The 120301-nt window shown below is 42.0% G+C and overlaps 4 protein-coding genes across 13 annotated transcripts; 2 read left to right on the top strand and 2 right to left on the bottom strand.

Moving 5' to 3' along the window:
- The first annotated feature begins 43675 nt into the window (after positions 1-43675).
- On the top strand, positions 43676-50735 carry LOC147152362 (fibroblast growth factor 4A-like). Its single transcript, XM_086053873.1, has 3 exons — positions 43676-44009; positions 49186-49289; positions 50159-50735. The coding sequence occupies exons 1-3, from the start codon at positions 43676-43678 to the stop codon at positions 50333-50335; spliced, it is 615 nt and encodes a 204-aa protein (XP_085909999.1). The 3' UTR covers positions 50336-50735.
- A 656-nt stretch (positions 50736-51391) lies between these two features.
- immt (inner membrane protein, mitochondrial (mitofilin)) lies at positions 51392-70267 on the bottom strand. Of its 2 annotated transcripts, XM_086023988.1 has the most exons (15): positions 70085-70267; positions 69274-69338; positions 69009-69198; positions 68479-68623; positions 67235-67255; positions 66455-66547; positions 66145-66309; positions 65899-66032; positions 63811-63914; positions 62489-62624; positions 60739-60868; positions 58820-59043; positions 58607-58738; positions 57614-57743; positions 51392-52385 (listed from the first exon to the last, which is right to left on the bottom strand). In XM_086023988.1, exons 1-15 carry the CDS (start codon positions 70124-70126, stop codon positions 51778-51780), a joined length of 2319 nt encoding a protein of 772 aa, XP_085880114.1. In that variant the 5' UTR covers positions 70127-70267; the 3' UTR covers positions 51392-51777. The 2 variants fall into 2 exon arrangements, with proteins under 2 accessions (XP_085880114.1, XP_085880115.1); XM_086023989.1 differs by lacking the exon at positions 67235-67255 and having other exon boundaries at positions 70085-70266.
- Positions 70268-70975: 708 nt separating this feature from the next.
- Positions 70976-85073, bottom strand: slbp (stem-loop histone mRNA binding protein). 4 transcript variants are annotated; one of them, XM_086023994.1, is made up of 8 exons: positions 84933-85073; positions 76505-76636; positions 75105-75224; positions 74787-74858; positions 74498-74620; positions 74206-74361; positions 74017-74125; positions 70976-71530 (listed from the first exon to the last, which is right to left on the bottom strand). In XM_086023994.1, the coding sequence occupies exons 1-8, from the start codon at positions 84935-84937 to the stop codon at positions 71459-71461; spliced, it is 789 nt and encodes a 262-aa protein (XP_085880120.1). In that variant the 5' UTR covers positions 84938-85073; the 3' UTR covers positions 70976-71458. The 4 variants fall into 4 exon arrangements, with proteins under 4 accessions (XP_085880120.1, XP_085880118.1, XP_085880117.1 ...); XM_086023992.1 differs by lacking the exon at positions 84933-85073 and adding an exon at positions 82360-82630; XM_086023991.1 differs by lacking the exon at positions 84933-85073 and adding an exon at positions 82401-82629 and having other exon boundaries at positions 74787-74852.
- ccdc142 (coiled-coil domain containing 142) lies at positions 82817-120059 on the top strand. 6 transcript variants are annotated; one of them, XM_086023985.1, is made up of 21 exons: positions 82817-82876; positions 87578-87749; positions 89747-92279; positions 93797-93871; positions 96885-96919; positions 97181-97226; positions 98459-98703; positions 102828-103052; positions 104546-105452; positions 105552-105657; positions 107642-107931; positions 109143-109229; positions 109837-110019; positions 110390-110556; positions 112259-112411; positions 112718-112832; positions 115008-115185; positions 115273-115383; positions 115648-115748; positions 117908-118076; positions 119786-120059. In XM_086023985.1, exons 3-21 carry the CDS (start codon positions 92162-92164, stop codon positions 119892-119894), a joined length of 3420 nt encoding a protein of 1139 aa, XP_085880111.1. In that variant the 5' UTR covers positions 82817-82876; positions 87578-87749; positions 89747-92161; the 3' UTR covers positions 119895-120059. The 6 variants fall into 6 exon arrangements, 5 of the variants coding, with proteins under 5 accessions (XP_085880111.1, XP_085880108.1, XP_085880109.1 ...); XM_086023982.1 differs by having other exon boundaries at positions 104546-105657; XM_086023983.1 differs by lacking the exon at positions 119786-120059 and adding an exon at positions 118831-119775 and having other exon boundaries at positions 104546-105657.
- Positions 120060-120301: the final 242 nt, after the last annotated feature.

Raw genomic sequence — 120301 nt, 5'->3', positions numbered from 1 at the left:
GTTCGGTTCGGTCCACGTATTAGCGCGAGCTTACGCACGGCCGCTGACTATTACACCCCTATATATATATATATATATATATATATATATATATATATATATATATATATATATATATATATATATATATATGGCAGGTATGCAGGTACGCATACGCAACACAAATCACTGATGCATACAGTCATTTGCGTCACGACACGCATTTGCGTACCTGTACACACTAGTAGTATAAACAAAACACACACAAAAAAAAAAAAAAAACACTAGTGGTGCAGTGGAACGAATCATCTTTGATTGGTAAGGATCAAGCTTGCAGTTCAGGATGGACACGATCCGCAGAATGGTTGGTAAAAAAAAACTGCGTTCGCAATAAGGCAATCCGCATTCAGTAGAGGAAGTTGAATATCCTCAAGATCACTAACTTCAGAATAAAGCTTACCAAATAATACATTAAGTCACTAATGCCAATACAATAGCCATTAGTAAACTTTTACTTTGAAGTTGGCCCGCGTGGTGGCGTAACGGCTAACGTGACTTCCGTTTTCGACGTATCGGCAGTTTTAATGCTTGCTACCAACACCAACACAATTAACGCAGTCTTGAAATCATATTCAGTCGCTAATTTAGGACACGAACAAACCGCTGGTTAATTACGCTGTCATTGTATGATACAGCACAAGTCTCTGGCGTTAGTGGCTAGCAGCTGTAATCCTTAGCTGGTAGTTCAACAGCTGCCCCTTGTCTTACTTACTTCTTTCTGTATTGTAGACCTAGATTACTTTAGAATGTGCTGTCCATGTTTTAAGAGGGTGCCTTAAATTGCACTTCAAGTCTTTTTCATTATGAAAAAATAAAAATAAAACTTTGTCTTAATTTAATTTATAACAACACGTTTGCCTAATAATTGTAAGAAAATATTCAGCTCAAAATGTATGGTAGGATACCTTGGAATGTATACACTGTACCACTTACAAAATTGCTTTAAGTTGTGTTCTTAAATCCTAAACGGCCATATTTTTTGCTCAGGTAAATAAACGATCCGATCCGTATTCGGTCCGTCCTCCGTCTGCGTCTTGGGTACCCTTCCGGCCTCGCCACTCCGTCCTTCTTCATAAAAATGATCGTCCCCAATGATCTAATCCTCAGACACAACTATTTTAACGCAACAAAATTAATTTTCACCATTTTAACAAATTTTGAAGGTCTAAAAAAAAAGTGACATTTGTGGTGATATTGGTCGAATTTGACCCATCAGTGAATACTGGCTGTTTAAAAGCTGTAGGTTGCTCTGTGGATCAAATATGGCTCAACATGCTCCACAATAGACAGACAGACAGACAGACGGAGACGCACACACACACTAACATGCGCACACGCATTCTCGTAAATTATGGTTAGACGCGCACTCACACATACACAAAGGCTATCTTCATCCCAAGTGAACTCAAGCTTTCTTGCAGCATATTGATACATTTTGAATAAAAATAAAAATTGGCATATATAAGCAGGGTTTGGGTGAGATATTATCAGTTGCGTTCTGTTGGAGCTGTAGTCTACATGAGCAAGAGGTGTACAGTTTATGAGGGGCTGGATCATATCTTTGGTCTTGACAGTCAGTGATACTGAAGACAGAGAGGAAAGCCAAGCTGAGGAGGATGTGGATGAGGACGGGGTTCAGTATGACCCTGAACAAGACCACACATCTGATAAGGAGGACCCAGATTTCACAGATGCTGAAAGAGAGGTCTTCCAGTCAAGGAAATATGACATTTCATGGTCAACAAGCCCTCTGGACGCCCAATACAGGACACCAGAAGAGAACAACCTCAAAATGACTCCAGGGCCTACTAGAAATGCTAAGTCACATGCCCAATAAATACATCAAGTCCATGTTTGCTATTGGTTTCCACTACCTCTTCAGAAGATCCTGCTCGAGCTGACCAACATGGAAGAGGGAAGAGTGTTTGTTGATAGCTGGATGGCATAGGAACTAGGCAGGGGATCCCAGGGGGAACAAGAGAAAGAGGTAACAGTCCTGCCCCTCCAACAAAGACAGGAAAAACATTGCCACATGCCACACATGCAAGAAATGCATTTGAGTGAAATGCAAGGAGCACACTTCTATAACCATCACATACTCTGATTCATGCATGTAAGCAACACACACACACACACACACGTTTTCATTTTATGGTTAAAATGAAGTTGTTTTTATGAGAAAGAAATGACTTTTTGTCTTTATCCTACCAAAAATCCATACGGGTCAGTTTTGACCCCTAACACCACATATGTCACTATTTTTAATTATTTTAAATATAAAAATAAATGAATACAATAATTTTGGGAGTAGGGTTACTCTAATATTAGTTTAAGATGTGGATAATATAATTACTAATTTTACCACTATAGGAAACATAATTAGTGAATTTAAACATTTTTTGTAATTGAACACGAGTAATACATTGTGAGATAAAATTTCTGTGGAGCCAAAAAATACAATTTAAAAATCATTGTTTCCATGGATATGAATACATACTAAATTAGCTATACGTTGAAAAACAATATTGAATGATAACTAGTGTTTTTATGAATTTTCAGGCTGAGTTAAATCATGGGTCAAATTTGACCTGCAAACACTAAAGGGTGGGCAGCTTTCTAACAAATTACAAAGTTCAAATTTCAAATTCATTTTTTGTTTGGATTTTTATTTGGATTTGATCTAAATTTAGAGGAGGTCCAAAAGGTTAAAGTCGTCCTTGCATTTCGTCAGTCCAACGTCCCCCCCACCCTGCTGCCGCAAAGAAAACAAAAAACAAAACTGTGCACTTCATCCATCCATCCATCCATTATCTATACCCTTTTATCCTCACAAGGGTCGCGGGCATGCTGGAGCCTATCTCAGCTGTCTTCGGGCAGTAGGCGGGGGACACCTTGAATCGGTTGCCAGTCAATCGCAGGTCTATGCACTCATAAACATTATTTCATCATTAGCTGGCTAATTTCCTGTGCACATCCACTTACCGGCTGGTAGTATCGTGACTGGATTGAATTGTTTATAATTGTTTAACCAAGATAGCATTTAGCTGCAACACACGCCCATCGTGATGTGTAAAATTAGGCTTCGTCGGCGGCCTGGCTCAATGGTAGAGTGGCCGTCTCCCAACCCAGAGGTTGTGGGGTCGATCCCTGGCCATTGTGACCATGTCGAAGTATCCTTGAGCAAGATACTGAACCCCCAGTTGCTCCTGATGCTGCGTCACCAGTTGGCAGATGAGGTACAGTGTGAAGCGCTTTGAGTATCAAAGGTAGAAAAGCCCATTTACTATTACCACGCTAGAGTGCTGAATTAACACCAGCAGATTTGCAGCATATGATAATAAATGATAATAGATAAGTGTCCCAATCAAATTTGGGTAACCAAAAAATACTGTATACAAAACAGTAAATAGATGAAATATGGATTTACCTATATTTTTTATACCTAATATTTGAGGTATGAATCAAGCCAGTTATAATCAGTTAAAAGCTAAGTAAAAAGGTGGGTCTTGACTCTTGAGTCTTCTTTCAAAAACATGAATACTCTCTGCATCCCTGAGATTCGCAGATAGACTGTTTTATAAAAAAGGGCCGCATACCTAGAACGACTCCCCACTGAGGGTCTTAGATCTGCAGCTGGGTATTAACAAAAGGCTGGTAACAAAAGACCGGAGGGTCCATGAGGGTTGATATGTAAAAGAAGGCTTTTATAAATAATAACCTCAAAATCAATCCTGAAACACACAGGGAGCAAATGCAGGGCCTCTAAAGCCTTTGTAGTGTGCTCTCTCTTTCCTGTCCTCGCCAGCAGACGGGCTGCTGAATTCTGCAGTTATTCTACATTAATAATAGTTATTTCAGGCAGACCGGAAAAGACACGGTTGCAGTAATTAATGTGACGGGAGATAAAAGCGTGCATTACGGCCTCTTTGTTTTTTCAAGATAGAGAAAGTACAGAGCTATTCGCTGTGGGGCTCGCTTTCTGTCTCCCATGAAGGCTGGGGTTTACTGCATCACATCCACTCATGAATGGCAATAGAGAGAACAGGGCAGTTATGTGTACTGCTCGACATACTGAAATAGGGTGACCATATTTGTATAAAGAAAATGTGTAGTTGAGAATCATTACCACTGAGGTCATTCGTTTTTCTTTAACTATGTTATTGTTCATGTTTATGCCCAAATTAATAGTCTGCTTTTCATTGCACTAAAGTTAAGAATACTTTCTTTGTGATAAAAGTTGTTGCAGGTCTGGAAACTGCAAAGTCATTTCAGAGATTTTTTCTTCGGAATACACTATGCATGTTTAAAAGATAATTGCTGAAAATATTTGAAAAGACACACTTTACAGTGCTGAATTGTGTAGCTGTTTTTCACCATTTCAGTTTTCCAGATTTTTGGGCCATGGCCAAAAGGCGCAATGATCCTTTTTTGGAACCCGAGAGCTACCTCTTGGTGCCTGATTAGTGCTATGGGCTACTCATTTGACATACACTTCGGAAATGACAAATTTGCTCAAATGAACTTTTATCCTATTATTCTTATATGTTATTATTGCCTTTTTCAAAGCTATTGTGAAATCAGTGCAGAGTTACAATAAATAAGCAATTGTTCATTTTAGTCAGGTGAGTTTGCAAAACCCCTGAAAGTAGCTGCCGTCAAGACACTTCTAAAAAGAGAATGTGGGATGCCTCCCTGTGAGCAAATTATAATGGTAATCATATACTTAAAACTAATAATCAGCACCTTGTCCCCACGGGCTCCTTAGTGAAACCTCCCCTTGAAGTCTCCCCTCCCCCACTTTATAAGAAGTTGAAAATTTCCCCACTGTGGGATCAATAAAGGCCTTCTTAGGCCTTCTTAGAACGCCATTGTTCGCATCAGTGGTTATCTGGCACAATTGCAAGTTACTTTGTTATTATTACTTGACTCATTTGTGCCAGCATGCAGTTAGCTAGCTTGCTATGCCTATATCCTGAAAATGCATCTTCCTTAGATGCCACAATTTACAGAACATCTGTTTGTCATTATTTAAATTCCCAAGGGAGGAGGTGATGCTGCCACTCGTTGGATGGCCAAGAGGAGCCCTTGGATGCCTATTAACTCACAAGCTAGTTGCAATTTGAGCTGCAGGACATTAATATCAAAGCTAAAATTTGCTGAACTGAATTCTATTTCATCCCTTCTGCTTAAAGCACTGAATGTTCGCTTCGTGCATCGAGTACGCATACCAAATTTGCCACCTGTGACCTTAAATGCTTCTCTTGGTTTATCACGGTTTATATTATTGCCATGTGACTTGGCCTTGTGCCTGAGCCGCTGGTGGTACGCACCTTGTGTCTGCTGTGCAGGTGGCGTCTGCGCTTCCTTGCTTGTGCTGTTTACAATGGAGGGCTCCCATTGTTGTGTGCACTGTGGTGCCTCTTTGTGGCAGCCAGGTCGCTACCCACAATGCCTCGGGGCTGACACCATTAGTTAGAGTTTCTCCAGTGAGCCATGTATGGACTTCAGCGTGCCTTGGACACTGAGGGATGCTGGGCAGGGGCATGTCGTAAACGACGCAAACGTGGGTTTGCATAATGAAGTCCGGTCCAACTTCCTGACAGCCGGTCGATCAAAGGAACGACTGCACCTTAACTTTTACCTACTTTTTGAGGTCACCTCACGTTTTTATTTAAACTCCGTTTTTACTATTCTATTCTTACATTTTTTACTTTTTGTATGCTTTTTGGACGTCAATTTACGGACTCGCTCCTGACCGTGTGCCGAATAGCTAGCATACCGCTAGCTATTGCACATCGGCAATAGCCTAGCCTGGGACTAGTGCAAAATGCCATCACAGCGACAACGGCGACAACTCGGACAGCTTGCTGGAAAAAGCAAACAAAACAATTGCTGACCTGAGAGAGGATGTTCGCCGCCTGTCAGAAGAACTCTGGAAAAGTGAGTCAATCGTCTCTTCTTTCACGACCCGATTCCCCCAACTCTCCGCCGTCGTCATGAATATCTCTAGCGGGGCCCTGACGGCAACGGCGACGACCGAGGCTCCCCCGATGGACACGGTGAGTTGGGATCCAGCTGCCTGCCCGGGGCCATCCTGCTCAACACCACTGCACGGTGCCACCTGGGTCGAGGTGGTGTAGAGAGGAGCAAGAGGAGCAGAGAATCATCCATATCCCGGCTCATTATCCACGTGGGGATGAACGAGACAGTACGTCAACAGTCAGAGCAGACTAAGAAAGACTTTCATGCTCTTTTTTCCTTGCTGAGAACGTCCGGGTTGTCAGTATGGATTAGCGGCATTTTGCCGATGCTATCTCGCGGCATCGAGCGCTTTAGTCATCTTTTGGGCCTGAATACATGGCTCCAGCACACTTGTGGCTACCTTGACTTTGATTTTATTGACAATTTTAACCTATTCTGGAACCGCCAGTCATTTTACCAGGCAGACGGGGTTCATCTGAACTCTCTGGGCAGCTCAATTTTAGCCACCATGCCATCATAAACTCCACCCCCAGCTGACTTCTATTTACTAATCACTCTGCACACATTCTCCCCTCTTCATCTCCTACCTCTAACTATTGCAATAACAATCTCACTACCCTCACTAGCTCTCCCTGCAGGCCGCAGTTATCATCACCACCCCCATCGGACAGCTTTTTCATTCAGACAATAACAGGCAGACGCTTCCTACGCACTCACAAACAATGTGGTTTTAACAGTGACAACCTCATATATGTCAACACTCATCACCCATACGACCATGAGCGCACATCCAGCACAAACATTAGCCTGGCTGTGCTGAACGTGTGCTCACTTCAAAACAAAACTTTTATTATAAATGACTTGATTTTAGACAATAACCTACAAGATTTTCTTTTATCTGAGACATGGCTTGGTACAGATGCTCCAGCTGTTCTCACTGAGGCTTGCCCACTGAATTTTAATTTTTTATTTTCTACCAGGGATTAAAAAAGAGGAGGTGGGACTGCATACATTTTTAAAAAATAGTCTCATCTCAAAAGAGATAGTTTTTAACAGATATTTATCATTTGAACACCATGCATTTGTTTTTAGCAGCACCCCTATTATCTGTCTCACTATTTACAGACCTCCCCATCATTCCACTTCTTTTATTAGTGAGTTTTCAGATTTTTTATCAATTTTATATTCCACTTATAGCAGAATTTTAATAACCGGCGATTTTAATATACATGTTGACGACATCTCGGGCCCACTGTCCAGATAATTCTTAAATCTTTTAAACTGTTTGGATTTTAAACAGCATGTTTCACAGCCAACTCACAACGGAGGTCACACCCTAGACCTGGTCATAACCTACTGTCGGTGTGTCCTCCGTTGTTGACTTGGCTGTGTCGGACCAATTTTGCGTGTAATTTAACATGGCCTGTTTTAATCATCAGGCAGCCCCGCTGAGAACAGTGAGGAAATGCTACCTATCTTCTGAGGTGGCTGCAAATTTTATCAATATTTTAAAGAGCACTCCTGTTGACATTTTACCTGCACCATGTGATTTTATTGTTGACAATTTTAACAAGAATCTTAAATCATCATTGGATTTAGCGGCTCCACTTTTAACCAAAACTATAAAAATAAAGAATGTACCTTTGTGGAGAGATGATGCAGTCAAGACATCAAAAAGAAAATGCAGGAGTGCAGAGAGGAGGTGGAGGAAGTGAACTTACAGTGCATTATGAAATATTACGTGAACAACTCAAATCCTACAATAAAATAGTCAAACAGGCAAGAACTCTCTATTTCTCAAACCTCAACTCAGTTAATAAGAGCAACCCCAGATGTGAGGACTTTGCAGACCACTTCAATGTCACACTAAGTGAGGAAGAAAAGAAGTTTCTGCTGGGAGCCAAAGTGGTGCGGACTCTCTGCAAGACCATCCCTGAGCCAAGACTGTCTGTTGTCTTTTGCGACAACTTCACGGGTTACAGCCTATTCAAGGATCTGGAATCAAGCTTTGGTGCGAAATGCATCGGCACAGCTTGTGAAAAGTGCACTGGTGAAGCTCCCTTGATGAAGGACAGTGAGCTGAACAAGAAAGGCCGAGGAGAATTTGACTACAGATCTTCACAGCTGATTGTCACAGTCAAGTAGAATGACAACAAGTGTGTAACCCTTGCAATGCAGTGGGGTTTCATCCTACATGTAGGATCTTCCTCTGTCTCAAGGCAAGCAATCCATACTTTGCAAGATAAGATAAGATAAGAATGCCTTTATTGATCCCACAGTGGGGAAATTTTCATTGTTACAGTAGCAAAGATATAGGTCACACAGGGGCGGCGGCATAATGTGGCCATTAATGTATAACATTGACGGCAAACATTTAGAATCAAACCTATGTAGATATACGCAGTAACATGTGTATATATACATGGTTATACACACCAACCTACATCTACATAAAAAATATGAGGAACACTCATTTTGGCCTGTACATAGTACAGAGGAAAAAATACTCTAAGTGACAGTGCTGCAGTGCTGTAGTGAAATGTAAGGAACAGCATTGGATAAAAGTAAAACTAGACTAACAGTAGTGGGGAATGTTGAGTATAGCACGGTATTACAGTAGTGGGGAATATTGGGTATTGCACGATATGAGCTCAGGTGCAGGACTGCACAATTGCACTAATGACCGCCAGTTCGTAGAGACTACACAATGTTCTTGTTAAAGAGTCTGACAGCAGCAGGCAAGAAGGAACGGTGGAATCTCTCCTTTGCACAGCGAGGGTGTAACAGTCTGTCACTGAAGGTGCTGTGGAGTGCTGTTAGGGTGCCCTGGAGGGGGTGGTCCGGGTTGCCCAGCATTGATGACAGCTTGGCCAACATCCTCCTGTCCCCCACCGAGTCCACAGAGTCCAGGGAGCAGCCCAGGACAGAGCCGGCCCTCTTGACCAGTTTGTCCGGCCGCTTCTTGTCCCGGGCCGAGACGCCGCCTGCCCAGGTGACCACTCCCTGGAAGATGACCGATGCAACCACCGAGTCATAAAAGTTCCTGAGGAGTGTCCCCTGAACCCCAAAAGACCTCAGTCTCCTGAGTAGGAAGAGTCTGCTCTGACTCTTCCTATAGAGGGCGTCTGTGTTGTCGCACCAGTCCAGTTTATTGTTCAGATGAACACCCAGGTACTTGTAAGTTGAGACTCTCTCAACATCTGTTCCCCGGATGTTCACTGGTGCAGGTGAAGAGTGCTGGCGCCTACCGAAATCCACCACCATTTCTTTGGATTTCCCCGCATTGATCAGGAGGCGGTTCTGCTGGCACCAGTCCACAAAACCCTGAGTAAGTTCTCTGTACTCCCGATCATCTCCGCCTGTGATGAGGCCGACAATCGCAGAGTCGTCAGAGAACTTCTGCAGGTGACAGGTAGGGGTGTTGTAGTTGAAGTCCAAGGTGTAGAGGGTGAACAGGAAGGGAGCCAAGACAGTTCCCTGTGGGGCCCCCGTGCTGCAGAGGAGCACGTCAGACACACAGTCCTGTGTCCTCACATACTGTGGCCGGTTTGTGAGGTAGTCCTGGATCCATGTGGTGAGGTGGTGCGCCACCCCCGCCCGCTCCAGCTTGTCTCCCAGTAGGGTGGGCTGGATGGTGTTGAAAGCACTGGAGAAATCAAGGAACATGATCCTCAGTGCTCCCCGCCTTCTCCAGGTGGGAGAGTGAAGTGTGGAGGAGGTAGATGATGCCATCATCCACACTGATGCCAGGCTGGTATGCGAACTGGAGTGGGTCCATTGAGGAGCTCACCAGGGGGCGCAGGTGGACAAGGACCAGTCTCTCCAGGGTCTTCATCAGGTGAGACGTCAGCGCCACTGGTCTGAAGCTGTTGAGCTCCTTCGGGTGGGGGGTCTTTGGCACCGGGACCAGGCAGGATGTTTTCCATAGCTGGGGGACCCTGCCCAGCTTCAGGCTCAGGTTGAACATGTGCTGGACAATTCCACACAGCTGGTCTGCGCAGGATTTGAGGAGCTCGGGGCTGATGCCATCTGGACCCGCTGCCTTCCTCGCCTTCATCTTCTTCAGCTGGTTCCTCACCTGAGATGTTGTGAAGGCCAAGGCTGGACAGGAAGGAGTGGTGGCTATCTGGTGTAGCTGGGAGCTGGAGACTGTGGAGAAAAGAGGGGAGGGGGTGACACGCCCAGCAGGAGGAGTAGGTGGAGACTGCAGCAGGAGAGACTGAGTGGAGGCAGGCATCTGATCGAACCTATTGAAAAAGAGATTCAGCTCATTTGCCCACTGCAGGTCCCCCCCAGTCCGGGTCTTGGGTTGTCCGTGGCCTGAGATGGTCTTCAGGCCCCTCCAGACTCCCCTGGCGTTATTCTGCAGCAGCTGCTCCTCCATCCTCTTCCTGTAGGACCTTTTCCCCTCTCTGATCCTCCTCCTCAGCTGGCGCTGCACAGTCCTCCGCTCCTCTATGTTGCCTGACGCAAAAGCCCTCCTCTTCTCCTTCAGGAGAGCTTTTATGTCTGGTGTGATCCACGGTTTGTTGTTGGAGAAACACCTTACTGTCCTGGTGGGTATGGTGTTCTCCATGCAGAAATTTATATAGTCTGTAACAGTGTCCGTTAGACTACTAATGTCTTCCCCGTGAGCATCGCTGAATACTTCCCACACAGTTGTGCTGAAGCAGTCCTTTAAGGCCTCCTCGGCCTCTCCAGACCATCTCTGAACCGTGCGGGTCACAGCTGGCTGCCTGCGGACCAGAGGTTTGTACACAGACTGGAGAGCCACCGGGTTGTGATCAGCTTTGCCCAGCGGGGGGAGGGGCAGTGATGTGTATGCCTCCTTGGTGTTGGCATAGAAAAGGTCCAGTGTTTCATTGTCTCTGGTGTGGCAGGTGACATACTGTGTGAATGAAGGCAGAGAGGAGGAAGGGGAGGCATGATTGAAGTCACCAGAGATGAGTACCAGGGCATTTGGGTGCTGTGTTTGTAGCCTGCTCACTGCTGCAGTCAAGACATCACAGGCTGTGTCGCTGCTGGCAGCTGGTGGGACGTAGACGGTCACCGCGATCACGTGACTAAACTCTCGCGGGATGTAGAATGGCCTCATGCCAACAGCTAGCAGCTCAATATCCCTGCTGCAAAGCTGCTCCTTAATCGTGATGTGCCCAGGATTACACCATCTATCGTTCACAAACACAGCAAGCCCTCCTCCTTTCCTCTTTCCACTCTCCAGCGTCCTGTCCGCGCGTATGATTTGGAAGCCGTCCAATTCTACGACCGCGTTCGGCGTTAGCGTTGTTAGCCACGACTCCGTGAATAGCATCAGGCTAGCCTCCCGGAAGTCCCTCTCGTGCCGGGTAAGCGCCGCTAGCTCGTCCATCTTGTTGGGGAGCGATCTAACATTCCCCATGATAACAGACGGGAGGACGGGATGGTATCGTCTCCTCCTTTAACCCCCGCACGAGATCCCCGTCTCTTCCTCCTCAGCTCACGGGGGATATCGGGTCTCGCCCCGGGAGCCGGCGCATGGTTAGCACGGAGTGCTAACAGCTGATTCCGGCTGTAAACAATGGGGGCTCGGCTCCGAGCCAAGTCGCCGGACACGATCGCGCAAAAAATAGCCATCAGCAGCAGCAAGAATACCGCAGTTTGGGTGTCCATTGCTACGCAAGTTACGACTATCAATTATACGAAAAAGGTATGAGGTAGAGTAAATTAAAGAACAAAAACACACGAAAAGGCTCACCGATGAGCCGGAGCTACTGTAGCGGGCTGCCACTCGCGCGGCGCCGGAAGTAGTATAGTATAGATACCACAAGAAGGACAAGTGATGTTGCTTGAATCCCAAAGCAGTGTTCAAAGCATTGCTATTTTAAGACAAATGTATTTGCTTATTTATTGTTTGTGGCCAATTGAGCAAGTTTGATGTAAGATTTCTTTTGAAATAGCCAATAAATAATCCAAAAACAAGATTTCACATGGCTCGGCATATTTTGTAACCAAAACGCATTTTGTCACAGTTTGGCCAGCGATGCCGTTTGGCACAGGTTTATAAAAGTACAATTTTAGGTATTTTTTTTTAAATGTTCATGTTTTTTTTGTTATTTGTGTCCCTAATAACCAGGAAATGTAAGGAAAAAATGTTTCAATGACAATTTTTTGGTCCGGCCATTTAAGGGTTAAAGGCATTTTATGGATTTTTTGAGGAACAGATTTTAAATATAGCCAATTGCTCTCTTCAGACAGGTGTCTGCCCCGCCGCCTTTAAAACGGCGGTGGTGAAGCCCCTTCTCAAGAAGAGCAATCTGGACCTCAGCATTTTTAACAATTACAGACCAGTATCCAACTTACCATTTTAAAGTAAGATTTAAAAAAAAATTGGTCTTTCTCCAGGCACAGTGGTCGACTGGTTAGCACGTCCGCCTCACAGTTCAGAGGTCGTGGGTTCAATCCCGGCTCCGGCCTCCCTGTGTGGAGTTTGCATGTTCTCCCCGTGCCTGCGTGGGTTTCCTCCGGGTATTCCGGTTTCCTCCCACATTCCAAAAACATGCATGATAAGTTGATTGGACTGTCTAAATTGCCCCTAGGTGTGATTGTGTGTGCGGATGTTTGTCTCTGTGTGCCCTGCGATTGGCTGGCAACCAATTGAGGGTGTACCCCGCCTACTGCCCGAAGACAGGTGGGATAGGCTCCAGCACGCCCGCAACCCTTGTGAGGATAAGCGGTATGGATAATGAATGAATGAATGGTCTTTCTCCAGTTAAATTATTTCTTTAAATACAAACAAAATTTTAGAGACCACCCATGAGCCGTCAAATTATCGTGGTGGAGGGGTTTGCGCGCCCCACTGATCCGAGGAGCTAAGTTGTCTGGGGCTTTATGCCCCTGGTAGGGTCACCCATGGCAAACAGGTCCTAGGTGAGGGACCAGACTAAGCACGGCTCAAAATGACCCCTTATAAAGAATACAATTAATGGATCACGTTTAGCCTTGCCCAGACGCGGGTCACCGGGGCCCCCCTCTGGAGGTGGGGCTCGATGGCGAGCGCCTGGTTGCCGGGCCTGCACACATGGGGCCCGACCGGGCTCAGCCCGAAAAGGAAACGTGGGTCCCCCTTCCCATGGGCTCACCACTGGTGGGATGGGCCAAAGGGGTCGGGTGCCGTGTGAGCTGGGCGGCGGCAGAAGATCCGCGGCAACAAAAACTAGCTCTTGGGACATGGAATGTACAGTACAGTAAAACTGGCAAGATCTTCCTATTTCTCAAACCTCATTACAGTCAATAAAAACAACCCCAGGGTTCTCTTCTCCACCTTTGAACTTTTAACTAGTTCTGATTTTAATAAGTCCCCACAGAGACCAACAGATGCTCTCTGTGAGGACTTTGCAGACCACTTCAGAAGTAAAATCGATGACATAAGATCCAGTCTTTTAGCCCGTCAAAACACAAGTTTTAATAAACCCGGACAATCATATTTACATGAGGAAACACTGGAAAGTTTTGCCCTGGTTGATGCAAGGACACTTGTTCGAGTTTTCTCCCAGGTAAACCCAACAACCTGCCTTTTGGATCCAATTCCCACATTTCTTTTTAAGACATTTTATGGATTTTTTGAAGAACAAATTTTAAATATAGTCAATTGCTCTCTTCAGACAGGCGTCTTCCCCGCTGCCTTTAAAACGGCGGTGGTGAAGCCCCTTCTGAAGAAGAGCGGTTCTGACCCGAGCGTTTTTAATAACTACAGACCCGTATCCAACTTACCGTTTTTAAGTAAGATTTTAGAAAAACTGGTTTTCATCCAGTTAAATCATTTTTTAAATACAAATAATATTTTGGAGAAATATCAATCTGGTTTTAGGATGAACCACAGTACGGAGACTGCTCTTGTAAGGATCTTAAATGATATTAGGTGCACTGCAGACGTGAGAAAACTCACAGTCTTGGTGCTACTGGATCTAAGCGCTGCTTTTGATACAGTAGATCACCAAATTTTATTAAATAGACTTAAAAATCTAGTGGGCATCTCTGGTACTGTTTTTGACTGGTTTTATTCCTATCTCACAGACCGATATTTCTTTGTAAGTATGGATACTTGTTCCTCTAAAACTCATGAAATTAAATGTGGGGTTCCTCAAGGTTCGATTTTAGGCCCCTTACTTTTTAATCTTTATATGCTTCCCCTCGGAGATGTCATCAGGGGACACGGCATCAGCTTTCACAGCTATGCTGATGACACGCAGCTGTATATTGCCGTGTCTCCTGATGACACAGGACCCATTGATACCCTTTTAAATTGCATTTTAGATATCAAGTCATGGATGGCAGATAATTTCCTACAGCTCAATGAGGACAAGACTGAGGTTTTAGTTATCGGTCCCGAAGGTCAGAGAGAGAAGCTTTTACCAAAACTACACATTTTTAATCCCTCACACTGTGTGAAGAACCTTGGCGTCATTTTTGACTCTGAGCTCAGTTTTATTCCTCATATTAAAAATGTAACCAAGATTGGTTTTTATCACCTTAAGAATATCGCCAGAGTCCGCCCGTTTCTCTCTCAGGCTAACACGGAAGTGCTGATGCATGCCTTTATTTCCTGTCGTTTAGATTACTGTAATGCCCTGCTCTCTGGCCTCCCGAAAAAGAGCATTTCACCACTGCAACTACTGCAGAATTCAGCCGCTCGGGTGCTGACGAGAACCAGAGGGCGGGAGCACATTACGCCAGTTTTGAAATTGCTGCATTGGCTCCCTGTGTGTTTCAGGATCGATTTTAAAGTACTTTTATTAGTTTATAAATGTGTTAATGGTCTTGGGCCATCTTATTTATCTGATTTGCTTTTATCATACCAGCCCTTGCGGATCCTGAGGTCCTCTGGCGCCGGCCTTTTATTTATTCCAAGGGTGAGGACCAAAATGCATGGCGAGGCAGCATTCAGCCGTTTTGGTCCTCACCTTTGGAATAGCCTGCCAGAGGACGTCAGGTCTGCAGAGACTGTTGATATTTTTAAGAGGAAGCTCAAGACACACCTTTTTAGTTTGGCTTTCAACAACTTTTAAATAATTTATCTTTTCTTTTGATTGAAGATAATTCTATGTTTTGCTTTGAATGTTTTAAAGCACTTTGAGTTGCATTTTTATGTATGAAAAGTGCTATATAAATAAAATGTGATTGATTGATTGATTGAATGTCACCTCTCTGGCAGGGAAGGAGCCCGAGCTGGTGTGTGAGGCTGATAGGTTCCAACTAGATATAGTCAGGCTCACCTCCATACACAGCTTGGGCTCTGGTACCAGTCCTCTCGAGAGGGGTTGGACACTCTTCCACTCTGGAGTTGCCCAGGGTAAGAGGCGCCGAGCAGGTGTGGGCATACTTATTGCCCCCCGGCTTGGCGCCTGTACATTGCAGTTTACCCCGGTGGACGAGCGGGTAGCCTCCCTCCACCTGAGGGTGGGGGGGACGGGTCCTGACTGTTGTTTGTGCCTATGCACCAAACAGCAGTGCAGAGTAGTGCGGAGGGTGTGCTAGAGGGCGCTCCGCCTGGGGACTCCATCATTCGGGGACTTCAATGCTCACGTGGGCAATGACAGTGAGACTTGGAGAGGTGTGATTGGGAGGAACGCCCCCCTTCCCCCCGATCTGAACCCGAGCGGTGTTCGGTTACTGGACTTCCGTGCTCATCACGGATTGTCCATAACGAACACCATGTTCAAACATAAAGGTGTCCATATGTGCACTTGGCACCAGGATACCCTAGGCCGCAGTTTGATGATCGACTTTGTAGTCGTATCATCGGATTTGCGGCTGAAGAAGGAGTCATATTGGGCCTTTTTGGCCTGCGGGACTCCGGAGGCCGCTGACAGGTACCGCCTGGCCAAGCGGAATGCAGCTCTGGCGGTTGCTGAGGCAAAAACCCAGGTGAGGGAGGAGTTCGGGGAGGACATGGAAAATGATTTCCGGATGGCTTCAAGGAAATTCTGGTCCACCATCCGGCGTCTCAGGAGAAGGAAGCAGTGCACCATTAACACTGTTTATAGTGGAGATGGGGTGCTGCTGACCTCAACTCGGGATGTTGTGGGTCGGTGGGGAGAATACTTCGAAGACCTCCTCAATTCCACCGACACGCCTTCCACTGAGGAAGCAGAGCCTGGAGACTCTGAGGCGGGCTCTCCTATCTCTGGGGTTGAAGTAACCGAGGTAGTCAAAAAGCTCCTCGGTGGCAAAGCCCCGGGGGTGGATGAGATCCGCCCGGCGTTAATAAAGGCTCTGGATGTTGAGGGGCTGTCATGGTTGGCACATCTCTACAACATCGCGTGGACATCGGGGACAGTGCCTCTGGATTGGCAGATAGGGGTGGTGGTCCCCCTTTTTAAGAAGGGGGACCGGAGGCTGTGCTCCAATTACAGAGGGATCACACTCCTCAGCCTCCCCTATAAGGTCAATTCAGGGGTGCTGGAGAGGAGAATCGAATCTCGGATTCAGGAGGAGCAATGTGGTTTTCGTCGCCTCCGTGGAACAGTGGACCAGCGCTATACCCTCAGCAGGGTCCTCGAGGGTGCATGGGAGTTCGCCCAACCAGTCTACATTTGTTTTGTGGACTTGGAGAAGGTGTTCCACCGTGTCCCTCGGGGAGTTGTGTGGGGGGTGCTTCGGGAGTACAGGGTACCGAGCCCCCTGATGAGGGCTGTCCGGTCCCTGTATGTCAGAGTTTGGAGATGTCAGAGATGTCAGAGTTTGGTCCGCATTTCCGGCAGTAGGTCACCGATTCTGTTCATAACTTTTGTCACCGATTCTGTTCATAACTTTTATGGACAGAATTTCTAGGCGCAGCCAAGGTGTCGAGGGGGTCCGGTTTGGTGGCCTCAGTATAGCATCTCTGCTTTTTGCACATGATGTGGTAATGTTGGCTTCTTCAAGCCGCGATCTCCAACTCTCGCTGGAGCGGTTCGCAGCTGAGTGTGAAGCGGTTGGAATGAAAATCAGCACCTCCAAATCTGAGACCATGGTCCGCGTCGGAAAAGGGTGGCGTGGGATTCTGCCCCAAGTGGAGTAGTTCAAGTATCTTGGGGTCTTGTTCACGAGTTAGGGTAAGATGGAACGGGAGATCGACAGGCGGATCGGTGCAGCGTCTGCTGTGATGCGGACCCTGTATCGGTCTGTCGTGGTGAAGAAGGAGCTCAGCCGAAAGGCAAAGCTCTCAATTTACCGGTCGATCTACGTTCCTACTCTCACCAATGGTCATGAGCTGTGGGTCATGACCAAAAGAACAAGATCTTGGATACAAGCGGGCAAAATGGGTTTCCTTCGCAGGCTGTCCGGGCTCTCCCTTAGAGATAGGGTGAGAAGTTCAGCCATCCGGAAGGGACTCAGAGTCGAGCCGCTGCTTCTCCGCGTTGAGAGGAGCCAGTTGAGGTGGCTCAGGCATCTGATTGGGATGCCTCCTGGACACCTCCCTGGTGAGATGTTCCGGGTATGTCCCACCGGCAGGAGACCCTGAGGACGACCCAGAACACGCTGGAGAGACTATGTCTCCCGGCTTGACTGGGAACGCCTTGGGATCCCTCCGGAAGAGCTGGAAGATGTCGCTGGGGAGAGGGAAGTCTGGGCTTCCCTGCTGAAGCTGCTGCCTCCTCAACCCGACTTTGGATAAGCGGGAGATAATGGATGGATGGATGAAAATTTTAGAGAAATATCAATCTGGTTTTAGGATGAACCACAGTACAAAGACAGCCCTTTTAAGGATTTTAAATTATATAAGGTATACCGCAGACGTGAAAAAACTCCCAGTCTTGGTGCTACTGGACTTAAGCGCCGCTTTCGATACAGTAGATCACCAAATTTTATTAAACAGACTTAAAAATCTGGTGGGCAACTGGTTTTACTCCTATCTCACAGACAGAAGTTTCTTCGTAAGCATGGATACTTGTTCCTCCAAAACCCATGAAATTAAATTCAATTTTAGGTCCAATACTTTTTGATCTCTATATGTTACCCCTTGGAGATGTCATCAGAAGACACGGCATTAGCTTTCACAGTTACGCTGATGACACACAGCTGTACATTAGCGTGTTCCTTATGACACAGGACCTATTGATACCCTTTTTAATTGTATTAAGTCATGGATGGCAGAGAATTTCCTACAGCTCAATCAGGACAAAACCGAGGTTTTAGTTATAGGCCCTGAAGGCCAGAGAGAAAAACTTTTACCAAAATTACTAGATTTTAAATCCTCACAATGTGTAAAGAACCTGGGCATTATTTTTGGCTCTGAGCACAGTTTTATTCCTCATGTTAAAAATGTAACCAAGATCGTTTTTTATCATCTTAAGAATATTGCCAGAGACCGCCCGTTTCTCTCTCAGGCTAACACGGAGGTGCGGATGCATGCTTTTATATCATGCCGTTTAGATTATTGTAACGCCCTGCTCTCTGGTCTCCCCAAAAAGAGTATTTCTTCCCTTCAACTACTGCAGAATTCAGCCGCTCGGGTGCTGATGAGAAGCAGAGGGCAGGAGCACATTACACCAGTTTTAAAATCGCTGCATTGGCTCCCCGTGTGTTTCAGGATCGATTATTATTATTAGTTTATAAATGTCTTAATAGTCTTGGGCCATCTTATTTATCTGCCTTGCTTTCACCATACCAACCCTCACGGATCCTGAGGTCCTCTGGCGCCAGCCTTTTAATTATTCCTAGGGTGAGGACCAAAACACATGGCGATTCTGCATTCAGCCATTTTGGTCCTCAATTTTGGAATCGCCTGCCAGAGGACGTCAAGTCTGCAGAGACTGTTGATATTTTTAAGGGGAAGCTCAAGACATACCTTTTTAGTTTGGCCTTTAAATAATTGTTCTTAGTCTCTTACTATTTTTATCCAATTTTATTGTTTTATAGTTCTTAGCTTCTTTTATTGCTTTGTCTTTTTAGCTTCGTTGTCATTTTACTTTAGCTTCATCTAGGTTTTACCTCCAGTGTTTCCTCAAAAGGGGGGCCTGCGTGCTGGGAGGTGTGGCTGCCTTCCCTGCACTATACTTAGGGGCTGCACCGGTTGTCGTGGCCCGGGGGTCTTTGAGGTGGTGGTGCTACCCGTGGCCATGGGCTGTCATCCCTCTCAGCGTGGACGAGCTCCCCTTGGGCACTCTTTCCTCATATGGTTTCTCTGTGCTGTGCCATGTCTTTTGTCATGTCATGTCATCTTCCAAACCGCTTATCCTATATAGGGTCGCGGTGAGTTGCTGGAGCCTATCCCAGCCGTCAATGGGCGAAGGCAGACTACACCCCGAACTGGTCGCCAGCCAGTCGCAGGGCACACATAGACACTGTCACTGAGCGGGAATTGATCCCACGCTGCCCGCACACAACTCAGGCGTGTGTACCACTACACTATCAGCGGGCCATGTCTCTTTTTAAGGTTAAATAAGTGGGTGCTTTTGTGTGTGTGTGTGTGAGTGAGTGAGTGAGTGAGTGCAAGTGTGCTTGTGGTTGTCTGTCTTTGTGTATACTGCGAAGGAGGGAGGGAAGGTGGGAGCGAGTTCTCTTTTTATGCTGTATTTTGATGTTTTTAATGTACAGCACTTTGAGTTGCTTTTGTGTGTGAAAAGTGTTGTATAAATAAAATTTGATTTGATCTCTCGTCTGTTGGTGTGGAGGACGCCTGCCCCCTCGAGTCAGCTGTTTGACCGAGGTGTTTAGAGCGCTTGGCGTGTCGGCTGCTGCGTCCGGTCCCCCCCCCCCCCCGGAACAAGAGGGCTGCTATGGAGCACACCTTGCCTCAGTGGTCGGGCGTTTGCATACAGAGTTGGTGGAGGTGAGGTTGCTCTTACACCCTCCCACGAATGTGGCAGGATCTTCCACTCCTCCCATGCTGGTGCTGGTTCCGGAGCATGATGTCATTTCTTTGGCTGCTTCGACGTCTCTTTTTCATGACGTTGACAGCGACCCAGCATCCAGGCTCACCATCCTCTGCTTGGAGCTCGTCCAGCGAGGCGGGGGATGCCCCGATACAGGCTGTCCCGCATACAGGCTGCCTTGGAGAGCCTACATGTAGACATGCCTTTGTAGGCTCAGTTGGTACCAGAGAGTGCTTTCTGCAAGCACAGACGTCCCTCTTCAGCCTTTTCTGTCCCCGCGTTTGGGTACTATTTTAGAGAGCTGCATGCTTGCTGGAGAGATACTGGAACTCTCTCCCGGCTCTCAGCGGCCAGCCGTGCTACTGGTGCCAGCTTGGATCGCATGCCTTGCTCTCTCTGCATCTCTGTGGGAAGGCAGTGTGGATGCTGCTGTCTTTGACTGATCGACTCTTCTTGTTTACATGTTGTTGTGTTTGTTCCATCTGAGTTTGAAATGCACATATATTGTGACCAGCATAGACAGGGCTTACATTCTTAGCCCAAATATAAAGAGTATTAAAAAAAATAAAATAAAGCTAGACCTAGAGGACAAGCAGTCTGTGTGCTATGCACGTCCTATAGACACAGGCATTGTGACTAGATAGCTTTAATAATATTGTTTTCTGTACCTGAAACAGAGGAACAAACGCTTTTTATTGCAGTACACCATTTATTTTTACTTTAAACATACTGCACTGCAGATATGCCTTGGTGAGATCACCCTTCCGTTGCCTGTTTCCACACATACATTATGCTGCACTCACCCTTGATTCAGCATCACTTTACGCATGCCATCATTTTCTAATGGAGAGCTAGGCACTTGACCCTTTTTTGCCGGTCCGTCCTCCGTCCATGACCTGGGTCGCCTTACGTCCTCGTCCTTATTCATAAAAATTATCGTCCTCCGTCCCCATCCGTCCTCGTCGTTTTAAAGCGGTTCCGTCCTTACGTCCGCCCCCACCCACCAAAAAAGAAAAAAAACAACCACACATGACGCCGCGGGAGAGATGCTGACAGCAGAAGTTTATTTAAAGCTCATTAGCTAGCTAATTTATTATTCAAATCTGCTTATCTTGTGGGCATCCACTTATGGGTTAATGGTTCGACGAACCGCTTGCCACCACACTTATGTATGTAAGGAGATGAAATGAGCGAGTTGAGAGTTGTAATGTAACTTAATTTAACAGCGGTCATTGTTTATATGTCAATGCAGGGGACGTGAGAGAGGTCAGTCTCTGAACGGATGGACAGACGACGCCCAGTCCAAGGGGCGCTTCCTTTGGTCAGCCCTTTGGGTTGCTGAATGGCTCGCTGGTTGTTGCTCCAGAGAGTGGCCCAACCAGTTATTGATTTTAGGGAAATTCACTTTTTCACACAGGTCACTGATAGTGTAGTGGTACACACGCCTGAGTTGTGTGCGGGCAGGGTGGGATCGATTCCCGCTCAGTGGCGGTGTCTTTGTGTGCCCTGCGACTGGCTGGCGACCAGTTCGGGGTTTAGTCTGTCTTCGCCCGTTGACGACTGGGATAGGCTCCAGCACCTCCCCGCGACCCTGTATAGGATAAGCGGTTTGGAAGATGACATGATGACATGACATGACTTTTTCACACAGGGCCATCCAGGTTTGGATTTTTTTTTTCTAAAAACCTACTTTAAAAACTGCAATTTTTTGTTTACTTGTGTTGTCTTTGACTAATAATTAAAATTGTCTGATGATAGTGTGACAAACATCCATCCATCCATCATCCTAACCACTTATCCTCACAAGGGTCGCTGGGAGTGATGGAGCCTATCCCAGCTGTATTCGGGCAGTAGGCGGGGTACACGCTGAATTGGTTGCCAGCCATTCGCAGGGCACACAGAGACAAACATCCACACTCACAATCACACCTAGGGGAAATTTAGAATGATCAGTTAATCTTACATGCATGTTTTTGGAATGTGGGAAGAAACCGGAGTACCCGGAGAAAACCCACCTAGGCACGGGGAGAACATGCAAACTCCACACAGGAAGGCTGGGGCTGGGATCGATCCTAAGACCTCCGAACTGTGAGGCGGACGTGCTAACCAGTCGATCACTGTGCCGCCGAGTGACAAACATGCAAAAGAAAAAGAAAAAAGAAAAAAAATAGGAAGGGGGCAAGCACTTTTTCGCACCAACTGTAATCATCAGTTTTATAAAGATTTAAAATATTGATTTACTCCCTCAGTTGGTGGTGGTTTTCTTACTGCATTTCTGTACACAGTCATATCATAATTTAGCTGCAACATTTTTCCTTCCTCCATGCCTCTTTGCCCGCCCGCTCTACAGCAAACTTGTCATCTCCAGCCAAGACCACATTTATCCACCTGCTACTCACATGCGGAGTTTTTTTTTTTTTTAAAGATTCTTCAGCAGCTCTACTTGTTGTTATTGCATGTATTATTTTAACATTTTATGAAATCATCTTACTGAGACATTTTTGACAATTTTATGCATCCAAATTTACGGGGACCCATTTGGGGAAGGCCTCTTTCTGTTTCCCAGTGCACTCAGAAAAGGCGTTTGGATGTATGGAAGGAAGAATTTGTAGTTGTAGCTGCCTTCAGCCTATGTGACGGACCACTATGTCAATCCACCTATGACGGATGGCCATTTTGTAGGTAATAAACGATAGACGCAAAGTTTAAAAAAATTAATGGACTAGGCATAGACCCTTCAAGGTTTGTAAACAATGTGACGTCATTTATGGGCGCAGGTTGGCTGAAGGCAAAAACAACTAGCGCGCTCATTTGAAAACACTAGTTAGCATATTGCAACAGCATCCTTTACATAGGAATGGACGAAAAAACATTTGAGTCATTTGAATCTTCATGACCGTAAATGTTACATTGACAAGTTGACTCTGATTGACAGGACGATATTCACCGATCCCTGTGCCCTTACTCACTGGATGGACGAGTCAACAGGACTGCTCACCATACAATGGCTAAACATTTACACCTATCTCATAGAAATAACAAGGGTTGACACCATATAAACTGAAGGCCTATGAATCATTAGAAGCCTATAACTATGTCTTGAATGGATATGTTCAAGATTTAGAGTATAATAAGAGTTTGGAGCATAGAGTTTGTTGATGGAAACGCTAACGGAAGGCCGTTTAAAATCATAGTCAACCGACCAACAGGCGATTACTATTTGGTCCAACTTGACAAAAAGGCGGATAGACGGATGGCGGAAGGGTCACCAGGCTGCAGATGGATGCCAATAAACAGATTGGGAAATTTTAGTAAAATGCCCAGCTCTGGTAGTTGCCAAGTTTGGGGACTAGCAATGTAATGTATAATAATAATAATAATAACGACAACAAAAACAACAACAACCACAATAACAATAATAAGGTAGCATCTCCGTTTCAAAATTCTCATGATAATGTCGTGGCATGTGTCTATATCATAAGGATCCACACATAGCAAAGGCATTTGGGTCAGATCTGGAATGAAGCTGGCACAGGTGGTATTCAGTCAGCACTGGCATACAGCATGTGAACCGAACATGGCCCAGGACCGGCAAAGGAGGCACTGTCTTGACTCTGGCAAACATGGTGAGGGTCAGTTGTTGAGTGAAGTATCTGGTCCAGAAATCAATTTAGAACTCTGGGCTCAGCGATCTACGTCATGGGAGGGAGCCAAGCGTGGTAATATTGCTCGCTTTGTCAGTTCTGTTGTCTAAAACGGCGACCGATTGCCACCAAAATGCAAATGCACATTACTACTCTTGTCCACTTCAACCTGTCAAAGTATAAAAGTGTTCTGCACAATAGTTTGGATTTATTGACATAAAACGTGATCTCATCATGATCACCTCTACAAAATCAAAAATACCGTGGCGATTGCTCCTCTACGTTTACAAGCTGTAGCGAACAAGAGCATGAATGCGCACACAAACTCCAAATGCTTATATTCCGGACATTTAGCTACGCTAAACTTGTGTCAACTTCCGGGAGGGAGACAGCAGGGCAGGCAGATTGGATCTTTATACCCCCACCCCCTTCCCTCCCCTAAAGGATAACAGGATGGCTAATAGCAACAACTAGTTTCAGGCTGTTAAAATAAAAGGCGTTAGCACAACAACCTTATCTCTTTACTGTCCGCCCAGCGTGTGGAGGTGAACATGAGCCTGCATCTTCATGTCGCAGGGTTGCCTCCCAAGCAGTCGCGTGCGGTGTCCGACACTGCTCGCAGCCGCCACCTTCTGCCCGAGTGAAGCGGCGTGAGAGTGAGGTAAGCCCTCATCGAACAAGCGCCAATGTTCAGCGAACAAAAAGTTCCAGCGAGGAGGCTGACTGCACAGACGAGTGTGGCTGCATTGGAACGTGACATTTTGGCTGTTATGTTTCAAATTGGACGGCGTGTTGTAGGTCAAAAAACTGGGGGCATTCCTCATCCAAATAAATGTGCACATCTACTCATTCCCACTTCAATCTCTGTAAATATCCTGAATGGTTTTCCTTTATGTTCAAGCAATCAATGCATATAGGAGTGCTTCTCGGATGTTTTGAGTTGTCTCAAAACTGTCTCTTTGGTGCTCTTCAGTCGAGGGATCAATGCAGGACTTCAAAAAATGGAAACTGAGGCACTCAAAGTATTTTGGATCAAAAGGCCTTTATTTTAACATGGCCAGTTGGAGATAATGCCAACGCGTTTCAGCCTTGGTAGGCCTTCTTCAGGGCAAGCTTGAGTGGACTAGCATGGTACTGCTTTTATACTAGTAGGTCACATGATCTATGTGGGCTGGACCCATGCAGTCAGCTGGTGCAAAGCATCCAATCGGCGACATTCCAAAAGTAGCTACTAAACATAAATCACAATTGACAATTAGTATATGCAATTATTAACAATACCCTTTTTACAAAAAATACCTTAAAGGAAAGGGATTCGCCATTGAGACCAGGAAACTCTGTGGCTCTTAATGTATAAATCCAATAAGATTCCCTCTGTAGTAGTCTTTTTAATCTGTTCCCTCACCTTATGGACTCGAGAATATGTTCAATACCATAGGCTTTCAAGGGGAGGGCTGCTCTAAGTAGGCCATCACTTGTAAGGATACTCCAATTTCGTTTGATTACATGTTTAATTTGATTAGCCTCATTATAAAATGCACTTGATTAGATCTTCATTTTTTTGTTTTGGAATTAGTAAATCACTTCGATTTTGGCTCTTGATAAGATGTAGAAATTATTTTTTCTTTGTATCCTCTTCTTTCAATCTTTGTCCCATATCTTGAGCAAGATTGCCAAAATGGGTGTCATCATCACAAATCTTCCTAAATTGTTGGAACTGACTACAGGGGATGTTTTTTAACAACCACGGGGGGGTGGTAACTGTCCGCTGTGGTAGATCTACGCCATAAATAACATCTCTTCTTCACCATGAGCATCATGAAGATTGCTACACTAAATGTTCGTGGCATTCAGTCACAAAAATATAGATCAAATAAAATAAATTTTTTGATGAATACAGATTTTGATATATTATGCCTCCAAGAGCTTAGGTTGAAAACTAACTCTGATGTATGTGGAGGATGTAATAAAATTGTGGGCCAAAGGCAAATGTGCAATTTCTATTGGTGACAGTAGCGCTGATGGCGCTGGAATTTTTTTTAAAACTCATGATGTTGAAATATGTAGAAGAAGAGATGTTATCCCGGGAAGACTTCTGCTTTTGGATGTTTATTATAGAGGGTACAAATACAGAATTATAAATGTGCATACCCCTCCTGATGCTAGTAAGAATATAAATATTTTTAGAAATTTAGGTGAATTACTCCTTGTAGGATATCACACGATTGTGTGTGGGGATTTTAATACGGTAACGGAGGAGAAAGACCAGATTGGTGCTACTGCTTTTAGGTTGACTAAAGAAGCAAAATGCCTGAGAGAGATATGTGCTGGCTCCAATGTAATCGATGTGTATTGGGCAATAAACCCCCTCGGAAGTGATTATACAAGGTATGACTCAAAGACAAAAACACGCATAGATAGAGTATATGTGTCCCCAAGTTTTAAGGTGCACAATCATGAAACGGTCTTATGTGATTTCTTTGATCACTTACTAGTTAAGACTATAATTTCCCCAATAGCCTCGGCTCCTAAAGGCTACTGGAAACTTAATACCCAGTGCCTTCAAAATGAAGAACTGATAGTGGAATTGAAACAAGAAATACATAAAATTGTTCAATTAAAAGTATTAACGAATTCAAATATTAAATTATGGGAGGTGTTAAAGAATATAGTGAGAGACTTTTTCAAATACAAAAGTAAAGAATTAAATAAGTTGAAGAATGAGGAATATGCCTCTTTAATACAGAGATATGTGGAATTGGGAAATAAAAAAGATAGGTTACCGTCTGAAGATGAGGCTTTAATAGATATGAAATCACAAATAGAACAATATAATGATGAATTATTATTCAATATTTATAAACAAGCCAATTCTGATAATAGAGGCAATCAATTACATTTAATAAATCTATATAAAAAACAACGGCAAGGAATGTATATTGATACGATAAGAAATAATGCTGGACATTTAGTCAATAGCGAAAGGGAAAAAAGAACGTCAATTAGAGAACTGTGTGCCCTTTCATATCAGAGAATTCCATGTGACGTACAAGCAATGAAGACCTTGCTAAAAAATATCCCCCCATATAATATCGCTGACTCTTCTCTACTAATAGGGGAAATTAAAAAAGAGGAGGTAACCAGTGCAATCAAGCAACTTAACAAGGGCAAAAGCCCAGGTCTGGATGGACTCCCCACTGAGTTTTATCAATTGTATTGTGATGATGTTTTAGAATTATTTAGAAATATGTTAAACGAGGGTTTACAGAAGGGGTGTATGGGAGAAACATTTTATCAAGGAGTCATGAATTTACTATATAAAAAAGGTGACGAGACGGATATAGATAATTATAGACACTTGACCATTACGAATACCGACTATAAGATCCTTGCTAAGATCATAATGAACAGGATGAATGATATTTTAGGGAAAATAATAGAAAAGGAACAAACTTGCGCCATTAAAGGGCGTGTCATGTGGGATAACCTATGTATACTGAGAGAAATCATGAGTAAGCCAGTGTCTGAAAAAGGATTTTATATAATAGGATTAGATTAAAAAAAAAAAAAAAAGCCTTTGACTATGTATCAAGGAAGTACCTATGGGCCATTATGGAACATTATGGCTTTCCTGGAACTTTTATTAAAATGGTCAAGTGCCTATATGCTAAATCTAAAGTGAAAATAAATGTAAATGGTTTGTTAAGTGAGTCTTTTAACGTCGAGAGAGGAGTCAAGCAGGGATGTCCTTTGAGTGCCGCACTATATATACTAGCGATAAGCCCACTGATTAAAAATATTAACATGGATAACTGTTTATCAGGTGCAGTGGTAGGACATTCTCATAAGGTGCTTGCCACTGCTTATGCCGATGATATAACGGTCATCATAAGGAATCAAAGGGAATTAAATATTGTTACTCAATATTTTGGAACCTATGAACATGCATCGGGAGCAAAGTTAAATCATTCCAAGTGTGAAGCTGTTTAGTTAGGTGAGGTAAAGGACACTAAACACATTAACATACAAGTCAAACGAGAGATCAAAGTTTTGGGTGTCTATGTATGCGATGGCGATTGTAGTAAAAGGAACTGGATCGATAAATTGAATGTAATTAAAGAAGAAGCCCAAAAATGGGAAAATAAGAATATGAACTATAAATTAAGAATAAATATATTAAAAACCTATGTTATGTCAAAGCTTCTATTTCTGGCCAACCTTTTCCCCCCTGATCATAACACAATGGTAAAAATTGATAAACTGAGTGTGAATATGGTCTGGGGGACTACAAGAGAGGTGTCAAAACGCGATCTCTTGTACAAACCCAAGGAGTTTGGTGGCCTGGGAAGCATAGAACTAAGCACAAGATTAATCGTAGCTTTCGTTAAAAATATGTACCTTGCCTTCTCCAGGAAAGCCCAATGGATTGGGGACCTGGCCCTCTGGAGAAAGAGGAGAGGGAGAGCCAGAAACGGCCCTTACTATAAACTCGTTTTTCGGAGATTTTATCGCAAAACATGAACACCTAAAACTAGACTGGAATGGTTTAATGAGTAAAATGATTTTTAAAAGAATAAATGATGCAAAACATGGAGGCACTGTCGAATTTAAACATTTGAATGTGAAACTGAGCCTGGAGGTAGCTCAAGCATTGATAAAGCGAAAACCCATGATTACAGAAAAGATGAGGGATACAATGTGGCTTATTGCCATAGGAAGGCTCCCCACAAGAGCCATGGTTTCATGGAGCTGCTAAGTAAAAACAACAAAATGCCCTGTCATGAATTGTATGGAAAAAGAGACACAAGAACATCTTTTGATTGAATGTTGTAGAGCTCGGGAGGTGTGGGCAGCTATGGAGAATATAGGCTTAAAAATGACAATTAGTTATGTCACTATTATGTATGGTTTAATTGATGTTGACAAATCCCAAAGAAAAAGATATTTTCCAAACAATTATTTATGTTGCATGTGTCTTTATGTGGAACACCAGGAGTATTATGACCATGAAGAACATTATGATAGGCAGCGATGCTGTGGTAAAGCAAATATTGGCTTACTTACGAAAGGAAAGAAAAAAGGACAAAAAAAAATGACTACCCCTGGCAAATATTGGACTTGGACTCTTGAGTGCCCATGCGGCCCTTTCTTTTTTTTCACTGTCTTTTATGTTGTTTTTTGTGTGTTCAATCCTGTAATTTTGTATTTGTGAAATAAAGTTTTGTAAAAATCCTAACTGTCCGCCCTCAAAATTGATTTGCGATCGGTAGGTTTCCTATAGATTGTAGTATGCAGATCTTTATTGTGATCTTTGTAGATTTTTAAATCTAGAAAGGTAACTTGTGACACAGAAAACTCTAGACTAAGATTGAAGTGGACCACATTTCCCATGAGCGCCAGCGGCGCAGTACATATTGTATAGTCGTGAAATCCTGAGCTCTGCAATTGGACTGAATTGCATTTCTGTTTCCAGTGGCTGTGTTGAAGGGAGAATCGCAATGATGCAGTGAATCTAATCGTGTCTAAACCACATAATGTTGAACATGAATGTTTAACTTTGGTTTTGTGCTGAACATGTTTTCACCATACTGTGCTTAATACCATGAAGATATCGTATCATGAGATTTTGATATCATACCATGCATTCCTATTGGGGACCATTTTTATATCTGGTAGGTGTAATTGACATGTGTCCCCTTTCTTTGTCCGTACAACATAGAATCAACTATGAATGATTTTTCATTAAATTGGTTCGCAATGCATTGCTGGACCAAAGAGTAAGCCATAGCTGTAAGGCTATAAAACCGCACAGCCTGTTAGCATAAGACAGTTACCTGGCCACCTGCCAGGCCAAGAGGTACAGAAAGGAAAAGGTACACAAATGTTTCCCCCCTTTTTCTAATTCAATGCAAAATTCATTTAATTCAAAATTATCTTGTTTCACATTGTACTTATGGTTTCCCTTACTGGTCCACTTTGACTGTGAAACAATATAAATATATAATGGTCTCCTTTTCATATATACTGTATACAGAAAAATAATGGATAACGAGTTATGAAATTAGAAGTCAAGGTAAATTGTTTGTTAAACTAATGTGCATGTCTCACTGTTATTAAAAGTGCAGACAATTTGCAATTTTGGTACAGATTTTAGCCCGAAACATGAAGTAGATGCACCTGATTTGCTTTAGAAGGCAACATAAAAGGATATGGAGGGACACATCTGGCGCTCAGGCCTTGGGTTTGACACCTGCCTCAATAATGTGTTGAACAAAACCAAAGCTCTTTTGAGGACGGACAGAAATTCCATCTGCCTTCACTGAGTCTTGTATTTCAGTGTAAGCCTCAGAGCCATCTCATGAATTATTTATCAACCCAGTGCTGCACCGCGACCTCTGAATCACATGAAATGGGTCAGATGAACTCAAGAGTTGCACCACAGCCCCCGGATCACACAAGAGGAGGTCACATCCCTAGACCACACGCCGAGATCTTGCAAACTGACATTTGAGCTGGGGGCCAAACGGTTTGCCAAGTTTTACAATTGCTAATACAAAAGGTGCAATGTGTATTATTAGAAAAGGGAACAACAACTCTTAGTCAGACATTGCCTGATAAAGTGAGGAATTATTTTCTCAAATGTTACTGGCACCAGACCTAGGGGAAATCTGTACCTGCAGCATCGATCACACAGACTAGAAAGCACTGCATAACCGATTTACTGTATGAATCTGCTCATTCTGAATCAATAGGGAGAGGACACAAAATCATTGTGTTGCTCACACATTCACTTGTTTATTCAGAGACAAATTGCATGCATTTCACCCAACATTTTCCCCCCCAAAAAACAGTGTTATCGAAATAACAAAATGTTTCTATAGTGTATTTAACTACATTTAGGTTCTATGGAGTTAAGTTATGAACAGAAATCGCCTTCACCAAAGTATAATAATGCATGGAGCAAAAGTAACAACTAAACACATATTCACATTTACAGATGAATACACCATACACATTACATCATATTAGATCAGATGTGTCCAAAGTCCGGTCCAGGGTCCAAATGCGGCCTCAGGTCAAATTTTATCCGGCCCGCAGCCTCTGTCATAAAATTAATAAGGTTTGGCCCATAGCCCCGTTGGCATAATAAAATGCACTCTAAATGCAATTCCACATTTACGCACAAGAAAGCAGCAGCACTCTGTCCAAATCCATGTGTGACCCTTTCCGGACAGTTTCTAAAATGGCGACATAGAATAAAAAAATTAAAGTTGACAGCGAGGGCCGACAATTTAAGGAAAGGTGGGAATTTGACTATTTTTTCACTGAAATACGCAACAACTGTGTCTGCCTCATTTGCAAGGAGACTGTTACCAATTTCCCTGTTTTTAAATCTAAAAGTTCACTGAACATTTATTTTCAACAATATGCCATGTTTCAAATGAACCAAAAGACATTTTTAAGAATCTTGAAATTTACATCAAATAAGTTTAAAACAAAAGGCAGTCTGGTTTGCTAAAATGTGCTTGGATTTATTGTTGTTCCGTGTAAAAAAGAATGTCTGGCTGAATGCATTTGCCACATTTTCACCTCAACAAATCTGGGCCTCTTTGCAAAGAGTTTGGACTCCCCTGTATTCGATCATCTTGACTACCATAGACACTTGCATACGGACAAGTACATTCTTTTACAAGATTAACACGTGGATTAACAAAATAGTGATACTGTACCGCAGTGATAGGAAATAAAAAGTACAAATACTTTGTTACTGCACTTAAATAGATTTTCCTTCGTCGAAAGAGGCTGGTTACTTTTTTCATGACACGAAAAAAAGACAAATAAGAAGAGGCAAAGTCAACCTCAGTTGACATCTAGATTGTGTGAGATTGGGTTTATAAGGCGGAAAAAATAAAAACTGGGACAGCAGCGACATGGAGGAACGTGAACCAGGGATCTTTAACGATAACGGCAACAGATTAGGAGAAGCAAAATAAATGGCCGTATTTAAGATGACTGATGTTGTCGGCTACGAGAATGATTCTTGGCAAATGCTTTGTCTTGTGCCAGCCTTCTAATGTTAAAAAAATGTCACTCTAATAGGAAAAATAATGTAAAAGGTGTATTTTTTCCATTCTCATTAGCCAATGTATATTGTTTGTATTGTATTTGCTTTGCTTAAACACAATGTGTGTTGCCAGTTCGTTCAAGATTATCACTTCAGAATTTAACTTGCAGCAAAGTTGTCCAGTATTTTTTTCCTTCTCATTACAAGCACTTTGCAAGTTAATAAAAGAGGGAAATTATTTTGTCTTTTGTTGTACGATGGTGCCTTGAAATACGAGTGACCCGACTTTCGCATTTGTTGAAATACAAACCAACGTTCAGACGATTTTTATTGCTTTGACTTGCGAGTAAGCATTTGAGATATGCTTTGCGCTGTGCGATGGTGTCGCAATTCAATTGACACAACAATCAGTCATTTGGCACACAGTGAACAATTCTTCAAAAAAACAGTTTAATTGTCACTCCCTTAATTTGCCAAAGTAAACATAAACCAAAGAGAATTACACTTGTATTTAAAACAACAACATAACTTTGCCTGAAAGTCCACTAGCTTAATACTAGCGCAAAATGGGTAACACCATAGACAAGCAAACAAATCATCTATGTGGTGGTGTTTATAAAGTGTAAGCAATGGTTCTTTGAACAAAATCGGTGCAGAACATGTAGACAGACAATATAACAATACTCACAGGCTTATGTTCTTTATACTCTGTGAAAAACAACTGTTATTTTAGTTTACTGAATGAATCACTTTCAGTAGTTGTGAAACTCCTATGCATTTGTCTGCATGACTGTATTATACTGCCCCCAAGAAATCATGATGCACAAACTGCTTAATCTTTTACATTATAATTATGCTAATACTATGCGTTTGTATAACGTGAACTATTGTAGACTGCTGTTTACCTTATTAAAAAGGCCTGACAACAATATACATATATATATTTTTTGTGGATGCTGGAACGAAGTAATGCCATTTCCATTCATTCAATAAGGGAAGCGGAGTTGAGATAGTTACTTTTATTGTGGACAAAGTATTTTTTGAACAATTATATCAACTTCTGCTTAAGCACAGAGTGTGAGGTTTTTTTATCACCTCTGCTGTGCTGTGAAGAGGAATGTCATTTGAATGCAGCATTTCACATGGCAAACTGCTTCTAAAAATATCAACACATTTTCCCCGTTACCAAAGGCTCACGTACAGTAAGTCATACTATCCATACATTTCCAACAGAAGTGCATTTAAAAATAAAATAAAAGGAAAAATACTTTGCTCACTGACCCATCAAACGCCTAACTAAACCTATTATTTATACTCCAAATAAATTTAAAAAAACAATAATCAGCATTAATATTCACATTCACTGCTGGACAGTTCTCATGACCATTTTACATACCTTTGAATCAATTGAGAGCACACAAAGTAAGCATGTTGCTCATGTGTGAATTCAATTATTGTGAGACTGTCGAGGAGAGGAGCTATAATTCTGTTGCTCATCTTCTTAGATCGAGTGGGTCCACAGTGGTGCTACAGCACCACCTAGTGTGAATATGTATGTGTGAGTGTATCAAACGTTTGAGTGATTCATTTATAAACAAAAACTCAGGAGGTACCTGTTCACATTTAAAAATAAATAAATAAAACAGTGAAATAGAAGCCCAGTGTGATCAATCATAGCAGGGATGGCACCAGGAGGCCGCACCGGACCGCGCACTTCCTAACCAGATAAATGACAAATATGCCATTAAGCATACTAGCCGAAGTAACTAACTAGCGTTCAACGTGACATCACTCACGAGAACATATCTATGCTATTATGCACAGCAATTACCGGACACGAACTTAAATGATTAGATTCACCTTTTGACATTTACACACAACAACAAACGTGGTGAAACACGGGCAATCTGCAACTACTGAGTTTGCTGGCACGAACAAACTACAAGCTGTGTCGAAGGAGGAAAACGAAAAAAAAAAGTCACTCACTATCAACACTTAGCGCTCGAATAGCGTTCAATGCCTGCCCACAGTGTGGGACATCTGAGTACTACATCGAAACTCAATAAATTTATCAAATGACAACAATTACTAATAGTAAAACAATGTGAGCTTTCTAACATGAAGTATTTCTTGATAAAGCATGTTTTACCCCGAATAACCTTTCACCACAATCCGATTCTGAAAGCCACGAAACAGTTACGTCTTCAGTCAGCACGTAGACAACCGAAGGACGATCCTTGCAAAAGTAGCGGTAATGTTCGTTATTTTATTTTATATTTAGCAAACACAACAGCCAGGGGGTGGCAAACATAGATTGAATGAAATATATTACAGAAATAGTGTAACGAATTGGGTTATTTGTGTTGTGGTCGAATTTGTGTTTTGCCTGGTTGTGTTTCCGAGGTTGGTGAATGCATCGCGCAGCTCGCTGGATGGGAGGGCATGGAAGCGAGAGGAGCGGAGGAGGAGAGCCGTTACACTTTTTTGACTGAACGGTTGTCGTATTGTACTGGCGTCGGCTGCGGCCCACAGTAGCCGGTTGGACTAATAAAAACGTGATAATTAAACTACGTCTGTGTTCTCGGAAGACGCTACAATATATTTTAAAGCGTGACGTCATCGGCAGGCGCTAAGGACCCAATCACATCTGCTACCCACACCGGCTTGCTGCGGTCTGCGGGCTGGATCTAATAATAAAGCCATATCATCTCAGGGGCCGTAGAAAACCTTCTCGGGGCCTTGACTTTGACATATGTGTACTAGGCAGTCTCTCTTGTTCATGCCACGTATTAGCTCGCTTCGTTTTGCATTTTTTATAGTAAGCATTCTTTGGGTTGTTTAAGCTTAGTCTCGGGTTTTGTATCACACGCCCTCCTTTTGGCTGTATTCTTGTCTTTTCATGTCAAGCTGTTTTCGTTATTGTTACCCTTGCCATTTGCAAGCGATTTTGGTTTGTCTCGTTCTCCCGGGTTTTGTACCAGCGTCATTAGTTTCACTGTCGGTCTTTTTGTATTAATAAACTATTTTGTTCAAATTCCATTTGCGTCCCCGTTTTTAGAGTCGGACTCTGTTAAGCAAGTTAAGTTATTACTTGATTGATTCAAGCAAGTCGTAAGTCGATCTGGCTCAATCACATCTGTTGGAGTGTTACTATTTTTTTTCACTGATCATACTACAAAAAGTACTGTAACAAACCACTACTGGGTTTAATTGAACGCGCACGACAGGTAATTAGTACCCTGCCACCACCTTTCACCGATCAGGTCCGGAGTCAGACACTGGATACACCAAAAGGTCGCCAATATTCTAGTGATGAATTGTGTGAATGTGTATTGTATGTATTGTTTGGCTGTTTAATTGCTTACTAGAGTGAATTGTAACGTTTAGGCATATTGTTAACTAATGGATGCGCATTGGATGATGTTGCTAGGTTATTCTTTGTCTGTGTTGTTGCAGACCACAATAAATAGACGTGTCAAGTGGAATACGGGCCTGTGTTCGCACCCACATCCATACCTTTCCACTCTAAAATAGAGTCAGCTGGAGACATCATACCAATCATGTGATCCTCTCCGTTTTACTTCAGATAATGCACAGTTCATACAATCTTGCAGCCCGAGTCAACCAGAAAATTGTTTCCAGTTTGGCAGGAGAAACGCAAACGTTCCGCTGATCTTATTTCACAAGACGAGTAGCGACTTCTTCTCGGGTCATAAGCGGAAGTGACGTATGGGCTGCCTCGCAAAAGTAGCAGTAATGTACTTTATTTTATTTTTTATTTAGTAACTCCAAACATAAAAACACAACAGGCAAGGGGGTGACAAACATAGAGGCAAGGAAATATATTACAGAAATATAAAGCGTGACATCATCAGCAGGCACGAAGGACCCGATCCAATCTGGACATTTTTAAAAATTTCAATGAACATTCTGTCAGTCCGGCCCTCGGCTTGTAGCAAAGGTTTTTATTTGGCCATCCATCCATTTGACTTTGACACCCCTCGTCTGGTGAATGAAACACTTGTGACAAAATGAGTAAAATGAGGAATAATCCGACGAAAGCTTGACAGCTTGGCAGTCCTTTTAAACCACACTGATTGTAATGCATGACAGGTGCGCCGCTGGAGAGAACCGCCCACAACTCCAGCTGGAAACCAAACAGAACAGTCATGACAGAAATTTCGTTTGCAGCTCAACTTGCTTGATTTTGTTTTCCACAGTGACTTGGGACTTGCTTGAGACTTGAAGGTCTTCAAGGCCCACATAACAGGTATTGGTCGTCAGCCTACAAATGCACAACAATGATTGGACACCTAATCAGTTCCACCCGCTTTCTTTGATTGGCTGTTTTTATGAAAATGTAGAATCAATAATCAGAACCAACAATCATCAAGAATCAACGGTGCTACCTAACTAGCAGTAACACCGTAGTTAAGTCATAATTACAGAAAATATTTGAGGAAAAATACTTCTAAGACGTCAATACTAAACAATCAAGTAACGATACAACAGTAACCGAGCATTTCTTTTTGTACTTCAGGACAACAAATTCTTTCACCATCGTGTAAACTAGTTAATTGCACACCGCTTATAACCTTGAAACATGTGTCAGTGCAATAGGATTCTACGTGGTTTGTGCTGCGCAGCACTGTGCTTGTATGATGTCTCATTATGTACATAGTATGGGGTGTAACCCTCCTTGTCCAAAGTCAGCTGGTATAGGCGCCCTGACCCTAAGAAGGATAAGCGGCAAAGGAAATGGATGAATTGATGTTTATACAGTAGGCATCCATTGTGAAGCTGTAGTTAAATCTCTTTGAGGGTTCTAAAATTCTTTTTAATTCTCTATGCAAGTAGAATGGCCGGTATGTGATGAGAAGAAAATTTCTTGTAAGTCAAAAAATCACATTTTGTGCTTAAAAAAAGAGGCAAAAAATATCAAATTTTGAGTTTATTTTGAGTATTACAAAAAGAAAGTGGCACTGATTTGCTGGAATGGTCCATAAAATATAAATATATATAACAACATAAAACATATACACGATGTATTTATATTTCTATATTCAGAAAAATTGCACTCACAATCACACCTAGGAGCAATTTAATATGTCCAATTAACCTACCGTTCATGTTTTTGGAATGTGGGAGGAAACTGGAGTACCCGGAGAAAACCTATGCACGCACGGGGAGAAAATGCAAACTCCACACAGGAAGGCTGAGGCCGGATTTGAACCCACGACCTCTGAACTGAGGAACGGACGTGCTAACCAGCCCACCACCGTGCCACCGTGCCACCCCCCAATAAAAGGAAGATGGAGCAAGTATTTAAGTGCAAAGCTCCAAAATAGGATAAGAATATTGTGTGCAATGTATGTCTTGGCCCAGACTGTTGCGGTGCCTATTATATCACCACATTTTGTATTGACTTCAGCACCCAGCGGCCCATAAAACAATTCTAATGTTGGATTGGAACACTGATGATTTTTCCTATCTTGAGGGAAGCTTTGGTGGTCAAGGCATAATATTGAAAGCAAATGCTGAAACAAGATTTTGTACGTCATAACTACGTCTACGTTCTTCCTCCAGAGATGACTTGTCTCTCACAGGTCTACAAATCTGTTCTTTGTCTCTCTTATTTCCTACTTAAGCCCTACATAAGCAGCATTCTGACGCACAAAATGTCAGAAGGCATTAAGGCTCCTGTGTGTATGGGGGTGCGGGTGCATGTGTGTGTGTATGTGTGCGTAAGTATGATTCACATGATCGTAATGCCTAAACAATTTATTGGCTGCCCAAGAGCAGTCAGTGTTATGCTGAAAATGTGGACTTGGTCATAATCATCTTTGTTGCACTGAGATTACAAAACTGCATTTAATACTTTGCTGCATACAATGTAGAATTCTTCGAAGCGGTTTTCATACGCTGTAGTATTGACAAGGAGAGGGAATCACAAAGCTTACTGTACAAAGGTGACTTTTTTTACATGAATATATAAAAAATCTTGATGATAAACCTTCAATTGACCCCCCATCTCAAACAATAATATTAACTCGATTGTTACAGGGTAGGGTAAGGTACACCTGGAACTGGTTGCCAGCCAATCGCAGGGCACACATACACAAATAAAGAGCAATTACGGAAAATCTGGCCATTAATGGTGTTGTATGTAGTGTACTGTACTGTATTTTGTATTTTTTTTTATTTGATTCAAGGTACAAGTATGTTGTGTTCGAAGAAAAATAATGTCAGAATCAGACAAATCTAATAGTCTCTATAAAATATTTGTCCTTTAGATTATTCTTCCAGTGATGCTTGTAATCACATATCCAATAAGATACATTCTAGCTTGGGCAGGGGATGAGTTGAGCTCCTTGCTGCACTTGCGAGAGGATGATGGTGAATTATAAGCAACTGGTGTTGTAGTTCTTGAGATTGGTCTTGATCTTTTAAGGGTCTCATTTTGGAATCGAAAGCATTTTTACTTGGTCTTGTTTCGGTTTTGGACAGGGCGGATTCTGGATTTTTGATCAACATCGGTTGAGACCAGGCCAGTGCTACTGTCATCTTCCTTCCTAGTGTCGCGTGAAGTGCCACGCACCCTGCACACAGAGTGGATGAAGACTGGAAACACAGCAACAACGAAAAATGTGAAAAAATGACGGCAAACCCGTCAGGAGTTAAGTTTCTTTTCCAAAACAATAAGGAATTAATTTACCAAGTGAAACAAGCAGAACACTCTCCAACATGCAAATTCTGTGTTGCACTGCTGACAGAAACCGCTAGCATAATGGCCAACTTTTATCGGCATGTTGAGAGGAAGCATAAAGACAGGTAAAGTAAACATTAAATTAGCTACAGTGGGAGAGTTAAAATCAGAAGACCCCATTCTAAGACAATTCGCAAAAATAGGCTCTTTTCACAGCAAACGGTGACTTAATATTTCAGCCAAGTAAACTTGCGTAGCATTGTCAAAACCAAGATAACACAATGACAAACAATAAACACATCAGGTATTAGTCAAGTCCCAAGACTTGAAAGGTTCTTATGTTATTCATTACACCAGTAAATTAGCTTTGCTTTAGACGCGACCAACGGGACATGTTTCTAGTCTACAAAGTCCTCTATGCTGGTGATTCAGCTGTAGAAAGTTGATTGTTTGGCTCAGAAAGGAATCTAAAAGCTAGGCAATGTGCTAACGAGTACAAAGTCAATAACACTGAATGAATATGGTTCATCAAATGTGTTTGATAACAAATATTGCTTAAAAAGGTCAAAGCCTATTTTAACCCTTTCATGCACAGTGGTCACTACATCTAAAAAATATATTTACATTTTAAATTATATCATCAAATCATAATTAATGCATAAAAGGGTTAGAAATATTTTTTTTTAATTTAGATTAATTAATATAGGCGAAAGCAACTTTTAAATTGCTGTCCACTGTAGTGACCACTGTGCATGAAAGGGTTAAGACAATAAAAACTCAGTAAGGGTAATGTTAAAGAAGGATTCTTTAAAAGCAGTAAATTCCAAGTGAAATTTGATTTCTTTCATTTAAAAAAGTGAATATATATGGAATATGTAGTGATGCATGATGTGTTGTGGTTTCTATAATTTGATACTTGTTTGATCTTGTACTTGTTTTCAGTGCGGGGCATTTTACTAAAAATTGAACGTCCGTTATTCGTCATCCATCAGCAGCGTGGGTACCTTTCCATCATCCGTCATTTGCTAAAAAAAATAGTACCCATTTATAGTCCGGTCCGCCTCTAATTTTAAACGGCCGTCCGTCGGCGAGTCCGACTTTCACTAGTCACATGGGCCCAGCTCTGCTTGTTTTTGTTGCAAACTAGTGATGGGAAAATAAAGCTTAAAATTTGCTTCATGAACCAGTTGTTGTATTTTTTACTCCTCTAGATGGCACTGTTGTCTTAAATAAAGGGATTTAAGAAATTGCAAGTCAGGGTACCTTCAGCCTGCACTGTTGAACAGAGAGTGCAAAGTTGAAGAAGGAATTTGATTGCATGGAAGCGTTGATGAGAAAAGTTAAAACGAAAGTCAACCCGAACATATTTTTTTCAAGAATATGTTCCCAGCAGGCCCACTAATTGAAACACGACATTCTGATTAATTTTGCGTTTGTGGAAAATAAGTTAAGCAGCAAAATGCACTCGTTTTTAGCCATCTCTGGGGGCGGCCATTTTGTCTTCTGTTGGCTGAAAATTACACTGCTCACAACGACCAATCACGGTTCAGATTCAGAAAACAGGTCAGCCTACTATCTACTATCTCTAATTCATACAAATCGTTTTGGTACAGTTAAGGCTTATTGCATTTACACATTCCACATCCTCTGAACAGCTCCACGTGTAGTGCAGCACAGCAACCCTCTGCGGAGAGGAGACTGAGAGGAAATGCGTGTTATCACAGCATCAGCGTTGTTTTCGTCAACGATGACGAAAATATTTCGTTAATGCCCCATTTTTTCATGACAATAACGAGACGATGACGAGCCAAACGTGGCTCTTTGATGACGAAAACATGACGTGACGTACATGAATTTTCGGTGACGAGACAGGACAAAATTGTTAGCGTGTGGTCCGTCAGACGTTCAAAATTTATGACATCCCTTCCTATTGTACAGTCTTTCAAAAAATTGCAACGCTGGTGCAACCTATCCTCGTCTGGGCACGCCCACTGCCTCGACAGCACGCGGGTTCGTCTCGGCTCACGCAGACTAACACGCTTTCCTTTGACGGACCATGGCAACAGTGACAGCAAATGGGCTTGGTGGTCGGAAACGAAGGAAAGATATGGACATACTTTCTGTACAACCCAGCAGAAAGAACAACACGGTGCATTTTAGACAGCGGTAACGGTGAATGTGGCCACAAACTAGGTGGAAAGAATGAGAAATCTCAAGTGACATCTGAGGGCTCATCACGCTGGTATTTTGTCCCCACTCGTCCTGTTAACATATACTGTATATATTTACTTTCACTCCGTTATAACAAATTTTATAACAAATAACAAATTTAAAAAAATGGCTGGACTAAGCATGGCCAGAAGTGGATTTTCATCCGGCCCACTAATCGGCCTCATGCGCTTGACGTGGTCGCGAGTCGGCCAAATTTCATCTCAGCCTACTCAGTGAAAGGCTTCTTTTTAGGCTTCTTTCTACTCCCGCAACGCCAAGAGCGACAACTGATTCACATGACCGATGCATTGAGCTATTGGCGACAGGTCTGCAACACATGCCACGCACCCATCTCAATTGTTGCTGCTCTGATCGATCCATTATGTCACATGTTGCGATGACATACAGTTTCCCACATGGAGAGGAGAGAGAGGAGAGAGAGGATGCAGCACACAGCTCGTTGCTGCTGCAAAAGCAAACTAGTTTGGCAATAAAATTAAATGCATAGTCTAATCATCTCGGTCCCTTTATGGTTGTAGCAGGCACGATATCCATTGTTGTCGCTGTCTTTTTGAAGCGACGCCCTCCGACTTGGAACTTAACGGTTTAAAAACAACTTGTGTCCGGGAGTATATTAAGCTGCACGCAGCACAACACACATCAAGGTGGTGTTCATGCACGTCTTATGGCGTCTTCTACTTCCGGAAATACGCCGTAGCAAACCTGCTGTGTATAGTGGTTTGCTGGTATGCTTTTATTTTGAAGGCCGTGAATGAAGGGAAGTGTGGAAATAAATAAGTAACTTGTTGAATGCGACTTCTGGCCGTCTGTTGGACCCAAATAATTATACAATACGACAAAACCAACCCCGGGGCTCGCAATGGAAGTAAGCACACGCAGTTGGGTAAGTAGTAAAGTACTAGTGCCGCATTTTGAAGCTTGTCCTCAGCGGGTCGAATAGTAAATTAGCTAGCTAATGATCCTTAAAAAGCTTCTGCCGTTAGCATCCCTCCCGCGGCGGCGTCAATCACGGACACTTTTTGGGGGGGATGGGGGGGGGGGTTCAGAACGGGGCAGGGGCCGACAATGTTTATGAATATGGCCGGAAGGTCGCGGCCGGAAGGGTACTACCCATGTCAAGGGTGGAGGGTTGCGGCCGGAACAGCAAAAAAGGGTCAAGTGCCCAGCTCTGACTAAATGTGACGAAAACTAATAAGCATTTTCATCCAAAAGACTAAGACTAAATCTCAAATGCCTGCCACAAAAAAACACTGCACAGCATGACATAGCAAAGTCACGGAGACCCGCACTTGCACAGACAAATAAAGAAATAATGAATTACCCTATACGTCCAAATATGGTCAATTTAATGTTTTTTATATAAAGTAACAATACTATTGATCCGTCCCAATGTCATATGTTACAGTTTTGTATTATTAACCATTTTAAAGTGCTGAAAATAGCTTCAGAACATTTTTTTTATCTCACTTGGACACTTGAACTGCTTGAGAAGTGTCGTTAAACTGCCTTTTCCTCACTCTGGGAGACCCAATCTTTTGCCGCCTCACAATTGAAAGTCTGGATGATTTTTCGACAGAAACAATGGAAAATAGATTACTTAGACATAGCCTCAGCACAGAAAGAAGCGTGTCAGGTACAAAGGTATGTGCATCGCGATTCATCAGAGGTGGGTGCATCGGTAAATTTTGCCGGTCCATCCTTCGTCAATCACCAGCGGTCGCGCCAACCGTCCGTCATAGTCAGTCCGTCATTATTTCAAGGCCAACCCAAACTGTCATGTCAGTTTGTCAATCCCTCATCAATATTTGAACCGCACTTCTGACATCTCTAAATTACAGTTTGTCACCACTATTTTAGGATTGTCAGATCTTCTTCAGCGGCATTGCGTCGGCGACAGCCAGTTTGCATCAAAAACATACTACTTACTACATCACACACATTCTCGCGGGACAAGCAGTGTATCTACTCCCCACGCATTGTACTGATGTCCACAATCATATTATTGCTGGTCTTGAAAACTAAATTAACAAAGCTATTGCATAGTATTTTACAATCACCTCTTTGACTGAAATTCCACTCAATTCAATAAATAAACAAAATATAACATTCTGTGTGCGCCTTGGAACCTAGTCATTTGGAGGTAATCAAAGTCCATCACAAGATATTGCGCTCTTGGCTCTCTCCCGAGCGATCGCTCTCTGTCTCACTCTCTCGGTCTATCCAGCACACTTGACCCAAACCGGAAATCAGTGTTTACGAATTATACTCAAAATTTATCATTTCAAGATTTAACAGAAAACCATAACCATCAAGGTTTATATGCAAATAAATACACATATAAAATATTCAACTCAAAATTTGTAGATTTCTGTTGTCATGGCAACCAATCAAAGGTAATACGAGCGCCAGCGCATCTACAAAGTTGTGAAGCCTAACAGTGTTGATATTTGACTTTAATTCAATCCCACTTGAAACATAAAGCATAAAGTGGACATTTGAGGTGATAGTCATAATCCTGATACGCAGACGGTGCATTTGTGACACGGGTCAGTGATGCATCTTTAGCAGACGTCTCCATCAAAGGACAACACGAGGTGCCATCCCAAAACATTTCCAGCTCCTCCCTCCTCGATGGAATTTCTGGTGGGAGGCGCTAGCATGTCTCATCTCATTCCTCAATTACAATAGATCATGAATTTTCCCAGAGCTGATCGAATACATAGGCCCACTCACGAAATATGCCGACTTCAACTGTGGTCTCATGCATGCTGGCATCTTGAACTCTGGATTAATTAGCTTTAGAGGTGTATTTTGGTGACATTCACACAACTTCAGTTTTGAGGTACTATACTACTGTAAGTCTTTGTTTTCTGTCAGTATGTGTTTACGCATTTCCCAGTTGGAGTCCATCTACAGCATCTGTGACTCACTCACAAACAAGACTGCAGGTGGCATGTGATGTAATATGTAGCACATATAAGTCTGCATGTATATAAGTCTCGACGGAAGGAAATCTCTGAGCATTGTTTTGAATCAAAGAGATGATGAATGTCTGCAAAGTAAAACTTGTGTTATGTCTTCAGAAAGAGTAGATGGCATTTGCTCCAAGGTATTTCTCTCCACGAGTGGAGTGGGAATAGATTCTAGGATCAAAAGAACATTGAAAGTGAAAATGAGGAAAAATAATTGTGTTCCCCTTCTCAAGACTGATGAGCAGAGGATACCAATGTTCAGGTACAAGGTTTCTCTGCTCATATATGGCATGCTTGTATGCAATGCTATTGCTCCTCCTCCAGTCAGCAGCAGGGAGACAACGACCATACACAGTGCACTGGTCGGGGCCAGGGGCAGATCGTGGGACAAGAGGGAGCTCACTGCTGGAGATGGAGAATATCTGAGGGGGATCAAGAGAATTAGAAGACTCTACTGCAATGTGGGCATCGGCTTTCACCTACAAGTTTTACCAAATGGGAAGATCACAGGTGTGCATGGTGAAAACAGTTACAGTAAGTACTTTTGATGCTTCATTACTAATCGATTGTTCCATTGTGCATTTTTTATGTACTCTGTGTACAAAATCCCCTTTTAAGTTCATCTATTTGGATCGGTCACTTGTGTATGGCTCCTGGTAAATATGGTGTACACTGAGTCGGGCTACACACTGTCAGAAAAAAAAATGGTCCGGGACCATATTTGTTCTCAAGGTACAACTTCTTGTGATGTACCCTAGCCTTTTTTCTTTTAGTAATTATACAAAGCTTTTTTTAACTTTACATTTAAAATGTTTTGAATGTTTTTAAAGTTTTCTGTTAATGTGTTTAAATACTCTCACTGTACATTATTTTAGTAGTTTTGCTTAAGCTTCTTTTATGTTTTCTCTGTTTTGCTTCTGAATGTCATTAACTTTAAATGAGTTAAAATCATTCAAATTAAATGGGAAAATGATTAGGGGCTACCAGATTCCTAAACACAGAAGTAATACATTTTCCAAAATTACCTTGAATTATATGTTAATATATGTCCTTCTCAAAAAAATTGCATATTGTGATAAAGTTCATTATTTTGCATAATGAAATGATAAAAATTAAACTTTCATATATTTTAGATTCATTGCACACCAACTGAAATATTTCAGCTGTTTTATTGTTTTAATACTGATGATTTTGGCATACAGCTCATGAAAACCCCAAATTCCTCAAAAAATTAGCACATCATGAAAAGGTACTCTAAATGCGCTATTAACCTAATCATCTGAATCAACGAATTATCTCTAAACACCTGCAAAAGATTCCTGAGGCTTTTAAAAACTCCCAGCCTGATTCATTACTCAAAACCGCAATCATGGGTAAGACTGCGGACCTGACTGCTGTCTAGAAGGCCATCATTGACACCCTCAAGCAAGAGGGCACAGAAAGAAATCTCTGATCGAATAGGCTGTTCCCAGAGTGCTGTATCAAGGCACCTCAGTGGGTCGTCTGTGGGAAGGAAAACGAGTGGCAGAAAACGCTGCACAACCAGAAGAGGTGACCGGACCCTGAGGAAGATTGTGGAGAAGGGCCGATTCCAGACCTTAGGGGAGCTTTGGGAGCAGTGGACTGAGTCTGGAGTAGAAACATCCAGAGCCACCATGCACAGGCGTGTGCAGGAAATCGGCTACAGGTGCCGCATTCTCCAGGTCAAGCCACTTTTGAACCAGAAACAGCGGCAGAAGCGCCTGATCTGGGCTACAGAGAAGCAGCACTGGACTGTTGCTCAGTGTTCCAAAGTACTTTTTTCGGATGAAAGCAAATTCGGAAATCAAGGTGCCAGAGTCTCGAGGAAGATTCGTGAGAAGAAAATGCCAAAATGCCTGAAGTCCAGTGTCAACTACCCACAGTCAGTGATTCTGGGGTGCCATGTCAGCTGCTGGTATTGGTCCGCTGTGTTTTATCAAGGGCAGAGTCAATGCAGCTAGTCATCAGGAGATTTTGGAGCACTTCATGCTTCCATCTGCTGAAAGGCTTTATAGACATTTTTCAGCACGACCTGGCACCTGCTCACAGTGCCAAAACCACTGGTAAATGGTTTATTGACGATGGTATTACTGTGCTCTGAGCTGGCCTGCCAACTCTCCTGACCTGAACCCCATCGAGAATATGGGATATTGTGAAGAGGAAGTTGAAAGACACCAGACCCAACACTGTGGAAGGGCTTAAGGCCTCTATCGAAGCATCCTGGCCGGGCCTCCATAACACCCCAGCAGTGCCACCGGCTGATTGCCTCCATGCCACACCGCATTGAAGCAGTCATTTCTGCAGAAAGATTCCCGACCAAGTAAAACAATGAAAGGCTTAAAACTACTTCAGTTGTGTGTAATGAATCTAAAATATATGATAATCCGATGTTTATCAGTACATTACAGAAAATAGTGAATGTATCACAATATGCACATTTTTTGAGAAGGACCTGTATATCTATCTATCTATCTATCTATCTATCTATCTATCTATCTATCTATCTATCTATCTATCTATCTATCTATATTAGGGTTTTCAAAATTAAAGCATTAACTATGGAGATTAATTTAAATTTCATAATGCACTAAAAAAATTAACTCAGTTAACTCAGTTTTATTTACTTCCTGTATCAGCTGAGCTCAGCTCACTATGCAGCCAAACTTAAAGAAGAGTCACTGTCGCAAAGATGGACTCTTACGTGGTTTTACATCAAAATGTTGCTTGACGTCTCATTGGAGAAATCGAAAATAATTTGCACACTTTGCACAGCCAAATTCAAATACCATATTACTTGTACGTCTTTGATGTATCGTTCAACTGTTGTATCTTACCGGAAAATAATCTTATTCAAGGATCAAAGAAAGCTATTACAACAGTCTTTGAATCGAAAAATACTATTTTTTTCCACATTTCCACAAGATTTTACTCGATTAAATAACGGTTCCAAGCTTTGTAAAAAAAAAAAAAAAAATCTCATTAATTCAAAATAGCTTACATCACTCAGCATAAGTTACATGAAAATCCGGCCACACACATTCAGCTAATCACAAAATGCAACCATTTGGCAAGCGTGTTGTTTGAACTAACGTACATACAGTAGCTCCGTTGTTGACAGATACATTAAACTTTTGCTAAACATGGATAAGAGATATACTTTGTTTATGCCGAACATGAGTTGAGCTATTCTCGTGACATGATTACATATATTTATTTTTTTTGATAAAGTTTGCATAGATACACCAGAACCAAACGACTTTGCGAATGTGTTTACTATGGCACATACACGCCAGGTAAAAAGTGGACAAACCGTGTAGGACAAAATAGTCATTGCGGTCTGTGGTAAACAACTTGTACAACACAGCAAGCTTCCAAATGGAGCCAAAACGGAGAAGGTGTAGGCTCCATGGTGTAGCTGCTAACCAGAGGTCTATTTCATTAAGCATGTTTATCAAACGTTGAGTCTAATCCTGAAGTCTGAGTTGATCTACGCTGAGAGAGGAAACTCAGATTTTCCGGTTCCAGAACAGCTGATTTGAATCAGTTTACAGTACTCAACTCGGGAGTTAAGCGCGTGCACCTCAGCTATGAAAACCCAGCATGAATGGAGCCCCAATTTGCTGAGTCACCATGGCAACGAGGGAGGGGCGTGGGAGAACATAGCTGCTCGGGTCAATGTATGCGGAAGTTTCACTATAATAAAACAGGAAAACTGCTTGCTTCCGCCTATTAATTTATTTCATTTAGGTGTAATTTCGCGGGGGAGAAGAGCACTTAACAGCTGATGAAATATAAAAACAATGTCCAAATAGACCTTGGCATAATTTCATTTACACTGAAAAAATGATGGTTGAATCAACTCAATTATATTTCGTCAGCTGGCAGCACAAAATGATATAATCTGGATCCTGATCTTTTTTAGGTAGTCTACTTAAAAATGTATCTGGATTCAGATGATTATATTTCGTGCAAGCACTTTAAGAAAAAAAACTACCGGTAAGTGAACAAGCACAGCATTTTTTTCTGTACAGTACTGTCAAGTGAAACGCTAACACTCAAAAAGAGAATTTTCTGGAAATGCTAAAACATCGCTGCGCCGTCTGATCTCCCGACGAATATTTAATTCTCTGCGTAGTAATGCTGCACCTTCATCCACGTACGGGATCATTATCATAAGGACATGTCATGTTTGTCTTCACTTACACTTAAAAAATGGTGTGTTGAATTTAGTGACTTTTATTTCGTCAAGTGGTTGCACAAATTGCACAAAATAAAATCTTCTGGATCCGGAAACATTTATTTAGTAGATGTATAGTCTCCTTAAAAATGTATCTTGATTATATCTCGTGCAACCACTTGACAAAATAAAATTGAGTCAATTCAAATCACTTTTCAGTGATACTGTGCCTGATGGACTTCTCATATACTGACTCCGCTTTTTTTTTTTTTTTTTCATGACAGACGGCAGAACTACCTTACGACAAAACTCGCCTGGGTGATGAAGGAATAAGGAAATGAAAAGTGGTGTGTTGCTCAGAAAGAGGGCGGAGACAGAGCGAAACTCGAGGTTCACTGAGATAAACCTGGTGCCGACTAGATTAGGTTCAGACAGAGCTGGGCACTTGATCCTTTTTTGCCGGTCCGGCCGTGACCCCCCGCCCTTCGTCATAAAAATTATGACCCCCCCAATCCGTTCCTCCCTCAGCCTCCCCCCACAAAAGGGGCCGTGATTGACGCCGCCGCGGGAGAGATGCTAACGGCAGAAGCTTTTTAAGGATCATTGTGGAAACGCTTCAAAATGCGCCACTAGTACATTACTACTTACCCAACTGCGTGTCCTTACTTCTATTGCGAGCCCCGGGGTTGGTTTTGTCGTATTGTATAATTATTTGGGTCCAACAAACGGACAGAAGTCGCATTCACAAGTTTTTCCACACTTCCCTTCGTTCACGGCCTTCAAAATTAAAGCACTCCAGCAAACCACTATACACAGCAGGTTTGCGAGAAGTAGAAGACGCCAGAAGAAGTGCATGAGATCCACCTTGATGTGGCAGCATCATACTTGAGTGCTGCGTGCAGCTTAATGTTGTTTTAAAACAGTTAAGTTCCAAGTCGGGGGGCCTCGCTTCAAAAAGACAGCGACAACAATGGATATCGTACCTGCTACAACCATAAAGGGACCGAGATGATTAGACTATGCATTTCATTTTATTGCCAAACTAGTTTGCTTTTGCAGCAGCAACGAGCTGCATGCTGCATCCTCTCTCTCCTCTCCGTGTGGGAAACTGTATGTCATCGCAACATGTGACATAATGGACCGATCAGAGCACCAACAATTCCTGATGGGTGCGTGGCATGTGTTGCAGACCTATCCCCAACAGCACAATGCGTCGGCCACGTGAACCAATGTGGCAGTTGTGGCTCACGCCGATGCGGGAGTAGGAAGAAGTCTAAAAAGAATATATATATATATATATATATATATATATATATACAGAGAGAGAGAGAGAGAGAGAGAGAGAGAGAGAGATCGACTAGGTGATCAAGTATCGTTTTTTGTTTTCAAACTCGTGATCAACCCCAAAACTGCTGTCTGCGTAAAACCTAGTCTAGACATGCATTCTGAAACATTACTATGACTGTATCAAGAGAAATGTTCCAATAATGTTGCTATTCATTTTTCATTCAGGCCTTCTGGAAATTTCTCCTGTGGAGAGAGGAGTGGTGACTTTGTTTGGAGTTATAAGTCATCTCTTCATTGCCATGACTGAGAAAGGAAAACTATATGGCTCGGTAAGAAATACGTACGTAATTCCATAGTTTTCTTTGACACGCCATCAGCATACCTGAAAATGTAGTGGCAAAGTGGACTAAACTTTAAGCCTACTGGAACCAGTTCTAACATTTGGTGCAAGTGGCGTAATACGATTTTGGTGATTTTTTGTTCGATTCAGATTGTCAGTTCTGCAGAAATGCGGCAGATGTCATCGTATTTCATTCATAAATACGACAACATTCGGAATCAGTGTCGAAATCACTTCATTGAACACATTCATTTCATTCTCATTTTTATTATATTTTTAAACTCCCTAGATGCGGCACAGCTATGGGTGGTGGAGGTGGTGGGGTTGGGGGTGTTTGGGGGGTTAAGGGGGTGGGGTGTATGAGGGTTCACACACGGAGACACAAATGGTCGGATTTGATATACAGTTTTATTACAACTTACAACAAATGATGACCTCACTAAAAACAAAAAAGACCAAAACAGTGTGTGTTTAATGAAAGACATTAAACTGTTGGCTTGGCTGTCAAGCTATAAAAATGAACGTGCTGCACTTGGCTGTACAAAACAACCAATACAGTACTTAAATTACCAGTATATAGTACATTATAGTACAACACAATGTGATTCACAGAACAGGTGATAACAGACAAGAAAGTCAGTTCCTCCGGTAGACTCTTCCACAAACGAAGGCCATAAGCCTCACCATGGGTTTTTGACCTTCGGTATTTTTAAAAGGATGGTACCAGGGGACCTGAGGGTTAAGTTAAATTAGAAGGGCCAAGACCCTGAGTTTTTTTTTTTGTGGTATATTAATGAAGAAATCTTAAAATGATTGCAAGGACAACCAGCATATTTTATTACTTTCTTTTTTTCAAAGGGTCAGTACAGTGATGACTGCAAGTTCAAGGAGAGCCTCCTGGACAACCACTATAATGCATATGAATCAGCAGCCCACCCTGGCATGTACATCGGCCTCAGCAAGACTGGCAAAACCAAGAAAGGAAACCGGATCTCACCCACAATGGCCATGACACACTTTCTTCCAAGGATGTGAATTACAATAGCATACAAAAATGGTTGGTTGGTTGGTTGGTTGGTTGACGCATTTGCATAGTCATACAATGCACATTATATAATGGGAGAAAAGAGATCGGCACATGCTGTAATTTGACATTTTAACCTGATAAAATACAGGAATTCATATTTGACTTAAGTACTATGCGTATATGCAATTAATTTGTTGCAAAAGGGGTTGGGAGTTTCAAATGTACAGGGTGTTATGCGTATTTTACCCCACAAGAGGGCAGGATACACAAACTTAGTGCTGCAAGTGGCAACTTTACTATAACTATGGTAATGTCTTTGGATTAAATTAATGATTACTGTGCTAGCCCTCAGTTGTTTTCTCGTGCCTGTAATGTTTCCTGTTGAATAAACATCAGCCAATTAAAAAAAATCGCACTAAACATGTTTTGTGTGTTTAATATTTTTTCCATGGATGGACAAAGTGAAATGTAGTTACATCTGAATTTCTTCAAATAAATTACAACTGCAATCTTGTCACGTGCAAAAAACTAAAAACCTCACAGTAAATAAAAATAGCAGTAGCAATCAGACTTCAAATTATCGTGTAATTGTTGTATTACTGTTCTTTCAGTGCTGTGCATAATGCTACCATTGCATATTCAGCAAAGGATCACAATTCATCCATTTTCTATAGTGCTTATCCTGTTCAGCAGGTCGCTTAAAGCGCATTCTTATGAAATCAAAATGTCCCATCATTGGTAAGATACAGGCCCCTGGGCCACTCTTGTGGTCTGTTCACGGTGACCTGGTGCCCATGGGCACTGTGTTGATGACCCCTGCACTACATCATTAGTGGCCAAAGATCAAAATATTGACCATACTTTAAAGGATAGTATTGTGAAACACCTAATACAACACTCACTTTTGCTGTGACTACAAAATTGATGCTACTCTACATCCTTAAAAATAGACATATACAGTAATTAAATGAACACAGTCTTGATTCAAGTGAATAAATGAAAATTTAGCAAGATCATAATGGTTGCATGAACTACTGTATAGGGAGGGGAAAAAAAGAAACAAGTTCCACCTTCATATTCATGATTTATTGTGAAGAGCATTATTGACAAAAATAAAATGCAGACATATTCCTTATACAACATCCTTATTAATTACAATTTCTTGGGCAAAAAAAGAATTAGAGACAGCAAAAATAAATACCTGCTTCAAGTGGGCCTAAACAAATAACACCAGATTGAGTGGGTATACATGTTACTAGTTCAATAATCACCAATTGTGATATAGTGCTTTTTAACAACAGAGGCGTGAACATCCATCACTATGTTTATGTCTGCTTACACCACTGAAAATCTCTCACCTCAGCCAAAAGCAAGCTATTCATCGGTTACTTTTCAAGCATGGAAAAGCAAACTATTTGAAACTCGAACATTCTCAATGAAGTGTCCCTTATTACGGAGCTTGGGTGGTTCCTAGTCCCACCGCATTTGCATAAGCAGACAACAAAGTGACCACCTGCCTGGTTTCCAGAGTTAGCCTGGCTTCGTTCAGCCAGTCCTCCGCCACCCTCCGAGCCTCTCCTGTCAGCTGGTTCATCAGTTTAGCGGCTAACTCCAGATCACCGTGCTCTAAGCAGTAGGTAGCGTACGAAAGGAGCTTAAACGGGTCTAAATCCTCACCACTGATCTGGGTGGGCGGGGCTTCCTGTTTGGCCTCAAAGAGAAGTGCTGCTTGCAGGTAGGAGAGGAAATACTGGTACAAGGAGTTGTGAGACTCATCAATAAGGGCAACCCTGCGAACGAGCGAGCGCAGACCGTAGAAGCGGGCTCGGAGAGAGGCCTCGCTGTACACGCCGCGCTGCAGCGATTCTTGCGGAAGGGCTGAAGCCAGAGCCAAGGCAAATTCATTGTCATGGCAGCTGTCTCGCACGACCTGAGCGGCACCCTCCAGTGGCTTGGTGGGCGAACCGGCGTCGGCGGTCTTTAAGGTGTAGTTGAGCGCTTCCACAGAGAGCCACAGCTGGTGAGCTTTTCGAGCCTCCTCCTCTGCTACCACGTGGCCTGCAATGATAAGACGGACCCTGTCGGTACATTTCGGAGGCTCTCCGGGAGGATAAAGTAGTCGATCTTTGGCAAGGTTATGCCTGCCCTTAAGAATGTCGGGTTCCCAGAATATGAAGATAAGCACAAACGGGACAAAGCGATGGAAGAGATCGCTTTTACCCACTCTCAACAAGGTACGTAAAGGTCGCCATCTTGAATGGTCACATGTGATCAACGCAACTTTTAAGAAGCTCTGCCAACGGGGGCGGGGGGGCCTAGCGTGCTGTGAGCGGTGCGGCCGACTCTCGGGAGGAATCTGCGCCCGGAGCCAATGGCGCCCCGTGTGCGCCGGCCTATTAAGATGTCGAGCTTAAAGCTTAAACTTTTTTTTTTTTTTTAATGCCGAGCACATATAGGCAACCTGAAAGAAGAATATACATAGTTCTCATAATTTCAACATGAAACAAAGTGTTCTCCTGCTACTGTACAGTGGGTACGGAAAGTATTCAGGCCTCTTGAAATTTTTCACTGTCTCATTGAAGCCATTCGCCAAATTTTATTTCTCATTAATGTACACCCAGCATCCCATCTTGCCAAAAAAAAAAAAAAAATGTAGAAAGTTTTTTAAAATTATGATAAAAGCAAAACTGAACTATCATATGGTCATAAGTATTCAAACCCTTTGCAGCGACCTTCATATTAACTCACGGTGTCTCGCACGGCCTGAGCGTTCCTCCCTCAGCTTGTTTCACGTGGAATGTGCATTTCATAAATGATGGTCAATTTTCTTCTGATCCCCCTCGAGATGGTTCTGCTCCTTTATTGGAGTCGGGCTGTGTTTCATTAAACTGATTGGACTTGATTCGGAAAGGTCTATACAGGCATGTTCCGATCAGGTTTTATGACACCGATACCGATCATGCACGAGTGAGATCGGCCGATACCGATTCCGATCACATGGAATATCTGAATATTTTTCCATTTATGGTGACTGCTTTTGTGCAACATTATCTGAAAAAAAACCCAGCCATATTGCCATAATTTTGTCAAATCTATATATATTTTCAAAAGCAAGAAGAAATACAAAACCGTTGCTGGCACAATACAACAATTACTCAGTCACAAAGATAACTGAAAAACTTACATTTACCAGCTTTTAGTAACAGTTTTTAACAGATCAAAATAATCAGCAGTCTCAAAAGACTTAATTATGCAAAAAGTCAAATAAATAACATGCCACCTAAACATTGCATGGTTCAGAATATAATCAAAGTAGAAAAAATAGTCACATGCATTCTTCACTTGAATAAACTGTTCAATGAGTTTCTAAATTGAAACTACTCAAGAACTGTATTGTCTTGTGCATAGACAAACAATCTGGTGCATTTGTCAACGAGAAAAAAGTCACTGTTAATCTTTTAATCTCCTTGTGGCAATAATGTCACTTATACTGCGCTGTGTCCGCCTTGACTTTTATTCAATGCAGTGAGCCTCATAAACTCACCATAGTCTCCCAATTGCTTGTCCTTCAAATGTCGGCTTAAGTTGGTTGTGTTGAAACTTTTGGCCATGCTCCCATGCGAGGTACTTTTTCATGGCAAGTACTGTATTACAAGATGCAAACTCCACACACACAGCAGACAATGCTATGTTCACACCAACTGCGGTGGTCGGAATATCCGTTCAAAGCCTTTTATTGCCGATCAAAACATCTGATCACAGGCAGCAGCCTTTTGTTGCGTCCCTCCCCTCTGCCCGCAGCAGAGGCGCGGCTGCGTTAGGGAGCCTTTCAGGCGGCGCGTTTCAATTGGAGTCAATGTAGCTCGCGCGGGCGGGCGGGCGCGAGTGCGTGCGTGCAGGGCTGCGTGAGTGATGCTTTTCGACGAAGGGACGTTGTCGCATGTTAAACAAATCAACTTTTTTGCTATTTCGTCTCGCGGCAGCCGAGCGTGAGCTGCGGGTGATTGGCTGTTTTGATCGGCAATAAAAGGCTTTGATCGGATATTCCGATCACAGAATTTTTCACAAAAATCGGCCGATCATGATCGGTGCCCGATCGATCGGAGCATCCCTAGTCTATACAAGACCTTACAGCTCACAGTGCATGTCAGAGAAAATGAGAATCATGAGGTCGAAGGAACTGTCCAGAGACAACTGTGGCAAGGCACAGATCTGGCCGAGGTTACAAAAGAATTTCTGCAGCACTCAAGGTTCCTAAAAGCACAGTGGCCTCCATAATCCTCAAATGGAGGAAGTTCGGGAGGACCACAACTCTTCCTCGACCTGACCGCCCAGCCAAACTGAGCAATCGTGGGAGAAGAGCCTAGGTGAGAGAAGTAAAGAACCCAATGAACACTGTGGCTTAGCTCCAGAGATGCAGTAGGGAGATGGAAAAAAATTCCACATAGTCAACTATCACTGCAGCCCTCCACCGGCCAGGGCCGAGTGGCCCAATAGAACCCTTGGCCGCATAGAGTTTGCCAAAAAACACATGAAGGACTCAGACTATGAAAAATAAGATCTGATTCAAGTCTGATGAGACCAAGATTGAACTTTTGGGTATTAATTCTATGTGTGGAGAAACTCAGGCACTGCTCATCACCTGCCCAACACAATCCCTACAGTGAAACGTGGTGGGAGCATCATGTTGTTGGGGGTGTTTTTCAGCTGCAGGGAAAGGTCGACTGGTTGCAATTGAAGGAAAGATGAATGCGGCCAAGTACAGAGATATCCTGGAGGAAAACGTCTTCCAGAGTGCTTAGGACCTCAGACTGGGCCCAAAGTTTACCTTTCAACAGGACAATTATCCGAAGCACACAGCTAAAGTAACAAAGGAGTGGCTTCAGAAACACTCTGAGACCGTTCTTGACTGGCCCAGCCAGAGCCCTGACCTAAACCCGATTAAGCATCTCTGGAGGGACCTGAAAATGGCTGTCCACCAACATTCACCATCCAACCTGACAGAAATGGAGAGGATCTGGAAGGAAGAATGGCAGAGGATCCCCCAAATCCAGGAGTGAAACACGTGTTGCATCATTACCAAAAAGACAAATGACTGCTCAAAATGGTGCTTTGACTCAATACTGAGCACAGGGTCTGAATACTTATGACCAGATTATATTTCAGTTTTTCTTTTTCGATACATTTCATTTTTTTTTCTGTCAAGATGGGGTGCTGAGTGTACATTAATGAGAAATGAAATTAACTTTTTTGACTTGGGCAAATGGCTGCAATGACACAGAAAGTGGCAAATTTAAAGGGGTCTGAATACTTCCCGTACCCACTGTACCCTGTATATCGCGGTTCATCAGTTCCACCTTCTTATGCATTTGTGGGTGTTTACAGTAAATGCTGCCCGCAATTAATTGCATGATTCCCAAAGTTAACTTGCAATTCATCGCAAAATACAAACGTTATATTCTAAAAGTACAATACATTTTTTCCCAATAGTTTTTCGTAGTTTTGTTAATTAACAAAAGTGGACAAATACAGTATGTTTACTTCATACAAATTTTGTTGTGTCTTTTAGTTAATTGATTAGAGAGTAATTTTATAGTAATTAATAGTTATTTGAGATTAAAAAGATATTACACTACACAGTTAAAAGGAGTGTAAAACATTGAGTCATAGATTTGTGTTAAGGTAATTTTTCTGCAACTCAGCACTACTGCTGTTAGTATGTTTTCCATTTCTTCTATTTTCTTTTGGCGGTTGGCAAATACCTTTGGTGCATTACCGCCAGCTTCCTGAGCATCCTGAAGAAGGTGGACAGTAACATCTATAACATTGTACCGGAGGTGACAAAAAGTAAGCGCTAACATCGTGGCTCAGGAGTGCGACCAGGGGCATTCACATTATCCCCCCCAAAGTAAACTTTCGCCACTTTTAAGCAGATGTGTGTGTGTGCGTGTGTGTGTTTTTGTGTGTGTGTGTGTGAGAATAGTAGGGCTGCTCGATTATGAAAAAAAAAAATGATTACTTCGGTAATAATTGAAATCACGATTATTCAAATGATTATTTATTTTTTGCTACAAATAAGGTTTAAACATAACCTTATAATATGTAAAACATATTAAGACAAAATTCCTTGAAACGCTATAATAATTTAAGTTCGTTTTGGACCCAACAACATTTATTAAATTAATTATTTAAAAAAATAATTTTAAGTGCAAATGTATAAATGGTTGGTTTCCTTGTAAAAAACAAACGAGTTAACTTGCTATGCACTTATAAATTGCCAAAGTAGTGAACTGCTTGGAGTAAAATGCCAATTTTGACAAAATAACAGACATGCTATTCATCTATACATTTAGACCTTTGTCTGGAGCCTGTTTTGTTTTGAAAGTAATATTTACACAGGGTAAACAAAGTTAAAGTAATTTTCTTCTGATAAATTATAAATTTAATATGCTGATTGGGTCAAACTAATTTAAATGTTGACTGTTACATACTAGTACGTAATCTATACAATACTTCTAAATTACAGTAGGCCATATATAAACTGTATTACAATATAATGACCAATAAAATGTTTGCAAATTGCATTTGAAGCAATTTGAAACAAAAATGAACACAAAAAATTGGATATTATAGACTACACAAGAAATTTAACTTAAGTCACAGCAATAATGTTTAGCATGGTTTCTATTTTTGTGCTAGTAAAAGTAGTGTATATTTGCATAAGATATGTTATTTAAAATAAATCGATCGCGCCGATTGCGGACGACGCCAAATCTAACTGTGTCTTTTTGCTTTGGTGTATCATAACATCATCGTAAACCAAACGATGGTTGAATAGATTCGTTGTGTTGCCGGTGGATGCAGAGACAACTTGCACTTCATACGTCTTTGCTCGCCGTCTTCCACGGCAAACCCAAAATGTAACCAAATAAGGGTTTTCGACTTGCCTTGCTTGTTTACAAGTCGTTCCTGTGGCGGGTCTTGTGCCATTTTTACTCTGTTAAAACATTGAGTAGGAGCGTGTGCAATGTGACTTGCAGGGTGCGGGCTGGCTGGCTGGCTAGCTAGCAAGCTAGTTAGCTTGGAGAGGGCGGTGCGGCGGAGTAGAGTAACTCGTGTGCACATGCCTCAAAACAACTCAAAATTAGTATTGATAATCGTTTTTTTTACGATTATGCCAATTTTGTAATCGTGGAGTGTAATAATCGAAATCGTAATTGAATTTCAATGAATTGCACAGCCCTAGTATATAGCATGGAGTAAGCAAATGGTTGTGAGACTCTTACTGTCTATAGCCTCCTCCACTCCCTTCAGTCTTGCATAGGCAGTATTCATATCCAGCGTGAAGTTATCCAGTTGCTCCTGGCTCAGTTGACGGTATCGAGTCTCTTGTTCTAACAGCTTACTGCTTAGGACCTAAAGAGACAGCACAAGAGGTGCTTTTTTGGACATATGCCATATGCTTTCAAAGGAAGGATTAGAGAATTAACCCACCCCCCCCCCCCCCCCCGTTGCAGCTTCAAACGCATGAAAAGTGACAGGAAAAAAAAACAATCTAAAAAAATCAGGGTGATGTTAAAAGGGAAATCAACCCCATCATATCTTTTTCAAGAATATGATCCTAGCAGGTTCCCTAGTTGAAACACGGCATTCTGATTAATATTGCATTTGTGGAATAAGTTAAGCAGCAAAATGCACCCCTTTTTAGCCACCGCGGGGGGCGGGCATATTGTCACTTCTGTCGACTGAAAATGACATCACAAGTGCTCAGGGCTCAGGTAACGTCCAATCACGACTCAGCTTCAGAAAACAGGTCAGCCGTGATTGGTCGTTACGTGAGCCCTGAGCAACTATGATATCATTTTCAGTTGAAAGACGTGACAAAATGGCCGCCCCCAGTGATGACTAAAAACAGGTGGATTAACTCTTATTTTACAAACGCAATATTTATCAGAATGCCTTGTTTCAACTAGTGGGCTTGCATAGAACATATTCTTGAAAAAAACATGTTTGGGTTGACTTCTCCCTTTAAATCAGAATATCAGATCCCCAAAATGAAAATCTGCACTTTATTTAGCAAACAAATAGCATTGTTGATAGACTTTGGCAGCTCCACCTGTGATAAAAATTCAACAAAAGATACCATTTTTAAAAAAAATGCATTAACTACTACGAGATGAATGGCCATCCACAAATAAACGGCAGTTTAACAGAGCAGTGCAGTGCGTAATACCGCTTCCAAGATTGGACGAGATAGCGAGTTGGGTGGGGTAAAAGACCTGCTCAGCTTCTGCTTTCAGTTCCTGCTCCTGCACTTTGAGGACATCCTGAACATGGTCTGTGTGAGCGGCCGCCTGACGCCGGAGTTGAGTCCTCATCTCCGCTTCCATCACTTCCCTCAATTCGGACAGCTAAACAACCATACAATTCTTTACTGCAATCCATCCGTTTGCAATGATGATCAAAAGAATCCAGTAGCGGTCTCTTGGTACCTTCCTCTCCTGCTCAAGTCGCGCGTCCTCCTTGATGTGCTGCAGGGACGTGTTAACAGCTGCCTCCTGGGATTTCAGGTGCTCCATCTGCTGCTGCTCCAGAGCAGCATCAATATGGATCTGCTCCCTGACTCTCTGCTCAGCCAGCTCTCGGTTCAGCTGGTCAATGCGGCGGTGCGCGTGGGCAATTAGAGAATTCAGGTCATCTGTTGACAGCTTGCCAGCTAACACGCACACACGCAAACACAAGTACAGTACAACCAAAATAGGATAAGTATCACAACAATCTTTCTAGTGTAAGCAAGGTTCATATAAAAGAAGACTGACAGCTTTGCAGCTCACAAGTTATTACTGGCTCCCAATCAGCTGTAGAATAGATTTTAGAAATCTGCGACTGGTCTACACATCACTGAATTGTTTGGGTGCTGAATACGTTCACAAAATGCCGATTGATTATAAAGCCGGAGCGGCCAACCTACAGAGCTTCCACTTCCATAACAATTTGTCCAAATTTCCATCGTTTTTACATTTTGGCAAGAACATGGCAGAATATTATGTGCGGTTAGGGCTGGGAAAAAATATCGTTTTGCGATGTATTGGGATGATTTTCGTGCCGATACCATTACGTTAAGGGAGTATCGATACTTTGTTGCGATGCAGCGTCAGCTACTTTACAAGCAGCCAGTTATGTGTTAATTGTATAATATGATCAAAAGAATTTGGCATATTGTTCAAATGCACAACACAAACTGTATCATCATAATTGTTAATAAACGACGGCGTCAATATTTGTCATTGTAATGTATTGATTGCAATAACTTTGTAATGGTGCACACAAATTTCTGTATTTATTGATGAATTAGCCGTTACCGATTCTGTTTTTGACTGTAGTAAACAAAGCAAGTCTATTAAATCACATTCAACAAATCTCAAAAGTCATAATTAAAAACATACTAACATTGCTGATAGATTGGACAAAATTTTCATTTCTAATTAGTGCAATGTAATTACTGTACTACAAACGCCTTCTCCTGCATGCATTTTTCTATTTCTTGGCCACATCGTGTTCAGCCACGTTAGCTAGCCAGCTAACAGGGAGCTACAGCAGAGCAACATTTCAATCACCAAGCACTCCCCGATTCGAATAGCAGAAAGCAGCGAGGTTAGGTGACTGTGCAATGTGGACGCACAGGGGTTTATTTTGATGTTATTATAGCAACTCTGCATTCATTTGATCACATTCATTTATGAAATGAGTACTGGCCGCGCTGGATTCCTTTTAAATATCGGGAACAATCAACATTCTGGACAGAACAAGAAACAAAATGTGGACAATGCATAACATTTGGCAGCTCTGTGAACCCAGTAGGGCTCTGACAATCTGCAGATTTGGGTCCATTATTGGAGCCCAGATTTCAAAGTGAATATGGTGAAGCTGCATTTAGTCGTGATGCTGCACACAAATGGAATAAGATGCCAACGGAAGTCAAGTCAGCCCTGAGTGTAAATGCTTTTAAATGTTTTTTTAACCATAACTTTCATAAAGGTCTTCTAATCATTTTTAAATCAATATTTTAAAAAAATGTAATTTACTTAAATCGTTGTTACAGCTGCAGCTGTTGTGAAATGTGCAATATAGGTAAAGTTATATTGCATTAATCATTTGAAGCATCTCAATGGATACCATCACTCCCATCTTCATTTTAAGTTCATTTCATTTGGATTCATCAAACATCATTTTAGCTGATGGTGATTTTTGTACTTTTTTGGATTTGAAAACTTGCTTTCATGCTTTTGGTGTCTATACCTGTGATATACTTTATTTGCATCCCTTTGGCAATATTGCCATGATTATAGTGAAACACGATCATTGTGGTCATCAAACTAATGACTCCATTGTCAAGATTGTGTGGTCTTACTGAGTCCTTTCCAGTTGGCCTGAATCTCTGGAGTAAGGCTGCTCACTTCCCTTTGGAATTGTAGTTTGGCTTCATTAACCAGTTCGCTGTACTGGGAGACGATCTTAGCTTCTGACTCCGCAGACCTCACCTACACAATACACAAACACACAAGCGGCTTAGTCAGCTTTTGGCACTAACGCTAGAGTGAAATTGTGAACTGTGAGATTGGCATAGTGAATACAGAGCAAAAAAAACAAAAATACGTTAGTTTCCTTTCCAAGGAGGCTTGAGGGGACATAAACTAGACATTCAATATTGGGATTCCATAAACCAGGTGTCACCAACCTTTTTGAAACAGAGAGCTACTTCTCGGGTACTGATTAATGCGAAGGGTTACCAGTTTGATGTTTGCTCAAATTATCTTGACATGTCAATGCTGTTGTTGTAATGTTATGAGTTCTGGTGCATTACTGTTGTTTTACGTTAATGTTATGCAAAGCGCTTTGTTACAGCTGAAGCTGTTGTGAAAGTGCTATATAAATAAAGATGTATTATTAAAAACTAATGATATTCATTGTCACGTGAAGAATAGCGATAGACCGATATGTTTTTTTCAGGGCCGATACGATACTGATTATTAGTAGTTCAAGGAGGCCGATAACCAATATACATTTTCAGCAAAAAGGAAATATATATATTTCTCTCATATATATAAACTTTGTTGAACATTTTTTCCAGATTTGCAAAATGTTGATTATTATTATACATTTTTGCCAATGTACATCTTTGTTGTAAAATTCTAACAAAAAGGGAGCTCCCAGGGTCATCAGCATGTCTTATAAAGTGAAATGAAAACTTAAAGAATAACTCCCTATATTTTCGACAGTAAAGAAAGTTCTCCAAAATTTCAAAATGACACAAATGTTCAAATTTCACTTATCTTTGTTTTGATTTCAAACAAAAACAAAAAGGTGCAGAATGTTGCCAGTGTCAGTAGAATCTCTATTTAAAGTGCACTGAAAATTGACAAATAGTTTCTTGAAGTCAACACAGTTTTAAATGGATTTATTATTGGCCATCAGATAAAAAAAATAAATTAAAAAAAGGCTGATGCCGATATTCTGCATTTTGATGAATATCAGGCCGATTTTCATGAATCTTTTTTAGTGTTTATATTTGATGATGACTTCAACAACGTTCCTAGAAGATAATCTCCCATCAGTGGTGAGCAATTTTTAGAACAGACCCACGGGCTCCTCGGTTGAATTGGCAACTTCTATGCTATTTTATTAGTCTTCAAAAATCACTACAGGTCACTCGTCAAAATGAAATAGGTGATTAGGGTTGATGTTTTTCAATTCAAAATGGGAATTGGACTGGGCAACTGTAGTTACAGAGAACCACCTTTCTTTGTTGAAATCTGCGTTGGCTTCTACCCACAAGCAAAAAAATTATATTTAAGTCAGCTGAAAGTGAATTGACTAGGTCTAAATTCATACGGAATGATTTTAATTATTTATTGTCTATCTATTGCTACAAATTCACAACAATTAGTTGGGATAGCCCCAAAAAAGTGTCCCACAAGTGTTGCTTATAATATTGTGCAGATATTATAACATTGAAAAAGGCGTGGTCTTAAATTGTAATTCCAACAAAGTGTGCATTTTGGGGTTGTACTTGACTGACTGAAGTGCACGCCCAATAAAAGTCTATTCATGAATTATGATGAGGTTTTTCCTTTATCTACTAGGACCAGACACACCCTCACCTTGTTGAGCACTTTATCCAAGTCCACCACCATTTTATGGAGATTCTCCTCTGCTGCTAACACAAGGGGCCGGACAGCAGGAACATTCAGCCCCTTGGATTTGTCAATGACAGACTTGAGTTCGTCCAAGGCCTCGCTATGGGGAGGAGGGATGATAAGACTTTAATCACTATACAACTCGATGTTATATTTCTTACATATATCACAGTAAGCCTCACAGTATTTTATGGGTTTTCCCACTGGCTTAGTCAAAAAGACCTCTTCACATCATATATTAATGTGCATTACTGTCTCCACCTATCCGACATATAGATTCAAATACCTCCAAAATGCTTTTATTGCTGCAGCAATAATCAAGCTACAGGGCTCGAGGCTGAGGGTAAAATGCTCGCAAATGCACTGAAAACAGTCCACGTGGGTCACATAGGCTGAGTGAATCTTTTATGCTCATTCTTCAGTCTCACTTTTAAAGACATGGTTGAAAGTCAGCATCTTTTACACTGCTTTGATGCCAGCAATCAAATCTCAAATGTGCTACCTTACAAACAATTCATGAAGCGAACAGAGTTGTATCCAAACTCAAGACCAAGTCAGTTCGGTTGAACTTTCAACACCTTGGGAAAGATGATAGCCTAAAGTTGGTTGCATTCACTGATGCGTCTCTTGCAAATCTCTCAGATGGGGGTACTCAAGGTGGGCACTTGGTTGTTTTGATGGGTGAAAATGGGCAGTTTCCTCCTATTTCTTGGCAGTCAAAGAAAATTAAGAGAATTGTCAGGAGTACACTAGCAGGTGAGACTCTAGATATGTCAGAAGGATTTGACAATGCCATTTTTCTGTCAACATTATTCTCCGAACTCTATGCTGGTTGTACTGATCGACCTGTGCCAATAATTTGTGTTACCGATAATCATTCACACATGGATGCATTGAAGTCTACTAAATTTGTTGCTGTAAAAAGGCTCCGCTTGGAAATTAGTTCGATTAAACGGCTGATCCAATCAAAAGGAGTTAAACGTGCTGTGGTCACACACCAAAGATCAACTGGCAGACTGTCTAACTAAAAAGGGAGCATCTCCAGCCTTGTTACTCAAGGCTCTCTATGAAGGGCATTGGACAATTAAATGAACCGACCAACACATTGTTCATGCGTTAGTTCAATGTTTACGAAAAAAAAAAAACAAGACAAACCACGCATTCATGTTTACTGTAATATATATATATATATATATATATATATAAAAATCGTGACTACAGTTGGTGATTAGTTGACTTGCAAAATAACAGTTTGTGGCCATACTTGTTCAAATAAAATTGCTTACTTGGCTTTCAGCAACGCTGTCCCCGCATCGTTCACAGAAGCTGCTCTATTTGCAAGACAAGCTTCAAGATCCTTCCACTGGGCTGACTTCTCCTGCGGTGGAGCCTGAATCAGGGAACAGCTGTTACTGTGATGTTTCGGGGCGTCAACAGAGTGCACTAATTTAAGGACATCAACCCAGTATCACACGGTTCGAAATTACACCCGCATTTCTAAATCACAAACCGATACATAGTTTGAATGATTGGGGAATTTTTACAGTCATTTTAAAGATGACCATCTTGATATCAATAAATGCATCATCAGCAACCGGTTACAGTATATTGCTCAGGAATACTTTGAAAGGGTAACTGGGGAAGTGGGCATCAAACCTTTAAACTGAGTCCTTAAACACATTTGCAGTATATGAATGGACAAGCAGATGTTTGACGTGGCAACCAATGGTATGCAGTCTTACCACGATACAGAAAAAGTGATTCCTTTCTGGATTCTTGCTATATATTGTTATCATTAGGGCTGCAGCTATGGAATAGTTTGGTATTCGGATATCCTACCGAATAATCGAGTATTCGGATAAAACATTTTTAAAAATATGCATTTTTACTTGGTTAAAAAAGAATCATAAATACAGAAGACAAAAAAAAACGTTTCCATTTAATAAGGAGCTACCAACTAGTTTTTATTTTTAGGTAATCAATATTTTTACTTCAATTTAAACTGCAGTCGAATTCTCTCTCCTGATTGGTTCATTACGTCACATGCTGTGATGACGTACTGCACTCAGCTTTCACCAGCTCGGTTCTTTAAGGGTTATTTTTTATTTATCACCACGGAGGAGAGTAGCCGCACCATGCAGCTCGTTGCTGCTGCTGCTGCTGCTAAGACAACTAGCTTGGCAGCAGCGTGGGTGCTATGTGCGTAGGTGTGCGTGTGTATTTTAAAGTTGACCTTGTCACTGCATTGGAGCCATGCTCCTGTATTCAGGGGTTTTCCTGCATTCAAAATTGCGAGGCGGCCTCCAGCTAATTGTGTGCCCTGATATTGCTCAACACAGCGCGAGTGATGTCTGCAGCAGCAACGTATTTTAACTGCAGTTGCAGCGTTCGCCACGATGAAGGCGCTATATCAGGCCTGGCTAAACAGCAAGCAGCATGTGTCTCCTTTCCCGGTTTCATGCAGCTCTTAAGGCCCTTTTCACTGTGAACTTGCAGCGCGTGGTTGTCAACGCCATTCATTGTGTATGTGGTGAGGGGCGGCACCACAGAATGGAGCGTTGCTGGGTGGCGCTGCGCATACTCTGACATCTACCATGACGGCAAATCCCCTCGGATTGACAAATATTCTACATTACGGCAGTGCCTTCGTGACAATAGAAAGCTTTTCCGGTAGGAGGGGGGCTGGCAAGGAATTTACTGATATTTTGGCGGGCTATGGGCACACTGTTGCGCGTCTGATAAGGGGCTTGTCCGAAAGCACCGATGGAACAGATTACATTCGGCATGCGAGGTACCAGCTGCAAATGAGATCGAGGGGGAAAAAAAACATTGAGTAGTGTTTCCTACCAAGTTCACTTTCAAAATGGGAGGGGGAAAAAAAAAATTTGGGCCGGGGGCTGATTATAACAACGTAAACAATGCATTCGGCTCTATTCTTCGCTCACGATGAACTCCCACCCAAAGTAAACCATCACGTTCTTGACACGGTATTGTGAAATACGTACATTGGCAACCCTCGCTCTTGTAGTTATAAGAAGATTAAGGCAGCGGAGGCGCGCTCACTGTTTTTTCGCCTTTGTCACTTCACATCGGTGCTCTGCACGCTGATTTGCTAGCTAACAGCCAATCAGAGTGAGCAAATGTCACGACTAGCGACGCCGATTCAACAAACGTAAACGCCCCCAAGACGCTTACAGACGGGCTATGACACTACGACGGTGGCCACTACACTAATCAGACGGCGCTTAAAGACGCAACGGCGCTTAACGACCTCCGACGTCGGTTTGGTGTATCAGGGCCTTAACACAAAAGCAACGTCTGCATCAGACGTACTGTAATACAAAGTTCAAACCAGGTGCTTCTGGACAGGGTACCTCTGCTTCCATAGCTTCCTTCAGTTTTTGCGTGTGTTGCGCAATGGCCTGCAAGGCTGCTTCCTGAGCTCCAATGGCCTGCAACGTAGCTTTCGCTGAGCTGGCCAGTGAGTCGTCAAGATTTCCTGACACAGCTGAAAAACAGAAAGAGAAGCAATGAAGCCTCATACTGCTTATTGTACAGGTGTAGCATAAAAGAGGCATGGTTGAACTTGTTATTTTGTTTCCACTGCGATGCTAGCTTACATGCCAGGATTTCCTGTTCGTCTCGGTCTTGTTGAGCAAGTCGAGCGGTCACCTCTTCTACTGGACGCTCTTTGAGTGGTTCTGCTGCTGCTATGGACTCTATTTCAGTGGAAACTGCGGCTGTCTCTGCAGTTACCTTGTTGTCATGACACTCCTTGCACTCCTCTAGACAGACAAACACACCATTATGGTGGCTACAGAGCATAATCATGCACTACGTAGTTCAATTGGATACGATGGTTCTCTTGAATGTTCTCAGACATGAAGAATGTAATACGTGTGGAGGAATAGTCGACTTGAGCGCTACTACCTTTGACCGGTGTCACCTCGGTGTCGCATGGGGCAGGGATTGAGGGCACTTCACTGATGGCTGAGATTATATGAGTCGCCTCAGTTGAAGCTTCTGGATAGAACACAATGAAGAACACAAAATGTATATACATATATATATATATATACATATATATATATATACATATATATATATATATATATATATATATATATATATACATATATATATATACATATACATATATATACATATACATATACATATATATATACATATACATATACATACATATATTGCACACCATAATTACGAGAATTTGGAGACTGAGTTACCGCCATATATACAATACCATTGCATCCCTAGCTGCTACGTGCTAGCTCATTGTGCATCATTGGAATGCATGGAAGGAAGCAGGACTAAATGCTAGTACAGTACAACTATTTAAAGCAAACAACTATTTTCCAAAAAGCAATGAGACTTTATGAGCTAATGTCCAGGCCACGATTAGGGGGTACTGCAATGAACTCAAAAATGTGTCATGGGAATTCAAGTCTTGCCAGACAAAAATTGGGGCTGCAACTACAATTACAGATTACTCATCTGCTGTTTGTCTGTATTTATAATGACAGGCAAAAGAACAGATCACTCAACATTGAAATGAACCACCGCACCGACTACAGCATAGTCAGCCTCTATTCACAATTTACAAGAAAACTAAGAGTACACTTTTCCTAAAAAGGAAAACTATTTTCCAAACTTGTCAAATTAAGTGAATGGCGTCAGAAGATATCTTACCCTCAGAGATGTCGGTAATTGCTTGGAAAAAGAGGGCAAATGAATGTTTACATTTAAATCTCTAACATAACAATAACAGTGTTTTGCTTTTGTTTTCAAACTGTCTAGGCCAGGGGTCAGCAACCTTTTACATTCAAAGAGCCATTTCGACCGGTTTCCACGGAAAAGAAAACACTGACAGCCGCAAACACTCTTTGACAGTCGGCGGTGGCATATATAGATATTAGGGGTGTAACGGTTTATGTATTGTTCCCAAACCGTCTCGGTCAACACCTGATGCACACCAACTGCGCTGGAAGCATTTCTGGTGGCGCGTTTCAACTGGAGTCAATGTAGTTCGCAGGCGGGCGCGGTTGCGTACGGGGCGGTGCAAATGATGCGTTTGGAGCGGTGGGACGCAGAGCGAAGCACCGAAAATCCGTCCATTTGCCAGCCAATCAGCATCGGGCATACTACGAGGCATACTGTGATGTTTACAGCCAAACAGCGTCCTGTTCACTCGCCGGCTATTTTTTTGTTTTTTTACAGTTGTTGAACTTTACCAAGACAGCAATATTGTAAGCATTAGCATAGCGTGTTGGCCATTTGATTGCGATGTTGAAAAATGCTGTCGTAGTCTACCGCGAATGAACGGCTGCAGTATCCAAGCAACCGCCACATTTGACCTTGGTCCCCGTCATATACAATCGCACAAGAGCCGTGGTGGAGAATGAGCTGTCCACTGCTGCTCTTATAATGAAGTTAAAGTTACTAGTTCGCAAGTGCTACCTGACTTTATCTGCAACCTCATTCTATCCATACAAGAAAGGGTGTTTTCCTGTGTTCAATCTTTTTTTTATCATTATTAATATTATTATTACTATTATTTATGAACAACCCTAATGCTCAAGATTTTATTCTATTTTGTGCTTTTATAACAGGGAATGTTTTTTGATTTATAGCAAATTGAATTGTAGCTTGCTCTCTGTTAAAACTACATTTTTAAAAAACAACCTAGGCTTATGCATTTCAGATTTATTACTGTACCGAACCCGTACCGAACCGTGACCCCCATTTATTTTACCAAGCCACGCAGAGCCGCAACATAAGGATGAAAGAGCCGCATGCGGCTACGGAGCCACGGGTTGCCGACCCCTGGCTCTACCTCATGTTGGAAGTTTAAAAAGTAAAATCAAAATTAGTCCAAGTAATGAGGCACACTTTGAGTGGTGCTTTAGGAGGTTAATTATTGATAAGAGTCTCACCCTCAAGGCTCTGTACAGGCTGGACTGGGAGTGGTTTAGCCGCTTCTATGGGACTCTCTGCAGACTCCTTCACTTTCTTCTCTTGCTTGGCTTTAGATACCTTCGTCGCTTTTTCCATCATTGAGGGAGGTTGGCCCAACTCAATCTACACAGCAGAAAGTGATGCCATTTCAGAGAATTTGTAAATGTGTCAGTATCTAATGAGATTCAATATAAAAACTACATCAACAGTTCTGTCATTACATAGTTAATCACTTTTGACTAGTTCTTAATTTTAATACAGATCATGTAGCAAAATAAGGTAACCAACATATTTACAAACATCTCTAGTATGATGCACTACAGTTGTAGACCAAACCTCAACCTAAAAAACAGCAATTGGTCTTTCAATTGGTGTGTGTACCAAATGTTGTGGCCAGTATGTGCGTGCAATATCATAATCAATTAACTTACAGTAATTTCCTTAACGTATTCTGACACTCTGGTATTTCAAAACATCTTCATCATAGTTTCTTTGAATATGTCCTGACCTGTTTTTTGACAGACAGACCAGCTTCTCTAGGAGCAGGTCCCAACGCCAACCCCAACAGCCGATCTGAATAAGGAACATTTTTCTCCACAGTTTCTCTGAACTTGTGGTCCCATTTGGCATAGAGTATCGTTCCTCCAATGCCACCACCGACTGTCATCAAGCCAGCAGTTACCACTTTGGCAGCACCACTGATGGATGAAACAGACAAGAATTGCTTTTCTTGCACCGGTGCATTTGTGCATGTGCGTGTGTGTGTGTATTACCTGCTTTCCCCCGCTGTGTAGTGTCTGCAGGGCAGACTGTTTAAGGGGGTTCGCCCATAGGTTTTCTAAGAGGCAAAAGGTAGTGAATTATGTTAAATTGCTTTTTTTGTGTGCATGTGTGTAGTTACAGATGGCTGAAGTTAGAGCAAAGGATACACAGGACAATGAGGGTTGGAAGAGGATGATTAGACCGCTTAAGAGGCAACCCCTGAATAGGGTTAGGGCACTGTGTCAAGCTCAAGGCCTGCTGCATCACTTTTTGTAGCATACTAAAAACAAATAAAGTTCTTGTTGCTTGCTGAACGGGGATTTTTGTTTTAATTTTGGCTAAAACTAACTGCAACTGCATTTTTTTTCTTCACTTTTAACAAGCACTACAAGCATTTTTTCATCAATTCTTAACAGAAACGAAATATTAATGGTATTAAATAGTGTGCATTCAAATGTATATAATTACTTTTGATTTCAAATGTGTTGCTCACAAAATGTGAATAAAAAATACAGGAGCAATATTCCATGTAATATGATTATTTACATTGTGGTTTTCAGTCATAGTGTGCGCGTGCCTACGTGTGAGGTGAGCCTACAATATGCGAGTATAACTCAACGTGCCCAACCGCTGACACAGAAATTAACATCTTTTACATATAGAATAGGACATAATACACATCCGCGTTGGCTCCATAAAGTCAGGCTGTGGGTCACTGAATGACAACTCCTCTAACTAGCATGCTAATGCTAAACGTGAGATTGGCGTAAGGTTCGAGTCGTACAAACAAACGTATCAGCTGTCGTATTGTCGAAGTCTTACCCGGAGTGTAGAATTTGCACCTCTGACACAAGCCCTCAGCATGGTCCGCAACAACCTTTTGTCCTTAAGTCAAACTGATTTAAAGCTGCACAGAAGCCGTGACTCTTGCTTTCCCCTTGCCTGCTGCCGAGTCTTCTTCTCGAGGAAAACTAAATCATTTGGCGAGCGAAAGGTATCAGCGCCACCACCCGGATGGAGTGCGGATTGATTTCCACCTCAACTTTTTGCATTATTTACAAGGAAAATAGTCAACAGATGTCAATGCTGATAAATCCATTTGGAAAAAAACAAAATATTGCGCTGTTGTTGAGTTTTCATCGCAGATAGTAAAAAAAAATGCAGTTGTAAGGGCTGTGAAAAACAAACATTGAATACAAAAATAAATATACATATAAAATATTGTAACTGAATCTATATATTTATTTTTTTATTTCCAAATTAATTTTGCTATCTATATTTACTTTTATTTTGTATTACATATATTTTTGTTCTTATTTCCCTATATATGTTTAAAATTATTTTTTCAACTATATTTCTTATCACTGATGCAGAAGAAATTGTTATTCAAATCAGGGGGCAGGTAGGTGGTGCTCGCTGCACTGACATATCGATCAACCAACAGGCGAATAGCACAACCCAAGACACACTTAGGACCACCCCCTCATTTGAGTAACATTTCGTTCTGGACTGCAGGACTGACACTGCTGAAATAAAAAAAAAAAATTAAAGTGAAAATAAAAAATATAATTGAAAAAAATAAATGGCAAAATAAAGGTGAAGACTGTATGTTCCGGTCTAGAGAGGGGTGTTACTCCAAACCTTACGCTGACTAACCTTGGATAAAGAGTTGAAACTTCAGACAGGGTGGGACTCAGATATCATTACAACTCATTATTTAACATAGTACCACAACTTTTGTTTTTTTTATTTCAAAGTCTTTAAGAAGCAAACATTGCAAAACATTACATTTATTTAAAAAAAAAAATCCCCAAAACGAACAGCCCATTACCCTTCCACTTTTAAAATTGTACACTGAAATTAAGCTTTACAACAGCAAACCATAAAAAGGACAACATTTGTTTTAAACTTCTCCCCCACAGTCTACAACATTATGTGTGTTTTAAGAGCAACCATGAACACCAACACAGAAGCCAATTAAATGGATATAATACTGTGAAGAAACAATCCCTGAGTCATTTGTAATCAACATTATGCTCTGGTAAGGCACTGTTTAGAGTGCATGTGTAGTTCAAGCAGTGTATACCTGGAACAGAGGCTTTTATTTCAGAAAAATCTAAACATTTTACTGTTGGGGGAGGGAAAGTAAAAGATTTGAGATGTGTATGAACATTTGACAACAGGACAAACAATGAGCTAGGCCATGTCAAGCTTCGCTGTGGTTTCGGTCTTCTGCATTTTGACTGGAGTTCCTGCGCAGTCATCATCCTGGAACACATTACACATTCAATTAAAGAAATAAAATAATTGTCATGCAGGAATGAATGAACGATATTAGCAGTTACCTCCAGTTAGACGACCCTTTTTTACCAGCTTTCCAAGTTGCGTACAAAATCTACCTCTAGTTATGTACATGTTTCGTTATGTGACCCATCTCATCGTGGATGAGAGGATGGCTCTGTGACCACAGGATGATTTCAAGGTTACAGGTGGCTGTAAACGCCCCCAAAACCTCACATAAAACTTGATGTCTACTTCGCGGCAGCAAATGGAAAGCTGTCAGCCGGAAGGTCCGCTTCTTCCAATCACAATTCTCACAAATGGCCGCCTACACTTCTGATTCATGTTGGACATGTAGAGAATTTATTGTATTGGAGCGTCTCATAAAAAAAATAAAAATAAAAAAAACAGACACAAAACTCAACGTGTGCTCCTAATGTGAGCAAGCGGCAGCAAGCTGTTGTGTGTGCTAATAGTGGAACTCTGTCGGCAGAAAATGGCATCACAGTTGCTCAGGGCTCAGGTAACAACCAATCATGGCTCAGCTTCAGAAAACAAGTGAGTCGTGATTCGTCGTTATCTGAGCGCTGAGCAACTGTGATGTCAATTTCAGTCGACAGAAGTGACAAAATGGCTTCCCCTTGAGATGGCTAAAAACAGGTGGATTTTGCTGCTTAACTCATATTCCACAAACGTAATTATTAGTCAGAATGCCGTGTTCAGATTAGTGAAGGTGCAAAGAACATTTTTGGCTTGACTTAATCTTTTTTAACCTATTAAGGCCAGGAGCGCATAACCGCGTTTCTACCACTAAAGCCAGGAGCGCTGTTGCATCTTTCTACCCTTAAAGCCGGGAGAGCGTTTACGTAATTTTCTTTTTTTTTTTTAAATCAAATTCTCGGTCTCTTAAGCCAATGAAATGCATCACAATATACACATGACACTGTTGTGAGTCCTCGGAAGATGTCATAGATTTCTTTAGAACATAATGGTGGATGAAGGTGTTTGGACTGTCTAAATTGCCCCAAGGTGTGATTGTGAGTGCGGATGTTTGTCTTTGTGTGCCCTGGGATTGGCTGGCAACCAATTCAGGGTATCCCCTGCCTACTGCCCAAAGACAGCTGGGATAGGCTCCAGCACGCCCCGCGACCCTTGTGAGGAGAAGCGGTATAGATAATGGATGGATGGATAATGGTGGATGCGCACACGATCGCGGGAGCTCTGAAAGAAGTAACGGCAGTGATATACAGTAGACGACGCACTTGTGGACATTGAACCAGTGGAACCTGATACAGTATATGGTTAAGATATGTTTACAGACGATGATAGCAACGTCTTTGTAACAGAATAGAGGATGGTAATCACCACTCGGTTTAGTTTAATTGAAAATTGTGCTTGTCTTGCGCAGACAATTTATTTTTACATCTTCGATTGAAACGGCAAATAATGATCATCGCGGGCCTGTGTCAAAGCTCTCAAATTCTTTTCTTCTTCTTTTGAGATGTTTCTATCTGTTACAGGGGCTGAGATGTCAATTATTTTGTAAGTGTTGAATTTCTGGGAAAACCTCAGGTTTAAGAGGGTGATTCTATAGTCACCCTTAGGTTTTGGGGAGATGTTGAGCCAGGCGCTTTGTCCTTTAATGGGTTAACGTCATTAAAGTGGCAAACAAAGACAAGTTTCCCTGGATCATTTTTGTGTCAAATAAACAAATAAAGCACAAATAGAAAATAGACAAAAGGAAAAATCTCAATAAGACATGTATACTATTTTGGAAGGAGACTCTTTCTCCAATGGAGAAGCTCTCATCGTAGTATTTTTGATGGCATCTTGCCAATTTTTAAAGAAATTGTGCCTAAATTGTGTATCACTAAGACATTCATAACATTGATATTTATTATTGATGTCACAACACAATATCACAAGATGAACCTGATAATTGTTACGATATTTTGGAGGATGGCGATCTATAAAAAGCTCACGGTATTGTAAAAAAAAAAAAAAAAAGGCTCATATTAAAAAAAAAAACATCACAATATTCTGGTTTTGAACATAAACGCATTCACAAAGAAATAAGCTTGGCCAGTCACTATTAGCGTGGGTCTTAAAAATAGGTGGCATCAAATTAAACTGCACTAATAAACTAACCACCAGAGGGTGCTGGAACTGCAAAAATGGAAAACAACTTGGGCTTTTAAACAGATTTGCTGCTATTAATATTGCGACATGATATTAATATTAATTTTAATATCGCGATATTGCCGATGTTGTGACATCCCTACTTATTCATTTATTTGTGTATTTGTTTTTTAAACAGACTAACATAATAAAGCACCTCTACAATCAGCCCTTCTTTCTGAATTTTGTTTCAAGTTCTACCATTTGCAGAGAAACTCCCGCCATATATCTGCCACGGTGCCGAATGCACTCTCCTCGACGAGCTTCACCCGTAAGAAACGGAACGTAAATCTCACCTCCAGTGACAGGTTGCGAGTGCTGAAAGAGCATGTACCATTCCCACTATCTGACAATACAGGAAAGTCCAGCTCAATGTCCATGACATCCTCAAGACAGAGCTCCTCGCTGCAAGAGGAGAGCACAAAATGGGTGAAAGGAACATGAAGAGTTGTGGCTTGGGAAATAAAAGTGAAACATTTGCTTACAAATTACTGGCATTGACTTCTCCTCCCTCTTGTGCTGGGGGGTCCCACGCATGGAGTTTGACCTTCCACAGTTTGATCTGCTGGTCCCAGGAACGGCGACTGTATTTCCTGAACTTATTGGGAGTCTTGGGATGAACACCTGGCTGTCGCATGTGCCTGAAAAAGGTAGAGAAAGTAGTTTAGACAAGGTTCCAGCTGCAGTTTCCTAGCTCCACGACACTTACTGCAGACAACTTATTATACAGCTATATCACCAAAATGTGTGTGCGTGTCTTCTTTGCAATGGACCTACTTGGGAACCTCTTGGACATATCGATCATAGGCCAGTGTATTCTTGCCGTAGTTGATCTGTTTCTGTCGTCGTAGCAACACAGCCTCATCCATTTCCACATTTTCACCCTCTTTGGAGTCACAGCTGCAGAATCATTGAGAAAAATGAAGTACCGGTAGTGGTGGATGGGACATGGAATTTTGGTTATCTGTCACAAATCTCAGTGCATATTTATATCGCAAAAATGTATACCTGATGCTTCATACTGAATTTAATGAGTGAAAAAGAAATTGATGAAACGGTAACATACCTGCCAGAAGAGCCAGAAGATGTCCTTCTCTCTCTTGGGGTGACTTCAGCAGCGAGTATCCTCCTCCTGTAACTGAACAGTGAACATTCGGTGGATTAGAAAGGACCGAGTGGGCGAGTTAATCAAATCTGTCTGCCTATCTGCAAGTGTAGATGGGGCCAATCTATAGTTCATAAAGGAAATGAGACTCCTACGTAAAAGTCAGTGTCCACTGTATAACAATAGTAAACTGGAACTTGTTATCTTAATACACACAAGCAGGCCTGCAAAACATGAGCCAGAGATAACGCCACAGAGCAGGGAGAAGCAGAACGTTACCGCTGCATGTCTCTCTGCACATCTCTCCTCATCTCGTCGTCCTCCACCTGGCTGCCCCAGTCCAGTCCAGCCCGTCGAGCAAAACGAGACACCGGGCCTCTGCTTTCTGGAGTGGTAAAACTGGAAAAGAAAAACAAGGGACACCTTAAAACACATATCAACAACACTTCACTTTATATAGCGAGTGAGTGAGCGAGAGAGGGAGGGAGGGAGGTAGGTTACATTTCACTAACAACTCCACTGTGCTTAAGTCGGTGCTCGTTTGGCTGCTTGCCATGGTGATGCAGATGAAATAAAGGAAGAGAAGAATACTTGCAGAGATCAGACTTGCAAGTCCATTGAGCCTTATTACATTTTTTTTTTTTTTTTAAACTATCTTTCATTATGAAGGAGTGCATTACAGGCAAACAGGATTCAAATTTTAATTTGGCAAATTTTTCTTACATCACAAAAGTATAGTACTGCAAGTAAATACAAGATATCTTTATGGTATAGACGAGGGCTGCAACCACAAATCGATAATATCCATAAAAATCGATATTTCAAGCAGAAGTCAAATGAAAACTGTTCTTTCCAATAATATGTTCTATGCATCCTCACTAATCTAAACACAGGCATTCTGATTAATGTTTGCGCAATATGAATTCAACAGCAAACTCCTCCCTTTATCATCCATCTCAGGGGACGGCCATTTTGCCACTTGCTGTCAAGTGTTGATTGAAAGTTCAACACGCGAGGGCGGTATGCACTAGGTTCTAAATTAGGTGGTATGCGAAAGTAACTGACGAACTGAAGTGGCAGCGGGCAGTGAAATGAAGATAAGTACTGTTTATTTTCTCTTGGTTCTGTTCGGTTTTAATCAGCAAAGTTGCTACCATGTTAAAAGGCACTGTTACAAAAGAATCTGTTCAGGTACATGTACATTTACAGCTCAAAATCGTTCTTTAAATGCAGTAAATATCACATTTTTCAACATAGGTGCGGCTTGTATATCGTTTTTTTCTCCATTATTTTTTGGGTGGGATCAAAGACCAAACCGAGACCCCAACCAGTTTGTGTGTATTCACACCTACCTAAAAGGTCTGAACCAGAGCGGGAAACGAATGCTCGCCCGTTTCAAGTGGATCAAACAGTGCAGGTGTGAATACACTCTTGGGGTAAAAAAAAAAAATAGATAACTCATGATTTATTTAAAAGGTCAGGGATTTTCATGCTGCATTCTCTACACTTTTTTGCCCTATCAATTTCAAATAATGTCCTGCGTTTTGATAATGGGATGGAAATTTTAAAATGGTTCTTAAACCAATTCATCGATTATTCCCCCAAAAATAATGGACAGATTAATTGATTATTGAAATAATCATTAGTTGCAGCCCTAGTACAGGCACACATGCATATACCTGGCACTTCTGTTGTTAGTGTGAGTGTCTTCTTGACCATAATCATCATAATTGTCATCATCTCCCCTGAACCGCAAACTTCCATCAATGCCTCGTTTCCTGCAGTGGGACCACCGTGATGGGCCAGAACACCTATACAGTGGGGGAAACAAAGACTTGGGATAAACAAAATGTATTCACTCAACATATCTCAACAGCATGTATATTTCTAGCCCATAGAACATTCATATCAATGATCAATAAACCTAAACAGTAAAGTGTTTAGCTATTACACCATGTCATTAAAAGTATTTCCCTATACCTGATTTCTTTGTATATTTATCAAACTTAAAGAGGAAGTCAATCCAAACATATTTTTTGTCAAGAATATATAAGTTAGATAAGATAAGAAGGCCTTTATTGATCCCACAGTGGGGAAATTTTCAGTGTTACAGCAGCAACTGTGTATAGGTCACACAGGGACGGCGGCATAATGTAGCCATTAATGTATAACATTAACGGCAAACATTCAGGATCAAACCTATGTAAATATACGCAGTAACTATGTGTATGCCCAGGTGACCACTCCCTGGAAAATGACCGATACAACCACCGAGTCATAAAAGTTCCTGAGGGGTGTCCCCTGAACCCCAAAAGACCTCAGTCTCCTGAGTAGGAAGAGTCTGCTCTGACTCTTCCTATAGAGGGCGTCTGTGTTGTCGCTCCAGTCCAGTTTATTGTTCAGATGAACACCCAGGTACTTGTAAGTCGAGACTCTCAACATCTGTTCCCCGGATATTCACTGGTGCAGGTGCAGAGTGATGGCGCCTACCGAAATCCACCACCATTTCTTTGGATTTCCCCGCATTGATCAGGAGGCGGTTCTGCTGGCACCAGTCCACAAAACCCTGAGTAAGTTCCCTGTACTCCCGATCGTCACCGTCTGTGATGAGGCCGACAATCGGAGAGTCGTCAGAGAACTTCTGCAGGTGATAGGTAGGGGTGCTGTAGTTGAAGTCCGAGGTGGAGAGGGTGAACAGGAAGGGAGCCAAGACAGTTCCCTGTGGGGCCCCCGTGCTACAGAGGAGCACGTCAGACACACGGTCCTGTGTCCTCACATACTGTGGCCGGTTTGTGAGGTAGTCCTGGATCCATGTGGTGAGGTGGTGGGCCACCCCCGCCCGCTCCAGCTTGTCTCCCAATAGGGTGGGCTGGATGGTGTTGAAAGCACTGGAGAAATCAAAGAACATGATCCTCAGTGCTCCCCGCCTTCTCCAGGTGGGAGAGTGAAGTGTAGAGGAGGTAGATGATGGCATCATCCACACTGATGCCAGGCTGGTATGCAAACTGGAGCGGGTCCATTGAGGAGCTCACCAGGGGGCGCAGGTGGACAAGGACCAGTCTCTCCAGGGTCTTCATCAGGTGAGACGTCAGCGCCACTGGTCTGAAGCTGTTGAGCTCCTTCAGGTGGGGGGGTCCATGGCACCGGGGCCAGGCAGGATGTTTTCCACAGCTGGGGGACCCTGCCCAGCTTTAGGCTCAGGTTGAACATGTGCTGGACAATTCCACACAACTGGTCTGCGCAGGATTTGAGGAGCTGGGGGCTGATGGCATCTGGACCCGCTGCCTTCCTCGCCTTCATCTTCTTCAGCTGGTTCTTCACCTGAGATGTTGTGAAGGCCAAGGCTGGGCAGGAGGGAGTGGTGGCTATCTGGTGTAGCTGGGAGCTGGAGACTGTAGAGAAAAGAGGGGAGGGGGTGACACACCCAGCAGGAGGAGTAGGTGGAGGCTGCAGCAGGAGAGACTGAGTGGGGGCAGGCATCTGATCGAACCTATTGAAAAAGAGGTTCAGCTCATTTGCCCACTGCAGGTCCCCCCCAGTCCGGGTCTTGGGTTGTCCGTGGCCTGAGATGGTCTTCAGGCCCCTCCCGACTCCCCTGGCATTATTCTGCAGCAGCTGCTCCTCCATCCTCTTCCTGTAGAACTTTTTCCCCTCTCTGATCCTCCTCCTCAGCTGGCACTGCACAGTCTTCTGCTCCTCTTTGTTGCCTGACGCAAAAGCCCTCTTCTTGTCCTTCAGGAGAGCTTTTATGTCTGGTGTGATCCAGGGTTTGTTGTTGCAGAAACACCTTACTGTCCTGGTGGGTATGGTGTTCTCCATGCAGAAATTTATATAGTCTGTAACAGTGTCCGTTAGACTACTAATGTCTTCCCCGTGAGCATCGCTGAATACTTCCCACACAGTATAAGAATATGTAGGAATATCATCATAGTATGTAGGCCCACTAGTTGAAACACGGCATTCGGATTAAAATTGCGTTTGTGGAATGTGAGTTAAGAAGCAAAATCCACCCCTTTTTCGCCATCTTGTCACTTCTGTCAGGGCACTGATAACGGCCAATCAAGTCAGTCACTCATCTCATAACTGTCTCTGGCCACGTAGAAATCATATATATTGTACAAATTATAATACAAATCAAAAACACCAATGCATAAATAAAATTGTGTTCAATAAGATATGTTAATTATTAATTTAATATTTGCCTGTTGTTAAGTGTCAATTAGTACAAATAAAATCTAAGAGGGATCCAATTATGTCCAGTGAAATATTGTATGCATTATACTGCCTGAATGATGTCCTTATATTTAATCAAACTGCCTCCCAGTACACTTTTCATTTACTGCAATGCAGATAATTAAAAATCAGATGTTATTCATGACATATTCCTACATACTGTAATTTAAGGTGCCGGACAATGTTAAGTCAGTGTATCAAATATTAATGCATTGAAACGTCTGCATTTAGTCGTGTATCAATTGCTTCTTTTTCCTTTAGGGCTGCAGTTTTTTTTTTTTTTAAACAATACATTTTCATGTCACTATACACCTGTAATAGTACCTCCAATTCCAAGAAAGTAATTAACCTCGCATGTTTCTTTGTTTCCATGCTGAATCAATCAATATTGGGGCTTCATTGATGATATCATCTTGCTGTGGCCATGCACAGCTTAGCTCAAACTGTTCTGGATCCGAATGTTCTAAATTTTCAACTTCAACGGAAGTCAACTCCGACTCCGGTTTAGATTTAGGAGCACGTTGAACCTGCTTGCTGGAAAACTCCCCAGGATCAATTCAAGTTAAATAAAAATTTGCATGTGCGGAGTATGCATAGGTCTATAATCAATTTCCGAAGCACATGTTCAGAGACATTAAATTTTTTTTTTTTTAAATGCAGTTAATGGCGAAGTCAACCCAAACATATTTTTCCAGAATATGCTCCATGCAAGCCAGCTAGTCTGATTCTGATTACTATTGCATTTGTGGAATATGAGAAATATAGAGATGGACAAAAACAGGTGGATTTTACTGCTCAACTCATGTTCCATGAACATAATATTAATCGAGGCTACATAGAATATAATAATGTAATCCCCTTTAAAATTATTTTCTTAAAGCGGAAGTCAACCCAAACATATTTTTTTCAAGAATATGTTCCCACCGGCTTACTAGTTGAAACACGGCATTCTGATAAATATTGCATTTGTGCAATAAGTGTTAATACACTCGTTTTTAGCCATCTGTGGGGCGGCCATTTTGTCTTCTGTCAACTGAAAATGACATGACAACTGCTCACAACGACTAATCACAGCTCAGATTCAGAAAACAGGTCAGCTGCGATTGGTCGTTGTGAGCAGTTGTGGTGTCATTTTCAGTCGACACAAGACAAAATGGCCGCCCCCACAGATGGCTAAAAACTAGTGCATTTTGCTGCTTAACTTATATACCACAAACGCAAAATTAATCAGAATGCCGTGTTTCAACTAGTGGGCCTGCTAGGAACATATTCTGGAAAAAAATATGTTTGGGTTGACTTCCGCTTTAAAGAGGAAGTCAACCCATATTTTTTTCCAGAATATGTTCAATGCAGGCCCACTAGTTGAAAAACGTCATTCACAGCCATTTTGTCACTTCTGTTGACTGAAGCAGACATTGAAGTTGGTCAAGGTTCACATAACTACCAATCATGGTGGAGCTTCAAAAAAACAGGTGAGCCGTGACTGATCGTTATCTGAGCCCTGAGCAACTTCCATGTCATCTTCAGTCGACAGAAGTGACAAAATGGCCGCCCCCGGAGATAGCTAAAAGTGGGTGCATTTTGCTGCTTAACTTATATTTCACAAACACAATATTAATCACAATGTGACATTTCAACTAGTGGGCCTGCATAGAACATATTCTGGAAAAAAATATGGGTTGACTTCCCATTTAAGAAAATAATCTTAAAAGGGATTACAGTATTATATTCCGTGTAGCCCTGCAAGTCAAAACACTGCATTCTGGTTAATATTATGTTTGTGCAAAATGAGTTAAGCAGTAACATCCACCTGTTTTTGTCCATCTCAGGGGGCGGCAATTTTGCCACTTTCTGTCGACTGAAAATGGCATCACAGTTGCTCAGTGATCAGGTAACGACCAATCAGAGCTCAGCTTCAGCAAACAGGTGAGCCGTGATTGCTCGTTACCTGAGCCCTGAGATGTCATCTTCGGTCGACAAAGTGACAAAATGGCTAACCCCGGAGAAGGATGAAAAAATGGTGGATTTGGCTGCTTAAAGCGGAAGTCAACCCAAACATATTTTTTTTCAAGAATATGTTCCATGCAAGCCCACTAGTTGAAACTGGGCATTCTGATAAATTTGTGGAATAAGTGTTAATCCACTCGTTTTTTAACCATCTCTGGGGGCGGCCATTTTGTCTTCTGTCAACTGAAAATGACATCACAACTGCTCACAACGACCAAACACGACTCAGATTCAGAAAACAGGTCAGCCGTGATTGGTCGTTGTGAGCAGTTGTGATTCATTTTCAGTCGACAGGAGACAAAATGGCCGCCCCCAGAGATGGCTAAAAACTAGTGCATTTTGCTGCTTAACTCATATTCCACAAACGCAAAATTAATCAGAATGCCGTGTTTCAACTAATGGGCCTGCTGGGAACATATTCTCAAAAAAAAAGCTTTCGTTGACTTCCGCTTTAAATTGTATTCCACAAACACAATATTAATCAGAATGCAGAGGTTAGACTAGTGCAGCCACACAAAACATATTGTCAAGAAAATTTTGGGATTGACTTCGTTTCTAAGACCAGCAAAAACTGCGAGCATTGAAAATGTTATTTTTTTAAATCTCTATAGTGTTGCAAATGAGGACATCAAAGTCACTTGTTTGTATATCATTGTACACATAGCTTCTTCACTGATCCGAAAAATAACTAAGTGTTTTTCACATTGACATTGGAGTGAACAAACGTCACGGCTGAATGTGCGTATGCAAAGTATGCATTCGAGGGGAAAAAAAGACATGGAGAGTTGGTTCCAACTGTTTAAAATACAATATCTTCCATTCTTACCGCATATATCCATATATATCATAACTAATGGGTACAGCGGCGTGCCTTTTGTTCACGGGAACAAGAAGCCATTTGTTTCTCCCGCCATTTGCTTTCTCCTTCCGATTTGCTGTTCGTCCAACCTGCCATGTTGAGCTTCGCGAGATACCAAGTAGGGAAAAAGGCTTCTTCCTTTCACCGTCCCATAGCAGGGGCGGCGGTTTAGTCACAACTCGCCGTGGTCAATTGCACAAACATTTGAGCGTGACGACAAAATACAGCCAGAACGAGTTAATGTGTGAGCAGACTAAGGACCAGCGAGCTCAACTAGCCGGAAATAAGGCCGTTAAGTAGACAAAAGCAACAGCAAAAGATCGCACTGGAGCACGACAGCCAACTGTTTGACTAACGCTGCATCACAAGTCTAAGTTGACTCAATACACATTTGACACACTATTACAGAAAGTGATATAGCAAAACCAAACTAACCAAGATGTTAAATGCCTATCTGCACCACTTAATCGGGTTACCTCTCTCCTACTTCGAAGTTGTTTCCGCCGCATCTTCTACCTCTGGCAAAGTCAGACATCTTCTTGTTCTGTATAAGTGAACGCGATAACAAATAGTAAAAGGTTGTTGCAATAAAACGTGAGGCGAACCTTCGCGGGTCTGGCAGTGAACAAACACCCGCCAACACTGGAAGACGCGCGGCCAAAACTATACTATACATCACATGACCGGAAAGGGCGGTTCTAAATGTCACTGCTATTTCTGTCCGTTTTTTATTTTTATTTTATTTTATTTTGAATACAGTTTATATATTTTTACTGTTTACCCTTTTTATTCGATTAGAATGTAATTTTCGCTTTGGACACAGAGTTGCGTTGTGGTTGCGTGCCGGCCCACCAATTTCTAACCCATGCCGCACTTCGATGACCGGAAGTTCAATGCTGATACCGGAACCCAGATGGTTTGAAAATAAACAATCAATATGGAGTCACGTCTGGTAAGTCGCTATATAGTATAATGTGGAGGTGATCGTCATAAGATTTTATGGTCAGAGAGATGTTTGATCATGGAATATTAATTATCGTTTGCTAGCCACGCGTGTGTGTCAAATTTTCAAGATTAATCAGGGTCGGCAGTGTTACCCCCAGAATTCAAATACAAAACATAATACAGTGGTATCTCTACTTACGAACGTCTCATCATACGAAATTTTCAAGCTACGAAACGCCTCAACAGGAAAATATTGCCTCTAGTTACGAAAGAAATTTCAGGTTACGAAAGTTAAAGGTATGGGCTGCTACTCGCATTATGGCTGTTACTCGCATTTCCAGTTTCTTGAACGCAACATACTCATAACTGCTCTGCCATTGGCTATTACGTAGCATCTTCCAGGCATCCCATTGGCTAAGAGGGACTTTTACCGTATGTGTCTATGTGTGTAGATAGACAGGTAGATAGATATACAGTATATGTGATAGATATGTCTATGCAGCGTCCTCGGAGTCGTCATTCGCCCCTTGGGCCATGAGGTGTTCCGGTAGTTTTACGTGAATTAGAAACGAGGAAAAAAAAAAAAAAAAGAAGAAAATCGGGTTTTTTTGTCCATATTGGCACAAAAATTGATGTGGACATCCTTACTAAAGCCCACTTCAACATATCAAAAGGATTAACCTCTCCGTGGCTAATTTATATGAGAATGACGAAATGTGGAAGTGAGCAGAGCTACATAGCTTTATGCTGGGATGAGCGCACACTGCTTCTTTGCTTAAAAAAAACCCTGCTTCTTTGCTGATCACGGTTAGGACGGGCGAGGCATTAAACACCAGTCAGGATATTTACAGAGACGGAAGTGGGAATGAGTGGAATTGTCAATTTATTTGGATGAGTAATAGCCACAGTTTTTCGACCTACAACACGCCGTCCAATTTGGAACGGAACAGCCTAAATCCAATGCGGCCCCGCTCGGCTGTGCAGTCAGCCTCCTCGCTGGAACTTTTTGTTTGCTGAACGTTGACGCTGGTTCGATGAGGTCTTACCTCACTCTCACGCTGCTTTACTCAAGCCGAAGCTGGCGAGCATGCTCGTGGGCCTGGCGGCCGTGCGCTATGCTTGCGTCCAGCGAGCGAGCGCCGTAACTTTGCTCAATTAAATGACCACTCGACTCAGTACAACTTTTACTATTAAATTATATTTATGCATGATAACCCTATTAAAAACCCGTGGATGGAGCCATGGTGTACAAGTAGAGGAGTTCTTGTCTTTGACATGCTAGCAGTAGTTAGCTTTATTCGACACCGGCATCACACTCAAGGTAAAATCAAGCAAGTAAAATATGAATGGACTATGGCAGTAATGAGTCCGCTAAAAAGATAAATTAGTCCTAAGATAATGTATGCACTGCAAGAGAGTATTCGTTCACATACATTGGATGAACATTGAATGAAGACTAATATATGTGTCAACAACTGCTTTGGGCTAGACCTAATGCAAGTAAGCATTTACAATGCACTGATGTAGGACAAACTGCACATTACACTACATAACGATGTACAAAAAACAGTTAACTATTATTTAAAGAAAAGGTTTAAAACAAAGTCAATAATTATCAATATTGACTGATATGAAAAAACTGATATGATAGTTTTTCAAATATTTCTCAGCCCCTGTAAGCACATTATCTTTAAAATGTAGTTTATTTAATCTTTTTATCGAGCAGTTTATTTCACTCTTTCATAGTTACACTGACCTCTTATTAAAGGTTAAGTATTATGTTCAAATAAAATAACCTAAATGTATTTTTTTTCGGGTCATTATTTTCAATAGTTTAAAAAAAGAACAAAAATTCTATATACATCTATATTGCCCAATATGAAACACTTTTCAGTCATATCGCCCAGCCCTACGGCATGCTCACTTCCTCCTTTCGGTATAAGGACGGAAGTCGATTCGAACGTCTACGGTCACTCTACGCGCTATTACTGGTGTCATGGCAGAAGTCCCGAAATAAACAAAAAAAACAAAGGTATTCTTTAAACAAAATTAGATTCATTTACCTCATCGCTATCCATCTTTCACACAGCAACTGGAAATAGAAATGTAATTCAGTCCAACTTGCAGGCCAGCGAGAGCTCAGGATTTCACGACACTAGGCGCTGGCACACATGGGAAATATGGTTGACTTTTATCCAAACACTACCGCTTTTGTCCACATGGCGCTGTCATAATCAACAAAACCTGACATATGACACAGTTGAGTGACCACTTCCGACAGCCACCCAACCGTGAATACTGTACATTAGGGATGTCACAATATCGTGATATTGCGATATTAAAATTGCCACAATGTATCATCGTGTCACGATATTAATAGCAGATAATCTATAAATGTTTTTATATTTTGTAATACAACAAAATGACAGCATGAAAATAATATTTATACAGACACAGATCAAGTTGAAAGGCCAGGAACATTGTTAATCTATGCACACAGAGTAACAATAACACATCAAAATCTTGAGAACTGTCAAACTAAGGCTATGGGAGTTATAATTAAACAAACAGCGCCCTTGTGTGGTTGACGGATGCATTATTCCATCAGCAGGCCCTGCTCATCAAAGCGCAGTAACCTTGTGTAGAATCTATTATCTGGGTAGGCATTCAGCAGTGATAGCTCAATGTACTGTCCTCTCACCTCTTCTTCACGAATACGTGCAACCACACACATAAAAATAATCCCCCAAAATACCCCAAAACGTTTTACCGGAAATGCGTCACACCACTCCATGCATATAGTCCATTTAGGACAAGAGCAAAGAGAAGCATTTTGAGTCGAGATAACGTGGGGAGCGACTATTTATGCCATAAAAGTCATTTCTGCAGTGCAACCACCGTCTGCTGTTGTTTGTTTGGCTACTAGAGACTCCCACACCATGCTGGCAACATACGGCTTACTTTATCTCGGTGGACGACGCCCCAGCATTTAAAAGTTTTAGGTGACACAACTTTTAACGGAGTGTATAATTTTCTTCCCCAGTGTAAAAATGTGATGAAACTATGTCTGCATGTCACCAAATAACTCAAAATTATGTTGAAAAGGTCGGCGACATAAATGTTGCAGCTAGCCTTCAACACTTTTTGGGGTGTTAAAGAAAGAGTTATCCCGCTGTGCATGCGATGAACATAGAAATACTGCATGAAAATCATCAAACCAAATTGACATGACAAAGGGGATTCCACTGTACATCATATCTAAAAATAGACGTTGGTGGAAAACATATTTTTAACAAGCCAGAGCGAATTTTTCTGAGATTGGTGCAAAACAGACCTGGCCCGACATGATGTCCTCACAAAAAATGTTTGCAGTTGGAATCGCTGACGGAAGCCCGTTTAAAATCAGAGGGGGACCGGCCTATTGGTGGGTACTATTTTTTTTCGTCGTCGTGTCACGATATTAATAGCAGCAAATCTGGTTAAAATTCCAAGTTGTTTTCCATTTGTGGAGTTCCAGCACCCTCTGGTGGTTAGTTAGTGCGTTTTAATTTGATGCAATTTTTTTCCACTTATAATCACATTTTATTTATATAGCACTTTTCATACATAAAAATGCAACTCAAAGTGCTTTAAAACATTCAAAGCAAAACATAGAATTATCTTCAATCAAAAGAAAAGATAAATTATTTAAAAGTTGTTGAAAGCCAAACTAAAAAGGTGTGTCTTGAGCTCCCTCTTAAAAATATCAACAGTCTCTGCAGACCTGACATCCTCTGGCAGGCTATTCCAAAGGTGAGGACCAAAAAGGGATGGATAGATGTTAAAGATGCACGCTAATCGCCAGATAAAGGGGAACATAACACATTTGAGTTCCTCCACAAATTGACGCGATTCACAATGTGTGCGTGCATTAGCAAATAAAGCCTGGTTCACACGGCAGGATAATCGGTCCGATTTTAACCCCGAATATCCCCTCCCGACAATCGTAGGTCGGGGACAACTCTCGTAATGGCTCCAAAGATAATCTTATCAAATAATCCTTCCGTGTGTGGCGTGCTCAGCCTGATCTCAGCCGCTCAGAAGGACGTCCGACCTCAAATCTGGGATAGTCAACATGTTGAATTTTTTGGGCTCGATTTCGCACCGTTTAATCTCGAGGGGTTTTGCGAGATTTTCTGTCTGACATGAGAATATCTTTGAATGAATGTGGTTCATGTGTGATGTGTTGATTTTGCCGTGTGGCTGCACACCACACACGGTACGTTCAAAACTGTAATACGAGTGATTTTCTCTAGTCACGTGTGGGGTCTCTCAGAGTTTGGAAGTCGGCCGACAATTTTAAAATCCTGCCGTGTGAACCACGCTTTAGTGCCTCAATATTAGGTGTTCGGTCATTGCAGGTAATCTATTTCTTTGTGAATGCTGTTATTATGTAAAAAACAGAATATTGTGATGTTTTTTTGTTTTTTTTAATCTGGGCCCTTTTTTTTCCCAATATTGTGAGCCTTTATGCAGTATTGCGAGCTTTTTATATTTTGCCAACTCCCGCACAATATCGTGATAATTATCGTATCATGACATTTGGACATCGTGACATCCCTACTGTACATACGTACCTAAATGTTAGCGGATGAAAGTTAGCTAGTCCATTGTAAGAAGTAAAATTTGCAGGCTTGGTGATTGTTTATTTGTTTGATTCCTGTTTAAGGTACACATCACCGTTTTCAACCAAAATAATACCCCCCAAGTGAAGAGATGCACAACCTGCTGCAGGCTCTTCCACTGTCCCTTTTGTCCGACAGTGAAATTCAAGCCTGGAGGTCGGGCACGTTTGCTGAAGCACATGGAGCTCCATCTTGCTTTGGCTGTTCAACATGAAGGTTAGTTGACCCTCATAAAATTACGCATAATTTGTTTGTTAGCAAGTAAGCAAAGCCTGTTTTCAATTCTTTTTTTTACATTTGGTCTTCAAGTACTCAATTTAACAAGACAGGAAGTCCTCATTTTACGAACGAGTTCCGTTCCTACGCTGGCGATGTAACACAAATTGTAATGTATGTATGTAATGTATGTATGTAAAAGGATGTCGGATTTCACCGTTAAAGTCGACATTTACGACAAAATCCTTTGTATAAAAAAAAAAAAAAACATTAAAATAAAAGGCATAAGAAGCTGTGCTTAGCCTTATTCCGCCCCTTCCCTCCCCTCCCCAGCTAACAGTAGGATAACAGTACAGCTAATAGCAACAACTAGCTTCAGGCCGTTAAAACAAAAGGCATTAGCACAACGACATTAGCTCCTTACTGTCCGCGCAGCGTGTGGAGGTGATCATGAGCCTGCGTGTTTATGTTGTGGGGTTGCCTCCCAAGCAGTCGCGTGCGGTGTCCGACACCGCTTGCAGCCGCGAGAGTGAAGCGGCGTCAGAGTGAGGTCAGACCACCGGGGGTGTCTTGAACGTGTGCATCCGATTCCATAGCTGAATGTAGCCGCATTGGAACGCACCATTTCGGCTGTTAAGTTCCATCGGACGGCGCGTTTTCGGTCGAAAAACTGTGGCCATTCCTCATCCAAATAAATGTGTACGTCTCCTCATTCCCACTTCAGTCTCTGTAAATATCCTGATTGGTGTTAAATGCCTCGCTTGTACTTACCGTGATCAGCAAAGAAGCAGTGTTTTGTTTTTTTTTTCAAGCAAAGAAGCATTGTGCGCTCGTCCCAGCATAAGGCTACGTAGCTCTGCTCACTTCCACATTTCCTCATTCTCATATAAATAAATCATGGGGCGGTTAATCCTTTTAATATGTTGAAGTAGTCATTAGTAAGGATGTCCACATCAATTTTGGTGCCAATTGATCACCGTTTTTGGACGTTATAAGCAATGAAAGTACAATGATTTCCAATGGAGAGTTTGTAATCGGTTCCTCCAGTGACTCCGACCGAACAAGGATAGAACGGTAGGGGGCGTGGCCATTCTCCTCATTAACAAGAGGCACTATTCATGGAATCACTTATTTCCTAATTTCTCCCAAATTTATTGATAAAGTAGAAAATGACAACTCTTTTCATTTTCCTGGTCAAAAAATATATAAAATGAACTTGTTAGTGAAAACATGGCCGTCCCGGGCCAACCGTCCCTTTAACCCGAATATTGACTGCATGTAAATGTAATCACTATAGTGCTGGCCGGGGACAAAAGAAAAGAGGAAGAGGCATGGGCGTCGTAAAGTTGAAACGTCATAGGTCGCAAATTTGCGGACTTCCTGTACCTGCAATCACCCATCAATCAAATTGAGGGTTCTGATTAACAAATAATTGATCAATTAATTGAATCAACTTCAGGCTCTTCTATTATGATATACGTTTTCCGTTTGATAACGTTTTCTCTTGCATTTTCTACTTTTTTCATGCCTGACGTGTAAGGTTGGGCATCGTTTGAATTTGGACGATTCCGGTTCTTTGATTCGATTCCGGTTCCTAACGATTCTCGATTTCGATGCTTAACGAAACAAAAAAAGGAGTTATTTTTGGACAAATCACATAAACTTCTCTGTTCTTCACAGAGTGTAGCCACCAGCGTTAGCATTTGGTAGCTAGCTGTTGAAGAGTTTTAGCCCAGACATGTACATGTGTGGGTGTTTTATAGTGGCGCAACTACACTTTTTTTGATGCACCAAGTAGGTGCAGTCTCATAGTATCTCCACTCTCATGTTTCAGAGCTGCCATTGAAATTGAATGCCGATGCGTTATGTTTAGCCTGATTTGCGTGGCAGCCATGAACCACAGCTTGGCTCATGAAATATAAACCAGGCTTTCGAATTTACACAAGTTTGTTTCATGTCAGGTTAAGACTAAGCACAATGCCTTTGTCCCCTCATAGGTTTTCGCATCACGAGGTGTCACCATGCCTGCAGGAGTGGAAGTAGTGGTCACTTCCACTGCCCCGTCTGCCTGAAGACCATCATTCGGCGGCTGGATTTTATAAGGCATTTGCAGCTCTGTCGGGTGCCAGCATCAAACCAAGGCGATGGCCAAGGAAATGTGATGGAGACGACTGAGGTAGAGGATGCAGAAATGGAAGTAACGCCTTCAGCAATATCAGAAGACAAGGCAAGCTCCCCGCAGGTGTCCTCGATCGGCAATTCGACGGCGAGGCCTGCTGGCAAAGTGCGCCATCCGAAGCGGCCAACTGTACTTTGTCCTCACTGCGCAGTGCAGATAACCAAGAACAGCTTGAAAAAACACATTCACAGGAAACACACAGATTGCAGCATCAGAAACATCACTGCGGATTCCCATCTGGAGGCCGTACGCATTGATGAACGGAATGGCCTGTACGCGGTCAACAAGTCATTTCTTGGTCCAGTTGTACCTCTGCACGTGTAGAAGAAAATCCGGGGGGAGGATCACCAAATCTTATGCGAGTCCCGTGAGTGCCAACATGCCCGGGGTTCTACCGTCAGCAGCGGCTTAACATCATTCCTGTGTCGTCACGTCCGCTCAGTGGACTACTGTGACAGCAATGCCGTCCAGACTGTACTCAGTGAAGACACACTCAGTGACATGGTGCAAAACAAATGGTTTGGAGAAAACGAGAAACAGCAGTGCCTCCGGCTCCAGTCACAGGCAGCTTCTTGCGATGCGCCGGCCTCTGTTGATGTCACCGTGGGGACGGAGTGCAAACGCTACGTATCAGTCTACGAACCCACCGCGAGCCATTACAGTCGACTCGGACGGGTCATGGTGACCTGTGACATCAAAGGGGACACATGGCACTGCCCGTGCTCCAAACCAAGAGCGTCATGCCTTCATAAATGTATGTCAAAATGGCATTTATACGAGACGCAGAGGTACCTTTTCATGGAGGGGCAAAGCTCAGAGCTCACAGAACCGGAAGAGCCTACGGAACAAGAAGCGTCGCCCGATATGGGCGTCATGTATCCTCCCGAGGGAGACCGCCTGAAGCGAATGGTCGCATACATTCACTCTTGCAAAAAGTACCCAGCTGTTCTACCGGAGCACGTCCTGTCTGTAAAAAATGAAGAGCACCCAAAGTGTCTTATTCCTCGGGAAAGCGTGTGCTCTGCATGTCTAGGGACAGATCTTGGCCCGCCGGTGCTCATCACAAGCCAAGCACAGATTGTCTCGCTTGGTGGTGTTCAGCGAGGCAAGTTCAAAGCTCTTTGTTTTGTCAACTTGTTGCTTTTTGTTGCATCCCCTGGGTTTTAAAATGTACAGTGATCTTGAATTGGACCAGCAAATCAGTGCTGTTGTAAGGTCCAGTTTCTTTCATCTTAGACAGCTGGCTAAGGAAAAGCCCCTCTTTTCTCATCAGCACTGAGAAACAGTAATACATGCCTTTGTGACATCTCGGCCAGATTACTGTAATGCACTTTATTTTGGAGTCGACCAGTCCTCTCTCAAGCTTCTCCAGTTGGTCCAAAATGCTGCTGCATTTGGAAGACGGTGCACATTACCCCAATTCTGGCCTCCAGCCAGTGGCTCCCAGTGCATTTTAGGGTTCATTTTAAGTTTCTTCAAATTGTTTAGAAGTTTTTAAATGGCCTCGCCCCGGCATACCTCTCCGAGCTCCTCCACTCCTACGCACCTTCCCGGTGCCTCAGGTCTGCGGACTAGGCGCTGCTCGAGGTGCCGAGTACTAAGCGGTGCCTCAGAGGGGATCGAGCCTTTTCTGTTGCTGGTCCTTCCCTTTGGAATGATCTTCCATTCCAACCCCTAACCCCACCCTACAACCAACCACCTCCAATCTATAAATCAACGAATGAATTTCAGCAACAATATCGGGTCGACCTCTAACCACCTACACCTCCTCCCAACGCCTCCAGCGACGACAGAGAATCAGTGCAGGTTACAGAATTTACAACCCACACTTCTTCCACCCACCACAGTGCCCAAAGAATCCCAACCAACTCAGCCATGAAAACAGAAACACACACCATCAGGAAGCCGCCGACCTGTCGAAATTCCAAATGCGGAACATAAATCCCAAAGCTGACTCGAGAGCTAGCAGGACCCCTAGACCCATCAGTGTAAATCTGCACAGCCTTATCCCAGTCCTAAAATTAAAATGCATATTCACATAACCAACCAAATCACCCTTGTTACCCTGACGGACCACTTCATAAACCGAAAAATCTATATCACGGACAGACCACAACCAAGGCGGAATGGCGGGTACCCCGAAAATAGGGTAATGCAAGATGGTCTTTAATCGACTGCAAAAAAGTTGCCCCGACCGGCCCTCTACTACACACTCAGCTATCCTCCAACAGCGATGGCAACAGAAGAGCCGCTCAAAACCTTTCAGCTTTACAATATACTTGAGGACCAGCTTCTTACGGTGCAAATACAAAGGGCACTCCCTGGTCTCCACAAGCAGAGCAGGGAGAGAGGTAATTAGATTACTTCACCTACAATGATCCATCCATCCATTATCGATACCGCTTCTCCTCACAAGGGTCGCGGGGCGTGCTGGAGCCTATCCCCGCTGTCTTCGGGCAGTAGGCGGGGGACACCCTAAATTGGTTGCCAGCCAATCGCAGGGCACACAGAGACAAACATCCGCACTCACAATCACACTTAGGGGCAATTTAGAGAGTCCAATCAATTTACCATGCATGTTTTTGGAATGTGGAAGGAAACCGGAGTACCCGGAGAAATCCCACGCAGGCATGGGGAGAACATGCAAACTCCACACATGGAGGCCGGAACCGGGATCGAACCCCCGACCTCTGAACTGTGAGACGGATGTGCTAACCAGTCGACCACTACAATTATATAAAAATAATTATGTTGATGTGATAGAGCGTTTGTTTTTTTTGTGCATATTGTTGACATGAATAGTGGGTTTTTAAGATGATCGTTGAAAAATCTAGATTCTACACATTGTCCCTTTAAATGGAGAACTAAACAAATGGAAAATGGTAACCATAACTCAATGTACCATAACATATCTTATTCAAGTGTCGTTCTTTTAAATCACCACATGTGTGAAGTAGATCAGATTGTAAAATAAAAAATAGAATCTGAATAATCATGAATAAAATCTGCGGCATGAATGACATGCCTTTTGATTGTAAAATAAAGATGACAGGGTAAAAAAAAGAATTACTATTGCAGTAGATGTGCGGGTCCAAGAGATGGCAGCATTGTAACAACAACCAGCCTTTGCAGGCACGTCGCTAAACCGTGAAGAAGAAGAAGAAGAAGAAGAAGAAAAAGTAAACACACGAACACGGAAGTCGTCGTCTTTTCCATGACAACAGAGAAGCACACGTCTGCTTGGATTGGCTACCGTCTTATTGTGTAGTCTCGCGAGCAAGCTATTTTTAACACCCGCGAGGATTAACAAATACATGCATGGATGGACATTTCACGAAGCCTGATTCTTGTCCAACATGTCATTGAAAGAATATTGCGGTTTGTTTCACAAGAACCGATGAAAAGATGAAATGTGCTGCTTTGTCTAAATGTATGGGGAGTTTATCCGATGTCAGACGTGCGTCATCTGGTTGTGGCGTTAGCTCATTCCACGATGAAGACATGTTTTCGGGCCAACGACTAAGTCTTACGCACAAAGATGTATCAGACTTGGATATAAAGGAGCATTTTCTTGGACTGATCCAGAAAGATGTAAGTGGTCGGCTTCAGATCTTCGCCTCGTAAAATACACATCAGTCATGTATGGCAGTTACTTTGAAAGTAGGTTGAAAAACTATAGTCAAAGCCTTTAACTTAAAAAAATGGAATAACATCTTATTGTTTCTGTTACTGTAGTTAAATGCAAATCAAGTGCTTGATTATTAAGTGAATACAAATGACCATTCTAAATCCATTTTGTATTGTCATTTTATATATTTATTTATATTTAAAACTGCATGGAATACATGGTTATATGCTTTCTTTTCAGACAAAGTTGAGTCTGCGATGGATGAATGCAATTTCGACAAACTAAAAGTCCCTGCTGTAAAGCCTGGTCTAGCAGGTGATCTTGACATGCACTACACGCACACACGCTCAGTTACTGCCGGACTCATTTTATTTAGTGGCGCCTTACAAGGCCACCTTACAAAGTATGAGTTACAATACAGATAAAACATCAATAAAAGCATCAATAAGTCAACAGAAACCGCAAATCAGTGAAAAGAAAACAAAGAGGAAGTGGCAGGTTAGTGTATGCGAGTTTAAACAGATACACTGGGTTTTGAATGGTGTGAGTGAGTCGGTCTGTATCATGTGTGGAGGGAAAGAGTTCCATAGTCTGGTTGTCGAGCAGCTGAAGATCTCAGGCACCCTTGGTGCTAAGGCGAAAAGGAAGCTATTATGAGGAAAGGATCCCATGGTCGCGGTTAAAGGTTGGAGGTAGATGGTGAAGAGAAGGGAACCCAATATTGACCCCTGGGGACACTCAGTGTGATATCTGTGCACTCAGACTTGTGATTCGTAAAAGGAGCCAATTGTTGACTGTCAATGAGGTAGAGAGAAATCAACGCCAGTGATCCCACTGCCAGAAAGGTGGTACAGAAGTAGCGACCTTAAAGCGGAAGTCAACCCAAACATATTTTTTTCCAAGAATATGTTCCCAGCAAGCACATCTGCCTCACAGTTCAGAGGTCGTGGGTTCGATCCCGGCTCCGGCCTCCCTGTGTGGAGTTTGCATGTTCTCCCCGTGCCTGCGTGAGTTTTCTCTGGGTACTCCGATTTCCTCCCACATTCCAAAAACATGAATGGTAAGTTGATTGGACACTCTAAATTGCCCCTAGGTGTGATTGTGAGTGTTTGTGATTGGTTGTCTCTGTGTGCCCTGCGATTGGCTGGCAACCAATTCGGGGTGTCCCCCGCCTACTGCCCAAAGACAGCTGGGATAGGCTCCAGCACGCCCGCGACCCTTGTGAGGATAAGCGGTAAGGATAATGAATGAATGAATGTTCCCAGCAGGCCCACTAGTTGAAACACGGCATTCTGATTAATTTTGCGTTTGTGGAATATAAGTTAAAGGTCAGGGTGCAAACATTGAACATTTTTCTGTAGCCCTCTATAACCCCCTTTACAATGCATATCTGTTATTAAAGTGTGAATAGGTCATTGGTAGACAGCAGTTTAATCACTAAATACAATTCAGAATGTGTCATCTGCCATTTGAATCTCGAAATCTCTTCGGCTTTTCCAGCGATGTGACATCACAGTAGCCGGAGGATTCAGTGACAACCAATCATGAACGGTCTAATAACTCCCGCTTCTGTCGGCTCGGGTGTTTCAAAATCCTCTCATTCCAAAACATCGCTCGCCATTGAATGTGCTATGTTTGTAGCGCATGGAAATTGTACAGTCTATGGTGTAGCGAGCAGTTTAGCTATATCTACGTCACTTCCGGTGGCTAGAGCCACGATTCCTTGAGCTTCCATGAGGTTTGGAAACACTCGGAATGAGTAAGTAAAGCCTATTTTCTAATTGATCTGTGGTTGACAACTTGCAGGAAGTGACTTGTATGTATTAGAAAACCTATTACCAATGAGAATATGAATTTTAACAGACTTTTAACAGATGTTTGCACCCTGACCTTTAAGCAGCAAAATGCACTAATTTTTAGCAATCTCTGGGGGCGGCCATTTTGACTCCTGTCGACTGAAAATGACAATCACAACTGCCCACAACGAGCAATGATTGGTCGTTTTATTTTCATGAACACATGGACCTACTACACTACTGTATTTTAATGGTTGTCATTATGGTGGTACTTTAGAGCATTGTTTTTCAAACTGTGTGCCGCGAGATATTGTCAGGTGTGCCGTGGAAAAATATCTAATTTGTGTGCCTGTGCGGTGTAGCACCTGGCAGCGTAATCATGTCTTTACTACATTGTAGTACTATTTCTTACCAGCAAGTAGCAGCAGCAGCAGCAGCACGTAGCTAATTGTCTTTGTTTAGAGACAAGCGAATTAGTGACGCATGTTTATCCAAACCGGCCCATTTTTTACACTGAGTAAGTATCAATATGAAACATTATAAAACAGTTTTTTCTTTGTGTTTATTTAATTCCTATTCAGGATGTTATAATATAACGTCATTCTTCAATGTTAAAAAAATGCTGATATAAACAATATAACACTTACATTTTTAAAAAAAGCTTTCAGCTGGTGGTGCGCTGTGGGATTTTTTCAATGAAATAAATGTGCCTTTGGATTGTATTAACTCAAAAAAGTTTGGAAAACACTGCTTTAGAGCACTCAGTATTTTTTTATGTGATACTTGGTGTAAAAGATTTGGGAACCACTGTGGTATCACATAACTAAAGTGATCTGTTTGTTGGATTTATTTTGAATTTAAAAGCTACCTTTTTCACAATTACAAATACCGTATGTCAAAATAGTAACACCTAATAATGAGCACAAAGCACAAAAAAGTCAACACAGTCGAGCATCCAAAATTAAATGCCACAATTTGGAGTGCAACCAAAATTTTCTGGGGAAATGTGCCTCGAAAGATAAACAAATTTGAAAATTATAACTTCATAAAAAGTGTCTGGCCGATTGGCACAATATGATTAATTAAGTATGGATATTATCATTACTCAATACAAGATTTATTAATCTCAGCATATCTGTAAAAGTGTGTGTTTTCTGCGCGCGTGCATACGAGCTAGCAAGTGAGTGTGCCGCCAAGTGAGGGCCTAGTGTGTGACGGATCAACAGGAACTACTGAGACTGTGACCGGGGCATTGTGGGATCCTTTGGCTAGCTCACTTAATAATGGCCATGTGTCTCTTGTGCATACCAAACACAACAACACGTGGAAGGCCTTCACCTCACTCATTGGTGGACTGTCAATTTAAATAAGTATTTACACAGCATTGACAAGGTCTTATGCAGTACAGGTATACCTGTGCTGTATGCGCTATCCACATAATTGTTCGGGTCAAATAAACAGGGTGGGAAGGAACACGTTTACTTTGTGTGTATATTTCAATACAGTGCGTTTTTGTTTCTTCTCACTTTCAGAGAAATCCGGATCATTCACTCCAGAAGAGGAGAAGGTTGGTTGTTTAATGTGCTGTATCTGTCCATTTTCATTATGTTTGTTTTCTTAAGGCCCATCTAGCTTGCAGTATCTATATATCAGCAGTTAAAGCAGGAATATAAAAAGTACTGTATGTCATTCTTGGAGATACTCAAGGAAGGATTCATGAATTGGGGACACAAATTTGTGCTTTGCTATGAAATGGGAGAAAGTTGGACTACATGTTTCATCTTCATTCTGAAGACACTCAAGTCATTTTGAATTCCCTATCTTGCAGAAGGCGTATATATCCTGGACGGCAGAAGAAGATCCGAACACAAATGGTACAGTGTGAACATATGCACCATACACTGACAGACCCTGTTTGAAACGAAACATTAGTAAAATTGCTGCTTTTCATTTTTTTGGAGTGACGAGCTTAAAACAAGATGTTCTTACATCATGTCTAAGGATATTTCACCATGGAACAAAAATCTTAACATTGTACAGTAGGCAGCTATGCCACCGGGCATAGTAAATGCTGGTCTTTGTAGTACAGGAAGTGCGTTGTTTGGCGCGAAACCCATCGCAAATAAATAAGCAGAGGTAAACAAGCTCAGAGGCGCAGCACAAAAGTACACTTTTGGAGCAAGGAGAAAACCGGTTGCTTCGTTCATGTGGTGAGTGACATGAATATTGAAGTGTTAATATTGACAGTTGAAAGTAACACGTGGAAATGACGTCCATTTCAGTCATGACACCGTGTGTCGGCGTACACAGTGGGTTGTTCAAATGACAGAGCAACTCTGTCCACTCAATCATGTAACGCGACTATTGACTGCGTGTAAACGTAGTCACTATGGTGCTGGCCGGCACAGGCGTCATCAAGTTGAAACGTCGTAGGTCGCGTGCGTCGTAATACGAGGACTGCCTGTATTAATTTCAATGCCGTGTTTCAACTAGTGGGCCTGCATAGAACATATTCTTGAAAAAAATATATGTTTGGGTTGACTTTCACTTAAATGTTTTGGGTTTTCTTTTCAATTTCATTGTGCATACCACATTTTGATTTTGCCAATCAATTTAGTGCTTTTAAATTATCCATACTGGTGAAGCAAAGCAAAACATTTTGGATAAAAAAAACATACATAAAAATATCAAATAAAAGCCAAAACAAGTGCTTATTTAAATTGAGCAAAGTTCTTTTTCCTTATTTTTCTCATCTGATTTCACTGTCTTCTGCATTTAAAAAAAAATGCTTGATAACTGAGAAGAGTGAAATATGTGTACAAGTATTTATGTCGGTATTGGTAGATAATTGCATAGTATTCATGGTGCAAGTGTGCGTAGTGTCTATAGCAGTTGTTGACTCCATTTTAAAATACCTCCACCCTCCCAAGTGAACCTGCTGCCACCCCATTGGCCACCCCAGGTAGAACCGCAAGTGGCTCCGCCCATTATGGGGGACCAGTCAAAGCCAAAAATGCCATGGCTGATTTAGTTTTGTTTTTGGTCCTTGCCTCCTTTTGGAGTTTTACAACCACACGCATCAGATGTTGGCCTTTTTTCCTTTCAGGGTCTTGGTCACAGAGGACCATCTCTCGCTTACTCAGAAGCACCTTAAACCCTCGTATGAAGTGGCTGTTACCTGGTCACAGTCAAGATGATTCTGAGGAGGAAGCGGAAGAAGAAGGAAACTTTGTGGCGGCCTGCAACCTGGTGTCCAGATCCTCTGCCCGTATACTGCGTTTGCAACATGCTCTTCTGAGTGTGTCAGTGCAGTGGCAGCAGCTCAGCGGGGCACAAATGGTTTCTCCCAAGGTGAGTCATATTCATGGTCATTTGGTTTGTGCAAAGGTTGGGGCCACACTCCGTGAAATCTTTTCATTTTTACAAACATTCATATAAAGACCTTCTATTTCCTGAATATTTTATTTTATTTTTATTTTTTTCTGCCCCAGGCAATCTTGATCGCAAACCTGACTAGACTTGTGCTTTGATATTTGAGCAACCATACTTTTCCGAGATGCAAGCCATCATTAGGCCAATATCTTTGCTTTGACTTGCCAGCACAAACCTGAGATCAAAGGTGGCACTTGACCCTTTTTGGCGAGTCCGTCGTCCGTCCACGACCTGGGTACCCTTCCAGCACCGTCCCTCCGTCCTTATTCATAAAAATTATCGGCCCCCGATCCCCCATAAAAAAATAATGAATAAAGCGCCCGTGCATGACGCCGCGGGAGAGAGGGTTGTATGTGTTTAAGGAGACAACGTGAGCGAGTCGAGAGTTGTAATGTAACTGCTTTACTAAACAGCGGTCATTATTTATGTCAATGCAGTGGATGTGAAATAGGTCAGTGTTAAGACTTCTGAACTAATGGACACATTTTTGTTGCTGTTGGCAAATCATTTGATGTATCCTAAACGTGATCAATGGTTTCTTTAAGTTTCACACGTTCACACTTCATTTATTTGCTATTCTTTTTTATGGCTCTGTGAATGTCCCTGGTGTCGGTGCAAAGGTTACAAGTACCAGCTGATTGTCATCAGTCATTTTACCTGAACCGTCAATCGGGAGGCTCACACAGCCAGTTGGTGTGTAACCATCTACTAACCCAGATTGTCATGCCATTTTTCTATTTGTATGCCTTCATTCGCATCTACTATTGTGTGTCTGTGTGTCACGTTAATGATTTATAGAAAAATATGAGAATCTTAAATTGAACCCTAAAATGCACTGGGAGCCAGTGAAGGGAGGCCAGAATTGGTGTTATGTGCTCCATCTACCGAGTTTCAGTTAGTAGGCGGTCAGCAGCATTTTGGACCAACTGGAGACGTTTGAGGGACTCCAAAATAAAATGCATTACAGTAATCTAGCCGAGATGTAACAAAGGCATGGATGACTGTTTCTAAGTGAAAATTTCCCCACTGTGGGATCAATAAAGGCATTCTTATTCTTATCTTAAGTGCTGATGGGAAAGGAGGGGCTTTACCTTAGCCAGCTGTCTAATGTGAAAGAAGCTCGACTTTACAACAGCACTGATTTGCTGGTCCAATTCAAGATCACTGTACATTTTAAAACCCAAGTTTAAGGCTGTTGGCTTTAGATATGAAGCTAAGGGGCCCCGGGTCAACAAGGTGGGATGTGTACGAGCCACTGCGACCGAACACCATAACTTCTGTTTTCTTTTCATTGAAATTTAAGAAATTCAGTGACATCCAGTCTTTGATGTCCTCTAGGCAGGACAAAAGAGGTCTAATGGAGAATGCGGGAATTTTTGCTCAGCGGGATATAGATTTGACAGTCGCCCGCATAGCGGTGGAAAGAAATACCATGTTTTCGGAGGCTGGAACCCAGGGGCAGCAAATACAAAGAGAACAGCAATGGCCCCAAAATAGAACCCTGTGGAACACCATACGACAGAAGGGCAGAGCGGGACTCAAAGGAACCTAGGCTAACAGAAAAAGTCCGGCCAGCCAAATAGGATCCAAACCAGCAGGGGTTGCACTACAGCATGCTTAAAATGTTGGGGGACCACACTAGAAGACAGGCTGCTGTTGATAATGGACAAAACCGATTTACCAATTGTCGGGAGAATCTCCTTGAAGAAGTGTGGAGGAACGAAGTCATAAGCGGAGCCCGATGGTTTAATATGGCGAACCACATCCTCCAAAAATGTCAAAGAAACCGTCTCAAAGGAATCGAACACTGCTGAACAAGGAACTTGGACAGAGGGGTCAAATGTGGCGTTTGAAACAAGAGCCCTAGCTGTAGCAACCTTGTCAATGAGGAACTGCAAGAATCTATCACACATTTCGGGGGACGAGTCCGTGCAAATCGGTTGACGGGGCTTCAGTTCGGAGTCACTCGTTTTAAATAGAGCACGTGGATTTTGGCGATTTGCCTGAATCAGACGTGACAAGTGGTCTCTCTTGGACTCCTTCACCTTTCTTTGCTAACTACGCCAGCAGTCCTTTAAGATTTGATAAGAGACCTGCAGCCTGTCTCTTTTCCACCTGCGTTCACTCTGCGGCATTCCTGTTTAGTCGCGCGAGTGCTCTCATTAAAACCTGGCTCTGGTCTAACTTTTTGCCGCATATTTTTTAATGGAGCCGCGCAGTCCAAAATATTAAGGCAAGACGAATGGAACCGATTGCTGAGTTCCTCTGTGTTTGAAGAAGGAACACAAAGGCATCAGAGAACTGACTAGCAGTGTGGGGGTTAAAAACACGGCGCCTGAACTCACTAGCTGTGGCTCTGACAGCACTGGAAAACATTACATCAAAGAGCACAGTCATATGATCAGAAAGCACTTTCAAATTTGAGACAAATAGACTAAAAGTAAGGACAAGGTCTAAAGTGTGTCCTTGCTTGTGAGTGGAGCCAGACACTAGGGATGGGAATTTCGACTAATTTGCCCGCACATTAGTCTCAAATTTTATTTGCAACTAGTCGATTAGTCTATAAACAAGAAAACTTGAAATTGAATACATATTGAATTCAAAGTTTAAAATGTTTTGTGTACTTACACAAATTGGGCTATTTTAGCCCAAACATTCAGGACAGTTTGTTAATTTAAATTCTATTGATGTAACAACAACTGACTGAATAAAAGTGAACAATTGAAAGAGAAATACATTTCTGATACATTTGCCAATGCAATGCATGGCATTTATTATGAATAATGTACTGAGTAATGTTACCGACTCCCAGTCCAGCAGGGTCTCATTCGCCATATGTTAGATGCATTATCATGCATACAGGCGACGGCTTTATTTGCTAGTGCCCACGTACCCATCACACTCCGCAGGAGAGCAGCCAAGTTTTCAGCTGTGTGTCTTTCCTCCAAGGCGCGTGAAGCACACAGCTGCGGGGGTGTCCTTCGTCCACATACGTTATACACGTTATAGTCATGTAAGATTCGGTGGCTATGTACGTCCATCCGTCTTTAGTTAAGGCATTGGCCACGTAGCTGACCCGCTCAAACGCTCGTAGTATCTACTCTTTCATTTGGTTATGGCTACTCTCGAGTTGGGGCGCTATTGTTTTGCGACTTGGCACCACATACTTAGGCTCGATATACAGCATTAATTTTTCGAATTTTTCGTTTACCCTCAACAAAAGAAAGCGGCAGCATATCGCATCATTTTCCAAATTAGTTGGGTAATCTTTGCTGTGCGGTGAGCATCGCAGCGCCTGGCTGGAACAAACGCTCTCATGCTCGTCTGCCTGGCCCCGCCGTCATCGACCTGTTGGTTCACATCGAGATCTACTTTGGATGTGGTTTCTCATCGCTCCGGGAGAGTGGTTGTAAGCGGGTTTATGCTTACAAAGCCTACAGACGACCTTGTTGTCATCTGCTGCATCAAAATACTGCCAAACGGTGCCGTTGTTTTTCGTGGTAGCTTCGACAGAATTTACTTTTCTTCCCCAAACTTAGTGTCCCCGCCCCCTACTATGTGTGCGGGGGGGAGGGGAGCAATTCTCTCTCTTGGCGCTCAGCTTGTTCACAGAGGCCGAGGCGTGAGGAACAAGATGTAACAAGATATAAGCCCTTCGGGGTTTATATTCAATCAGCATTTCATTCATGTGTTCAGGACCCAAACCATTCATTGATTTATAGACCAGTAGCAAAATTTCTACATCTATTCTCCACTTAATTGGGAGCCAGTGTAAAGCCTTTAAGGACTGGAGTAATATGTTCCAATCTCTTTGTTCTGGTAAGAACCCGAGCTGCAGCGTTCCGAATGAGGGAGACCAGTAAGAAGACCATTACAATAATCAAGTCTACTGGAGATGAAAGCATGGATAAGTTTCTCCTGGTCTGCTTGCAGCCTTCAGTCTGGATATATTTTTCAGCGAAACGGGCATGGAACCAAGTCAGGTCAAGAACTTGTTTTTAGACTTGGTCTAAATCCTTGTTTTTTCTCTGTTCCTGGTCAAGATCTATGTCAAGGGCAGGACCGTGTCAGGTGACGGTCTTCTCCTCGTGCCTGCGTTGTCCTTCTTGAATAAGCACTACCAAGCTCTGTGGAGGCTCTTGGAGCAGAGATCACTGCTGCTCTTCATCCACGAATACACCAGGCGGGCTCATTTAACTGCTGCGTTCATCTCCAAAGTGGGCCACCTGTTGGACGATCACTTGAAGACCTACCTCTCATCTCACCCGGTATGTACAAAATGTGCATTGAAAATGATCGCAGCAACATTATTGTCACCTTACAGTTTTCGTTTGAGTATTTTAGACTGCAAACCACACTATGGTATGATATTACTGGAACCATTTGTTTTTACAAAGATAGTGTCACAAAAAGACAAAGCAAGGAAAGGCAGCTTTATTTATGTGGCGCATTTCATACACAAGGTAACTCAATGTGCTTCACAATGAAAGTACAACATTTAAATGCATTTACCAACATAACAGTTAGACATTTAAAAGCAAAGAAAGAAAAAGTAGCTCACTTAAATTACTAAAAGAACATACAGTACCATGGCAACATTTACTGTAAAAGCTTTTGCAGTAGAAACAAAACTAACCATTTTAACAATTGATTGATCTGGTTATTTTGTCGATTAATCAATGAATCTGATTAAAAAACATAACATCCAACACACCAAAATAGGACATTATTTCAAATGCAGTGCAGAAAATAAAATAAATGAATTATGGTTCCCTTACTGGTTTGGTCCATAACAATTCCAAAAATAGGCAAAAATGTTGATCATTGTTTTCCAAAATAAATGAAAATGTTGAATTTTGATTCAACACAGATATAATCAGTCGGTTTTCATGGAGAACTCCAGAAACCGGAGAATATTTACTGTTGAGAAACTGAAATTATGAGGATTTGGACAATTTTAAAGCGGAAGTCAACCCAAACATATTTTTTTCAAGAATATGTTCCCAGCAGGCCCACTAGTTGAAACACGACATTCTGATTAATTTTGCGTTTGTGGAATATAAGTTAAGCAGCTAAATGCACTCGTTTTTAGCCATCTCTGGTGGCGGCCATTTTGTCTTCTTTCGACTGAAAATAACATCACAACTGCTCACAACGACCAATCACGGCTGACCTGTTTTCTGAATCTGAACCGTGATTGGAAGTATTTAAATGATGAATTGACTATCAGAAATAAAAAAATAAATAATTAAATAAAAATTGAATATAAAAGCATACTTTGGTGTTTGATGAGGTCGATTGTAGAGATAGATCAATATGTTTTTTTTCAGGGCCGACACGATACAGATTATTAGTAGTCAAGGCGGCCTAAGAAAAAAAACAAAAATTCGTAACTTTGTTGAAACGTCTTTAAGCATATTTATTGAACAATTTCACAGATTTGCATAATGTTGATTGTTATGTTTTTGTATTATTATTACTATAAATTGTTGACGATATACATCTTTATGAAAATCTGACAAAAAGATCAGGGAGCACCAAGGATCGTCAGCATGTCATAAAAAGTTGAATGAAAACTTAAAGATATTGCTCCATGTAGTTTTCTACATTAAATGAAGTCCTCCAAAATGTCAAAATGAGAGAAAAGGAAAAAAAAAAAAAAAAGGCAGATGCCGATAATCGGCCTGGCCATAATCGGTCCATCCCTAGTCGATTGCGATGTTTTATGTTGAGATGATGATGCTTTCATTTTCCTCTGCAGACCCCGCCCCTCGGCTCATCAGCCAAGGTTGATCTTGTCTTCTTGTGCCGGGAGTTTCGCATTCACGTCAACCACTGGTCTTGTCTATATGCAAAAGTCCAGTCGGACCACTACCTCAGGCGTGCTCTGGCCCAGCAGAGCAAGTTGCTGGAAGACATTCGACATACTCTTGACTTGCTTGGCCTGCAGGTGCTGGTTTCAATGCAGCATTATGTGCATGCTGTTCTGTTTGCCTTGGGCCAGTCTAATCTGGACCACATGCCAAGGGAAGTCATGGCAGATATTTTAGCTTGTATAGACCTCTATAACACGGCGCTGGAGGAGCAGAGAGTACAGCGCCACACAGGCCGTGTGATGACTCTAGTATTACAAGAGATTTGTTCTAGCACGCTGACAAGCCGTCAGGGACGTCAACCCGCTGCCGTCTCCATTCAAGACCTGCTGAGCATTTTGGCAGCGCATCATGCAAACACGGCAGCCAATCAGCTCCATTTGTGGAGCGCTCAACAGTGTGTGTGTCAAGCCCATACTAAGCAGGGCGTTTGTGCAGGCTTGCTGCCCAGATTCCCCCCAACGTTACCTTGGCAGCAGCTGCAGGATCAATTGTCCACGTCTCGCAGCTGCCATCTTTCCACTCCCAAACTTCACTTGGAAAATGCGAGCAATGAAAATCCTTGGGATTCAGAGAAGGCCACCTTTTCCCCTATCGAAGCTAACCAGGGGAAGAACTTATCCTTTCCGTGCCAAATGTGTGGCACCAACACCGGTCCGGTGCGGACAGATCGAGGAGAGCATGACAGTCCTTTAAGAAACATTCCACATTTGCACAAGTCAAGTCAACCGTCCACCTTCCAGCATTGGTCAACCGAGCCGCTGTCAGATTTTTGCCAACAGGACCAGTCCAAAGTTGAGCTTCTATTTCATGTGCTTGTTTCCTCGAATGAGCTGTTAGCGCATCCTTTGACATCTACCAAACAACTCTTTCCTCACACTGTACCAACAATAGACATGCTCCCGTCAAGTGAGCAAAGGAGCAAGGACTGCGCTATGGAGGGAACTCGCCAGGAAATTGCTGAAATGGACATCGGCGCCAGGCTAGCAGGCAGTCCCAGGTAATTGTTGCATTAGCCGTCATCTGAGTTGTTAGATTCTTTGAGATGAGAATGACTCTGGGGATTTTGATTTTGTGTGAGCATGAAACTGGCAAAAAGTTCCCATGTGGCAAAAATCAGTTCAACGGATGATACATGTTTAGTGAGACACACCTCGAAATAACACTGGTCAACAGCAAAGTTTCAGTACAGATGGGTTTATTGATGCTGATTTCAAAAATGTCTTTAACTTTTTTCTTGTACAACAGGTAAGGTTGCTTGGTTATGAAAAAAATATTAATCATGATTATTTTGGTAATAATTCAAATCACGATTATTCAAACGATCATTTGTTTTTATGGTACAAAACAAGAAAATGTTTAAAACGTAAAATAAATGGAAGTAAGTTCCTTTTGAACCAAACAAAATGTATAAAATTAGTTATTATAAAATTTGTGCAAGTGCAAAGTGCAAATGTAATTCATGTATGGTTTCCTTGTGTAAACAAACATAGTGTCTTGGCGATGAATAAATATTTAGAATCTTTTTTTACGGGAGTACATGAGATTGAAAACTGGGTTTTGTACTTTAGGTAGGGGGGGGGCATGAGATTGAAAACTGGGTTTTGTACTTGACGCTTGTAGCTTTGATGGTTGTCATCGTGGAAATTCTGGAGAGTGCAAAATGAACTTTGAAGTAGTGGAATTGGAAGTGGTAAACAGAGATTGCCGAGTTACAGAAAGCTCCTCTAAATTGGAGAAAGCCAGCGTTCATATCAGAGCAATATTTACTTGCAATATAACTTGAATGGCAACTGGACCCATCAGTCCATCCTGCGAATCATTTCGGGGCTGGTACTATCATATATTTTTTAGAATTGATTATTCTATTGATTTTTTTTTACATTGATTAATTAAATAATCTGATAAAAATATATTTTGCATCAGTTTCTTGCAAAATGTATGTTTTTGTTGATTACAGTTTATTACTGGTGACCGATTATTGTATTTTTGGTATTGTTTAATGATTAAACAAAACTAAATCAAGCAATATCAAACAAGTGATGTACTCACTAATGTTTTTCCAACTGAGAGCTACTTCTTGGGTAGTGATTAATACAAAGGTGCTTGTTTGATGTGCACTTTTGAGGTTGCTTCAGGTTCAACAACACAACAATGATGGGTTACAACTACAACTGCAAATAGGGATTTTTTTTAATAAGACATACACTGACCGTTAGCTTTTCCAAAATTTGATTATGATTCAGGTATGGTTTGGTCTTTAACATCTTAGAAAATAGGGAAAAATGTTGATCATTGTTTGCCAGCCAATGTAAAAACAGATGTTTGCTAATGTCCTTTTTGGATTCATCACAAAGATGATCAGTCTGCTTTCATGAAAGACAGCAGAAATCAGAAAACATTTTCTTTGGAGAAGTTGAAATCAAAGGATATGGACAATTTTAAGTTCAACAAAGGCTCAAAAAGATTAAATGATTATCAAGGTAGTTGCCAATTTATTTGATGATCGATTTAGTTTTCGATTAATTTTGACACCTCTAGTAACATCTAAAAGAGGGACAGCGCACTGAAAAAACGCTCAGTGATTGGCCAGCATCAATTGCTACAGTGCACTGTCATGACTCGGGTGCATGGACATGCAGAGTTGAAAGGAGTTAATTAAGTCACATATGACGTCGGACGACTCCTTCTGTTGGACGAAATTGCTCCAAAGCTCCGAAATTGCATTGCTCAGTAGACAGTATGTTGCCATGTTTTTGTTTCTGGCATTTCAAAAATGTTTACCGGTAACGAGCCGTCCTCCGTGTCGCTCCCGAATTTTGGCAGATGTTTGCTTTCATGCTTGAATTGACTCTTTTCATACCTGACCACAGCAAGAATAAATGTAAATGGCATAAGATGCGACATGCGCAATGTTTCTCACACACAACATCCTCTTGACATCTTATGTGACAGCGGTCTCCTGTTTGTGCATATTTTTGTAGCTCAGGTTCTGGCCAGCGATGTTTCGAGGAGGCTGTGGAAGATGTTAAAAAAGCTGAGGGGGAATGTGCCCATCGGCCTCGTTCCGTTCAGTGGTTGGACCTCGGCCAGTCAATGTTGCTCGATGATCTGCTTGCGCAGTACCGTGCACTGCTGTGGGCTCGCTGCAGCAAAGCATTGTGGTTGCGGTTGCACGTGGCGCACGGAGCAAAAAGCACAGGCAGCATCAACCTCCATGACGACCACAGGATCTTCCAAATCCTTCAGGCACTCAGCCGGGCCTCAAGCACAGGTGAGAAGAAGACAACTTGTGTGCAGCTCAGAGCAACAAAGGTCCTGAAAATTGTTGAAAAAATTGTTATGTGATTGTTGAGAGACCAGTTCACGCTAAAAGACTGTTGTGTGCCCGGAGGTGGGGCTCGTTGGCGAGCGCCTGGTGGCCGGGCTTGCTCCTTTGGGGCTTGGCCGGGGTCAGGGTTAGGTTAGATTTCAGTGTCTTAATAATTAACAAAATTAAGAGATCTTCTGTGTATAGTGTATTTTTTATTCTGGTGTAATTTCTTAGAATATCACCCGAATGGTTCACTTTTATTTATTTTTTTACTTCAAAATAAACATAAAGTAAAAAAAGTTTTTTTTTGTACCGAAAATATACCAAACCGAAGTTTCCAAAAAACCAAACCAAACCGAAACGTGATTTAGCGTACGGTTACACCCCTAATATTTATATATATATACGTTTATATCTACCAAATTTCATCCCAGCCTACTCAGTGAAAGGCTTCATTTTAGGCTTCTTTCTACTCCCGCATCGACGCGAGCGGCAACTGCCGCATTGATTCACGTGACCGACGCATTGTGCTGTTGGCGATAGGTCTAGGTAGTAAAGTACTAGTGGCGTATTTTGAAGCGTGTCCATAGCAGGTTCGAAAAGTAAATTAGCCAGCTAATGATCCTTAAAAATCCTCTGCCGTTAGCCGTGCGTGTGTGTGTGTGGGGGGGGGGGGGGGGGGGGGGGCGCATGTGCGTGCGTGTGTGTGTATATATATATATATATATATATATTTATATATTTATATTTATATATTTATATTTATATATTTATATTTATATATATGTGTATATATATATATGTGTATATATATATGTGTATATATATATATGTATATATATATATGTGTATATATATATATGTATATATATATATGTGTATATATATATATATGTATATATATATGTGTATATATGTATATATATATATATGTATATATATGTATATATATATATATATATATATATATATATATACGTGTATATATATATATACGTGTATGTATATATATATATATATATATATATATATATATATACGTGTATGTATATATACGTGTATGTATATGCATGTAGTGAAATATTTATTCCTCACAAACCAGGAATGATTACATTCAGAAGCCGCCAATTTTGTTGTTGTGTCTAAATTACATTTCTGTTTTTTTTTTGCAGCTGTACTTCCAAAGGAGTTCAAAGCCATGTTGGAAGAGTTCAATTTAAATATGTTAGTCAGTGCAGCACATGCTCAGTGGGACTATGGTTAGTGTCTAAAATAAAAAACACACATTTACATATATACACACATACATACACAAAACCCTCAATTTCATGAGCAATCCAAATGGAGGGAATGTACAGTATACTGTTTAGCATTTACGCATTTTAGCCCATGTCATATAGTTACAACATAGTGTTGAGGCTAAGTACCGGTACTGTGAATCAACTACTCCTACATTTACTGTTGCTTTTTATTTTGCTGTGGGTGGTAAATCATATCTGCTGAAGGTCCACGACAACATTCTTGAATATTGATGAAAAGATCAGCCTGTCTGTGGTTGGCCTTGATGTCCTCTTTTAGAATGATGTTAAGGGCAATGACCCTTCTTTTTGATTGAGGAACACATTTTTCAAAAGAACTGGACGAACACGTTATCTGGGTTGATAAGGGGATTGTCGCAAAAAGCCAACAGCAGGCAGTCTGGATTGCAGTATTAAATCTACGGTAGTCAACCTGTAAATTGATGCGCATTCAAGTCAACAAATTAAAAGTGAATTGCGTACTTGGAACATTTTTCGATGAAACCTGTACATGTATATTGTAGCATATCCTCCTGCTGTTCTCCTCTCATCTCTTGTCTTTTCTCAGTGGTGTGCAGAGGTTTGGGTGCAGCTTTGAAAGACAAGTGTCTGGCAGCTGGAAAGCAACACAGCAGGTCATTTGCGCCTTCATCAAATCAGGATGCCCGTGTGATGATGTCTGCGACCGCAGAGTACTTGCGCCAGCTTACTCAGCCTCTCCTGTCTTCTCTTTCGTACTGCAATGCACCAGGTAAACTTGCTGCGCTTCATCCCGCTGTGTCAGTTTGTCGCTGTTGTTAAAATGTTCCTTTGATGGGCTGGTTTAATGTATTTCATTGAAATGAGTTTGTGCAAATCTTTGCCGAGGGACACTTAAAAGTTTCAACTGAACAAGCAACTTCTGCAGAAGTGAACAAACATGTACTAGGTCAGTTTTTGAATAATAGCAAAAAGATTTGATACATAAACACAAAAAAACTTTCTTATATTCCCAATTTTTGAATGGCGATAAGTGATCAATTTGTACTTCTGACCACCAAGACATTGAATATTGTTAATCTCACCCTGATTGATTCAAGTCAGTCCCAGCTGAGTTTTTCATAGCTTTTTTTCGATTTCAGGTTCTTTAAGCTTGTTCCCAACCCGGCTCGCTTTCCACAGATGGACTGTTAGCCTGACGTTAGCAACAGTGCAACTGTCTACCGTGTGGCTCATGTCAAAGGCCTACCAGTTCCTCTCCTCATGGAGCCTCAACAAGTTCTTACTCATCACACAAGGAGACCTCAAAGTAAGCTGTCAAACGGAAAATGATCAATATTGTACACAGAACAACAATAGACACTACATATATGAAAAGTCCTGTCAAATGAGTGCTCCAGACCAAAATTGAGGCCGGCCGGGGTCACAGACGTCAGGCCAGGCTGTGTCTGCATTCGTCCACCGTCCAAAAGTGTTGCAAGTTGAAACAAGAGTTATGCATAGTAATTTTCCAAAATGCCGTGTTGTACTGAAAGCATTAAGACGAGGTGTCAGACTCATTTTCATCGCGAGCCACGTTAGGGCTCATATGACGGAAATTCTTAGCAATGTACAATCACCGCACCTTTCATATATATGATTGCCCCTGGATTTCATTGTGATTACACTGTATATATTTTTAACAAATGTCATTTGAAATCAGAAGGGATGGAAATAGGGCTGTGCTATAAAGCGAAATTCAATTACCGTATTTTCCAGACTATACGTTGCTCTGGAGTACAAGTCGCACCAGCCATAAAATGCATAATAAAGAAGTAGAAAAAAAACACATTCAAGTCGCACTGGAGTATAAGTTGCATTTTGGGAGGAAATGTATTTGATAAAATCTAACACCAAGAACAGATATGTCATTTAAATGATGAACAATTTAAAATAAAAATAGAATCGAGGCAACAACAGGCGGAACGGTATGCTTACGTTACATCAAACAACCCCCCAAACTATGAAAAATAAGGCGATTTATAATCCGGAAAATACGGTACAATTACGATTATTACATTCCACAATCTCAAAATCGGCATACCGTAATTGTTAAAAAATGATTATTAATATGCATTTTTATTCAAACGCACGTTTGCTTACACAAGGATATGAGACTTGAATTCATACATTTGTTGTTTTTTTATTTTATAATAACTGATTTTATACATTTTGTTTGGTCCAAAAGGAACTTGCATAATTATAGCATTTCTAAGAAATGCATTTGACTTTGTATTTTTTACATTGAAACATTTTCTGTGTTTGTACTGCAAAAATAATGATCGTTTGAATAATCGTGATTTCAATTCCCACCCAAATAATTGTGATTCATATTTTTTTCATAATCGAGCAGCCCTGAATGGAAAGACAGGGGATTTGGTGTAATAAAAAAAAATGATTTTAATATCTTCAAAAGGTAAGAAAAATTGCAATTTTTGTGCATAACTTATGCCAAAATAAAATGAGTGAATCCGTTTGGCAAGAAACATGCACATAGATCCATTTTATTTGCTTTTGTGGGCCACTAAAAATGATGAGGCGGGCCACTTCTGGACCCCAAGCTTTGAGTTTGACACCGGTGTGTTCACATTATTAGCATTCTCTAATGTAAGTTTGGAATTAATTGAACATGATTGATATCATTATTATATGTTGACAGTTTGTGTTCCAATAAGACAAACCTTTTGAAAATGAGATGAAGAAAGTTATTACATATTTTGGGAACCCTCTGAGATGTTTTTTTTATTGGGAAGTAGGGCGGTGTTGATTGAAATTGGAGCTCTGCGATCACGTGTCGTCATTTGCAATGAATTTGGATTCATTAACACTTCCACCGTGCTGCGGCGAAAACGGGCCCGTAGGCACGCGTCATGAATCTGACAGATTTTGCATATAAACTCAACTCGCAGGAATGAGTAAATGAGGCCCAATCGTATGTCAGTAATAAGAAGGCAATTCTTTCTTCTCTCCAGGTGCTGAAAGAGTCGTTGGACACGTTGGTCCAGCAGACTAAATGGTTGCTGGTGAATTCGGACAGTAATTATCTGTCCACTCTTCATATTCACCATCAACTTGTAGTGAAGCAGCAGCTCCGAATGGTTGACGCGGCTTCCTCCGAGCTGCAGGTGACACGCTTCAGCCTCTGTAGTTTACGTGCAACCTGTTTTTCCATCAGAACAGGGACTGAGTGGCATCCTTAGCAAAGACAAAATATTCGTGGCCTCAATAGCCGTATTAGGACAGACGCTCTGCGGCTTAGCAAGAGAGTAACATCGAAAGTGAAACCTTTTTTGCAAGATGTACTTTCGATGTTGTGTTGAATCGCTGGATTTATACCTTGTTTCCATTTCAATTCAGCCATCCAAGCACAACCACAGACAGTAGGTACTGATGTCTTTTTTTCCTTTTTTTGTAATCTATTTTTATATCAGTCTTTTTCTTCTGCGGTGCTGAAAACCTTTTCTGACGACTGCAAAAGGATATCTGCCGACCTCTTTGAGCAGACCATGCCCTCTGCTGGACACTGGAGACTCAACCTCAGGCCAGGTACAGTACTGTCCTTTAAGCGAAAGTCAACCCAAACATTTTATTTCAAGAAGATGCTCTATACAGGCCCACTAGTTGAAGCCAGGCATTCTGACTAATATTGCATTTGTGAAATATGAGATATCCATCCATTTTTAGCCATCTCAGGGGCGGCCATTTTGTCACTTCTGTCAACCGAAAATGACATCACAGTTGCTCAGGGCTCAAGTAACGACCAATCACGGTTGACCTGTTTTCTGAAGCTGAGCCATGATCGGTCGTTACCTGAGCCCTGAGCAACTGTGATGTCATTTTCAGTCGACAGAAGTGACAAAATGGCCGCCCCCTGAGATGGCTAAAAACGCCTGGATTTTGCTGCTTAACTCATATTTCATATTAATCATCAGAGCTGGGCACTTGACCCTTTTTTGCCCATCCGGCCGCAACCCTCCACCCTTGACCTGGGTACCCTTCCGGCCGCGACCCCCCGGCCATATTCGTAAACATTGTCGCCCCATTGTTGTCGTTTTGTCGTATTGTATAATTTATTTGTCCAACAGACGACAAGTCTGCAAGCAACAAGTTACCTATTTTCCACACTCCCCTCCTTCACACTTCCCTGCCTTCAAAATAAAAGCATGCCAGCTAACCACTTACACAGCAGGTTTGCTACGGCGTATTTCCGGAAGTAGGGAAGTGCATGATGTGCCAGTGTCATACTTGAGTGCTGCACGCAGCTTGGGTTTCCTCCCAGTCACAATTTGTTTTGAAGAAGCCAGAAAAGAAGCCTTTCACCGAGTAGGCTGAGATGAAATTTGGCCGCCTCGCGAGCATGTCACACGCATGAGGGCCGATTAGTGGGCCGGACTAAAATCCACTTCTGGGCATGCTTAGTCCAGCCATTTTTTAAAAATTTGTCATCCCCCATCCCTCCGCCCCAAAATGGGCATCCGGCCGGGCCGGAGGGTCCGACCGGTCCGGCCCAGGGACGGACTGCCCAGCTCTGTTAATCATATTGCCTTGTATCAACTAGTGGGCCTGCATAGAACATATTCTTGAAAAAATATGTTTGGGTTGACTTCCACTTTAAGCAGAGCTGTCAAAAGCAGGTCCAGAAAGTAAAAAGTGAAACCCTGCCCCAATTTGGCTTTAGCCACAGGTGCTTGTACTCAACAGGCAGGTAAACAAGCTCCCGGGGATATGACGATGCATGATGCGATTCGGACTGGCTAGTAATGTTCACTCCAAGCTGCGCGCGTGAGCAATTGTGCACCGCTCTCACCCTCTCAGCGCACATGGTGACACTGGCGCGGAACCACGCACACACATTACATTTCTTCACTCAATCCTTCATTTCCACTTCCCTACCAGTTTCAGTAGTGCGTTTACTGTAGTTTGAAACATACATTGACACACATACACTCACATGTACACACCACTGACGAGACACTGCAGGCGGCACGCAGTTTGCTCCATTCAGGAAATCCAAACATGGGCGTAGTTTACAAGCCCCTTGGCTTACATGATGCTCTCTCATGCGTTTCAGAGGTCAGGTGGCTAGAAATATTTGTGTTTTATTAAATAACATGTATTCCATTATTTATGAGTGGACAATGCGGCACCATGATTATACAAAAAAGTGCTTAAAATGACCAATGTGCTAAAATGAAAGTAACTAGGGCTGATTTTTATTCGTGTCACAAATCGCTGTTCAATGATATGTTCTATTTTGACATATAGGTGGTTTGATTTTTTTGGGGTTTTTTTGTTTTGTTTTTTTCGGGGTGCCACTACCATACCTCCATCATGTAACTGGTTATGGTCTCAGGTTTTGTCTGATGACACCGTGTGCACGTCTGCTGGTGCTCACCGTGGTCCAAGGAATGCTCCAGGAATTTGTGTGAATGCTCAGACGCATGGAAAATTCGAGGAAACGTTGCCGGCTAGCATATCCCGTTTCCTAAAAGTTAATCACACAACACGAACAGCCGCTGCTGATTTCCCGCGGACTGAATTTTAATTAAGGGAAGGCACTCTTGAATCGCAGGATTACACATCCACAGTTGCTCCAAATGAAAACTGACGAGCTATTCAGATGACCGCTCTAATATTACTCTATCAGTATCGCGGCATTATGTTGTGTTGTGAAATCCTTTCCATCCAGATGGGTGGCATGCGCTTTGTTTTGATCACTAGGCTTCCCTCTCAGTCCCAGTGAGTATGCGTCACAGGCTGCTCAGAATGTGATCGGTCAGGTTTTGGATGGTGTGGCATTACACTCTGATGATGTGCGCGTCCAGGCTCTTGGTTTCACCATGACAGCTTTCATGGAGGCATGGATGGAACATATCCTGAAACAACGAATAAAATTCAGGTATATTCCTCTCACATGGAAGTAAAAAATAATAGGCTATATACCGTAACTAACTTCTATTGACCATTTCTTCTGTTTCCTCCTCAGTGTGCAGGGCGCGCTCCAACTAAAGCAGGACTTTGATTCCGTCAGAGAATTGATCTGTTCTGACAGATACGACCTGCCCGAGGAACTCCTTCAGCGACTACTCAGTCTTAGGTAACATCTGGCCCTGGTGTAACTTACTTTGAACCAACTCGCTTGCCATCCGTCTTTCATAATATGAAGGCATTGTCAGCTTGCTGGATATCGGAGGTCTTAATTGAGATGCTTGATCTATTTCTGAGCTATTAATGTCTACCTAAGCATCTCACTCTAAGTAATATCAGTACAAATCATTTTCTCCCTGTGAGAAGCATCACGTATGTGCAGTAAATCACAATGCTGATGAGCAGGTTGGTTATTTCCCTTGTCTTTCCGCAGAGTATTCCAGCAAGTGGACTCTGCAGTGTTCTGCCTGCTTCAGCAGCCGCAGGTCAGACCATATCTGCAGACCAGAGCCTGGGAGACTTTCATACGCTGCTGTGAGTTGGGAACTGGCAAGTCACTTGATGAGGACATTACATCGTACAAGCAAGTGTTCAAAACACGTGCTGGGTTGGGAGTCTCACAACCCGGAAGTTGCAGGTTCAATCCCCAGTGACCAAAGTATCATTGAGCAAGATATTGAACTGCCTTATGGCGTGTCATCCTTTGGCGAATAAGGAGATTGTTCTCTGTCATTTTCAGATTGTTTCACAGTATAAATACTAGAGGTAGACCGATATGGTTTTTCCAGGGCATCATCAAGGAGGCCGATAACTGATATTTGGAGTGAATTTTCTTATGCAAATTCTTTATTCAAGCGAAGTCAACCCAAACATTATTTTTTAAGAATATGCTCCATGCAAGCCCACTAGTTGAAACAAGGCATTCTGATAAATATTGCGTTTGTGGAATAAGAGTTAATCCACCTGTTTTTAGTCATCACTGGGGGGCGGCCATTTTGTCACGTCTTTCAACTGAAAATGATATCATAGTTGCTCAGGGATCACGTAACAACCAATCACAGCTCACCTGTTTTCTGAAACTGAGCCATGATTAGTCGTTATTTGAGCCCTCAGCATCTGTGATGTCATTTTCAGTCGACAGAAGTAATAAGATGGCCGACCTTTGCGATGGTAAAAAAATGGATGGATTTTACAACTTAACTCATATTCCACAAACACAATATTAACCAGAATGCCTTGTTTGAACTAGGGTGCCTGCATAGAACATATTCTTGAAAAAAAAAATTTGGGGGTTGACTTTCACTTCAATTGAAAAAAAACAAGCATTGAATTCAACTCTCGCGAACAGCCCCTCAGCCCTTTTCAAACATACACACATACACTCACTCGCACGCACGCTCGCACGCGTGCGCGCGCGTCTTTCAGCTGTTACTGAAAGCATGCTACTGAACACCAATTGATTGGCTAACCTAGTCAATTGCTTTGAAAAGAAAATATATATGACAAACACAACGCTGCATTTTAAGGACAAGTGAGGAAAGTCTATCTAATCTGAGCAGTCTACGTAACCATAGGATGTATCTGTATGTACAGTATTTATGTATATGCTGCAACTACGTATGATATAAAATAAATATTAGCTGGATATGTGCATTTGTTTGTTGAACGTGTTGGTTCAATGTTGCAATTAGTCATACTTAGCCGATTCTGACTTTGGGTCATGAGCCGCACCGCGTCATTCTATGGCTAGGCGTCAGCCGAATGAGCCGGCCGAGCAACTGTGGAGATCTGTGGGAAGGGCCCGCCCAGAGTCGCCACCGCCGCCGCTGCCCGCGCTTGCCGGCCGGGACGAAGCGAGCTGAAGAGCTGAGCGGTAATGGGGGCGAGCTAACATGCTATTGCTACGCAGCTTCGGCGACAGGAGTCCGAGACTGCGCGCACACATTTTTTTTTTAATCGGTCGTACTTCGTTTGTAGCTCTTCCGCGTGGCTAACTAGAAATCGAAACTTACCACCGACATTCTAAAATCTGAACGGTTCCGGGATAACCGGAATGATGGAACCGATTATGGGTTTTCGGTGCCCAACTCTAAGGGAGACACAGCCGTGCATGTGTCTGCCGAGCAATTCATCCTCATCGTCAATATTTTAAAGCAGATGTAACGCCTCCTCTACTCTAAAGCTTTTTTTTTTTACAAGATACATGTATGGATCATGGTGACCAGCAGACTTTATCAATGCAGCAGCTGGTTGCTATGGAAACCTTAATCACGCGATCCAAAAAATTGACGGCGTCAAAAGGGGGTTGGATTAACTTTGAAAATAACGCGCTAAATTGACAGCCCTATTATAAATTTTTGACAATATACAGTACATCTTTGTTGCAAAATTCTAACAAAGTTCAGGGACCTCCCAGGATCATCAGCATATCTTATAAAGTTAAATGAAAATGTACATGAATAGTTACTTTAAGTTAACACAGTATTAAATGGATTTATTATCGGCCATCAGATTTTTTAAAAAGGCAGATGCCGATATTCGTCAAAATGTCAAATACCGGCGCCAATAATCGGCCCGGCCAATAATCGGTCTATCCCTAATATATTCTGTACAATGACGTGATATTTGAAATGGTTTCCATCGAATCTGTGCCACCCGCTATTCATGGCACGAACCTGTATGTGTGTTTCCAGGTCCCACTAAGAGCAGTGGCGTCAGCTTGAGCGCAGAGGTGGGGAGCAGCATAACCAACCTGAGAGGTATGGAAGGGGACTACATGATGCAATCCAATCCTTCCGTTCTCAGCACTGACATTCCCTCAGTGGACCCCTTTATCCCGGGAGAGTCCTACCTTGCGCCAAGGTACACTTTCACCTATAGTAACATGTCAACTGTTTTATTTGTTTGAAAAATACAACATATTCACCTTGGTAATCACCAGTGTCAAAAGACAGACTTAAGACCGGTTCACACGGCACAAACCAGCGTCACCATCAAGACACGATTTGAGACCCCTGCTGCCTCTTCGTGCGCCATGTTTGTTTACCTGGAAATCACGTTTAATCCCGAAGGATTTAGCGAGATTTTCCGTTTGACAGAGAATATCCGTGAATGAATCGGTCCATGTGTGGTGCGTTGATCTTGCCGTGTTGGCTGCACACCACACACAGTACGTTCAAAAGTGTTGTATGGGTGATTTTTTTTTTTTTTTTCTCATCATGTGTGGGATCTCTCAGTGTTTGGAAGTCGGCTGACCGTTTTAAAATCTTGACGTGTGAACCAGGCTTCAGCTATCTTCTATGATCAATGCTTCTATACCATGCATTAAAGCCACTTGAATCCATTTGAATTCAATGATATATTCAAAATTGTGCACTTTGCTTTGTGATAAGACTAACTTGGATGGTCTCCAGCATTATATCACAAGCATTATATCACACTTCACACACTTTATTTTGGTCTTACTGAAATTAACCTTTTTTAAAGTCAACCCAAGCATATTTTTTCAAGAATATGTTAGGCCCACTAGTTGCCCACTAACACTGCATACTGATTAATATTTTGTTTATGGAATAAGAGTTAAGCAGTAAAATCCACCTGTTTTTGTCCATCTCAGGGGGAGGACATTTTGCCACTTGGCTCAGCTTCAGAAAACAGGTGAGCCGTGATTGGTCGTTATCTGAGCCCTGAGCAACTGGGATGTAACTTTCAGTTGACAGAAGTGACAAAATGGCCGCCCCCTGACATGGCTAAAAACAGGTAGAATTTGCTGCTTAATTTATACTTAATAAACGCAATATTAATCGTTTCGACGAGTGAAGACGCACAGAACATTATTGCAAAGAATTGTTTTTAGTTGACTTCCCATTGAAGGGGCAGGCCCTGTCTCATATAAGTGAAGGACTTTATATCACGCCATAAGACAATTCGGCATTTTTCATCGTGGAAGTAGCTGTTACACTGCACTGTATGCTCAGGTATGTGGCACATTGACACATCAGCATATACAGACACATTTTATGAAAGCAGATAACAAAAGAGTTGCAGTGAACCCCGCCATATTTGTGGTTTGGCATTCGCAAATTCGCCTATATTCAGGGATTTATTTATTTGGGGGAGGGGCACCATTTTTCTCTGTAAAACACACATTTAATGATCCGTGCTCAGGCCAAAGCCATGTCGAATACAAAAATATTTCTTTATATGGTGGTATCTTGGTGCCAAGCAAATGTGTTGAACTGAGCTTTCTTTTATAAGCCTTGTCTTGTCTAATAAGGAAAAGTGTTTTGCCACTATCTTGTGGCATCTGTGTGTAGGAACATTCAAATATTTTGGGGTGGTTGTCAATAACGTGTACATTTTTGCTGTTCACAATGACGGGCTCGGTACCTATCCCCTGCAAATACTCGCGGTTGACTGGACTTGATTATTCCATTTCATACTCTGTTAACTATCATTCGTTTTAAGTACGAATCTGGACACAGCATATAGTAACATACGATGAGGTTCGCAATTTGCATATCAATGTCTCCTTTAAAATAAATCTTGTGCTTTCTTGTTTGCACTTCCAGTTTAGCTCTGGGTGCTTCTCAGCAAGACTGGTTGGACTTGAGGATCCATACCAATTCTCGCCGCTGGCGGTTGCCAGGACTGCTGTGTCTTTCCAAGTCTGAACCCTGATCAATAAACACTGACCTCAATCTATGGTTTTCACAGAGATTTCAGTTTATTTAATGGGACACTGTATTTTACAAGTGATAAAAATGTTTTGAAAGTTATGTTGAAATAGATATCAAACAAGTTGTTTAAGGGTTTCTCTGAGCCATAAATAAACATTTGAAACCAGTTGCTGTGTTGTGAAATACGCTCAACCATTGTTTTTCTACCTTGTATTCTGCTCCGATCCACACAAAAAAATTAGAATTTTTAGTGAACCAATTCTTAAAACTGTGTGCCTGCATACAGTGTAGTCAACATTCCTTATGTATCTACAGTAAATTAGTTTGCCGACCAGTGGCAGAGCCAGAACGAGACTAATGGGTGGGCCTGGAAAAATCAGGATGGGCCCGAATATTTCTCTCACTGAG

Source organism: Filicampus tigris, chromosome 2 (assembly GCF_054856515.1).
Source record: "Filicampus tigris isolate MCC_2025a chromosome 2, RoL_Ftig_1.0, whole genome shotgun sequence".
Classification (NCBI taxonomy): domain Eukaryota; kingdom Metazoa; phylum Chordata; class Actinopteri; order Syngnathiformes; family Syngnathidae; genus Filicampus; species Filicampus tigris.
The sequence above is the reverse complement of the archived record's forward strand: the minus strand, read 5'-3'. Positions and strand labels throughout refer to the sequence as shown.

Coding starts and splice junctions, on each gene's coding strand:
- LOC147152362 (XM_086053873.1), top strand. CDS start 43,676: ATGAGGAAAAATAATTGTGTTCCCCTTCTCAAGACTGATGAGCAGAGG. Junction 44,010..49,185: donor GCATGGTGAAAACAGTTACA/GTAAGTACTTTT, acceptor TTTTTCATTCAG/GCCTTCTGGAAATTTCTCCT. Junction 49,290..50,158: donor AAGGAAAACTATATGGCTCG/GTAAGAAATACG, acceptor TTTTTTTCAAAG/GGTCAGTACAGTGATGACTG.
- immt (XM_086023988.1), bottom strand. CDS start 70,126: ATGCTGAGGGCTTGTGTCAGAGGTGCAAATTCTACACTCCGG. Junction 59,044..60,738: donor GGCCAACTGGAAAGGACTCA/GTAAGACCACAC, acceptor TGTGCGTGTTAG/CTGGCAAGCTGTCAACAGAT. Junction 52,386..57,613: donor AGTGGAGGAGGCTATAGACA/GTAAGAGTCTCA, acceptor TTATCATTGCAG/GCCACGTGGTAGCAGAGGAG.
- slbp (XM_086023990.1), bottom strand. CDS start 82,600: ATGTATAGTATAGTTTTGGCCGCGCGTCTTCCAGTGTTGGCGGGTGTT. Junction 74,621..74,786: donor TCTTCTGGCTCTTCTGGCAG/GTATGTTACCGT, acceptor ATGATTCTGCAG/CTGTGACTCCAAAGAGGGTG. Junction 71,531..74,016: donor CTCGCAACCTGTCACTGGAG/GTGAGATTTACG, acceptor AATGTGTTCCAG/GATGATGACTGCGCAGGAAC.
- ccdc142 (XM_086023982.1), top strand. CDS start 92,162: ATGGCAACAGAAGAGCCGCTCAAAACCTTTCAGCTTTACAATATACTT. Junction 107,932..109,142: donor CAGCCGGGCCTCAAGCACAG/GTGAGAAGAAGA, acceptor TTTTTTTTGCAG/CTGTACTTCCAAAGGAGTTC. Junction 115,749..117,907: donor GGAGACTTTCATACGCTGCT/GTGAGTTGGGAA, acceptor GTGTGTTTCCAG/GTCCCACTAAGAGCAGTGGC.